Source organism: Cydia amplana, chromosome 7 (genome assembly GCF_948474715.1).
Source record: "Cydia amplana chromosome 7, ilCydAmpl1.1, whole genome shotgun sequence".
NCBI classification, from domain to species: Eukaryota; Metazoa; Arthropoda; class Insecta; order Lepidoptera; family Tortricidae; genus Cydia; species Cydia amplana.
Genome location: NC_086075.1, coordinates 13,181,743 through 13,302,208, shown reverse-complemented (window position 1 = coordinate 13,302,208; position 120,466 = coordinate 13,181,743). Strand labels below are relative to the sequence as shown.

Sequence of the window (120,466 nt, the reverse complement as noted above, 5' to 3'; positions counted from 1 at the left end):
GAGTTCCACTAGGTACTGCCAGGGTTCAGCATCAGCTCTATCTTGGGTACTGCTCTCCCAAGTGCTCATCAAGACGAGTCGGATGACCAAAACGGCGTTTGTCTATGTTGCACCAGACCTGAGTTCCATTAGGTACTGCCAGGGTTTAGCATCAGCTCTATCTTGGGCACTGCTCTCCCAAGTGCTCATCAAGACGAGTCGGATGACCAAAACGGCGTTTGTCTATGTTGCACCAAACCTGAGTTCCATTAGGTACTGCCAGGGTTCAGCATCAGCTCAATCTTGGGTACTGATCTCCCAAGTGCTCATCAAAACGAGTCGGATGACCAAAACGGCGTGTGTCTATGTTGCACCAAACCTGAGTTCCACTAGGTACTGCCAGGGTTCAGCATCAGCTCTATCTTGGGTACTGATCTCCCAAGTGCTCATCAAGACGAGTCGGATGACCAAAACGGCGTTTGTCTATGTTGCACCAAACCTGAGTTCCATTAGGTACTGCCAGGGTTCAGCATCAGCTCTATCTTGGGTACTGCTCTCCCAAGTGCTCATCAAGACGAGTCGGATGACCAAACCGGCGTTTGTCTATGTTGCACCAAACCTGAGTTCCATTAGGTACTGCCAGGGTTCAGCATCAGCTCTATCTTGGATACTGCTCTCCCAAGTGCTCATCAAGACGAGTCGGATGACCAAAACGGCGTTTGTCTATGTTGCACCAAACCTGAGGTCCATTAGGTACTGCCAGGGTTCAGCATCAGCTCTATCTTGGGTACTGCTCTCCCAAGTGCTCATCAAGACGAGTCGGATGACCAAAACGGCGTTTGTCTATGTTGCACCAAACCTGAGTTCCATTAGGTACTGCCAGGGTTCAGCATCAGCTCTATCTTGGGTACTGCTCTCCCAAGTGCTCATCAAGACGAGTCGGATGACTAAAACGGGGTTTGTCTATGTTGCACCAAACCTGAGTTCCATTAGGTACTGCCAGGGTTCAGCATCAGCTCTATCTTGGGTACTGCTCTCCCAAGTGCTCATCAAGACGAGTCGGATGACCAAAACGGCGTTTGTCTATGTTGCACCAAACCTGAGTTCCATTAGGTACTGCCAGGGTTCAGCATCAGCTCTATCTTGGGTACTGCTCTCCCAAGTGCTCATCAAGACGAGTCGGATGACCAAAACGGCGTTTATCTATGTTGCACCAAACCTGAGTTCCATTAGGTACTGCCAGGGTTCAGCATCAGCTCTATCTTGGGTACTGCTCTCCCAAGTGCTCATCAAGACGAGTCGGATGACTAAAACGGGGTTTGTCTATGTTGCACCAAACCTGAGTTCCATTAGGTACTGCCAGGGTTCAGCATCAGCTCTATCTTGGGTACTGCTCTCCCAAGTGCTCATCAAGACGAGTCGGATGACCAAAACGGCGTGTGTCTATGTTGCACCAAACCTGAGTTCCACTAGGTACAGCCAAGGTTCAGCATCAGCTCCTTCTTGGGTACTGCTCTCCCAAGTGCTCATTGTGACGAGTCGAATAGCCTAAATGGCGTGTGTCTATGTTGCACCAAACCTGAGTTCCAGTAGGTACCTACTGCCAGGTTTCAGGGTCATTTTGTTGTCTCATTTTAAAATATCACGACCTGATAATTCACTGAAGCTTGTATTCATATGCTTATTTTTAATTTTAATACCTAGCTCCAAGTTTCTAAGCAATAGTAACATTAATTATTAGTTTATGAAAAAATTGATTTAATTGCATTAAACGTTAATTTAGATTGACAATCAATGTAATTAAACGCCTCAAAATTCAATTCTAATTAACTTAATTTAAATTGATGCGTAATGCAATTGACTAATTGCGGATTTAATGGTTAATGGAAATGATTAATTGTTAATTAGAATTACACATTACGGCCAACACTGCAGTATCTGGCCCCAATTTCACCACAGTGACAGGTGTGACAATTGTAAAACATCACTGTTACTGACGTCACAGGCATCCATGGGCTACGGTTACCGCTTACCATCGGGCGGGCCGTAGGTATTCCTGTTTGCCACCATCATTGTATTATTTAAAAAAAAACTATTATATCAAAGAAAAAAACAGATATTTCCCTTACGAAGTTTCTGACAATTGTCACAAGATTTAAGGTGAAGTGAGTTCAGAAAACGGAGTTTTAAAATATTCGTAGCGCTTTTTTGGATCACCGTACAGCTGCCATGAGTTGTATAAGCAATCTTGAGGCCTTTTTCTAGGGAACTCAACGATTCGAACCCTAAGTTTTTGACTTTCGCTCGATAGAAAACAATCACGAACATAGGTCTAAAACGGACTTGAAATATTAGTAACAATTTTGGCACAAAAGATAAAGATATGAAATTTGCTTCTAATAACGCGCAATCTTATTCTTGATGGAACTCAGTGATTCCTTTTTTTTTAAATGAACATTAAATAAATATATTCAAAGACATGATATCAGCGGTTCCGTGCACGCAACTTCTTTGATTCAGATGGCCGCTGGCCTCGGACGAAGGCGGACGCATCGCGCTTTGGAGCTCCATGACAGCTTACTCTTGACAAATAAATCATGTACGTATACGAAAAAGTATACCAGTAGACAGTTTGCATTAAAAGAAATAGGGTAAATAATTATCATCACGTGGAGCTCGAGTTTCATTTTAAATTTGATTTGCTGTTATTTACGGGGCATAATGGTTGAAAAACGCAGTAAACTATCTTAAAACAATACGATTACAATATAATTTAAGTAATTTGCTCCTTGAAATCCCGCTTAAAATGAAAAAAGTTTGAAGACTCATTTTTACTGATTGGAATTAATTTTCATTATGCTGGTATTAATATAGCGTCATTTTAAAAACGTTCCTACGTGACTTCTGTACGTCAATGAACTGTGATGACAGATGACAATTTTGTGATTTTGTATTTATGTTAGAGAACTTTTATTCTTCAAATATTACCTATTAACATTCAGTGCCGATAACCCGACTATCGGGTATTTTATGATTTCGTTCCCAGGCCGGACGACCCGATAGTCGGGAACGTGGTACTACAGCTTTATATGATGACATTTTTACGGCCTATTTTGTTGCGGTTAACCAAGAAAAAATAAGCGGCTATGGTCTAGCCTCAGTCCTAGCGAGTTTTTGCGGCTTTTGAGACCGAGATATACTTACCTACGAGGCTTACAAGCCAATACCGGTGCGGTCTGGTTTGTGTTTATGGTTGTTTGGATACATATAAACAGTATTATACGTAGGTCACGGCATAAGTCTTGTCGTATGACAAAAGTGTTTATTGTTTTTCGAAATAATTCCCACCGCATTCAATACACTTTCCCATACGCAAGAACCAGTCATCAAACCAATGCTCCCATTTTTCTTTATCAATGGAATCACATAATGTTTCCCAGGCTGCGATTAATTCCTCCTCCGAAGTGAATTTACGTCCTTTTAGTTGTGATTTTGCAAATGGAAAAAAACTAAAGTCGCATGGTGCCAAGTCCGGACTATAAGGTGGATGGTCCAACACTCGAATTCCAGATTCTTCAAAAGTCTGTTGAGTTAATTGAGCACGATGCGCTGGAGCGTTGTCGATATGAAGATACCACGAGCGCATAGGGGATCTTGGTCTGAGATTTTTCAACGCTGTAAATAATTGTGGCAAACAAACTTCAGTATACCAGCGAGCTGTGACTGTTTTCTGTTTATCTAGCACAACATTGGCCACTAAGCCCGTCTTACGAAAAAAAGACACGATCATTCTTTTTCCAACTGAACGTGATTTCTTCACTTGTGTAGGCTGATCTTCATCTTCGAAGACCCACACTTTGTTCTGTGATTTAGTTGGTATATCAAAAAAATACAACCAGCTTTCGTCACCTGTAATAATTGAATTTACAGCACTGTGTTGTCCCAATTCAAAGTCTTTTAACATTTTTTTGCACCAAATTACTCGTGCCACCCGTTGTGCGTCGGTCAACTCGTGGGGTATCCACAGGGTACAAAGTTTTCTAACATTTAAATGGTTCGATATAATTCTTCCAATACTTCGTTCGGAAATCTTTAGAGTTTCTGCTAATTGTTTATAAGTGATTCGTCTATCTTTAGTTATAGCTTCTCTGACACGTTCAATGTTTTTTTCAGTTATGACTTCTGTCGGCCGGCCTGAACGAGGATCGTCTTCTAAATTAAATAACCCACGCTTAAAATTTAAGAACCATCTCTCAATAGTTCTTAAGGACGGACAATCCTCACTAAATACCTGCTTCATTTCCTCTTCACACTGTTTAGCAGATAGTCCGCGACGAAAGTTGTAGAAAATAATAGCACGATAACCGATAGTCGGAAACGACGTCATAGCAACGTATTTAAAAAATCACCGATTAAATTGCGTTAATAGCTAATTGTTTATATTTTGTACTTAGACAATACAAAGAGGGTACTTTATAATAAAGTCAACAAATCAACGCCGCGTTATGTTTAAGTGCAGTACGACAAGACTTATGCCGTGACCTACGTACAAATTTACTAGGTACCAAATAAATGCATATACAATGTTTGCGTAATTTTAAGATTTTTTTTCAGATTAGTTTACTTTTTACTTTAGTAATAAATACATACAAACATGAACGCTGAAAACAATACACTCTTTTTGTTTGGGCAGTCGTGTAAAAAGCGGTACCGTACTGCTTACACCGTAGCTAAATCAGTCCCCGCATAGTGCAACATTCTATGTATATCAAATTTATGTGCAATCCTAATATATACAGTAAGTAAGTAGGTAGGTTACATTTCTACATGTATAAAATACCTATTTTCCACCCACCAATTTCCACCCTGCCAGGACTTTATTTATTAATAAAGATAAAGAAATGTTTATTTGCAAAAATGTAGTGATGGATAGGTATGTAGTAATTCTGGATGCGTACAGTTCACTTGTAGAAGCATGCAATTTTTTCTTATTAGCTAGGTACAGTCACCTGGAATAGTATCGATACCTTTGGGTTCAGTTGGCGTAAAGGACAAAATTTTAGTTTTCATAAGACGCGAAAAACAGCGATTTTTTTTAAATGTTGATATTTATATAATATTTTTGTTGTTTATGAAGCTACATTTTTGATGTGTATTAAAAAAGTACTCAAAATTTTAGTAACTTTACCCTGAATTAGCGGCCATTGTATGAATTAAATACGAAAGAAGTTACTCAATGTCCTTTACAATTGGTCAAAAACACTATGAATGTCTTTTACACCCATACATTTTTTGGTAATTTAGTGTATCTTGTTTAGTAGGGGGTCGTAAGTGACATTCTCAGACTATTTTATTCCAAATTCGGGGTGTATTAGTTACTAGTCACGGTAGTCATGTTAATGAAGACGGTAAACTAAATATCCCAGTGCTGAATGCTAGCCGCCTTATACAGGGTGGATTTTCTTTTTAGGTCAGTGAGGGCAGCTACCAGATCCCGTGCTGCTACGAGGAAACGGTCTTAGAAGACCTTTCTTCGATTTCAAATTAATGAAGATTGACTTTTACAGATTTTGGAAAAAACATACAGGGTGCGAAAAAAAGGAATTTTTTGACAAACCTTTTTTTGATGCCAATCGATCCCATTCCTATTGAGAATCAAAAGCTTGTATGCAATCAGAGAAAAAATCCGGCTAGAAAAATCCCAAAAAGCAAGGAAAACTTTTCCCAGACAATTTGTATGACAATGAAAACTTTTATTTTTCACATGCTATTTTTGGATGCCAATCGATTCCATTCCTATCCAGTATCAATAGTTTCCTAGGGGGTCAAGTTACGGTAATGTACTAAAAACTACTAAGCCACAAATTAACTGCAGCCTATGGATCAACTACACTAAACGGGCTCTCAGCGCCCTACGCGTCCAATATAATAATAGCTTTAGGATGCTATTGGGGCTGCCGCGCCATTGCAGTGCATCGGGGATGTTTTGCGAGAGACGTACGGATGGCTTCCATGCCATAATGCGCAAGCGCGTTGCGTCCTTGGTGAGGCGCCTGCGCGGCAGCCCGAATAGCCTCCTTCAGACGGTGGCAGAGCGCCTAGACGGCCCTTTCCAGCTACACTGGGATTTGCTGCACAGGGCGTCTAACTGACTGTTTTTATGTATTATTAGTTTTAATTTTTAATATTATATTTTTTACTTATTGTTATTGATTTTAATTTTAGTATACCTACTTATATTGTTTTTATTATAATTTTGTTAATTAATTTGATTATTGTGTAATTAATAACCTTTACGATACTATCTTTGAACTTATAATTTATAACTAACTGGTCATTTACGCCCCTTGAGCTAAGCTGTTTTTGCAAGCTCATAGTGTAAAAATTGGGTCGTAAAAGCAACTTTTCTCGAGGTATCGAAATTTTAACTATGCAGAACGCTTAGAATTCTGAAAAAAACTGTATAACTCATTTTCGTCAAACTGTCCTTTACGCCAATTGAACCCAAAGGTGTAGATATCTATCTCTTTGAAGGCCGCAAGAATATGTGACACGCTCTTATGGCTCTACAAATAAGGTCGTGTCAGATATTATTGAGGTCTTTCGTTGTGTAACATATTATTGCAGGTGACTGTATTAATAACTAAATAATAGTATATACAATTTGAAGCTAAGGTAAGTCATATATAATAATAACATCATCGGAATACACATAATTACGAGTTCATTGAAATTGTCATTGAATTGATTTTGCGCCTTATCGAAAGCCGGACAGAATACAGTTGGTACCTAAATAACGTATTACCTACATCTGAAGACTTCCGTATTTATTCGGTTTATTTAGTATGCGCAATGCGCATCTCAACAACAATCAAATGAATTAGATTATTTACATTTAAGTACGTCACGTTCGACATTAACAGACAAGGAAAGCAAGATAAAATGTATTGTTTCTCTTTCTTCTTTCAATGGAACGCTTTTACAGTTCATGTTCCTCTAAAAAGGCCAATGGTTAACACTAAACTCAAAATGCTCTCATCTGCATCTTAAAAAAAACAGCTTGGGTCACTGACCTGTCCCAGTAAAGTGAGGTAGTGTGCGTGAAGTGTGCTTGTGTGTGAAATGGGGTAATTTGACAGAATCTGAAAATTTTCCCCGGGCATACCTCGCCTTAAAAGAATTTTCGGTAATTCTTGACAGGAAATGAGTTCTGTGTCGGAATTTCGTGACAATTGTCGTGTTTCTTGTGACAATTGTCATAAACTTCGCAAGAGAAATATCTGTTTTTTTTTTCGATATAATAAAGTTTTTTAAAATAATACAATGATGGTGGCAAACAGGACTACGGCCCGATGGTAAGCGGTAACCGTAGCCCATGGATGCCTGTGACGTCAGCAACAGTGATGTTGTACAATTGTCGCACCTGTCACCGTGGTGAAATTGGGGTCTGATCTATTACTTTCGTTAATATAATGAAGAAATAAAACATGCGTGTTTAATATCCTGGATAATGAGACTAAAAGTGGCGGAATAAGAACCACATTACGATAAAGTGTATTGAAAACAAGCAACAACGGTTGCACTCCAGGAGTGCCGATAGAAGTGAAAACTCACCTCACTATGTTACCGACGCCCGGTAACACGATACATACGTTTAGCGGAGGTATTATATTTATTTATTATATATTATTATCATTCTCAAATAAGATCACACTTTTTCATTGACTTGTTTATTTACATACTGCCATAACAACCTCAAATTCTTTGAACAAAGGTAAAGAGTCTTGAAAAGGAGTTCGCAACATAAATGTCAAATAACGTTGAGTTTTTCTTTACCTATTGATTTAAATGCCATTTAAATTATGAGTGGCCACCTTACGGGGTTTACGGTCACGTGATCGCCTTACGCTGTCTCGAGTTTATCATTTTTTCCCCACCTCAAAAAGTGCCTAGCGCCGCTAAAGAAGTTTTCACTTCAAAATAAGTAAGTTTGGATAGAAGAGATAAGTGTTTGTTCTTAAAATAGCGTGGACACTTAATGTCAGTAAATACAGGACTTATCCTTAGCCACTATTTATGGTGAGGTATATTTAGGTATATAAATCGCGAAGCGTCTGGTTGACGTAACTGCATGGTGACCGAAGAGCTGGCGGCTACCTGGCACAACGTATCTCAGCATTGCGATACAGCGAGGAAATGTCGCCAGCATCCTTGGTACAATGCCTCAAGGGCCTATTTGACCGAAGCGTAGCGAAGGTCTACGTTTTGACTCGAGCATTTTGCTTTTGTATGTCCGGATGTTCTCCTCTACAGGTCACAATTCTCAACCGATTCTTGGGAAATTTTATGACCAGATTCTATGAGTAAATATTTTTTTTTTGTCGAACCCGTTTTTGGAAATTTTCAAAAATGGAGGAGTTGTGATACCTCGCGCTTAAACATTTGTTACGACTTGTTTGATACGACTATTTAGTCGTATCGATATCATAAGAGTATTTTCTTTTTGAGAAAAATTATATTGCTAAAATAAAAAAATGCAGAAAAATTATATTGCTGGTTTAGGCGGTATTTAGATATTTTGTTTGTATTCGAGAATGAATAGCCGAATTTCGTCGTCTTAGCTAAGAACTATCATGGCGCATTTTGTAAACAATCGCTTTTTTTTGTTTGCACACAGAAAGTCTGGGTTCGATCCCCAGTAAGACATAACTTTTTGTATTTTTTTTTCTCTTAAACTTCGTATTTTTTTTTAATAAATTAAAATCTTTGTATTGTTGATTGATCAAACCGCTGTGTGGCGCTGTCATCGTGCACGGTCTCAATAAGCTATGCTCGCGAGGTCTACAGCTCACAGAGCCACTAGTTTAGATTGAAGCTAGTTTTTAATTTATTTTAGTAATACCACTATATATATCTTGTTTGTAAATAAATGATTTGTTTAGCTTTTCTATTTTCACTTACATATAGGTACCTACCTAATATTTTTCGGTTGCGTTATATTGTATGCTTAATTTCTAAAACATAATTATCAGATGGCTGCGCATGAGTATGTTGTGGTGACTGCCCCACCTGCGATTGAGTTTTTAAAAGTAAGTTTGATTTTTCCAGCCATATCAGAGCTCACGCTCGTAATTAGCTACAGTCGCCGTTGCCGATTACGGCATGGATAGCTATGTATGTGATGACGTTTTTGAGGATGATGAGCAGAAGACGAGACCGTGCAGAAAAGGGCGCGAGTAGCACGTAGTAGAACGGCATTGTATTCCATTCTCAAGCCGTTAGCCAAGCATGCGTAGCACGAGACGCGCGTCGAACAGCGCGCTTGTAGCAGGACGTAGTGCGGACCGCAATCCTCCAATGTACCTATAACTCACATGTCTGCTGCATCTTCTCCGACGCTGAAAACATGAAGATGAAGATACAGACGATCTGATTCGAACTTTAAGATACGTCAGAAAGCTAAAGATACGACATGGATCGGAACAAAAACGGCACTTATCTTATCGAGCCCTACTAGCACTCACATTGATGACTCTCCATCAAATTCAAGACATAAATAAAACCTTGTTTGACTCTGGACGTCCATTTACGAAATGTCATTGATTCTATGTAATGGCGTGGGATGTGTTGATTTGGTTTAATTAATTACTCTTTAACTTATTTTCTTTACTAAGAAGTGTCCGTTGGAATCTAATATATGTATGAGATTGTAAGAAATATGATTAAATTTATCGTATATATAGCATGCTTATCGAATCGTAGGCCAAATTCGGCATGATCCTTTATATTTCGATATTCAATGCATTGAGCTTGGAGGATATAATCAAACGGAGACGCCATGTCTGTAATTTTCTGTACAAAACAGTCTGCCGATTTTTGCGGGGGAGGGGAACGTCAAATGTATGCGTAACGTAAAAATAGCCATGTCAGATAAACGTCAGTCCATACATTGTGTATGACCGTTGGCCGCCTATTTTCGACAGAGGGGAAAGCCTATTAATGGCTACTCCGTTTAGTTGTATCCTCCAAGGCATTGAGTGGTCGTTTTATGTTATTTTATTGTCTATTTCAAGAGCTGCTTGATAAATTTCTTCTTACTGATCAGATAGAAAAATGGAAAACCCAATAATGCCTCAATAATAGAAAAGCACGTATTTCTATATAATGCATTGTTACCTTTTTAGAAAAGATCTCATTGAACCGCCATAGTACAGTCTATTCAGACATTTTGTTCGTTATTTTATGTAAGACAGTCTTATCGTTAACGTTTTAAGACAGATTTTCCGATACACTTACGGACACAATAACACTCCACTCTTCGTTGTTCCGGCCGATTACCCCGGATTGCACAACACAAATTGCCAAACAATTCCTTTCAATAAATGCGTTCAGTCTTAATTGCGAAGGGCATCGGCGTAAGATTGAGGACCTTTTTAATGTTGAAGTGAAGATTCTAAGTAGCTAAGTTGTTACACATTGTTAGGACTTTTGAACGCGTTAATTTCAAATTAACTAAGGATTAGGTAATACTGTAAAACGGGGTGACTAGGTTTCGTGGGGAGGGGTGGGTTATGAATGGGGAGAGAAGGTTTGAGAGGGGGGTGAGAAGGGATTTTAAGGCTACTGCTACAAAAATAATGTAGGTATTCCAATTTAAAATGGAGCTATAGTAATACGCATAATTAAAAAAAAAACGATCCAACAATCTTCCAAAATCCTTTGTATGAAAACCCCTCTCACCCCAAATACGAGGCACTACGGGGTGAGGTGGGTTTTCCTCTTTATCGTCAAAGTTATGAAATGGAACTACCCAAAATAAAATAAAAACTAAAATACAAACGTCCGGAACACTTATTATTGTATACACCATTCAGTTTTCATATGTAAAAATAAAATGTTATCGAGGTTTGAATTTCAGTTTTGACCCTACTCACCCCATTTTACGGTACTTAGTTTACGTGTAACATAAAACGTACTAATCTATCTATAATCTTAAATGAGTATTATCTAACGTTAAATAGTATAACGATTCATTAGCCATTTCTATGTCAACCATAGCGGATCAGAGATGGCAGATATTAGTTACATTGCTATTATTATGTTTGTGCATGAGACCAAATTCGTCTAGACCAGATAAATACATCCAGTGAGTCCATCCAATTTGCTTTAAGTAAATTAGCTACTACAGAAAATCGTAAAAGGATGTATAAAACGCTATGAATAATATAAAGGTTAAAAAGCGGCCAAGTGCGAGTCAGACTCGCCCATGAAGGGTTCCGTATTTAGGGGATTTATGACGTATTAAAAAAAAACTACTTACTAGATCTCGTTCAAACCCATTTTCGGTAGAAGTTTGCAGGGTAATGTACATCATATATTTTTTTTAGTTTTATCATTCTCTTATTTGTGAAAATCTTAATGCGGTTCACAGAATAGGTAGGTACATCTTCTTACCAAGTTTCAACAGTATAGTTCTTATAGTTTCGGAAAAAAGTGGCTGTGACTACGGACGGACGGACAGACAGACAGACAGACATGGCGAATCCATAAGGGTTTCGTTTTTTGCCATTTGGCTACGGAACCCTAAAAAGGAACACCGAACAATCTCATTCTCCTTGCTTGAAAAAATATATTCTTAAATTAACTCGCTTTCCAGGTTAATGGTTAGAAACCTTCGCAAAATAGTTAATTAGTCAAATTTTGAGATATCATTCGCTGCTGAGAATAGCTTGCTCGCTCTCTTTAATCCTAACCTCAGTCGCCTGAAACCGATTTAATAATCAAATTATGCATTGTAGCGATAATAAATATTGGTAATACATTTTAGTTTCCCAATATGACTCTCGATGGACTAGCAAAATTGAACCCACACTGATGCCATTTATCCGACATGAATAAACTAAAGAGGCCTGAAGTATAGAGCTGCCAGAGCTGCTTATTAACATAAGTTCGAGATTTCGAAGGAAGCAGTTCTCAATTCGTCGTGTTTTTTCCCCTGATTTTTCACAGAGAGCATGTCCGATTTGGGCATTTTTGAAGTGAAAACTTCTTTAGCGGCGCTGGCCACTTTTTGAGGTAGGGAAAAAATGATAAACTCGCGACAGATCACGTAAGACGGACACGTGACCTGATCGAAAAACTTACAATGTCATTGAGTTTTTCTTTATTGATTTTAATGCCATCTAGTGAGTTTCCATCTAACTGGTATTAATATAGCTCGAGTACTGACAGTGATGTGCTTAGGGGTTTCAAGTAATGCGACGAATAACGCTAGATGGCGTTAACCTCAATTATACATAGTGCTGCAGACATTTGCAATAGTGATTGAGTTTTCACTTCTCCCAGCACTCCCGGAGTGCAACCCGTTGTTTTACTCAGATCAACGTAGCCCCAAGCTAAGCAAATGTACTATGGGTGCTAGAAGCGACATTTTGTTTGTTTTCTACCATAGATGGTAGGATCCTAATAGATGTGGTATACGCGTCCATTAGGGACAAAACATAGGCAATGCGACATGACTATGACTGGTCGAATTTATTTGTTGTCCAAAACTGTTTTTTGGACAACAAATAAATTCGACCAGTTTCAAAAAACTGGTCGGTCTTTCTGATGATTAGTGACATTGCATTGTAAATAGGTACTTGTATTGCGCTTGACGACATCTCTGTTTTTGCAATGTTTTTGTTTCCAAAAGTTAGGTAAATGTACTGGTGCTCGACGCGGTTCCAGTACATGTCATCTTGAAACTTAAGTCATTGTTAATAGAGGTGACAGCAGGGTGCCATCTATTGGGCATTAGCATGTCGAGCACTAGTACGTTTACCTTAGCTACAATAGCATCGTTCGCACACGTTTCTGCTTGTTGAAAATTATAAATAGCTACAAAATGAACTAACTCACGAAAACTTTACTAATGACCCAACTTAACTCAAAAAAGGCTACAAAACTGTTTAAAATAAAAATAAAACACCATAAACCATAACTAGAGTAGCAAAACTATCGTAACTAAAAAAATAATACTTAACTTACTTAAAAATACCAATCTTACTATTTAATAACTAGTTTGATTGGTTCAAATATGCTCTGTTTCACTAAAGGTTTCATTCAAACAATATTACTGATTACTGAATTCAGCTAGTTAATCATGTTTGAAAGTGATTAACTAGCTAAATACAATATCAAATTTATATGTTCGTTTTCTTTACTTACCTCCGTTAGACGACAAAATATTTTAATTTGATTGTTATTCTGTTTCATGAGTGTCAACGTGAGTTAATCAAACGAATAATATCAGGAATTCGGATTTTATTTGGTCAAAAAATATTTTAACATCTAATTACAAATGAAACAATACAATTTTATCACAATAGTTACATCATTTCACCTTAAATATAATGAACATTGATATTTTTTAACATTGAACAACTTTTACTTACATTGAAGATTATGACCTATGAGCATTCATCAATTTGATTGAGATATAGGTACTTATTTGTCAATAAGAGTTTTCTTTAAGTATTACACAAGTTGAAAACATTGGTTGGCAACAAACGGCGTTGACTATGACCAAAGTCCTTAAGACCATTGCTTACTTTTTGTATCTAAGGGTCAAACAGAAAACTGTGTTCACGTCTTTCCTGTAGACATACACAAGAGCTATAAAGGTTAGATTTCTTATTTAACCCTTATCCACGTGAAAAGGTTCTCCTTTTATTTAGAGAACTATGATAAATTCATTACTTACATGCCCACAAGCTGTTAACTATTGCCCACAGGAGAGAAAAATGTACAGTTCGCACGAACACACTAGTTTTCTCTCCTGTGGGCAATAGTTAACAGCTTGTGGGCATGTAAGTAATGATTTTGTCATAGTTCTCTAAATAAAAGGAGAACCTTTTCACGTGGATAAGGGTTAAATAAGGAAATTAACCTTTATAGCCCTTAACTCTTGTGTATGTCTACAGGAAAGACGTGAACACAGTTTTCTGTTTGACACCTAAGTGTAAATCAAACCTGTAATTCGATTACTCTAAACTAGAGTTTGACTAAGTACAATCGATGAACGAGTTATCTTAAACACTTCACCATTCGAAGTCAGTTTGATTGTTACTCCAGTATACTTAATATTCAAAGTTGATGGCACTTAAAATACAGTTCACAAATTTATATATTTTATAATAATATCTTTACTTGAATAGATCTGTACAATTAATTATATATTATACTTTCTGTGGCATATTAAGCTTCAGTTTTTACAAATAAATATGTATTTAGAGCACATTTATGTACATATAATTTATACACATTTATATCAGAGATTTTTATTATTTAAAGTACCTTGAAATAGTATGATAGTATGTACTATTGCCGAGTATAGAAATAATTACATATAAACATCATAATCCCACGGTCAATAAATATTGAATTGACACGGAGAGCAGAGGGACACAATACGCGTTGTATAACTAAAACGACGTACTTATGAGACAACCTATAGAGCCTTTACCCTAATGTAATGATAAAACTTTGCAATTTGATTCTGGAATCCGTTTGAAACGATCTCATTGCAGTTGTAGAGAATCAAGGTACGCGTTTAATGAACATGATTCGCAAAATGCCAATACTGTAGTTATTGACATCAAATATAGTAATATACCTATTTGGAGCGTGACACGCATATTAACGTTCTTTAAATAGTAATAAATACTAAAAGGGACGCAATCTTAATTAATTTCACCTGTATTGTCATAAAAACCGTAAGCCCGTTTACCCTTCACTTGTAGGGCAAGTTTATCACCAAAGGGCAAACCTAATAATATTAAACGAGAAGTATATGTAGAGTCAGACGTAACTCTGCATATGAGTGTGGTAGTGACAAAGTCAATTACTGTGAAAAAATTACGTTAACAGTACTGTAGCGGTGCTTCATGTTACTATCGATGCAGAGTCAGCTTAGACGGACTCTACATGTATAGGTATAAGTATAATACGAGTATATGCGAAACTTTAGTCGAGTAACGAGGTACTGTTTACCTAATGCAAAATTACGAGAAAAGTAGCGCAATTGCAAGAAATTGACGTTAGAATTTTTCCAAAACCTTGAAGTAAACGTAATTAGAAAGGTCGTGTATACAAAAAACATACGATGAACGGGGCCCACTCAATGTTAAGTCAATTTATTTACGTTTGTTACGAACACAAAGGAAAAATTAAGTGCGATGATATTTTATAGCCTTAAGGATGCTTTTTTTGACTTCAATTTACCTGGAGAAAAATACTATATATTAGACGTAAGATAATTTTAAAGGTTAGTAAAATATATTTGGGTAAAGTATTACGACACAAAGATGTATGCTTAGGTATGTACATTTTGTTTACTTAAACATTTCTCTTTGAGCTAGCTTCGATTTTTATCAGAAGTTAAGAAAGAAATTGGATTCACTTTCTGCTCCAGAGCAGCAGAGAAACTTTAGAAACTTGTTTTTGACTTGACAGTTCATCTCGCTAGAACTTGATGTAAGCGAAATTCACTATCTCAAAGCATCAATGGGCGTTTTTTTTTGTTGTCCCCTACACTTTTTTTTCAAATTTGGGATTTTTTATGTTATTTCTACTCAGAATCACGAGTTCTTTCTATCCTAATAGGAGAAAAAAAGTGTCCTAAGGTTTTTATTTCCATTACGTCACAATTTTTCATAGACTTTGTATGGCGGTCGCGGAATGGAAAGATCGAAAAATGTATGGAAATTTTGGGACACTTTTTTTCTCATATTAGGATAGAAAGAGCTCGTGATTCTGAATAGAAATAACATAAAAATCCCAAATTTGAAAAAAAAAGTGTAGGGGACAACAAAAAAAACCGGCCAAGTGCGAGTCGGACTCGCGCACGGAGGGTTCCGCACTATCAACAAAAAATAGAGCAAAACAAGCAAAAAAACGGTCACCCATCCAAGTACTGACCCCGCCCAACGTTGCTTAACTTCGGTCAAAAATCACGTTTGTTGTATGGGAGCCCCACTTAAATCTTTATTTTATTCTGTTTTTAGTATTTGTTGTTATAGCGGCAACAGAAATACATCATCTGTGAAAATTTTAACTGTCTAGCTATCATGGTTCGTGAGATACAGCCTGGTGACAGACGGACGGACGGACGGACGGACGGGCAGCGGAGTCTTAGTAATAGGGTCCCGTTTTTACCCTTTAGGTACGGAACCCTAAAAAACGCCCCAATACCGTCGATCTGGTTAATCTGAATCGCAATTATCGTGTAATGATTACACCACTATAAATTCGAGCTTATTTTCCTATTTAATTTTTTCACAAATTTGTTCTCTGAAAAGAAAAAGAAGCGCCGAAAAAATGTAAACAATTTTGAGAGCAACTTTTGCAATAGTTTACCCTTATCCCACAGTATAGTTCAGGCGGTGTTATTTTAGTGAAAATTTATAATAACATTTGAAACTTTAAGGTCTTTGAAAGGTCTTAAACGAAGCTTCGTATAAATAGATAAGAGTACTTGACCGCGTTCTTAAAAATAAACTAAAGTTATAAAATATTAAATATCTGTGTAAATGTTTATAACATTTTGAAAAGTTACATTTTTATGAGGCAAATAAGTGTCTTACAATTTTAATTTAACTTCTGTAGGTACTGAAAACATTTTTTTCTACTCCCGTACTTTTATTTGTCATTTAAAGGGTCGTGCACACACCTTTAAACCCCTCTCTTATAGTTGTCAAGACAAGTCTTTAGTCTATTCCCCAAAAAAGTATTTGTGCATACACGCAGTATCTTTTTGGCACTTTTACGATACTTCGTGTAATCACCACTTAAAAAATATTGTATGGAATACATTGTTGCCAACCTAATTTTAATTGTCATTTCTGACAGATGAGTGAACCATAGACATGTTTTGGTTAATCATCATCATCATCATCATCAGTTTTCATCTTTATAGGGCTGTATCTCCTAAACCGTGCGTCGTAGCGCAAAAATAATCAAATTTTCGTTCCCCTTTGAAAGCCGTAAGTAATATTTAAAAAACACAAAAAACTAAAAAAAAATTAAAAAAAAGAAAGAAAAATGTTTATGGGTTGTATCTCCTAAACCGTGCGTCGTAGCGCAAAAATAATAAAATGTTCATTCCTCTGTAAGAAACCCCTAATTAATATTAAAAAAAAAAATAACAAAAAAGAAATAAAAAAAAAACAAAAAAAAAACTTTATAATGCTGTATCTCCTAAATATATATTGCAGTTTGTTCTATACAATTTGAATTTGATCATACCACTAACAAGTTATCTCGGTAAGCTTTCACCTTAAGACGAGGTACCTACTCCTATCCTGTTATATCAAGCATAATCTTTAGCTGTTTACCCAAATCAACGATCAAAATCATGATGACAAGAAAGTAATCCCTGTAAGTAATCAACACCTACATAACTCTTCATACTCAAATGAACTATCTACGTACTGACACAGAATAAATAATAGCCTACTAGGTACATAGTATTCACTCTAACAAAACCGACCGCTAGGTGGTGAAAGCGAGAGCAGGCGTCCGTTCCGTAGTGGTGCGAGGCAACTACTATGGCTAGACACCAAAATTGGTGTGGGCCGCATGTACTTGTAAGCACTTGTAGTGACTAGCGACGCGACGAAATCGCGGAGTGAGCCACGCCTGCTAGTGAGCTTTAAACCAAATGCTGGGATTATCTAACGAAGCTAAAGTTCAGGGTTAATTATTTACAGAGTTGGCCGACGACGGATTAGTGAAGGGGACATTAATACCAACTTCGAACTAATTGTACCTAGCTGTAGCTTGCCTAGTACCTTATATAGGTATCGCGAATAATATTCATGTTAACTCTCACCAAGGTATAGGAGCTCAAAATAACTTTGATGTCAGAATGACCTTACCTATCTATTTTTTAGCGTTGGTTATCATTGTTATCTATTCGTGGCAAACAAACCTGTTCCTGGAATATTTTTATGAAATTTCTAGTTTAAATTACCTAGGTCAATAAATAAATTCGCTAATTTCCGTTTCCTTTCGGTAGTTTTTCCTTTGAAGAACCATCTTTGTACATTTTAATTAAAGATTTCCCTCAAATGTTTCGAGGCTATTAAATTCAGTAATTAAAGTAATTACATTTGACTTAAGGTGGTACTTATAGTCTTTAATGATCAAGTGTCAACGTCGGACCTAAACTGGGAGTTATGTTTCGTTAAGTCATTGTAATACCTAATTATGAGGTTTTTTGTGGATAATAATAATTATAATTATGGACACGACGCGTATAGTACTCTACTCACTCTGCGGCCCTGACCACCTGCAGCTTGGGCCCTGCCCTGCTGCTGGCGGCACCCTAGGTTAGGTTTCTTATGTGTGTATATGTTTTTTTGTATTGTGTTATAAGTTTTTTTATACATTATTTTATATTCACATTATAAATGACCTAGCCTAAGAAGGAAAATAAATAAAGAAAATTATAATTTCAAATGCCAATAAAAATCTTAGCTACGAAATGCGCTTTTCAAAGATGTACGCAATTTTCCCGGTTATTAAGTTACTTATTCTTAATCAAGATTGTACATTTTTTATTCATTTTAACGTCGATATGCTCTTAGAATTCCTTTAAATAACCGTAAGGTGCCATAAATACGTTCCCTTAGGTTAAACTTGAGCAATCTTTCTCAACGCCAAAGCTATTGAACAGGATCTTGCCTTCTGAAAATTCTAGCGAAATTCGTTTAACCAGAAACTCCTGGTACTAAACTACTTTTTCGGCATTTATTTAAGTATACGACTTGTGGGCCAAGAAAACTACTGAGTGGACACCGAACACAGTGCGGCGTAACGGCAGACCTCGAAGGAGATGGCGGCACGATCTTGACGTCTTTCGGGAAGATTGGCCTAATATTGCCCTGGAACGAGACGCGTGGAAGAAAGAAAGGGATGCCTTTGCCCAGCAGTGGGACACGACAGGCTAACAAATAATAAAAAGAAATATTTAAGTATAAATTTTCAGTATGTAGCTGGCCTAACCTAATAGAAATCAACAAAAGGCCCTGCCAATTGAATTACGGTGTTTCGACAGCTCGCTATCGTTCAGGCCTTTGTCAACTTGACAAAGTAAGGCTGTACCGTACAGCTACCAGTTTGTTACTATTGATGGATGCGTAGTGTCACCTTGGCGAGTAGTGATGGTAAAATGTCAAAGTAAAAGCCTGAACTGAGGTAAAATTTTATGGCATTTATAAACGGCTGCTAACTTAATCAGTTGATAATCGTCGTTTGTCTCTGTCTGTCGTTATGCCATAGAGAGGGACAAACGACGATCATCAGCTGATTAACTTAGAAGACGTTTATGAATAACGCCGTAAATATGTATGTTAACTTAGGTTTAGTATTTAGAAGTGGTCTCAATTTCAATGTAATTTTATTAATACTTGTTTATTCTAATTATCTTAATTTGTAATCTATAAAGTATACACAAAGCGCTTTAAGAGTCCGCAGCAAGCTCGGTCGAATTACAACTTACCATACAAACGCAATTTCGTTCTCATTTTAAAACTACGTGTTGGATTGTAATGCATGTAATTTATAAAACAAGTTTTGTATGAAAAACCGAAAAATGCCGAAAAATTCGCTGTATTTTTTAGCCATGGTATCTGAAGCTACATAAAATAATTAAAGGCAAAGATATGCATCATCATCATCATATCAGCCCTTTATGGCCCACTGCTGAGCATAGGCCTCTCTTCTAGTACGCCACTTGTCCCGGTCCTGAGCTAATCTCATCCAGAAGTGACCCGCAATCTTCCGGCCTAGATATGCCTTATCCTATTGTAAGTACAAACATTCGGAGCTATCTAGCTAGTCGTTTTAATGAGATCGTAATAACTACATTTGTATGGAGAACCCAGCTTGCAGTGCTGCGGACTCTTAACATAAATCACTAAGTAAAGTTTGAAGTTTAACTTTAGTAGCCAGTAAAAATATATCATAATAAAGTATTAAATTTAGAATCAATTTAATGTAATGCAACAATTCATAGAAACTTCAAGGAAATGTAATTACAAGTCACATTTAAACTAGGTAATTTTCCTTCATTGACGTGGTCCCATCACTATTTATCCATTTAAGTAGGCCGTTAGGACTGTATCACGCCTAATCACTCTTATCTATATAGCAGTTCAGCAAGTTCGACATCCGGCACTGGAACACTATTCCAGTTATTTATTCTCAAACACAAAGAGAATATTGGTTACAACCTGGTTACAACATTAATTTCATGTTATTCTATTATAAATAAGGTAAACAATGGCAAATTAACGGTTGCGAAATCCATAATTCAAAATAGACTTCATATTATAATTCAAACATGAGATATTAAATTAAGTACGTACAGTTATAATTTCGTTCAAACCACAATCCCAATATACAACTTAAATAACTTGATCGAAATTTTGATTTAAGTATGAAAAATACTGATAATAAAATTCTAAATAACAATACACCACAAGATATTACAATATAATCTTTTCGCAATGAGCACCATTCAGACATTACCAAACTTTTATCTTATTACTTACAACGTATAATTTTTTCTTAACTACCTATAAAACATACCTATACTTTTTTAATTTACAAAATTTACAACCTACTTGATATTAACAATCAGTCCCTGATGACCACATTTTATGTATTTTATACTTTGCGTCCATGGATATATGCTGAAACAAAAAATATATTTTACTAATATTTACACAGAATCTACAAAGACTTGTATTTTTAGAGCAAACTATACTCAGAAGCCAGAGTCCCGTAAAAACATCCTGCAAAATATTTATGAAACAACTGAATGAGTTGGAGTGGCATTCTAACTTTCAAATTATAGTGCGTATTCATGGTTCTCGTCGATTTGTAAAACATTTGGTAAGTTACGTAAATAATTAGGAGACAATAATTAAGACAGTTTTTCAAACCAAACCAAAATTCTTCGACGGTAGTTTAATAAACCAAGATTTTGTTACACACTTATAACCTTTCGCGTTTTATAATACTTTATGAAATCATAATGTGAAGTCAAGTGAAGGAGCATGTAGGGACCGTGTCGTACCAGGACACTAAAGGGCTGGCTTCGGATCGACCAAGGTGGAGACAACTTCATCACGCTGCACCGACAAGAGCCCAGCTCTTAAATCGAATGAATGATGAATGAAATCATAATTAGTTCGACATTTTCCCAAGATTTTATTTGTGACAAAGCTATAGTTACTTACCATCATAGTAGGAGTGCGGGCAGCGCGGGCAGCTAGCAAGCAAAGACGGTCTCTGCGACCGCAGGCCTGGTCGATCCCGATACGACAATGGCGGCCACTCGCTCACTACATTTCTTCTTGAGTCGCGCGGTTCCTCTATACCTGTGGATACGCATACTTCAGAGGGATTATTAGAATAGTAGCCAGTTCGATACGGGTAACGAAAATGCATTGGGAGGAAAAAAAAATATTTAAATGTAATGTACCTAGTAATCTTACAATTCCTATTCTGATAGTTAAAGATCAAGTAAAATGTAATATTAATGACACTATAGTTATACATTATTAGCAATGCGCTTGGTTATAATAATGAAGTAATAGATAATTAAATGCAAATTTAAGTAACTACCTAAGTAAAAAAAGTACATAATATGTACTTTTTTAATTCAACCACAGACTTAAATATACCATAGATCAAGCAAATATCACGATTTGTATTGAAACCAAGCGTGCCGACTTTTTACCACCTACTGTGACGTCACAGCCGCAATAGTGATGGGAAATCCTAACCGATTCATAGACACCGATGCCCCTCTGCCCCGATTCAACTGTCTTGCTCATACTCATAGATTTTATATCTGCGGTCTCGCTCGCTCACTCCCCGCTCCCCGCGAACTACGCCAAAAATCACAAATCGATTGTTATGAGTCATGAATGACATCGATTTTCTGACAGACGAATGATAAAGACAGACGAATGATAAAACAGACAAATGATTTTCTTCCCAACTTTTCCCTTCAATTAAACTGGTATTTTCAAAATCTATGACTGGATCATGTGGAAAACAAAAATAATGAAAGTTTTTTTTAACACAATAGAAATTTATAACCCTACTAAACGTATAGACAGACATAATCGTATGTGTTTAAATTACCCTTCTTTTTAATTAAGCTATCTAGCTAGCTAGCTATTATGTCGGAGCTGTTATTGATGAACAGCTCAGCTGAGGGGTTTGACTCTTCAAGAAAACTCCTGCTTCACGTTAACTTATTATAATTTGCTTTTTACAATAGTTTAGGTATGTACATATGAGACGGTAGTCGAGAGCCGTGTGTGCTGTGCGCGGTGAGTGCTCGCCGCGGTCGTGACGTCATCATGCTCCGCAGCCCTCACCCCTCCCGGACTGGTTTGACCGCTGGTGCGTTAACAACCTGCCCCCCTTGAAAGCTGCTGCTTTCAAGATCGTTCATGCAGGGGAGGGGGCACACTCGGTTGAGTGCTCTTCTGACCACGCCCTTCTGCGTGGTGAAATCTGCAACCCTGCAGACTCCGTCAGCTCCTGGATAAACTTCTAGGACTCTCCCGAGTCTCCATTTGAGTGGTGGGGTGTTCTCCTCCTTGAACACCACCAGGTCTCCAACCTTGAGCTCCTTCTGCCTCTGGCGCCATTTGGTGCGTTGCTGCAACTCGGCTAAGTATTCGTTCCGCCATCTTTGCCAGAAATGCTGGCGCAGCTGCTCGATCCTCTGGTACCTATCAGGGTTTTTAAGACAAACGGGGGGTGACGGCAGTGAAGTCATGGGTCTCCCCACCAGAAAGTGCCCTGGAGTCAGAGGGTAAAGATCAGTAGGGTCTGACGAGAAAGGAGTGAGGGGTCTGCTGTTCAGGATCGACTCAATTTGAGAAAATAACGTGCTCAGCTCCTCAAACGTCAGACTAGCATTACCCATAATTCGCTTTAGGTGGAATTTGGCCGATTTAACAGCTGCTTCCCAAATTCCACCGAAAGTAGGAGAGTAGGGTGGAGAAAAAATGAATTTAATGTGTTCCTCATTGCCAAACTCATAAACTGAATTTTGAGCGGATCTTAGCATTCTACCTAATTCGTTATTTGCCCCAACAAAGTTAGTGCCATTGTCGCAATAAATTGTATGCGGTCTACATCTACGAGCCACAAAACGACGTAAGCTTAGGATGAAGGCATTAGTGCTAAGATCGCTGACTGCTTCCAGGTGGACGGCCTTAGTTGCAAAGCAGACAAAAATGTTTAAATAGCATTTTGTTATGCGGTTACCCTTTCCCTTTTTGCTGGAAATCATGAAGGGTCCCGCAAAATCAAGGCCGCACACCTGGAAGGGGTAAAACGAGGTAACCCTATCTGCAGGTAGATTGCCCATCAGTGGCTTCATAGCCTCACCTCGAAGTCGTACGCATGTCACGCATTTATGAACGACGCTACGCGCTAAAGACCGACCGCCTACTGGCCAGAATTCTTCGCGTATGGAGCTAAGGAGCAACTGAGGGCCAGCATGTAGTAGACGTAGGTGTTCGCCTTCCATCAAGAGCCGTGTGAAGTGATGCTTACCGTCCAATAGGACCGGGTGCTTTTTTTCGTAATCGCAATCGGCATTTTGTAAGCGACCACCTACTCTAATTACGCTGTCACCGTCAACAAAGACAGCTAACTGCGACAGATATGATTTAGTTTTAAGCTTCTTTCCCTGTAAAAGTGTAGCTAATTCTGTAGCATAAGTTTGTTTTTGTGATAGTTTTACTAAGTAGGTCAATGCGTTGTTTATTTCTTCTAATTTTAAGGTTCCGTTTGTTTTAGTTTTAGGGTTTTTACAGTTGTGAATAAACCGAAATATATATGCTACAATTCGTTTTAATTTATTTGCCTTGGAATAATTTTCAAATTTTATCAAGGGCGACTGCTCAATATTAATCATGGCAAATATTGAGCAATCGCTCTGATCTTTCCTTTCAGGTAAATTGGTATATATCGAACCTATATTAAGTGGCCAGCTACTCTCATCATGCAATAAAAAGGATGGGCCGTGCCACCAAAAACTCAGTTCCGGTAACTGACCAGGTTCGACTCCTCGGGAGGCCAAGTCTGCAGGGTTTAAGGCAGTAGGCACATGCCGCCAGGAATCTCTCTTAGTTAATTCATGGATATCATTAACACGGTTCGATACAAACGCCTTAAACAGTTTTGGTTTGTTGCGTATCCAGCCCAACGCCACGGAACTGTCAGTCCAGAACACCTTGCGATCTACAGAACAGCGCAATGCACTGGTGACCTTATCAGCTAGCCGGGCGCCTAATAAAGCTCCTGACAATTCGAGTTTCGGAATCGTTAATAATGTTCTAATTGGTGCCACGCGCGTTTTGGCACATAAAAGATTAATAGCCACATTGCCAGCGCCATCTGTCGACCGCAAGTAGATACACGCCGCATAAGCGGCTTGAGAAGCATCCACAAAACAATGCATCTGAATTGAAGTTGGGCTGAAACACAAAACATTTGACAAAAATTTAAGCCAGATTTTTTTTACGTCCATTGGTACTTCATCTTCCCAAGATAATTTAAGAATCCATAAATTTTGAAGTAATATTTTTAGCTTTATTGTGCATGCGCTGAGCAAGCCCAGTGGGTCAAATATTTTGCAAGTATTGGACAAAATTACCCGCTTTGTTATGCCACAGGTATTTTTGTCCAATTTCACTGAAAATTATAGGTTATCATGATCAGGAAACCAAATTAAGCCCAATACGCTGGCCTGTTTATTTAAATCTAATGACTGAGTTGAAGTACAGTCATCTTCGAAAATTTGTGGACAATTTGTTCGAAATTTGTGAATAGGAAAGCAAGCTGAGGCAAGCGTTTCTTTAACTAACTCGTAAATGTGCCTTAGCTCGTTTTCACTTTCAGCGCCACTCAGGAAATCATCATAATAAAAATCATGTTTAATTATTTCGGACACTACTTTGTCGGGACACTCATTTGCCAACTGTACAATACACCTAGCGCTTAAGAAAGGCGCCGAGCTGGTTCCATAAGTCACCGTATTTAGCCTAAGTACATCAAGCGGTTTGGTTTTATCGTCCCTCCAAAGGATTAATTGCAGATGGCGCTGCGATTCGTCCAAGACAATCTGCCGGTACATTTTTTGTATGTCCCCGGACAAAACAAATTCATGCTGTCGAAACCTAATGAGAATATCGAATAATTCATCCTGTATAACGGGTCCTATATGCTGTATATCATTAAGGGATTTTTGTGTGCTAGATTTAGCACTACAGTCAAAAACTACCCGCAATTTTGTAGTTTCGCTGTCACGAATAATAGCGTGGTGGGGAGCATAATAACCGAAGTCGGGTTTATCAATTTTACTCAAGTGCCCTAATTCTTCGTACTCCTTGATAAAGTCGCAATATTGTTTTTTAAGAACTTGATTTTTATCCAATCTAGCTTCTAAGTTCAAGAATCGTTTTTTTGCCATATAATAACTATCGCCAAGTGCGGTTTCGGATTTTCACGTAACGGCATTTTAACTAAGAATCGACCGTTATCTAAACGTCGCGTGTTATCTAAAAAGTGTTTTTCGCAAATATTATCCTCCTTGCTATTAGTGACGTTCGGTAATGAAATTTCTTCAAGTTCCCAAAACCGTGTGAGATCTTGTGAGATTTGTTTCGTAAAGCAACAACGCACGATCTCGTCCTCATCCGAATCAACGTCACCCGTGGGCCCCGCAACCAACCAGCCTAGTTTTGAAGATTGAAGAATAGGCTTGTTTGGTCCGAGTTCAATTTTCTCCGACGTCGTGATACTGAAGAAAAATTCAGCACTCAGTAGCAGATCGACTTCAGAAGGACGATAAAACCCAGGATCCGCCAGCTGTATATCCGCAGGTATGTTTAATTCTGATGTATCTACATAATTGTTAGGTAGGCTATCTATAAGATGCTCCACGACGAAACAGCGTATATTAACCTCATAAGGACTCGTTAACGAACTTACATTGAGCTCACATCGATCTGAGACGGTAAATGATAATTTATTTAAGCCGTACACGCAAGCTGGCCTTTTGTTATTGTCAGAAAATCCTAACTTATTTTTCATGCGTTCAGTTAAGAAACACCTCTGCGAACCGGGATCTAACATAGCTCGAACAATGTGAGATTTGTTATTTTTGACGTTCGTTATTTTAACTAAAGCTGTGCATAACAATATCTCCGGATCAGCTGTCGCGTTCGCGGCGCACGCGCTGGCCGCGCTAATGACGGGTGCCGGGCCAGCTGTTTTATTATCTGCCTGTAGGGATAATGATTTATTATAATTATGTAATAATGTATTATGTTTTTCCTTACAGACCTGACACGAACCGAGACGGCATTGTTCGACGTTATGTCCACGCCTCAAGCAGTTCAAGCAAAGATGTAACTTCAAGGCTTCGCTTGACCTACTTTCGACGTTCATGTCCTTGAACTTGACACACTCCGAGATCCTATGCGCGCCGTGGCATACCGGACACGTCGGCGGCGCTTTACTAGAGTGTGTTTGTTGTTTACGAGGCGCAGTTGCAGCAGCGACAAACGCCTTAGTAGCCTTAGGCTGTAGGTATTTATTTTCGGCTGGTTTATCGCTCCTGCAAGCTACCATTGTTTCGAGTACATCGGCCCGACTGCGCAAGAATTTCAAGAACTCGGATAATGCAGGTAAGACTGTTAAATCAGCCTTATGTTCTTCCCACTTTCTTGACGTAGTGGGATCGAGTTTACTCGCGACTAAGTAGATGATTACGTCATCCCATGAATCAGTCGGGCGGCCTAAAGATTTAAGGGCGCTTAAGTTTTTTGTCACGTGATCAATAAGAAATCGAATTGACCTATGAGACTCTCGAGTCTGCTGATCTATGTTAAATAATGCCTTCATGTGATTATTTATAAGTAGATTTTTATTATCAAATCGTTCGCATAGTAATTCCCATGCCGTTTTGTAGTTTTTAGCTGTAAACTCAAGTGATTTTATTACGACACTGGCGCTGCCCTCAAGAGAGGAGCGTAAATAATGATATTTATTTATGTCAGGAATGGACTCGTTCACATGGATCATGGCTTCGAAGGTGTCGCGAAACTCCAACCATTTTAAGTAGTTTCCATCAAATGACGGCAGTGAAATGATCGGTAAACGAATTTTACTAACAGGGCCCGTTTCGAAAGTCGATTGGGCTGTTCGTGCACCTTCGGAACCACGGTCATCATTGTTCTGATGAGAATCAATTATTTCTTGCGTGGCTGAGATGAGAGAAATGAACTGCGTTTCTATGGCGTCCCTTTCTTCCATCTGTTCATCTAACTTAACACTATTCATTTCAATCTGTGTTTGAATCGAGTCAAATTCCGAAAATAACGTTTGCAGTCTAGCCAAACGAAGAGATATTTCTTTAATTTGTAATGAAGTTATGTTTGAACGATCCATTTTTTGTATATTAGAAAGATACTCCTTATATCTCGTTACACGGCCCTTATAAGTGCCTCTTTGTTTTACTAATTCTTTTACAGCTTCCTCTGACATTTTCAGTTAATTATTTATAAACTAAACACACTAATTCAATCAAGGGCAAATAAATAATTAGGTAGAATAATCTGTGCACTCAAACCCAATTAAGAGTCTTGACAACTGGTCCACTGGCACGCTGACTTGCAGCGAAGTAGGTGACGTGACGTGCACGACAACACGCACTGCTTGGCACAGGAATGTGGGCAGAACTCCCGTAATCACTGGAATGCACGGTTAGGACCGTATGAGTTTAAATAACACACTATTTTGCAGCTGATTTAGGGACTAATCTTAAAGTTTGAATCGAAATTCCTAACGGAGCTCTTGTTATTCTGGTTTTAAGTAACTGAAATTGTATTAAAGGAATAATTTGTTATAATTTTATTAACTAAATAAAAATAGCTTAAAGCAAGATATGTAGTGAAGAAGAAAGATTAGATTTCATAAGAATTAAGCAGAATAAATGCTGTTGCTATGCAAAGCTGATGCAACACAAAATGGACGCCGCTTATCGCACTGAGTAGATACACCTATTTAATGCTAGCATTTTACGTAGTTCATGAATGCAAGTAGGCTATCCTTAACTTTATGCACAGGAACGAATAAGCAGCGATTTTAATACCTATAGCACTGATTAATTAATATTTTATCACGAATTATGAGCACTTCAAGGTCTAGACAAAGCGGAGGGCTGAGCACTATATTCACACAAATTAAGGGGAATGGATGGATCACAGGTGTTAAGGAAAATGTAGGATGGGCTACTTTCCTGAATAATTGCGATGACGAACACTGGATGCAGGTGCAATTGTTGCAATCCGTATAGAATATTCCGCTCGCCCGTCTATGTCCCGTTAGATTGGAATGTGGACTTTGGTACCAAGTCCTGTCACGGTCGCCAATTGTCGGAGCTGTTATTGATGAACAGCTCAGCTGAGGGGTTTGACTCTTCAAGAAAACTCCTGCTTCACGTTAACTTATTATAATTTGCTTTTTACAATAGTTTAGGTATGTACATATGAGACGGTAGTCGAGAGCCGTGTGTGCTGTGCGCGGTGAGTGCTCGCCGCGGTCGTGACGTCATCATGCTCCGCAGCCCTCACCCCTCCCGGACTGGTTTGACCGCTGGTGCGTTAACAAAAGGTGTCGTGTAAAATTAGGACATGATTTTTTTTATCAATAACTACTAATAGTTTTTTTTAATAGTTAATATCATTAATCTGTCCGATATCGATTAAAATCGATTATTAGAAGCGATCGGTAGAACGAACAACACTAGTCGCTAAATTTGACGGACGAATGATAAACGGCCTGTACCACGAAGTCGAAGCGATGCGCGACAGTATCGCTAGTCCGATATTCATCGTCTCTTAACTCACAACGTCAGATCAAACGCTCAAAGCAAACAGGCAATGTAATGTAAATATAGTATTGTAACGTTAATCTATAGTTACTAAGGTATATTATTGGAATCACAACTTGGAATACTTAAAAAATTGTTTTAAAATGAATTTACGCATACTATCATTTTAAAATTACTTACCTGTGATAGGAAATATGTCCTTGCTCTTGGGTGCTTGCAATTTTTGGGCTGTTGCCGTTAATTAACACGCAACGAGGATTTTTTTAATTTTTTACGGACTACCGGCTGCAACAACTGGCGCACGTGGAACGTCAATAGCGACGGCCAACCTCGACGCTTGGTCGGGGTTCGGACACGCAAAGTAGATGCATTTGCGTCATCTAGGTATATTTAAGTCTGTGATCTAAGCATACATACAGATAGACAGACAGCGGGAAGCAACTTTGTTTTATACTATGTAGTGATAAAAACTCATAAGTAGTGATACAAAATCGTTACCTAAGACATCATTTTAAATAATAATTACGTTAACGAGTAAAAACCTGAACGGGATCGGCTGCCCGACTGTGAGAGGTAGTCCGGTGGGGAGTCGGGCAGCGGCCGCTTGCGCCGGCGCAGGGCGTCGCGCCACCCGCACATCGCCGTGCGGAAGTATGTCCTAAACCTGGGGGGTAACGCACATTTTTCAATGACGAATACTCACTTAATTGTTTACTGTTTTTTACAAGTAGTCAATGATTGTGTAATCTTTTTTTAAAGTTATTAATACCGTTATGGTGTAAATAGGTACATGAAAACGCTACCCGATTCAACGTTTATAATGTACTAGCTGTTGCCCGCGACTTCGTACGCGTGGATTTGTATATTGGTGGTTATAAATTCTACATTAGCTTAGAACATTATGCAGCAAAAGATAGCAGTAGGGACGGTTAATCATTTGTTAATTATTATACAACGCATGAGATTTGTCTTTCACAACCTGGCTACAAAGTTTCGAGCCCCTAACTGAATAAAATTGTTCTCGATAATCTCGATATAATCTCTCTCAACCCCCAGAAGATTTTCAAGTCCACTATTTAATAAAACCTACTACCTAACGACCTATTTACGAAGTTTGAAGTTCCTAGCTTTAAATAAAATTTGAACCCTCTACCAACTCTCAACCCCTGTTTAAACTTTTAGGGGATGAATTCTTAAAAACGCTGAAATTACTTTTCTTGTATTGTAATAATATGCCTTTATACAACGATTCAAGTCCCGCACTCCAATAAATATTTGTGTTCCATACAAATTTTCGACCCCCTTCACCACCTCGGGGGATGAATTATCAAAGACTCTGAAATTAGTTTTCTTTTCTCTTAATAAAATACCTTTTTACGAAGCTTCAAGTTCCTAGCTTTAAATAAAATTATAACCTATACAATCTTTCAACCCCTTTTTAACCCTGTTATGGGATGAATTTTTAAAAACGCTGAAATAAGTTTTCTTGTGTTCTAATACTATGGCGTTGTACAGAGATTTAAGTCCCGCACTCTCAAAAATATTTGATCTCCATACAAACTTTCAACCTCTTTTTCACCTCCTTCGGGGATGAATTTTTAAAAACGCTGAATAGGTTTTTTTGTTTTTTAATAAAATACCTTTTTACGAAGTTTCAAGTTCCTAGCTTTAAATAAAATTTGAACCCTATACAAACTTTCAACCCCTTTTGGACCCTTATGGGGTATGCATTTTTAAAATCGCTGAAATTACTTTTCTCGTATTCTAATAATATGTCATTATACAAAGATTCAAGTCCCGTACTTACAAAAAATATTGACCTCCATACAAATTTTCAACCCCCTTTTCACCACCTTAAATGTTGAATTTTGAAAAACGCTAACATTAGTTTTCTTATCTTTTAATGAAATAACTTTTTACGAAGTTACAAATTCGTAGCTTAAAATAAAATTTAAACCCTGTACAATCTTTCAACCCCTTTTTAACCCTTTTAAGGGATGAATTTTTGAAAACGCTGAAATTACTTTTCTGGAGAATTTTTTTTTTTTTTTTTTTTAATACAAACTTATTTATTTACAAACAAGATATATACAGTGTATTACTAAAAGAAATTAAAAACTAGCTTAAATCTAAAATAGGCCCTTGAGGCATTGTACCAAGGATGCTGGCGACATTTCCTCGCTGTATCGCAATGCTGATACGTTGTGCGAGGTAGCCGCCAGCTCTTCGGTCACCAGTTACGTCAACCAGACGCTTCGCGATTTCTGCGAACAACTTATGCGCGCTGGGACCCCATGGACCTAGAGTTTCAACTCCAAATGGTACAAAATGGTACTCTCTACCGAGGCTCTTATATTTGTTACGTTCTGGAGAATTAATAATATGGCTTTATATAAAGATTCAAGTCCCGCACTCTAAAAAATATTTGATCTCCGTACAAACTTTCAACCCCTTTTTCACCACCTCGGGGGATGAATTTTTAAAAACACTGAAATTTGTTTTGTTGTTTTTTAATTTAATACCTTTTTGCGAAGTTTCAAGGTCCTATCTTAAAATAAAATTTACACCCCCTTTTTTACCCCCTCAGGGGTTGAATTTCCTAAAACGTCGCAATTCCTTTTTTTGCAATCGGCTATTATGCCTTTCTAAGAAGTTTCAAAGCATTTGTAGTGGATTCAAATTTTCAACCCCTTTTTAACCTTGTTAGGGGATGAATTTTCAAAAACGCTGAAATTACTTTTCCTGTCTTATAATTATATACCCATATACAAAGTTTAAAGTCACACACTCACAAAAATATTTGATCTCCATACAAACTTTCAACCCCGTTTTCACCACCTTGGGGAATGAATTTTCGAAAACGCTGAAATTAGTTTTCTTATTTTTTTAATATAATACATTTTTACAAAGTTTCAAATTCCTAGCTTAAAATAAATCTTGAACCCCATACAACCTTTCATCCCCTTTTTAACCCTTTTAAGGGATGAATTTTGAAAAACGCTGAAATCACTTTTCTTGAGTTTCAATAATATGGCTTTATACAAAGACTCAAGTCCCGCACTCTCAATAATATTTGATCTCCGTACAAACTTTCAACCCCTTTTTCACCACCTCGGGGGATGAATTTTTAAAAACGCTGAAATTAGTTTTCTTGTTTTTTAATTTAATACCTTTTTGCAAAGTTTCAAGGTCCTAGCTTAAAATAAAATTTGCACCCCAAGACAAAGTTTCATCCCCTTTTTTACCCCCTTAGGGGTTGAATTTCCTAAAACGTCGCAATTACTTTTTGTTGTAATCGGCTATTATGTCTTTCTAAGAAGTTTCAAAGCATTTGTAATGGATTCAAACTTTCAACCCCTTTTTAACCCTGTTAGGGGATGAATTTTCAAAAACGCTGAAATTACTTTTCCTGTCTTATAATAATATACCCATATACAAAGTTTAAAGTCACACACTCTCAAAAATATTTGATCTCCATACAAACTTTCAACCCCTTTTTCACCACCTTGGGGGATGAATTTTCGAAAACGCTGAAATGAGTTTTCTTGTTTTTTAATATAATACATTTTCACAAAGTTTCAAATTCCTAGCTTAAACTAAAACTTGAACCCTATACAACCTTTCATCCCCTTTTTAACCCCCTTAGGGGTTGAATTTTTCAAAATCGCTTCTTATCTCTTGTACACTTTACAAATGCAACCTAGTGTGCAAATTTCAACTTTCTAGCTTTTGTAGTTTCGGCTCTGCGTTGATGAATCAGTCAGTCAGTCAGTCAGTCAGTCAGTCAGTCAGTCAGTCAGGACATTTGCATTTATATATATAGATTACGAACGTGACGTAACATTACTGTGGTTCAATTTTTTTTTATATTGGTCGCTGTTTCTGTTTACAACTAGTAGTACTGCTAACAAGTACACTCATGACTCATGACAGTCGTGACACCAGTTAGATAATAGTTCATTGCGTTTAAAGGGTTACAAGAATAAAGGTTTTAATAATATTCAAAGATATTATTAATAAATTAGGTAGTCAAAGTTTAGTTTAAATATTTAATCTCGTAAGATAAAATGAATTTGTAAACTGCTTAAATATAGTTAAACGCAATTTTCTAGAAAGGTAAACATAATCCGATCAGAAAAGCACTTTGTACAAAATTAAGTTAAACTTCATGAACGACTAAATTTAATGTGTGTCGAACGGGCTAGGGATGAAAATTTAAATGTTTGCTAAGCAGCAAGAAATTTAGATTTAGACGAACACTATTAGGAACAGTACGGCTACAACCACTTTTAACATTGACATATTCGATCAGGCTACCTACGTAAATTACATTAATATAGCTACATCTCGCTTGCACTCATATGCGAGTACGAGCGATTTAAAAGTTCGAATAGGCCTTCTTCTACGGCTTCTACACATTATCCGACAATCCATTTAGAAGTCAATCGAGTAAACGAATGAGCTACGCTACGCCTCCCGCTTATCAGCTGCTACGTCGTCAGGCTTCGTAGCAAGCAACTACAATATATTATTAGGGTTAATCAACTTTTTCTTGTCACACGTTGCTATGGTTACGGTCTCCTGAGTCACTCTTAAAATTCTAGGTATTTCGTATTTAAATGAACCAAACTTGCATTATATGGTAGTTATAAGACCTTTTCATAACGGGACATCTACTGAGCATGTTAGTAGAACATGGTACAGCAGTTCTTCTAACAATCTATGCTACTATTGTCTCCTCGCTGATGGGACAGAATAACAACAAGAAATAGTTGATTGACCCATTATTAGGCGATGTATTACCTAACTCTTCGAAAACGTAAACAGAAATACGTATATTTAAGCGGCATTAGAACATATTGGCACGAGTGAGATACACTGCGACTAATGTTGCAACACTTGCAACATGATTTCCAAATTCGCATGCAAATAATTTTATTATGATATATTGGATTTCAATTGTTTCGCTAGCACTACTAACCATACTTTTAAAATGGTGATTTTATGATTTTAAATCATAGATATAACATGAGTTATATGATTTGATTGACTTGTCCTATATTCTGAATGAAACCAAATACGAACAAACTAAGCGAAGTGCGTAAGATAAGCAACACCCTTCCTGTACTAAATATATACGGTCGAGCATACACATCTTCTTTATTGAGGTCAAATGATAATGTGAATACATTTGTCTAAATGTATTTTCTTTTCGGTATATGCTTGTGTATGGTGAAACATAATACACGTGTCGGAAGCCCGTGTTGATCGAAGCATAATACATATATTCAGATAAAAATATACTTGGCTTATTCTGAAGCATTGTGCATACATTTCTAATTTCTGTTGGCATGACATGGTTTTGGCATGGTCCAGTCGGCTTTTCGATTTAGATATGAGTGACATAACTTTCGTCAGAACTCCGACGAGGCGACGAATTCTCGTGAGTATACCTATCTAGTGGTGGTGGTTGTTTTTTCTTGCAAATGACGTGTGTATTAACAACAACACTTAACTGAAAATTGATAAACCTTTATCTTCCTAAGAAGGTATATGAATTATGTCCGTTACTATAATATTGCGGTTTATGATACGATTTTTAAAGTGAAAACGTCTACCCAATACGTAGACTGTTGAATAAAACTTACAAGAATGAATTATTAACAGCTACTGTGTCAGGTAAAATTAAATAATAGTTTGCAGAAACCTCATGTGCCTTCAGTAAGTCCCTCACATTTTCTACTTTTCTTTAATATGTTTTGAATTTTTGCAAACTGTTTGAACTTTTTGGAAAAGTATCCGCAACTTACACATGTGCAGGCGTGTCTCACTCCGAGATTTCATCGCTTTGCTACAGGTAGCTAAAAGTACATCCGATCGGCCCCAATTTTGGGGAAAGCCATAAGCCGCGCGTGGCGCTGTCGGCACCTAGCGGCCATATCTGTGCTGATCGTAACAGACGCGTTTTGTTAGAGAGTGAGTCTTCTGTACTTACTTAGTACTATTATTCATTCTGTGACATGTGTAAACTCAAGTGACACGATCCGATATTAGTTAAAACCTAGTAGTTCCAAGTACTAAGTTTACAAATATCCTGTCACTTACTTCGCGTTCATCCAATAGTAGATGATCGGGTTGACCATGGCGTTGGCCATGGCTAGCCAGTAGAAGCCCAGATAGACGTGCTGCACGTATTTCTTGTATAAGATCGATGGGTTGAAGTGCGTGTAGATGAAGTACGACTGGTACGGCAACCAGCAGATACCGAAGATCACTATCACTAATATAAACATCTTCACAACCTGGAAAGAAGTTCGCGTGTTAATTTATAAAATACTAGCTGAGGTACCCGGCTTCGCTCAGAGAGTAGACATGTGATTGTGTGGTAGTTGTAAAAATCGAATGGCAATCGAATATTTATATTGCAGAGTTCACAACATTCGAGAGTGTTCTGGAATATTCCATAATGATCTGGGATGTTCTCGAACATTCGACAACACTCCAGAATGTTCTAAAATGTTGTGGAATGCTCTCAAATGCTCTGTTCTAGAAATGTCTAGAGGGCGAAATTATCTACCCTTATATCTTCAAAAGCACCGCCCTTCGGGTAAAAACGGGAATCTTCTTCATGGAAATACAAAAAAAGGCTATAAATTCCCGAATATTCTGGGATGTTCTCGAACATTCGAACTTCACGACGAATCTTGCTTTATATACCCCTACCAATATGTAGCTCCGCTCGGACCCTATAAAAAAAGGCTTCAAATGGTCCAGAATATTCCAGAACAATCGAAAGTGTTCTGGAATGTTCCACAATGATCTAGGATGTTCTCGAACATTTGAAAACATTCCAGAATATTCTGAAATGCTGTGGAATGCTCTCGAATTCTCCCGAATGTTCTGGACTGTTCTAGAAATGTTTAGCCTCCGAGACCCGAGACACCTCACCAGGTACAAATTTTTGAAGGTATATATTTCACGTTCAATTCTGAACTTTCGTCTATTAAGTTAAGGTTCAATATTCAATAACAATATGACTGCTTCTGGGACTGGGTCTGCGCTAAACTTTCAGCCCTTATATCTTCAAAAGCACACGCTTCAGGTAAAAACGGGAAACTTTTTCATGGACGGGAGATAGAGGGCTACCTCACCATATAACTTTCTCAATCGTATCGGGGCTCATTTCTGAGTTTTAGCGGCACGCACATTGTACACTTTCTTTTATAATATATATTGATTAGATCCGAATAGCGTTATCTAGAAACTTGATGGTTTGTCCCTATTTCTAATTTTGATATTTAAGTTTGATAGAGAGATAGAGAAATTCCCTGAGATTTGCTTAGAATCATGAATAGGATTAAAAGAAAAATACACTAATGTTTTGCGTTTGAAAGATTATGTTGTAATTAAACATATGAATATAATAAATTTTACTAGCAAAAAGCAGAGCTTTGTAAGGGCTCGCGGAGTTTTTCTACCTAAACGTACCGGACCGCGACTTTGATCCAGTCCGAGGCTTGTTCCATGTTCAATCGAGTGGGTAAGTAATAAGTCCGTTAAGGACGCAGCTATAAGTGAGAGCAAGAAAGAAATATACCTACTAATTGGCCCTCGGTCGCTGTCCGGTACGCCTGTCTGATACAACTTTTACTTTGTCCATTAAAAACGTGTCCAGACGACAAAATCAAATTGCCAATATCATTCACACGTAATATACAATTTCATAAGCCCTTATTACATCCTACACGGTCGCCCAGTACTTCTTGTAAGGAAGCCAACTGGCTTTTCTTTTCTCGCAATGTTGGGTCAGCGAGCCAATGTCCTTGAATTTATTTATGCGTCCACACCACACAATTGAGCGTAAAACTATCCCGTCTGGACACCTACTGGCGGTTATCATGCTGCTCCGCACATAAACTTATGTATAATTTGCTCTCTTAAGTGCTCATCAAGACGAGAGTGAGATGACCAAAACAGCGTGTGCCTATGTTGCAACAAACGTGAGTTCCATTAAATACTGCCAGGGTTCAGCTACAGCTATATCGTGAGTATCTCCTAAGTGCTCAAAAAGACGAGTCGATTGACCAAAACAGAGTGAGCCTATATTGTATAAAACCCGAGCTCTACTAGGTACCTACTGCCAGAGTTCAGCATCAGCTACCTTGGGTACTACTCTACCAAGTGATCATCATGACGAGTCGGATGTCCAAAACAGCGGTGTCTATGTTGCACCAAACCCGAGTTCCACTAGGTACTGCCAGGGTTCAGCATCAGCTCTATCTTGGGTACTACTCTCCTAAGTGCTCATCAAGACGAGTCGGATGTCCTAAACATTGTGTGTCTATATTGCAAACCTGAGTTCCACTAAATACTGCCAGGGTTCAGCTACAGCTCTATTTTGGGTATCTCCCAAGTGCTCAAAAAAAAACGAGTCGGATGACCAAAACAGCGTTTGCCTATGTTGCACCAAACCTGACTTCCAATAGGTACTGCCAGGGTTCAGCATCAGCTCTATCTTGGGTATTGCTCTCCCAAGTGCTCATTCTGACGAGTCGGATGTCCAAAACAGCGTGTATCTATGTTGCACCAAACCTCAGTTCCAGTAGGTACAGCCAGGGTTTAACATCAGCTCATCAGCTCTATCTTGGGTACTGCTCTCCCAAATGCTCATCAAGACGTGTCGGATGTCTAAAACAGCGTTTGCCTGTGTTGCACCAAACCTGAGTTCCACTAGGTACAGCCAGGGTTCAGCATCAGCTCTATCTTGGGTACTACTCTCCTAAGTGCTCATCAAGACGAGTCCGATGACCAAAACAGCGTGTGCATATGTTGTATTAAACCCGAGCTCCACTAGGTACTGCCAGTGTTCAGCATCAGCTATCTTGGGTACTGCTCTACCAAATTATTATCATGACGAGTCGAATGTCCAACCCAGTGTGTGTCTATGTTGCACCAAACCTGAGTTCCGCTAGGTACAGCCATGGATCAGCATCAGCTCTATCGTACTGCTCTCCCAAGTGCTCATCAAGACGTGTCGAATTACAACATGACTGATCAGTTCATCGGCGTCAAAGAACAGAACATACGAGTAAATTGACCTCCGCAGTGAATATGTCGTAGTCCGATCGTATAATCCGCCGTATTACATTACGGCTAGCCGTTTTCAAAAACAGGAGCGTTTTGAAATGCGGCGGTTCGACGATTAGCCGGATTGTCATTGCGATACGTTCTTCAATAAGGCGGCCTACGTGTAGCCGCATCGTATCTACTATTTAGATTATAAAAATGCGGGGCTCCTATTTCTGGGCGGTTTGCCCTTCGGGCATCTGAAGCTACCTAACGAACCTAACCTACTTACCTACCTACGCTTTTTTCCCTAAAGTGTAATGTTTTCACGGACGTCTCACTAAACCAATAGGTAGGTAGGTTAGGTTCGTTAGATAGCTTCAGATGCCCGAAGGGCAAACCGCTCAGAAATGGGAGCCCCGCGAGGCCGGGCTCCATCTAGTTAAGTTGCGAAGGAAATGTTTTTTGAAAAGAAACAGTTCGACGAACTCCAGATTTGATGGACACCCCAGCGTTTTTCATAGTTGTTGTTGTTATGTCAGGCAGCGCCACGAGTCTTAAAAATGGGAACTAAAAACTGTCAAAGCGGCGGCTAATGACTCGCTGTATTACATTACGGCTAGCCATGTTGAAGAACGTATGGCGCCGAATACATTCCGGCGGATTCTCATTCAGCCGCATTCAATCCGGCTAATAGTTAAACCGCCGCATTTCAAAACGCCCCTGTTTTTGAAAACGGCTAGCCGTAATGTAATACGGCGGATTATACGATCTGACTACGACATATACAGCAAGATTATTGTTCCAGTATTCAGAGAAACTTAATTGCTAAATTGGGAATCAAACCGAGCGAAGCGAAATCGGTCTGAATTCAAAATTGTAACCCTTTTTAGGGTTCCGTACTCAAAAGGTAAAAAACGGGACCCTATTACTAAGACTTCGCTGTCCGTCCGTCCGTCCGTCCATCCGTCCATCCGTCCATCCGTCCGTCCGTCCGTCCGTCTGTCACCAAGCTGTATCTCATAAACCGCGATAGCTAGACTGTTGAAATTTTCACAAATGATGTATCTCTGTTGCCGCTATAACAACAAATACTAAAAATAAAATATTTAAGGGGGGCTCCCATACTACAAACACGATTTTTTTGCTCTATTTTTTGTTGATGGTGCGGAACCCTCCGTGCGCGAGTCCGACTCGCACTTGGCCGGTTTTTTTGTATTCATCGTTGTTAACACATAGTACATTGACACGAATTTTAATTCATAATTTTTCTAACAGATGGCGCTAGTAGTCATACAAAGTGTTATTCCTTTATTTTATTTTATTAAGTTGATAAAATTATATTTTTATGTTTGATAACACATCTAGACATGAATTTAAATTACTATGTTAAATTTCAAACCTATAAGTGCGATAGTTTTTCCGTAAAGTGTACCACAAGAATGCGTAGTTTGTCGAATAGTGATAGGGCTCGCTTCGCTCGCCCTAATTATATAAAACCTGGAGCTGGTTTAGTGTTTATGTTAAAAAATGTTTAAACAGTAAAGCAGTGAATTAAACAATATAATACAATCATTATCAACGGAATTTGTATTTTAATAAAATGTTTTATTATTATATATTCCCTTACGCTGGTTTTTAGAATTCCCATCGCAAAAATGGCAAAATTGGAACCTTTCTAGTGTATTTACTTGCAAAGCTACTATTAGGTAGTAGCTAATGTTTTCTTTATCATGACTTAGCATGCATCTTGCATCCCTATGATATAACAACATAACTTTAACGGCCTCCGTAGCCTAGTTGGTAGTGACCCTGCCTACGAAGCTGGAGGTCCCGGGTTCGAATGCCGGTAAGGGCATTTAATTGTGTGTTCATCACAAATATTTGTACCTTAGTTAAGGATGTTTTCTATGTATTAAAGTACTTATATGTATCTATATATTATATATATCGTCGTCTAGTACCCACAACACAAGCCTTATTGAGCTTACAGTGGGACTAGGTCGATATGTGTAAGATTGTCCCATAATATTTATTATTTATTAACTTCGGATAAAACATAATGCCAAAACACAATTTTATATTACCCACGTCAGATATTAATAACATCAACATGCAATTATTAATACTCTAGTAAATAAGTTAACGTTTGCGGGTCGGTTAACCCGAAGAGTCAATTACCCGGACATTAATTTTATCTATTACCCTTTACCGTGATCATACTTAACATGAATTTATAAATACATACTTTAAAATTGCTTAGCTCTCAATACGAACTCATTTATGTTTTGAGTAGGTTGGTGATCAAAAAATTGATAGGATTTCGCGATTCAGTAAACATAATTATACTGAAGAGATTTGTAGCAAAAATGTTTTTATACGTCAGATTTTCTCAGGCAGATTGCAAGAATATGTTAGTGGGTTATTTGAAATATTCTTTCATGTCACGTTTCTTTAAAACTTATGAAATTTTCGCACATAAGTCTCTTGTGAAAGGAAATGTGACAGGCTACTTAGCATATCAATAGCTACCTTTAGCTAAACGTGAGTTCTGCGCCTAGAATAATAAAATCTAGTTCAGAGTACACTTTATCAAAGGATTTGGGATGTAATTAAACTAACTTCAATATACGCGATTTCGCTGGAAGTAATATTTGTATAATTTCAATAAGCCAGTTGGTCAGTTCGCCGATTCCTTCAGATGGAGCCTTATCCACCGTTGCCTCAGCCACTCTATATATTGCAAGGGGAGAAGCACGCGAAAAAATACCGATTAAAACAATGCCTGTCCAGCTATGGTTAATGTATTGTCACTAAAATGGTACCTTCCGCTTCGACCTGATGGAGTCTATCTGCCGCTGCGTTAACTCCCCTATGGACCGCGAGCCCCACAGCACGCGGCCCATCGCCGAGTAGAAGAACGTCATGCCCAGCATTGGGACTGCGTACGTCACTACGAAGAACAAAACTTGGTACCTGTGAACAAAAAAAAAACATTGTTTTAACAAGCAGTACAAAATATCATCATCTTTAATTTAATTTTTTTTTGTGACATTATATAAATTAGCTTAACCAAGATGCCGTCTTAAAGTCCAAGCACTAAGTTTAAACAAGCCGTAAAAATGTTGCGTAAATTTATTTATTTATTTAGAAATTTAATTCAAGCAACAAGGCCCATATTACAAATACCTTACAGACTAACATACATATGTATTTTATAAACTTAAAACTAAACACTAGTTATTTAGTCGATATAACGGTGGGGCTCCGTTGCATCGGCTGCTCCTGTGTCGGATTCGGCAGTTTGCCCCGGAACCTCAGAAACACGACACCCTTCGGCCAGAAGTCGGCGCACTCGATGGTCCCCTGCAGCGGTCGCGGCTCGCGCACCACAAAAGAGTTGAAGTGCACGTAGTGGCGCGATCGAAGCTGGAACACCCTCAGCGTGTAACCGGTCTTCTGGTGTACATACTCCACCACTTCAGCAGCCGTGGCGGTGTAATGCAAGCGCGATATTACAGCGCCTTACTCGGTGTAGCAATCCGCAAGCCAGAATTATCCGGTTCGGCGGTACCACACTGAGTCTTACGAGGTGCCGTGCGCGCCTACTCGTACTTCTTTCTTGATACCAGTGTGAAATCCTTCTCATCCACACTGGCAACAGGGAGCTTCTCCTTGGGAGCCGCTCGCTCTTCAGTACCCTTTACAGGTACACTAACCCGCTTCGATGCGACTTTCGGGCCGGCGCGGCGGTCAATGCAGTTTCTGTAAGAAAACTATTCTGCAGCATATTTTTGATTAGATATCGACTTTTCTGCGCCGTCGTACACCTGGATCTTTGTGTGCCCGTATACGAATTCTGATTTAAATATTTTATAAAAGTAATAAAACAAGTAACAAAAAGCCTTATAACATTATGTTATGGTTTTAATCTCGTTTTGATACGACTTTGACGAAGTTTTGGTGATTGGTGCGCATCTCACGCGTGACTTTCATTTCGTTCCGCCTGCACCAATCAGCGTGAGCGATATTCAACGTCGTATCAAAACAAGATCAAAACCGTACCTAACTCCTGGTCTGCCTAGGTTTGAAACAAACCCCTTATGAACACCCTGAGCTACTGACAACGATACACCGACTGTTCTTGCTGTATTTCGTTGACGTCACCAGTTCATCATCGTGAGGATTCTCGTACGTTCATCGAATGTAAATGAGATAATTTTAACTTTAATAAGTACCTACTTTTGGATAGGTGAGTATAAGGGACACTTCTTATAATTATATACATTTTTTGACACAATGAAAATAAAAGCTTGGATAGAATGGATAGATGAAAGAATTAGAAAGTTACATCTTTTTATAATGTCATTAAGTACTTGACGTACAGACCAATTAGTTTTAATTAAAGAGCATAAAATGGTCTTCTTAGTTTCTCTGCTTTGTTAATTGTTTGTTTACCTGATTTAAATGTGAATACTGATTATTTATACATAGAGATCCAAATGTTCTGCACTCTAGTGTACAATTCTGAACAGTTTAATGAATTCCATTGTGCACCTAACGAGAAACCGTCGTTCAAACATGGTTAACTTTCGTTATACAATGGAATCTATTTAATTGTTGACGAATTAATTGTCCTTAGCTACTATTATTTTAAATCTATTTCAATACCATACTGAGTCAATCCATCGTTCAATTGTCTTTATTTATATGGCTGAAACGGTCGAACTAAAATAACAATTCAGCTAAAATGCCAGTCGATGCAACTGACTGCCATATTCGAACTTCAAGATATTCACAAGAGACGACACGTACTAGATACGTTATAGTTTAGATATCAACTAGTTCTCTTTTGCAGCGCAATTCGGGCAACCAATGTCACTTTTACGTTAGATAAAGTTAGATATCTATTAGATGTGAATTGGATCTCTAAGTCATATCCTGTGGAAATCGTTCAAAAGTATCTCCAGAATCGCGCAAATGTCAAATTTGACAGGTTACATCTTAAGATGTTTAAACATATCGTTATCGTATCTTGGTGATATCTAAAAGATATTTTAAGTATTTATTTATCGTATGGCTTGGTTACATGTCACTGGATACAGAACTTAACTTAACTAACTTAAAATTAAAATTTCGCCCTACTCAGGTAATCTTCAGCCAGGGTATTGAAGTCATTCACATGGCCCGTGTATCTTGTGAGGGGATATTCCAGAACTATGTGTTCAATGGTCTGGTCTGGGTGTCCACAATCGCATGCAGGAGAGGCACTCCAACCCCATTTGTGCCAGTGGTGTGCACATTTACCAATTCCGGTTCTAAAGTGGTTAAGGGCGGACCATACGCGACGAGGTGCTTTGAAGCCGGTGGGGGGGTGTTAGAGGTGTGAGATGGATGAGGGGGTTTATTAAACTAAATATCAAATAGATGTCTATTCCAAAATCCGAATCGGGCTCTGAGTATCGGCCGTAGTGTTTGAACTGGCCTTGGCCTGCCTGCGGAATATTAAATGAGTTGTTGGTTATGGGTTAAATATAACGCTGTCAAACCACGTGGAAAGTAAACAAAGAACGAACTGACTGAACGAACGAACTGCTTTGATACGGTTTAGAATAAATCACTAAAGTTTAGGCTTCTAACTTTATTAACATTACTCGAAGGGTGTCTAAAATTGCCTTAAGAGGAAAGTCGACGACCTCTATTCCATACAAACGAGGCCCCCATTTTTATTTCTGGATACCGATATCGTGGAAAATATTTTGACACAATTTAATGTATATTAACCATATCTATTCCCATTCCTTTGACTTTTTCGATTTAAATACACGTATATATTTTTTTGGACAAAGTGACTCAAAAGATGCATAGTAAATTAGTAGTAGTAGACATATTTTAAATATGTAACGCATAAAAATCTGTATTAGACGAGATAATAAGATAAGATAAGATAAGATAAGATAAGATAAGATAAAAAGGAGCACAATATATTTTATACTCAAAGGTACCCAAGGGATGACCCCGTAGAATGATTCAGCGCCTACTCGTTTGTTACACTGTGTTCTCATTGTTCTCGAGTATATTTCATTCATTCCTTAATATTTGTTGAAATTACCTGCTTGAAAATTGTTGTTTTTTGTCTATATAGTTTTCATTTTCATGTGAGTAAGCAACAAAATATTTTTTTAATATAAAATAGAAACAAGACTTGGAGCTGACATATCTGCCTAAGATAATAATTTTTTCACCACACCAGCTCGGAAAGGCTTACTTTGCACTTCAAAAACTGATAGCAAAGTTGCACTTTGTTTGATATTTTACATTTAATATTTGCTTCGAGTTGGTGTGGTGAAAAATTTTGTGTTTCACTCGGGGGCAAATTTTGTTTAACCCTCGTGCTTTGAAACCCTCGCAACGCTGGTGGTGCAATTTTGGCATCTTTCGCTTGCTCGGGTATCAATATTAGCACGAGCGATTAAACAACAACTTTGGACAAAAAACAAATAACTATGTTTTAATTGTGATTTTAAAATAATACTTAATTTTCCTTTTACAAAAGAAGCTACGTTAACAATAGAAAAACTTCAATTACCAAGGATCTAAAAATGACTTTGAACTAAAAAGAAAATCATGGTAATTACCTTTTCTTCTAACTTTCTATTACGCAATAGTATTTTATGCAGCAATAACAAGTTGTTTCAAGAGAGACAAAAAATGCGAGTGGCGAGGGTGACATTAAGAAATACATCATGAGCATAATTAGTTTGACTTCGTATACAAAGTTGCTTATGTCACCGTAAACACTTAACTAGTTTAACTTAATACAAGTTTACCTTACCTTAATTATTTACAATATAGCTTAGTTACTTAATAGTAATTAATTCTGGGTCTGCTAAGAACTTTCTCGTCGATTAACCTCACCAGTTGTTTTGTTTTCGTTATTCAAAGCTTTCTCGGCCATGTCGTGCATACATCCTGCCGTCATAGTAACGAAATGTATTATGTGCAGAGTATTTAGTAACGTTATTCAGCTTTATGAAGCTCAAGTTACGTGTGGGGCTTGAGGTACCGCATTCTGCCTGGAACGTTGCCAGCGCTGAGCGATCGTCTGATTATGAATTTGCAAAATGGCTAACATGTATAACAAGGTAAGTAATATTAATACGGCATGTTCGACCTGACATTTATTTTAACGTAATTGAATAGATAGGAAACCGTTAAATATCGTCAATTAAAACTTATAAATACTCTACTATAGTTAGTTATAAATATTTGAACTGAGAGTTTATGTAGAAACATTTTCGATACATACATATTCTGTGGTAACGGGTGTCATTCTGAATCCCTAACAACGTTTGTCCTAAAGTCACTTGCCCTAACTGGTTTGTCCTAATGGGCACATGCCCTAACGATCAATTGTCATAACGATTATTTTCCATAATGTAAGTTGAAAAATGGTTAGGTTTTAGAACTTGCTGCCACAAAAGTGGGTTAGGTTAGGGTTAGAACTGCGACCCTCGCAAAAAAGAAAATATGCTTAATAACATTAGGATAAGTCATCATAATTAGGGAAACCAAAATTAGGGTTTTTAGTGTTAGGACCGCTGATCATTATGACAAACAACATTAGGGAATGCAAAGATAGGAGAAAAGACTTTAGGGATTCAGATAAAGATCCGTGGTAACGCATACTTATTTTTACATTTCTATTTAACATCAAAGTATCCCAAATTATATTTCAATATACTAATAATTATATTAGTATATTATTTGAAATACTAGTCATTTGAATTTTTAATGATTTTTTGTGTATTCAAACTCAAATAAAGTCGTATATTTTTTCTAAAATCGTATTTCCAGGTTACATCAAAATATATGTAAAAGTACCTTTGGATCCATGACAAGAAAACGTAATTTATAAGATACTGAGATTACTTTGTTCTCACAAAGCTTTTATCTCACGTACCTTTAATAAACACTCATCATTTTCAAATACCTCTTTGTTTCCCTGGTGACAATATTGCGTTAATGAACCGTCACACAAATAAAAGCATCGAGTTTTGATGTTTACGGTGACACACGTGGTTGAATTATTTAGAGTGCAGAGGGCCTACCGCGAACCACGTTCGACGTGTTGTCTCCCTGTCACACTTACGTACGAATTTACAAGTGCGACAGAGAGCCAACACGTCGAACGTGGTTCGCGGTAGGCCCTCAGATCTCGACTTTTAAGTTTGCGTATTTTACGCTCTAGTGGCGCACTTTTCAAGTTCCCTAGTATTGTATGTGTATTATTTATATAGAACTGAGAGAATAATATTATATAGAGATAGTTTATAATACCATTTTTTTATATTAAACATATGTGTCAAACACTATGTTTACCAGTCCGTCTAGATAAATGTGACATTTGTTTTCAGTGACCTTTGAGCAAACAATATAGCGATTAGACCCATCAGTCACGTTTTAATTACGTCCAAGATAGGTCTTGTGGAGGATTAATTAAATGACGCCTAAGTAGACAACATAATTTCTACAGCATTAGGTACTCATGATAATCATGAGTAATGCTTATTTATTTTATTTGTGACTGAGCAGAGGAGTGTAAGGTAGGTAGGTACTGCACAGATCTAATTCACAAAGAATAAAGTAGAAAAGTTATTTTTTATCGTAAACTCAAACACATACGAGACATTTCTATCTAATGTGAGGATTTGTCGGTCGGTCAAATATGATGCTTGTATTGGTCATCAGAAGCGAAACATTCGGACAATTTTATAAATAATAAGCAGCTTGTTACCTATTCACGCTGGAATTGGACGGTTGGAGGCCGATTCAGATGTAACAATTTGATATTGTTTTGATCTTGTTTTGACAAGATCGATCGCTCATGCTTATGCTGTACGTGAAATTCAATTGAAGTCATGTCATTATCTCACGTGCACTTATAAGTGCCTGCCTAGTGACGATCGTCAAAGAAGATCAAATCTGTAACACATATTTCAAACTGAATCGGCCTCCGGGTAAGAATAATTGTGTTTAATTTGTTTTGGGACATACGAGTATATCCCAGGTTTGTTTATATTTCTGTTGATTGCAAATGAAGGCTGCATGAAAATTGGAAAATGTATTTCAGAGAGTGCCCGAAACCGTTTGAGGTTTGGCTCTTTGAATTTGAATTTGAATTTATAAAGTCTGAAATCCATAATGCTTATTTCCACAAGTACACCTTATTTGTAATTATTTTCGAATTAGATTCGCTTTTCAGCCAAACAAACTTAGTGATGTCGCTAGTTAAAAACTTGAACTAGATACATTATAAATGAAATTAATTATCAAATTAATGTTAATAGATGCATCCACCTATATAGGTACCTACTCGACAGACACAAAATCCTGGAGAAAAAAGGATTACATATTTTATTTTATTACTTATCTCATTTTTGGCCTCAAGGTGTTTGCAATCGGTTTCGTTTTTAGCAGCACTAGCGTCGCGCATCCAATTTGCAACCGATTTTAATAAACGATGCACATTTGTTATTGATTAGTATATACCTGTCGGAATCGAGAAATATAAAATTCCAACAGTTGATCAAATAGTAGCTAGCTAGGTAGCGATTCCGTAAATACTAAAGTAAAAATTTAAATAAGTTTTTGGCAAAAATTTCATTTTTGGTACAAGCTTTTATAGCTGACTGTACTTTTCTTACGACAGACAACTAATACTCATCAAGACAATTCTAAAAACCCCTAACACAATTACGTTGCGTTGTTTCATCACAGAGTTCCTATGCCCACCTCCTGTCTCCATCATCAGATCAGCTCGATGGTACCATAATATTGCATTGTCACCCCACTTACATGTGTATGCAAAACTTCAGCTCAATCGGAAACCGGGAAGTGGATCAAAAACTTGCAATATTTGATTACAGACAGACAATATGGTCAGGTGAAAGTAAATAAAAGCTTGTAAAAATTCCAACAGTAGATCAAATAGTAGCTAGCTAGGTAGCTATTCCGTAAATACTAAAGTGAAATTTTAAAAAACAAAATTATTATACTTACACAAAATCCATGTATGATACGTCTGGCAGCCCGTCCGGCCAAGCAAGCAAGCATGCCGTCTTGAGTGTGCCTTTCGACCTGCCAACAATGTGTAGAAATTATAATCCTGACGTACTAGGGTAAATGTGGGATAGTTGCCATACTTTTTGAAAAAGGTGAATAAAATACAGAAGATAAACTTTTAAAAATCTTATAACACAGTGTTAGTTTGTATACTCATTAATAAACAATATTTTCAAGATAGCCTGATATTATTTGTTTTAGTTATAAACAAAATAAAAAGGTCCTTCGGACGGGGATGGATGCCAACTGTATGGGTTAGATGCCGCGATGATATTTTGACTCGTGGAATAGTATACAAATAAAACAAATAATATCAAGCTACCTTAAAAATATTGTTTATTAATGAGTATACAAACTAACACTGTGTCATAAGATTTTTAAATGTTTACCTTCTGTATTTTATTCACCTTTTTCAAAAAGTATGGCAACTATCCCACATTTACCCTAATCTGTCGCGGCGTAAAATAGTTTTTCGCAATAAATCACAATACGTCCATTTTAGCGAAGTGTTCGTCATTAACCAGAGGGAGGAAAGGAGTAAGCTTACAAATAATAAATGAATTGCAAGTGTTGAATTCGCACAAGTCGCTATGTGCGGGCATCTATCCGCCTATGACATCTATCCCACATTTACCCTAATAGAATGTTCCGAGAAAATAGCGTTCACAGCACCTAGGAACATCGATAATCATACTAATAAATCCGGGCACAGGCTTTGTCGGCCATCAATGCCGAAAGCCATGATGAGAATCATATCATTAATGATGGTCATCACTGTCATCAGTGAGTAATTTTGCCTTTTATTGAGCTCCCGTTAGACGTCTAATAAAGTATAAAAAAACTACCTACCAATGCCCTGAACATTATTATAGGTGAACCAGGATCTATTGAGGGTGCGCCATGTTACGGAAATTTGTTGGAACTAATTTCTAGCAATGGCAACAATTTTAATAATAGACAACATCTACCCTCTGTGATAGTTGTCAATATTGACAATGTAAACATTGCTTTGTCTAGTTTCGTGTGAATTATTATTAGACTGCAATAATCATGCCGAAAGTTTTAGATTTTACAGAGAAAAAAGTTGTAAATAGTGTATATAGTTATTTATTGAAAAAAAAACGTGCGGGAAATTTCTTCCATTAGAAAACATAACGAAATTAGCATCTGAATTGACGGGTAAGTTTCAAACTTATGGACAAATGTCACTATAGTCAGGTCGTCACGATTTGGTTGATGTCTTGTAATAATTTGATTTGTGTATTAGGTGTATCGCATGCATCGGTATCACGGATTGCTAGCGAAGGGCGTAAGGGCGTAATTAAACGACCAAACCTAAAAAAAAGAAAACAAAAAAAGAAAAATTATCTATATAAATTCTTACTTATAACTCTTGCGTTACTTATTGACTTTACGCTATTCATTTTATCTAAATCGAGTCAGCCATTTAAGCGTAAAAACCGAAGAAATATCCAAATATCAAACTTCGCACTTATTAAAGTTGTCGGAATAAAACAAAAATCATCTGCCAATTTCCATTGTCCCCACTATACAAATTGTTGCTATATAAAATTCAAAACGAGCGCCCTCTTGACAATACTCCCAAAGTTCTGGTTTACCTATAACACTTGATTCAGCAAAAACTATTATGTAATGTATAGTGAAATAAATGAAATGCGTTCAAAATATGACGACCGGTCTGGCCTAGTGGGTAGTGACCCTGCCTGTGAAGCCGCGGTCCTGGGTTCGAATCCCAGTATTCATATTCATATTCATATCATTTATTGCATACATGTGTTTACAGTAGGTCTTATATTATATATCTTAGGTTACAACATGCACCCGTTAGGGCATAGCAACCTTTTATTTAAATAATACTTAATCTAAATTTTATCTTTACAGCTATGTACATTATTCACCCGCTAAATTGTAATAGATTAATATTTATTTATAATAGAATACAATAATAATAGAATAATCCAAATAAGATATTTTACATTTTTACATTGTTATTATTAAATTCAATTTATTCCGAAATATCATTAAAAAATTCACTTAAGGTGTAATAGCATTTTTGTAATAAAAATTTCTTGATTGCCTTATAAAATAATTCATATTTATTATGCGATTTGATGTTGTTTGGCAGTTTATTGTATACCCGAATTACTGTATATTGTGGGCTATTCGACAGCGTTTTTGTTTTGGAAGGGGGGATAACAAGCTGATATTTTCTCCTAGCACTATTTGTTTCCTTAAATAAATATTTATACTTCCATGCATATATGGCTAATGATAGGATATACTGGCATGGCAATGGCAGTATCCTGTGTTTCTCAAAATAGGGTCTGCTGCTTTCGGGGCATTGAATACCAACCATTATTCGGACACATTTTTTTTGCATAATAAATAAATCCTCGGCATCTGTGCTGTTGCCCCACAGCATGATTCCATAACTTAGCCGCGAGTGCGCTAATGCATGATAGGCCGACAGCGCAGTATTTAAGTCGGTTGTCCTACGTAGGTTATACAGTGCATATAGGAAGCTAGAGATTTTGGTTTTAGTTATTTCTATATGTTTTTTCCAGTTTATGTTACTGTCAAGGCATATTCCTAGCATGTTAAAAGTATCCACTTCCTCAATTTTGATGCTATTTATTATAATATTAAGTTCTAATGGTTTGTTAAGTCCGTGATGGAATTGAATTAATTTGGTTTTGTTAAGATTGATTTCGAGATTTTGAACTTCTAGCCAGTTATTGATTTCATGAAGACATTTTTTTATTGTATCGTTATGACTTTCGCCTTTATCAATTTCAAACAGTAACGAAATGTCATCTGCAAATAAGGTGTTGTGTATATTAACTAAATTTGGAAGGCCGTTTATATTTATCAAGAATAGCACACATCCCAACACACTACCTTGTGGTATAGACCCTAGTAGATGTCGCTTGTCCGAAAGTGTTTCAGTGATTTCATTTGTGTTTGGATTATGATATTTAATTTGCACATATTGAATACGGTTTTGCAGGTAGGATCTAAACCAATCGTGGACTACGCCTCTTATCCCTGAAGAATAAAGTTTTTTAAGTAGAATTTTGTGTGATACTCTATCGTATGCTTTATAGTGTCCGACCGAAGGTTCGGTTTCGGTTTCGGTTTCGGCCAGTTTCGGCCAAAAAATCATGTTTCGGCCGTAGTTTCGGTTTCGGACAAAAACGGCCGAACCTTTCGGCCGGGCCGAAACATACGCAATGGTACTTCGTTCTATGAAACTAAACTATGTGACAAAGACCAAAAGTTGTGGAACAAGTAGGACAACAATATTAATAGGTACATATACTGATTATGTATACAGAAATTAATCGGTTTATTATTAAACACAATTCCACTAATGATGGGGCCACTGAACGGTCGACGCAGCCTTAAGAGGCTGTCAATACCTAAAACGCGCACACTGTCTAATTGTATCGTAGTAAATGTGATAGCACTGTCGATGTCGCATGTTACTGGGCCTGAGCAACGGAATAATAAGAAAACTCATCATCTTCCTCGCGTTATCCCAGCATTTTGGCCACGGCTCATGGGAGCATGGGGTCCACTTGACAAATAATCCAAAGAATTGGCGTCGGCACTAATAGTTTTTACGAAAGCGGCTGCCATCAGACTGACCCCCCAATCCAGAGGGTAAACTAGGCTTTATCGGGCTAGTCCGGCTTCCTCAATGGTAAATATCAAATGATATTTCGTACAGTATAAGTTCCGAAAAACTCATTGGTACGCGCCTGGGTTTGTAGTGTTTGTACCTGCGACCTTTGGATTGAAAGATTTGAAAGTCGCACGCTCTTACTCACCGCTAGGCCACCAGCGCTCAAGGGAATACTAAGAAAACTATTGAAATAAAAATAAATGTGGATTATTTGTGTAATTAAATTTAGCGTTAGCGGTTTAGGTATAAGTAAATGTTTTGACAAATTGATTTTAATTTCAGACACATAAGTCAAGAAATAAAGACATTAGAACCAATGGTGATTTTAAGACCAATCTTTGCAATCATTTTCTATCGAGCCGATGTCGTTCAATCATGTATCGAGTGCGGCCACGGTCTTAAAATATAATAAATATTAACATATGTAGGTTTAAATATATGCTTTACAAAATCAAATAGTTTTTCTTAAAAGGGGCTACCTGCGGTTTTCATCGATTTTTGACAAGTTTTGAATCGTATCTTCTACTTTTGCACTACAGATTCTAAAAGAACACTTTTTTCGTATCTAGATTGCTGTGAAAAATATTACTTATACGAAATCTACATATTTGGGTTCGTCTTTGACGTGTCGTAAAACGTGTCTAGGGTTTTAATTTTAAACGAATTAACCCGTGGAGCGCCCTACCAAGACACGTGTGACGTGTGATTGTAACTCCATACTATTCTTGGTTCTGGGCGCTCCACGGGTTAACAGAAAAGTTATGGCCAGAAAACCAGTTTTTTGGCCTTAAATTGTTCAACTTTGAAGCCAAATATTTCGAAGACAATGAACTTTGAAGTAAATATGGAATACTATATTGCTTAAAGCCGTTGTTGTTAATATGATAAGCTACAAAAAAACATAAGAAAACTAAGGGATTCAGATCGAAGGTCATTGGCGTGGCGGAGCCCCTTAAGTAACATCAATTTCAAGGACATTGGGTGTTGACAGCCCCTTAATATGAGTTTAAAAGCGGTTTTAACACATCTTTTCAACGATTTTAACAAATCTTCATTAGTTTCGGTTTCGGTTTCGGTTTCGGCCGAAACTAGAGCCAAAGCCGAACATTCGGTTTCGGTTTCGGTTTCGGCAAAAAAACATGTTTCGGTCGGACACTAATGCTTTACTTAAGTCTAATAGAAGGCCAACGGCGTGTTTTTTCCTATCTAGTATTGTAACAGCATTCTGTATGTAGTTAGTCACAGCAAGTGCTGTAGATCGGTCTTTTCTAAATCAATACTGATTTGCATGAAGCACATTCTTAGTTTCTAAAAAATTATACAACCTATCACACATAGTTTTTTCGTATATTTTCGACAAAGATGATAATAAAGCAATGGGTCGGTAGTTACAAGGGTCTGTATCATCGCCTTTCTTAAACAACGGTTTGACTACAGCTATTTTTAGATCGTCTGGGAACGTTCCCTCAGCGAAAGATTGATTTATTAGCATAGTGATTGGTGGTGTTAGTTCCATATTACAGATTTTTAGTAAAGTGAGGGCATTTATTTGTGTGATGACCACAGATATTTGTTCCTGAGTCATGGTTGTTTTCTATGTATTTAAGTATTTGTATATTATATCTATCGTTGTCTGAGTACCCACAACACAAGCCTTCTTGAGCTTACCGTGGGGCTTAGTCAATTTGTGTAAAAATGTCCATTAATATTTATTTATTTATTTATATTTAAAATGATTTAAAACTTGTATCCCAGGTTAGAGGTGCGACGACAAGGTATACAAAACTGAGATCAAAAAATTAAAATTAAAAAAAAAATACATTTCATTATATTGGGCAGATTAAATTCCATATATAAATGTAAGAAATACGCTGATACGAGTTCTCACTTGTCTCTAAAATATTCGTGTCTGAAAAGGCGCTAATCTTTGATAGATAAGTACCTACTCGAATAAATTTTACCACGAATCGCATTCCGATATACCATTCGACTTTTTATATTCAAGTTTTTTTCCGTTATAGTGTTTCTCTTGTCCATGCATCTATTGTCTTACCCCACCTATATTAGGTGTGTATAAGACAGTCCAAAACGTTTATTTGTTTATATTTTATATTATGAAAACTCGATTGTAAAATATGGTCGATGGAAGTGGATCGTGTAGGTATTGTGTACTGTTGCATGAGCTAACGTGTAAAACATTCTCAGCGGTATGAATTGCTAATTTGGTATTATGTATTTTGGAATTGCTTCCCACTGAATACGGAACCAGGGGTGTTTTAACAACAGGTCGGTTATTTTCGTACCCGTTAAGGAAATGAGCAGAAGAAAATACCTTTACGAGGTACTACAGCATTAATTACGTAGTATAATCAGGGCTACACCTACAATCGCACCTACGTCAGAATTAATGCTCCTTTCTTTGATCACGCTGCGAGTTAGGTAATATGTGATTCATGTGAGTAATGAATAAAACTAATCACATTAACATAATACGGAATTATACTCGTAAGAATAAAATTAATATAATCAAGTTATGTCACCAAAAGTATACGAGTTTCTACAAAAAATAGCCTATTCCTTAAGGGGTAAGCTGTGGTAGCCGAGTGGATATGACGACCGACTTTTCAATCCGGAGGTCGCGGGTTCAAATCCTGGCTCGTACCAATGAGTTTTTCGGAACTTATGTACGAAATATCATTTGATATTTACCACTAGCTTTTCGGTGAAGGAAAACATCGTGAGGAAACCTACCATATATCTGCGAAGGAATTCAAATGTGTATGTGAAGTCCCCAATTCGCATTGGGCCAGCGTGGGGACTATAGCCCAAGCCCCCTCGCGCATGAGTGGAGGCCTGTGCCCAGCAGTGGGACGTATATAAGCTGAAATTATTATTTATTATTTTCTTTATTCATTTATTATTATTATTCGTATGTCTTGTCTATATCCCGGGACCGTGGGGTCCCGGACCTTATTATATCCGAAGAATTCTGGCGACATGAGTCTCGATGTCCCCAATTTTGAAGATCCGTTTGCTTTTTTGCTTTTTTGGCTAATTGATATCAGTTTTGAATACCACGCCTCTCATTGCGGCATAGTCAATTAGGCCATTATGGCCATTTTGGAAGGGCTCTATTAGCGCCTTAAAAAACAAAAATATCAAAAAAAGCAAAACGGTCCGACACAGATATTGACAATATTAATCTGTGTTGAAAATATCATTGCTCTAGCTTCAAAACCCACGGAGGAAACAGTCGAGTACGTTTGTATGGAGAAATGACCACTCCTGTTGGCTCTTAACTTAGCCTCTTGTGGCATTCAGACAGCTCTGGAAGCTGGCTCGTGATAAACCTACTCGTGCAGAATGGAGAATGTTGAACTACTGACAATTGAAATTTATAAGAATGTTTTACTGCAGGGATGTAAGCATGATATAAGTAAAAGATTAAGTAGAGATTTTTAAAATGAAATGGAAGGACAGAAGTTAAAGTGTTGAAGGACAAATATATTATTGTATGTTATCTTTGTTTAATTATAATTACAGACAGATATTTAAGAAATCTCCGAGTTTTTTAAAGTATATTCCTTCGTCAATTAAATATAATATAGAAATGGTATGCATATAATGCTTAGTATTCTAGGTGCCCGCGAGTGAAATACAAAAGCGAACGAAGAGTTTCAATGGTGGTATAATTAAAAAAAAAAGATTGCCGTGCAGATTGAAATAGTCTGACTTTGCTGGTTTTATTTGTGCACAACACAAACATGCTTCATTGTACTTTTCACACCTACAGACTCGAATTAAACTTGGTTTCGGGATAGGCTATACTATTTATAATGGTTTTTATAAGTAGGGGAGCCGGGGGCTTAATGTAACAGGGGTAAGTAGTAACGCTCAATTTTGACGGGGAATTAAAAACTTTTTTTTGCCGATTGACTTTCTTATAACTCGAGGAATAACGTAAACACCGCCATTGCCCCGCCAGACATCGAAGCGAGTGGATATGCATACGAGCTGTGTTTCGACTAGGTATTGAAAAAAAAATACGGGGTAAGTTGTAACAACTCCCAGTTTTTCAAAAAGTGTCTGGTGTAAAAGATGCGAAAAAATTTAAAATTATTTTGTGATCGGAATTAGTGCTTAGATAAATACTTTACAAACCCTCATACTCAGAATCATAAAATTATACATATTATAGACAATACAGGCCTTTTTCCTAAAACTGTTACAACAAGCCCCCCGCTCCCCTAGTTTATGTGACTGCTACATAATGAAAGTAATTAAAAATACGAGTGTACGTGGGTTTATGAAACGAACAAACTGAGTTTCATAAAAGGATCGCACGAGTGTTTTAATGTCTAATTATGTACAGTTAAATACATACACTGTCTTGTCGACACACAAGTAATATTTGTCTGTCATGAAACCTGAAAAGTTTTTAAGCATAAAATACTTACAGCGAAGCTAAAGAACCCTTAAAGTATGTACCTGTAATTTTAGCAATTTCTTCTACAGTAGGTAAATTACTTGCTTTGAGTCTTTGAATTCTCTCAAAATTGTGAAACTTCCGCGTTGCCGATGCCATGTTAGCTGCATGTTAGTGTCTAGAGCGTTGTGCTTCCAGTACGACGGCTTTTATTTTGTTAGTATTTTACGCTGCCACATCAAAAAGATAATAAAATAACCGAGTAAGTCAAGTGACCTATAACAATATATTATGTCAAATATTATAGTGTTCTACCGAGATTCAGTGAACTAGGTTTTAACTTCCATTGTACCCCCTTGAGGGATGAATTCTGGGATACATACATAGTATAATATGAGATATGGGAATAACTATATGAACTTCAAAACTTGCCGCTTTTTCGACCTTGAGATACAAATACACAAATTTTTCATTATTGAAACAATTTATTTTTGAAACCATTCGCGCCATTTCTCTTTTTGAATTTTCGGTGCTTTTGTGACAGTATAATCGTATAACTCCCGGCAATCTATTTGTTAATTGAAATTGATACAGGTAGATAGACAGTTGGCATTTACTGTAATTTGTGTGGGGGTGTGAGAAATAGTCCAAATGTTATTCGTTTACGTACATTATAAAATTCCTAGAGTAGGAACATCAAATCGATTTTATTAGCGTCGGACGGAAAACCTCGCCAAATGTTCTTAGACCAAATTGGATAACTTCTAAACAAAAGAAAGGTCACGAGTGACTTACTTTGTTCCGATGAGTACGAGTATTGGAAAAATGATATGCTATATTAAAATACGACTTTTTACTTCTGGCTTCGATTTAATTCGGCACTAAGAAGTTATCTAAATTTATTCAATGTACTTATACTGTTGCAATATACTTATCAAAGCAAAGTATTGTACCTAATACCCATATTTTGTCTGGAAGACATCAACGCCTATTAAATCACCTACTCTTACCTACTTTTAAGTTTTATGTTGACAAAACTGTCAATTATTCAGGAATATAATACATAGAATAGAATAGAATAGAAAAATATTTATTCAGGCAACACATCATTACATTACAGAATAACAGAACAATAAACATTTGACATTACATAACAAAAATGTGAAACGAGAAGTATACAAAACAGTCAAAACACAGATAAAGATGTGAGGCTGAAATGGTCTCCACTCAGCAATGCAGTTAGCACGACTTAGCGTTGCCAACGGCGCTGGTTTTCTGTGGAGCCAGCGAGGTGTGCAGTGCGGGACAGCATACTGCGCGACTTGTACGTCAGTAGTAAGTAATAGTAGTTTATGAGTGAGATAAGATAATTAAATAACGTAATATGTTTTAAATAGGAAATACCAATACTTATATATTACAAAAAATATTATACATATAGAAGTTATTACATGGCGGTTAAGTAAGCATCGACTTTGAGGTTAAGGAGCTATAGTTAATACTGATGATGCCCTTGGGCAGCAATACCTTGTTGAGCCAATAGGTGTTTTTTCAGAATGGATTTGAACCCACTAACAGTCATGCTCTCCCAGATAGGTGGCGGAAGGTTATTCCAGCACTTCGTGGCAGCATAACGAAAACTGCCACGAAATGCTGCGGTATTGTGCCTTGGGCTAATCAGTCGGGGATTACGCCTGATACGACGCTGATAGAAGGCCAACTTATCATGCAAATATGTGGGTTTTTTACTATTAACGATACCAAATAAAAGCGTGGCAAAATGTAGGGTACGTCGACCATTCATATTTAAAAGTTTGTTAACGTTTAGATACGGAGTAATATGAGATCTTGGGGGTATTGGGAAACAGAAGCGTGTGCAGGCATTTTGTAGTCGTTGTACGACTTTCTTGGTGCGAGAGAGTAGGCAATCACCATACACCGTATCCGCGTAATTCAGTTTGGACAGGATGAGTGTGTCGCACAATTTCACACGCATATCTACACTGAGATAATTACGAACTCTGTAAAGGACTGTTAGTCTATAGAAGCAGTTTCTTACAGTTTCTAAGATGTGGTTTTCAAAGTGGAGAGAGCTATCCATAAGCAGGCCTAGGTTGCGGGCTTCCGATACCATCTCGACATATTTGCCTGAAATATTAACTTGCGGATTTGCAGCAGTAATTCGGTTAACTTGTTTTTTTGAGCCCAAAACGAGGAACTTGGATTTTGTCGGATTGAGAGCTAGACTATTCATTTCTGACCAGCGGTCAATGCGATGCAGATCTTCATTTAGTCTATCGACCGCTCGATGCGTATCTTCTGGTTTGAATGATATGAAAAGCTGTATGTCATCGGCATAGATATGGAATTTGCAATGTTTTATATTATGTATGATATCCGCACTGTAGAGACTATACAACACTGGGCCAAGAATAGAGCCCTGCGGCACCCCTCTGGATACCGGAAGTAATCCTGATGCTACAGTTAAGCCATCTGCGCCATGCACTTGAACAAATTGCGATCGGTTACTCATATAGCTTGCGAACCACTTTATTGAGTTGCTGCTGAAACCATAGTATGCTAGTTTAGATAGAAGAGTAGGTGTGTTAATGCAGTCAAAGGCACGAGAAAAATCTAGAAGGGCTAATATTGTTCCTTCACCTACATCTTGTGAGGACAAAATTTCATCTATCACATCAAGAAGGGCTGTGGAGGTGCTATGCCCTTTTCTAAAGCCAGATTGCCTTAATGGGAGTATGTTATTACTTTCAAGAAAATCAGTTAGCTGCATGCATACCACCTTCTCAAGTATTTTAGATAGGAGAGGTAGTATGCTGATTGGCCTTAGGTCTTTGTAATCGGTGGGGTGGGGCGTTTTAGGAATAGGTTTAACTGTCGCTATTTTCCACAGTTCGGGAAAAACATTTGTTTCAATTGACTTATTAACTATGTTCGTGATTATGGTTAATGTTCTTGGGAGTGTCATTATCAACATGTCCAAGGATAGACCGTCGACCCCTGCAGCATTAGTTGATATCGATTTAATAATCTTGGCCACCAAAGTTTCATTGACAGTTTTTAGGTTAAACACCGCAGGGCCATATCGATTGGACTCTAGAAAAGTTATGTAAGAGACGTCTACCACATCGTTACCGGGTATATTTAAAAAGTGAGTATTAATAGAGTTAGGATCTGTGAGATGTGATGGGAGTTCTAATTCCTTTGACTTGAAGTCTACTAGGTTGTTTTTAATATTTTTCCAAAGTTTTTTGGGGTCATTGATATTTCTGTTTATGTGATACTGGAAGTAAGCGGCTTGCTCGTGATAAAGTGATACGTTTACTAACTTTTTCAGATCTTTATAATACTGTTTGTGTGTATCTAGTTTAGTGTCACGATATTTAGAATGTGCTAGGTCTCTCAACCTCATCATCTCTCTAATATTGGAAGTGATCCAAGGGAAAGAGCTTGATTTAATGTGAACTTCTTTTAAGGGTGCATATATATCAAAAACATTTATTAAGCAGGAGTTAAACTGTGTCACCATATCGTCGACGCTGCCCTTGACCAGTTCTTCCCACCGAATAATATTAATAGTGTTATTAAAATTGTCAATGTCAATATTTTTAATTGGCCTATATACAAACATTTTCGGGGGTGGTTTTACTTTTTTGATATCTACTTGGCAGGTGAGGAATGCATGGCTGCTTAGGTCAGGGATATGGGTAACGGACACATTAGAAACAGCCTTATTACAACATATAACATCTATAAGACTCTCACTATGTTCAGTGAAGTGCGTTGGTTGAGTTACGTACTGTGTCATATGCATGCAATTCAAAAAATTGATAAGTTTTTTAGAGTTTGATTCCTGCCTATTTAGAATATTGATGTTAAAATCGCCTAATAGAATAATATAGTCAAACATCGCAAATGAGGACAGGGAATCACTGAGAGCATCCAGAAATGTGTCAACGTCAAACCAGGGGGGCCGATATGCAGTACCTACAGCTAGTTTAAGACCATTGATATTGAGGCTGAGCCACATCTGCTCAACCAGTGGCGCGACAGGATGCTGGAGCCGCCGGGCGGAAATACCGCGCCGGAGGTACATACCTACGCCGCCGCCCCGCGCGCGACCGCTCGCAGTGTCGCGCGGCACGTGCCGTAGCCGGTATCCAGGTGGCGCTGGGGCGCGTAGCTCCTGTCCTTCCCTCAACCAAGTTTCACATATGGCCATAATATCTACATCAGCACTTGCCATAGCCGCAAGAAACTCATTATGACGTGTCCCGAGTGAACCAGGGTTTAAAAGTCCAAAAGTCAGTTTTTTATATTTAATAAACTGCACAACGAAAGAGTATAAGATTTGACAAATTTTACAGTGAAGTTGGTATAATCTTAGGAATGAGGCATGTCTCCAGTCATACATGGTAGAACTAAAGATTTTTAGAGTCTTATACGTGTATATGTACATAATACATATATACGTTTTAATTATAAAGCTCCCATGAGACTCGAACGTATTAAAATTATTTTAAACGGGTCAAACATGTCGAACGTTAATTCTACTTAATAATACGTGAGCAATTTAAAGTAATTTGAATAATATCTGTGTTCAATTTTATACTAAGTGAAGTGAAAACCAATACAAAATTATCATTCACACTTCGTCGGAAAACGATGTATTCGAAACCAATAATGTAGCACTGAATCAGCCGGCGGAAATTCGTTTGATAAGATACCCTCGGTTATGGCCTATGGTATTTGCTTATTCCATCTCAGCTAAATAGCTCAGTGAACTGGCTAACATATAATAATGATATAATAATAATAATTCCGCCTTTATACGTCCCACTGCTGGGCACAGGCCTCCTCTCATGCGCGAGAGGGTTTGGGCTATAGTCCCCACGCTAGCCCAATGCGGATTGGAGACTTCACATGAACCTTTGAATTTCTTCGCAGATGTATGCAGGTTTTCTCACGATGTTTTCCTTCACCGAAAAGCAAGTGGTAAATATCACATGATATTTCGTACATAAGTTCCGAAAGACTCATTGGTACAAGCCAGCATACTCAGCGGATATCTTGTTTAGGTACATACATTATAGGTAGGTACCTGAATCATTTCCTCAGGTATACCTAAGTGCATTTAGGTGCTTTGTCCTGCCAACGATTGGCTAGAAGCGAGTAAAGATGAGCGAGTTATTTCTTTGTAGACGAGTGAATTCCCTTAGAAAATTTCTCACTGGCGAATGGACAGTCACCTCTATTGTATTTTTTGTATTTCTTTTTTTATTACGGCAGCTACATTTTCACGTTACATACGCATGAATAAACACGATCATTTGAATATTGCCGTTGACTTTTACAAAAAGCAATAAGTTATAGTTAAATAATGCTAATGTTTAAAATAATTACGGAATAAGTTCTGAAACAATGATTTGACGACGGTTATCAAGATGGAGAGAGAAAGCAAAGCAAGCTAATTGGGTTTGGTGTCGTTATATAATTTTCATGAAGGGGGATATATACTGTGACAAGCCAGCTTTGTCATTAGAAAAAAGCGGCTAATACGAAAAATGTACGTGCGAAGGATCGATCTCCAATACAAATTTTCAATTTCGCGCCTGTTTCTACTGACAGAGTTGTTTTGTCAATGCACACATTTTTACCTGTTTGCGCTTTTGTAAGCCTTATTTTTTGTTTTGCAAGGCGTAGGAAAGGCTAAAAGGCATGATTATAGGTAAGCCCACATACCCTAGATGAGGTAAGCACATAGTGATACTACCCTGGTCGCCAGTTTGGTTTATGTGTAGTATAGTATAAAAATTGTACCTGTATTCCTTGGTAGTGGAGTAGAGCAGACAAGGCACGGCGAGCAGCATGCCGCTCACCCAGATGACGGCTATCGTGATGAGCGAGCACGTTTTGGACATCCGCGGTCGCATCGGCCGCACTATCGCCTGATACCTGCAATAAAACATGGTTTAAAGCTGTTATTACAAGGCGAACCTTAGATTCTTCATTCGTAACCTGAGATACCTAAATAGATTTATTCTGCAACAGGTCCATTTACAAGGGTCAAAATATAGTCATTATATTATAATAACCTGAACGTTTTTTTTTTAAATTATTCGTTATGATATTAATAATGTACCAAACCCTTGATCTCCTTTAACAGAAACACTAAACAAATACTAAAGAAAACGACGCTGTATTCAATACTTTTGATACTATATTTGATTACAATTCGCTAAAATGTTATCGTTACCCTAATTGCGTTAGTCTTTGCTCCCGATATAGCATTACCATACGTTTATATTTTTCTGTATTCCGCTGAGAAATCTTTGCTTATCCTTATAACAAACGTTTCCCAGTAGGTAAAACAAAACTACAAGTTTATTGCTGATGAAGACGTTTTAAGCAATAATATGTTTTACTAAATGTAGATTTTTGAAATCCTAACAGATTATTACTTACCTCAGCCGGCCTAGCCAAGGTTACAATCGCTATCGCTTCGACAACGAAACGCTTGGTGTCTCTCTATCACTCTCCCATATTAGTGCGACAGTGACAGTTGCGTTTCGATCGCTACGGAGCGTAAGCGATTGACACGTTGGCTACGCGGCCAGCAACACACAGGTTGATCTAAACGCGTTTTTCGAGTGCTACTGTTGGAATTTTAAACTGTAGTTTTGGGATATAGGTCATTCTGCGTCAGTTCAGAATAAGATAGATTTTAGCTTGAATATGGTTCCGTGAGAACAGACAGGAACATTGTTGTGTCATTAATTAATTAAACGGCAACAAACTACCTTGAGGTAGATATACTACTCAAGCATAGGCAGTAATTGACCTAGCTACCGTATTATTTTTGTCGTCAGTCAAGTTTGTATAGTAAGAAAAACGCATTTAATCGATTTTCAAGGCCAAAGTTATCCCAATAAGTGCTCCGTGTACAACATTTTGTACGGAGTACTAAAAAGTTTACACTTATTATAGTTATTTAAAATATTTTAACACATCCAAAACAAAACAAAAACGTATGATTCCGTTCCGTTCCGTTCCGTTCAGTGACTACACCAGCCAGCAGTTCTGCTGCAAGGACGCAGAAGCGTTGGTCACACAAGAGAGGGAGGGACGAGAGGCTCATCGAGCTTGCTCAAACTCACGCGCTGGGACGATACAGGCCGTCGGTCAGAGGCGTAGGCTACGGGACGCTAACGACCTCCGGCCAGACAAACCTGTTCCGAGCCAGGACGTGTATTCAGGCCTACTCGTGTACTCCTTCCATCATCTGCCGCCCCGGCATGCTCAACAGACCCTCCTGCCCGAGACACCGGTGAGCCAATAGTACAGGTGGGGAGTGTGGGGCGTGTGCAGTCAGGAGGATCGGGATTGACGGGAGTGGTAGAACCAGACCGAATACTAGCATCGTGCCCAGTGTACATGGAAGATAGATAAATACTAGTGTAAATATATACGAAGGGATTGTGACTGCCATTAAGTTGTATTCCGTATTTTTTTTTTTTTTTTGTCTGCGGTTTCTAAAAACAGCTGTCATTTGCAAATTAAATAACGAATAAATATGAATAGGTAATAATTTTCAAAGACAATCTCTTATTTAAGCATTCCACATAAATGTCATTAGGTACCAAATATAATTTCCAATTCAACGAGAAAGTTATCGGAGCCCGAATTGCTGATATGATGCATGATTATTACTGGTCATAAATAAAAGATGAGAAACGTTCATATTAAAATACAGGGCAAAATTAAATTTATTTCATATATTAAACCACCACAGAATTGTTACGAACTAGGTACTTACTTCCTTTAGAGTTTGTTTGTCTACAAACATATAAGATCCAGATGCTATTTATTTTTAAAATTAATTTAATCAATTTAGTTAGCGCGTTCTGAAAGGCGTTTGTTAACGGTTGATGCAGTACTATGGCTATGTCCAAAATGGTAGAAATGCATAGGTACAATCGACTACAGCACAAAGCGTCGAAAAAATTGAATGTAACAATATTTTCATACATTGACTTCTGTCAACTGTCAGACATGCTTATGCAATGTGCTCCATATGCCATACCGGTCCCGTTTCTCAAAAGCTTGTAACTTGCTAGTAAATAATGCTTGCTTGTAATTTGTCAGTAAATAAAGCGGCAATTACACTGCGTCGTTCACCTAATGCGGTCGCCGAATTCATTTTAAACTACTTAGGCTAACAAACGTCGTCTTCACATTAGTCTGTCCGCCTACTACGGCGACCGCATGACTCTTGAATGGATTCGTTCAACGAACGTCGTCTTTACACTAGTCTGTCCGCCTAATGCGGTGGCCGAATTTTATTTATATAATAATATAAGCATGTACGTCTGACGTTTTTTATTTGTGACAACTTCAAATATAAGTGGGCAATGCCAACGATATAAAGAGTACATTTGCATAGAGGTTTTACTTTATCAAATGATCTGCGGTCGCCGCTGTCGGTGACCTAATAAGGCGGACAGATGTCCGCCTTATTAGGTCACCGACAGCGTATTACTATGACAGTCGTATTATTATTTTATTTACACTGCTTCGGTCACCTTATAAGCGTTGGCAGCTGTCGATCGCCGAATGCGACCGACTAACGTGTTCTTTACAATTTTGCGGTCGCCGCATGCAGTATGCGGCGAACGACGAAGTGGAATTGCCGCTTAAGATCAAAAAAAAACTATAGGTACTCATCCTTTTCTTTTGGATGCCAGTACTAGCGTAAGACAAAGATAGTGTGATTTTCTGTGTCTATGTTTGAAATGAGACAGTCCTTTGACAAACTATAGTTTACATAATACGTGCTAAACTTTATTTAAATCCGCTATTCCATTACAAACATCCAAGTACACAAACTTTCACGCATAAAATAATTTTATCAGTGACACCTTACCTAATAATATTCATATCACTGCCTATCCTAAGCATACCATTAAGCTAGCCTGCTTATCATCTAAGGGTTTTAAATAAGGGTTCATTCGCATTAGGGGGTTAGTAATAGCTAGGTAGATTATATGCCAATTAAGCTCGTTATCTAGTAGCTCTCGATACTACTAGTAGTAGTTCTATCACTACACCTTATAAAGCAGCGTCTGTCTGTTTGTGGGTATGTATGTATGTATGTTTGTTCGCGATAAATTCAAAAACTACTGAACGGATTTTCATGCGGTTTTCACTTTTCAATAGAGTGAGTTTTGAGGAAGTTTAAGGTGTATAAGTAATTTGTTAAGAAGGTGTATAAATAAGGTGTATAATTTGTGCCCGTACGAAGCTGGGGCGGGTCGCTAATTTCAAATATATTATTATAATTTCCAACACGGCGGGCAGTACTAACGCCATAGTAGCCGAATGTAATGTTTCCTTGAGTACCTACGTCGTAATATGAGAGCCTAGTGTGAACGCGCCCTTATTTATTTTTTGTACCTAACCCCTACGCAAAACAACTCTATGTCATACAATAACACAAAACAAACATGCACATTATCAAGCATTAGAACAGTAGGTTACAATTTATTGAGTTTTCTAATTGTACGAGAATCTTACGATCTGCAGGTAATTTCAAACTTTAAAGATCACATCTTAATAAATTAATTATAATTATGATAATTGAATATATTGATATCTCATCCTAGTAACAGAATAATATGCCTGAAATTTAAAGTTTGAACAGTCCTCCAGAATTCGTTTGTGAAACCTAGAATACAAAATGTATCGTCGTACACCGTGTGAAATCAGCACGCAGCGTGGAAAGAATGGCTTGCAATTTGGAAAACCGAAACACAAATATTGAGAAAATAGGAGTAGAAAATGTTGAAATAACGTCGCATTACACATTGCTTGCAGTGTTTGACCGTACGCGAGTTAAATGTCGAAGTTAGCTGACGTTCAAAGTATTTAAGTATTACGTTGTAGCATTTAATAAGAATACAGAGGGGATTAGCAAAAATAGCAATCACCGTTTAATCCCTGAACATTTCTGTACAAATAATGTAATTTTAATAATAAACACAAATCGTGTGTTTACAATTAAATACTTCTAACAATGAGAAATCATTTACATTGATAAATAAAATTGATGATTTAGTTTTAATTTTAAAATCACGTTATTTTGATGACTGGGCTAGAGCGAATTGACTCGTAAATGTAAGTAACCCTGTGTAAAATTACCGTACCTTAGCTATAAATATCTATAAAAAAAATAGTCAAACAAAAAGGACTTAAATGGCCGATGAGGCTCGTCCAGAGCAGCACGGCTAGCACATGATTACCCGCGGGATAGCTCGCGCCGCGAGAGACGGCAGTCGCCCGTCACAAATTTCTATCTCTATCTGTCAATTCCTCGATTTTGGCAGCATGAGTTCGCACATCGAGAAAAGAGTTCCACGAGAGAGAGCCATCCCGCGCGCGACTTAGCCAATGTGGCCATTTATACATGGAACAAACTTTTCATTCGTGGCAACACTGAATCGGTAAAATAATAATCGGATAAGTAATGAATAGTCAGCCTTAGAAACGGAGCGTCCCTAGTCACGATAACTTTGTCTCTTTCTCGCAGTATGAAGAATAAGAAATAGCAAATATTATTTTGAAGTCGAAAATGTCAGTGTCAATACTGTCAATCAAAATTTGATTCGCTTTGTCGTTACAAGTTGGAATATATTATTATAATTATCTAAAGATTACCTACCTAATCATTAATAATACATGTACACATTAATAAATACAACTCCTTACGAATAATTGGCGTTTTGTTAAAAGTTTTGGCTAACAAAATACCATCTTTACGAAGAAGTCAAGTTGTAAGTACTTACGTACACAATTCAATCTTCATAAAGCTCTTTTCCGTTGTCTTTTGCAAAAAAATTACATTCCTTTTAAATCTTATTTACAGACTAAATATCTTATGCTAATCCCCGACATATCTCCCTTATGGCTGGCTAGCCGCTGCATTGTTGGCTTCGAAGATAGATTGAATGACAATCATGCACAAGCCTATCATCAAACACGGAGGTATTCTCTACACCTAAGCATGCTGCTGCTCACCGCAGCCCTCCTGCCATCACGGAGGACATAGAAGGGCTCAAGTTGGGAACCTACTCCGTGCAAGGACAGTCGAGTGTTGATAACACTTCTCAAATAATGTGACTTTTAAATAAATACTACCAAAAACTTTAAATGATTTTATTTACTTTGACCTTTTTGAGATAGGTACTCAGATTTAAGTACGATTCGTCGGAGTCGGAGCGCATTTCACATTTGTATGCCCAAAGCCGGTCGGCTGCTTGCGGATGCTGTGGTCTTCTGTGAGGTGGAGTTTGAGTTGAGCTGCCAGATTCATTATTTGCATTCTTTGTGGAATGTTGTTTCACAAAATTTCGTCTAAATCGGTTCGGCGGATTAAGCGTCAAGAGGTAACATATAGTCAGCAGCAATAGTTGCTAAGCGGGCGTGGTGTTCAAAATTACCTTGACGCGCTCTTATTCTCTTAACAATAAAGTCGCGTCAAGATCATTTTGAACACCTCGCCCGCTTAGCAACTATTGCTGCTGACTGTACATAGGTACAGATTTACTTTTGCATTTACTTATTATAAGTGAGGTTGATCGCAATATTCAGGTCGGGATTGTGTTGTTTATATCCCACAATGAATGGAAACACCTAAGGAGCGACATAATATAGGTTGTCAACAATAATTGCATGTAAAAATACGCGTGTAAATATAACGGGTTAGCACTGATTGATAGCACGTAATTGTTTCCCGGATTAGCAATGTAATATTTTTGTATCAATTATTTATGTTTCTATTAATTATCCCCCAGTCAATTCGCCACCAAAGGTTTGCTTTGTTGATGTGGTCGTGATCGTACAATCTTAGGCTTAGATTTTTTTCTGTCGGATTTTCGTTTAACTTAAGAGAACAAACAAGTCATTGTGAAAAAATATAATAATTTTGATATTAATGGCATGATCATGAAACTCAAGATTCAAATTATACTTAAACAAAAAAGTGTTGTAGTATGAAATAAATATAAAATATGGAAAATTATCTTTCTTTTAGAACAAAAGTCAACAAAACTTCGACCAAATGCGCTTGTCGCCAAACTCAGTACCGGGAGCAAACCCTAGTCGCGACCCTCTAGCCTCGAAGACAATTTCTCTCATTTTGACGTTCAAACGCGGGACATTTTGTCTCCCATAGTACACTCGTGCTACGATTTTCGAGAGTATCCCGCGTGGAACTGTCAAACGACAAAATTATGTCGCTTTGACATTTGTCCGCGAGACAGCGGGTTGTCGCGCGGCTCTTATGCTACCGATTCGCGAGAGAGCTCTATGTCGCGGCATTTTCTCGCCTGTCGACTGTCGCGCCCATCATGTGCTAGCCGTGTAGTACTCAAATAAGGTTGATTTTTGTTCAATTTTTTTTAATAATTAGTGAGTTTTGATTGTCACCTGACGATATCATCAAGTGCAGGTGGAGTTTCATCTTAAATTAGAGATCTTAAACTTGTCATAATACCTACTCGAAAAACTCGATTACAATCAAATATATTTTCTTAAAAGCGGCCAAGTGCGAGTCGGACTCGCCCATGAAGGGTTCCGTATTTAGGCGATTTATGACGTATTAAAAAAAACTACTTACTAGATCTCGTTCAAGTTCAAACCAATTTTCGGCAGAAGTTTACATGGTAATGTACATCATATATTTTTTTTAGTTTTATCATTCTCTTATTTTAGAAGTTACAGGGGGGTGTGTCCCCACATTTTACCACTTTGGAAGTGTCTCTCGCGCAAACTATTCAGTTTAGAAAAAAATGACATTAGAAACCTCAATATCATTTTTGAAGACCTATCCATAGATACCTCACACGTATGGGTTTGATGAAAAAAAAATGTTTGAGTTTCAGTTCGAAGTATGGGGAACCCCAAAATTTTTTTGTTTTTTTTTCTATTTTTGTGTGAAAATCTTAATGCGGTTCACAGAATACATCTACTTACCAAGTTTCAACAGTATAGTTCTTATAGTTTCGGAGAAAAGTGGCTGTGACATACTGACAGACAGACAGACGGACAGACAGACAGACATGACGAATCTATAAGGGTTCCGTTTTTTGCCATTTGGCTACGGAACCCTAAAAACCCACATAAACTGAAGAAAAAAAATCAAGATTAATTCTTACTGGCAGGATTTTGTTTTCTATTAACTGATCATACTATTTGGTACATATGGCAGCAAAGCAATTTATCACATATAACATACCTAGTCAAAGCTACTCACACCCAATAACCCGACACAAAATAACACTTTTATGGCCACTTTACGACTCTTAATGCCAGTTAGTGGTAGTAAAATGTTTCTCAAGCAATTTGGATGGCCCAATTCAGTACCCAGTTGTTCCTAGGGAGGCCATCTCGGAAGTAAAATTAAGCCCTCGTTGGGATTTATTTTTAATCCTTATACTACCATGGATCACCTATCATGTCAAAATAGGTTAAAGCTCAGGCGCTACGACGTCGCAATGCCTAGTCATTGTACAGTATGTCGAGACTTCGATAGGAAATCACACACAAAATTACCCTTCAATTCATAACATCGTTGGGTTCATTTGGCATTGTATATAATGCCTAGCCAAAATATGTGATAAACGTCTTCCATTCTTTGCATGGATGCTTTCCCACCTCCCACATCATAGCCTTGTACGAATTTATAAGAAAAAATGTTACACATTTTTATAAGAGCAGGCACAAAACCGTCTGACTGAAATCTGCTAACAAGTTATTTGCTCAAGCGAATGTGCTAAATTTATAAAATGTATGCTTCTAAAAGGGTATTTAGTAGTGATGTACCGACTATTGATTTGGCCGACTAGCCGACTAATCGGCGCTCGGATGGCCGATTAGTCGGTCGACTAGTCGGCTAGTCGGCCAGATCATTAGTTTGGTCTAAGTTCGGTTCAAATGCACTAAAAACAATCGTTTTACCCTTTCGTCGCTCTATTTATCATATAGTAACGCTAAAAAATTAAATTAAAAAATCCTAAATCGGACATAAAAAAGCAACCACAAGGTCAATAATTTCGAACAAAAGTTTTCGTAAGCACCCTAAATAAAATTTTGGGTAAAATAGGTAAAAAGCTTATGAAAATATGTGCTGTTTATTTCTTTTTGTCCTGTTTTTCTGTCACTTATAAAGTGCCGACTAATCGGCCATTTTTTCCGACTACTCGCCGACTAATCGCCGACTACAAATGAGGCCGAATAGTCGGCTTTCCCGACTAGTCGGCGACTAGTCGGTACATCCCTAGTATTTAGGGTAGCGAATCAATTCAAATCAATTTAGTGGTTTTAGAATAGGTAGGTAGCATTGAACGTTTTACCCGTAAATGTAAAATGAGGTGAGGTTCAAAACGTCACAAAAACGTGCGGTTAACCAACACATTTTCGACCCATTCTCAGTATGTCAAATGCACATTCGGGTACCGTCTACTGATTGTATATTAGCCCGGCTGTTAATATAATTATAAACAAATAAGGATTTAAATAATTGGGACATGTATAAATAAAATCCCAAACGTAGCAGAGGAAAACAACTATATTTATTTATTAATGGCTTCGCTCGAGTGTCAGCCCTAAGCGACTTACTCACACAATGACGCGTGTACAGACGTGCCGTTCACACATATAAACGACAATGATTTTCGATGTATGGCGTGTCCGCCCTGTGCCGAAAGTGGAAATAATTTATAACAGTTAATGTTTTTAGTTAAACAGATATACCATGAATCATGATTCTAGTATTATGTATATACGAACTAAAATCTAACAAAATATTGTTATTATATATAAAAAACTACTATTTGATATGCCTAAACGTCGCTAGGCAAATCGTCAAACGTTGATGTTTGAACGATATGGCTGGTAGTCGCTAGTCAGATCATGAAATGGCGGCGTTTCATGGTATGCCTAGGAATATCTCGATATGGCCGGTTTTACGATCTGCCTCCGACATATATATCCTTTCCGGTTTATTTATTACAATGGTTTCTATAGGATTTTTATGAAAATACTTTAATAATTAACTAAATTAAAATGCTTAACGTGTATAAATTTACTTTGATCACGCTTTTTACTGATTTCATAATGAACGTTTGGAATAAAAAACGAGGTTCAGTTTTTTCCTGTTTACTTACATACTTATTCTGTTTCCTGTTTTCCGGGTATAATGTTTGTAGGATTCCTGCATATATTATCTATAAATATCTTATTAAGAAGTATATTTTGCGAAATCTAATTTTTTCGGCTATTATTCACTCAATGAATTTTCGTCTTCAACTTATGCAAATACCGCATTGCCGTTTTAGTCGTAAAATGCCATTTGTAACGATCACTTTTGGCAATAACGACGACGAAACTGGAATAAATTGGACTCTTTCTAACGACATCTGTGACATGCCGATCAGTTGCCTGCTGGGTCAAAAATATTCGGCTAAGTCGACGTCTTTTCTGTGCATAATTCGAAAAATGGCAGGCGGCTTCCAGAACGTGTCTGAAATACTTAGCAAAAGAGAAGAAAAATCAGAATTCATTAGCATCTAATTTCACAATTGCTGTTATCACTATTATAACCTACGTCTCGCCCTAATAGGCAAAGGTTTCCTGTCAAATTAGGATTCTCCGCCTCAGACTAACCCTATGAGGATTCACATTAACATTAATGTCATTGTCAGCATTTTTTCGAAGATGTATGCAAGTTTGCTCACGTTTTCGTGCTCTGGTAAACAATATTTACACTTGTTATATTTATATATAGTTTGTTAAGCCGTGTATGGTTTTCACACTTTATATTTTATAGCGTAAGTATTGAATATTGAATAACCACAGTTTCTTGAACCGTGAAATGGAAAATGAAAATTATTCTTCATTCTTCTGATTGCACGGAAAATCAATTAATTTATCTACTCGATACTATGCTAATTTTATCAAATGACGGCCCAATGTTGCCAAGTTTGATTTAAATCAATAAAAAAGCATTGGCCTAAGCATTCCGGAACAAATTGTGTGTCGTGTAAGGCCTGAGTGGACGCTCGAGTTGGGCGTGCAGCGGGGCGGGGCGTGCGGCGTGCATGTTAAACAAATGCAAACGTATAGGAGCGGCCTTAGTGCACGCTGCTCAAATTAATTGTGAGCCCGACGCCACGCTGCACGCCCCGCCGAACGCTCCGCTTCGAGCGTCCACTCAGGCCTTACACTAAGGCTCATCCGGGTCCATATAATTTATGGTCTGCTTTACTTTTGATCAGGGCATCATTTGTTTCACGACTTCCTTCGCCTTTCCATGGTTCTTTTTTTGTTCGCAGAAAATGAGCATTTTATATGGAGTCATTCCACGAGATTGTCTATAGTTATCCCGTACAAACGCGAATTGTCCGAAAGTTTGCAGGTATAAGACATTTTTTTCTTCAGAATGGATGTTAAAAGTGCTCATTAAAATAACCATCGACTTGAATGTTGACAAAATGTAGTTAATATAGGAAATAAAATGCGTTGGTACACTTTGTGTTCAGGACGCCAATTCAAACCTACGTTTTTCTAACATTCAATCAAAAATGACGTCTTTTAGATATCATTTTGACATCAATAAATTGGCCTCCTACTTTAAGTAAGTGCTAAGAAATATGAAACTTTTATTATGGAACGCATGAAAAATTTTATCGGATGTAAATCAATGTAACTTACTTAGGTATCTAGTAACCTTTTCGGCTGAGTTGAAAGGTATAGCAACAGAGCGTTTCTGTGCTTCAACATGTAATTTATGAGTTTTATGACTTTGGGTCCCTAGTTTTGTCAATGTCAACAGTATTAAAGCCCACATGCTTTTGTATGGCTGAAAATACTTTATAGTTTGTCAAAGGAATGTCTCATTCAAACATAGAGAAAGATAATCATACTATCTTTGTCTTCCACTAGTACTAGCACCCAAAAGGAAAGGATGAGTAAAGTTTTTTGTTCTTATTTTGGTTTTAACTAACTAACAATTTGGTTTGACCAACTATATCTACCAGTATCTTTCTGAAAAATAATGCTATATAATTAATACATACCTAGCATAGAAGCTAGCATCCTATAGAAGTGGTCTACGCGTGCCTCCGTGAGGCACAAAAACTTTTTACAAAAAAATAAAACCGACTTCAAAAAGGATGAAATAAAATATTATCCTTTTTGAAGTCTACCAACTGATATATTTGAAGTCGGTGCCAAGCCAAGTAGTAACAATACGAGTCAAAAATGGGATTTATAGCCATAAAGCTGATTATTTTTGACTGGTATTGATACTACTTGGCTTGGCACCGACTTCAAACATATCAGTTGGTAGACTTCAAAAAGGATAATATTCTATTTCATCCTTTTTGAAGTCGGTTTTAGTTTTTTGTAAAAAGTTTTTATTTTTCCATTTTTAGTTTCAATCGGTGAGTGAAAAATCAATCACCTCTATTTTCCTACCCTTAGTGTTGGATTTTTTTTTTCCAAATTTATATGGGACCAACTTCGGGGTATACCCTTCCAATAAAAAAATAATTATCAAAATCGAACTACTCTGTAAAAAGTTATGCGTAGTCATACATAAAAAAAATATACGCGTCGACTTGAGAACCTCCTCCGTTTTTTTCGTCGGTTAAAAACATACGCAATGCACAATTTGTTATGGTGGGCACGCATTATGGTGGGGAAAAAAAGTGAGACTGTGACAAGGACAAACAATTATAGCGCTTTCGCTGCTACTCCTACTGAAAAATACATAAGTCTATCCCGTTATGTCAGTTATCCCCACCACTCATGCCCAATCCAGTTTAATACTAGACTCATGATACCTAGTAAGTATGTCACAGCTAGGAGGTACCTTACCTGTCAAAGGATATGCCAGTAAGTGTAAACACGCTAGCTGCAACAGTCACGTTGGCGATGAAGTTGCTCAGCTGGCAGTACCACACTCCGAATACCCAGTCGCTGTAAATAAACCACTGATTTAAAATCAATACGCGACAACTTATATTATTCGAGGAAACACGAACACGGAATTGTGTTAAAAGTCCGTGCTAAGAACATTAAAGCCTAGAACCCTATTTTCATAAATCCGAGCTAATAAAAAGAGAAGCCAAAATACGATGTGAAATCTATAAAACCATAATGATACTGCAATGTCTGATACAGAATGTAAGTATCACAATGACCCAGTAAAAATGGCTTCACTACGGTTGTCAGCACACGCCATCTAGGCTTTAACATGAACATGATTGGAAGGGTCAGTGGGTTTCACAATTACCTTTATAATGTAGGTATATGGACCATGGTTCTACAATAGATAGTAGACTTCATCAATTCACTTCTGGCGCTGAATTGTTAACTGTAGTGCGAGATATCAATCGAATATTTTGTTAGATTCGATTATCGGTCACAAATTGTCACACCCTTGAACTTTCATTGTCTCTTTCGTACTCATAAATTGTTAATTTATGAGCGTTTGCAAGATTCTACCACTGTTGGACAAATCAATCTTCGTTAATAATAGTTAGGGAGGCGAATAGGGGAATTTTCGGCAATACTCGAGCGTGGCAGTTTAAGATATGAGAGATACCTTAGACCTAATAGAACAACCTTGTAAAGTATTTAGCTCTATATGTAGTGACGCGCGCCTAGGATAGACGATCAGATTAGTAAAAAAAAATGGATAGTTTGAAATACTCGAGCGCGTCAGATTAAGATATTGGGGGTTGATTTTAGTGTTTAAAGACTAAATTTAACTAATCTGACGATAAGTCCTTGACGCCGCCGAGTTATAGGGTCGCGAACTTGTAAAAAAAAAACGTTAATTCGGCATTCTCGAGCGCGATTTTTTATTTTTTTATTTTGAAGAATATAATCTAAAACTTACTAAAAATACAAAATCTGCCGGTTTCCGCATGACCGGAAGTGTGGAGGAGCCATTTCGTCTTCCTAAGAACGCGTTGCGGCATATAAGTCGCGAACGATACATTTTACAAAAAAAAGTTTAAATAAACAAAAAAGGTAATTTTATTTTACACAAAAAAGGTCTCTTTACATTTTTGTCCAAAGTTAAAACTTTTTGACTTGAAGCATCATAAAAACTCAAACTCCCGGTCAGATTAAGAGAACCCACCAACATTTTTGTCAGATTAAAAAAATATGCTTTCAGGATACCGAGATAAACCTCCCCTATGAAAATCTGACGCGCTCGAGTATTTAAAAAAAACTTTTTTTTTTTGCATTTTCAAAAATTCATCGTAACTTATCGTCACGCCGAAATCGTCAGTTTTTTTAAAGGAAGCTTCCTTGGGGCCTACTTAACACCCCTTCCGAAAATCTGACGCGCTCGAGTAAATTTTTTTTTTTTGCATTTTTGACTACTTTATATGCCTACCCCCACCACGCAAACCGGCAGATTAGTATACCGTTGTTATCAGAGGCACTCGGGGCATACGTAGTATGAATATCTGACGCGCTCGAGAATGCCCAAGTAACTGTTTTTTTTAACATTTTTGAAAAACCGTACACGCCAAACCCACCGCTAAAATGGTTTTTGCCATACGAGCTTTTCTTTTCGAAATTATTTTATCTTTCGATTTTGATAGGTCTCGACGGCGCCGTTGAATTACGCCATTTAGCTACCTCGCCTCCCTAACTATAATAAATAATCATTCAAGAAAGGTCTTTTTAGCTTGAATGATTATTTATTATTACTTGCTAGCTAGACTCTATGCCCAGCAGTTGCTAACTTAGTAAGTAATGCTAGCTGCGTTACTTGGGGAAAATGACAATCGAATGTAAGTCTTACTCATCCAAAATAGAATACATTTTTGAAGTGCCGTATGTGGGAAATATATATCCCTTAGCCTGGTAAAGGGTTAAATAAGAAAAACAGCAAAACAGCTTTCTAATTGAGTCAGTCGTTTTATGTTTCACGTAATCACCACCCCAACGTTAAACGTAATCGGCTTAGGAAAAGGATATAGAGCATTTTAATGGGTAAATTAAAACGATATATCTGATACACCTAATGTCAGGGTGTGTTATGAAACCCGCTATTACTTTCAGTTGAACAAATAATTTTACGCTGCAATTCGTTCGTAAAATAACGGCATTTTTTCGTAGACCTGTAATTTACATGCTAAAAAGGACTTCAATTACATTCATTTATAGTCCAAGCCTTGATTTATCTAGATTAATCTTCTTCTACAAAAATAGATAAACCTCACTTATTGGGGTCATAATTATTTAATATCGTGTACGATTTTATTTATATTTCTGTCATGTTTCGCAAATATTTGAACAAAAATAAATGCGAACGAAAGTGGATAGCGTTAATGTTATATCAAAACAATTTTATGTTGCTGAACAAAAAAAAACTATGTCAAATAAAGAAGAAACTAATATTCATTTAGTTGCTTATGCAATTAAATACTAAAGAGAAGAAAATTTATATTAACTTTTATAAATTTTAATATTTACTTTTTAACGTTTAGTAATTGTATGTAGGTAATCATTTTGAGTTAAGTATAAAGACGCAGGAATCCGGGTCATAAAACCTACTTACCTACTTTAGGTACGGTTATTTTTCAGTTACCTACATTAAAACCAAACCTTTCGGGCTTAGGAGAACGAATAGTGTGGAAAGACACCATACATCAAATAAATTATGTAGGCTCACACTTACCCGAGATGGCGTGGCGATTGCTCTTACCCGGGGGAGGATCGGCTAACGTTCGCGCCTCGCCTCAAGCGGCATATTTGAGGATAATTTATCAGTCTAACTGGTCGTTTTTTTCATAGAAAATGAAGAGATTTTATCTTTGAAGCGAATTTAAACCTCGCCTTTAATTAAAGCTTTTATTTGGTAAACTTAGACTCGAGGACTATTGAGGCAAACTACATTACTACACTCAGCGTGCATAAAACAATCTGGAAAGTACTTTTTTAAATCAGACATACCTAAGTATTTATGACAAATGTGCACACATAATCAGTTTGAGATTGCAAGCCCAATGCGTTGCATGAGACCATGAGTGGAGCTTATTAGGCGCGCAATCTATAGTTAAGCGAAATGATATCAGGTGATTTTTTTTTACTCCACCAGCAGGCCTATTATGGATGGCTTTTTTCACGTGACAAAATATCCGTCACTTTTTAACACCGCGCGATTGAAAATGACGGATATCGTTTTATTGCGCGGTCACGTAGACAAGAACGACCATCATATCCGTACAGCCCAAGATATTTTATACTATAACATTTTAAGCCTTTAGACGCATAATGCCAAAAACGCAAAACGCCATTCATACGCGAAACGCCAAAGACGTGTATTGCCAAATTCTGTTAATGCCAAACACGTGGAATGCTAAAGCTGTATAAAAACCAAATACGCATAATGTCAAATTTTAAAAAAAACCAAATACGCATAATGCCAAAAGCTAATGACACCCAACAAATTATTTGATATCATCCAAAACCTTCCATACATCACAGTAATACTAGAACTACTACCTAATACTTAGTACTTTCCTACTAGAAACCTACGTCTTACGGAGGTTTTATTTATCGTCGTTACTGGCAACTTATGATTAATATTATTAAATGTAAGTAATGTGTTATATAATTACCTATAGTTGGTCAAACAAAATTGTCAGTAACTAAGAACAAAAAAACCTATACCTACTAATCCTTTTCTTTTAGTACTAGTCTAAGTCAAAGATAGTATGATTCTCTCTGTCTATGTTTGAAATGAGACAGTCCTTTGACAAACTATAGTTTTCTACCTGAGGCGAATACAGAACTTTGTACTTTTGTTATTCTATTATTTTCACATTATCAGGGTATTTCATCACACCTTCCTCGATTAAAAAATAAATAACGAATGTTTTTTTCATATACCTACCGCAACATGCAAGCCCATTGCCCATACTGCCCTAATTATTACATATAAGTAGTTCCTGTTAACATATAATTATATGTAAGCGTTTTTGTCTTTCTGCGTTTTTGGCATTATGCGTTTTTTGGCATTCTGCGTTTATGGCATAAAGCGTATTTGGCATTATGCGTATATTTTTTTTAATTACGCGAAACGACAAAATGGCGTTTTGCGTTTTTGGCATTATGCGTACAAAGGATTTTAAGATTGAGCAGACCGCAAGTGGCAATGCTTCGAAAGACATACCTAAATGAAAGGGTACTTATAAAGGGGGAAATATTTCGATGAACTAATTGAGAATGGTCTCTTTTCCACCGTGTTAAACGCATCGCATGGTTTTTATACCGATTTGCATCATAATAATATTACCAAATGCATGACCTAACCCCAGCCTAATGACGATTGGCATGAATTGCCGCCTCAAATCCCAGCATAGTTCCAAATATAATATTTAAAACTTTCGCGGTTTGAACACACATTAACTCACATACACGTCGATAAATAAAGGTAATAAAATAAATTTCGCGATAGTCCCGTCTATAAATGTGTGTTAATATAGTTCCAAATCCCATCTGCTTGGAAGGCAAATAACAAGACATTGGTTCTCTGCACGACAACAAAGTTTAGCTGCCTGCGGGCGTAGGCAGCTAAATACGCGTCAAGTAAAATACAACATTAGGAAGAAAACTTCTGCAAACAGGAGGAGCATTCTTGTTTCGTAATTAAAGTATAGCTTAACACGCTCTTAATTTCAGTAAAGTTATGAACTCGCATTACATCTACACACATCGTATTTAACCCTTACCATTAAGACACGGTAGCGCCCCGCCAGTTCGAGCAAAACAAACATAATAGGTCTGTATTGTCGTACCATCTTTTCTCGATATAAAGGTACCGTAAAATGGGGTGAATAGGGTCAAAACTGATATATTTTTACATATGAAAACTGAATGGTGTATATTACGACGTTTGTATTTTAGTTTATAAGTATTTTATTTTGGGTAGTTCCATTTCATAACTTTGACGATAAAGAGAAAAACCCACCTTACCCCGTAGTGCCTCGTATTTGGGGTGAGAGGGGTTTTCATACAAAGGTGATTTTGGAACATTCTTGGATCGATTTTTTTATTATGCGTATTACTATAGCTCCATTTTAAATTGGAATACATTATTTTTGTAGCAGTAGCCTTAAAATCCCCCCTCTCAAACCTTCTCTCCCCATTCATAACCCACCTCTCCCCGCGAAACCTACTCACCCCGTTTTACGGTATGTTTAAATACCAACAAGTTCCCTGCAGCTAAATATATTTATTTCTGGCGGTTACCGAACCGGACTTACGCAATAGCGTGATTATATTCCAACCCTTTTTCTATTTGCTTCATTTCCTTCAATATTCAAATCGTCTTTTCTTCGTGATCCGTGGCCTGGCTACTTGGAGGATATAATCAAACGGAGACGCCATGTCTGTAATTTTCTGTACAAAACAGTCTGCCGATTTTTGCGGGGGAGGGGAACGTCAAATGTATGCGTAACGTAAAAATAGCCATGTCAGATAAACGTCAGTCCATACATTGTGTATGACCGTTGGCCGCCTATTTTCGACAGAGGGGAAAGCCTGTTAATGGCTACTCCGTTTAGTTGTATCCTCCAAGCCTGGCTATGATAAGGCACCCTCATACAAAGAAGCTGCGTTACTCCAGAAGCTTAGCAACTCGCGGATGCTTAAACCTACATATAGATAACCCCTCCGCAAAAAACAACCCCTAAATAGTAAATACATTTATATTAAGTACTAGCTGTTGCCCGCGACTTCGTACGCGTGGATATGTATATTGGTGGTTATATATTCTACATTAGCTTAGAACATTATGCAGCAAAAGATAGCAGTAGGGGCTGTTAATCATTTGTTAATTATTATAAATACACAACCTGGCTACGAAGTTTCAAGCCCCTAACTGAATAAAATTGTTCTCGATATAATCCCTCTCAACCCCCAGCATATTTTCAAGTCCACTATTTAGTAAAACCTATTACCTAACAACCTATTTACGAAGTTTGAAGTTCCTAGCTTTTAATAAAATTTGAACTCTCTACCAACTTTCAACCCCTTTTTAAACCTTTTAGGGGATGAATTAAAAAAAAATCTGAAATTGCTTTTCATGTATTCTAATAATATGCCTTTATACAACGATTCAAGTCCCGCTCTCAAATAAATGTTTGACCTCCATACAAATTTTCAACCCCTTTTTTACCAACTTGAGGGATGAATTTTCAAAAATGCCGAAATTACTTTTCTTGTATAATATGCCTTTATACAAAGATTCAAGTCCCGCACACAAAAATATGTTTGATATCCATACAAACTTTCAACCCCTATTTAACCCTTTTAAGGGTTGAATTTTTAAAAACGCTGAAATCACTTTTCTTGTATTCTTATACATAATATGCCCTTATACAAAGATTCGAGCCCCGCACTCAAAAAATTATTTGATTTGCGTACAAACTTTCAACCCCTTCTTCACCACCTTGGGGGATGAATTTTCGAAAACGCTGAAATTACTTTTCTTGTATTCCAATAATATGCCTTTATGCAAAGATTCAAGTCCCGCACTCAAAAAAGTTTTTGATCTCCATACAAACTTTCAACCCCTATTTAACCCTTTTAAGGGATGAATTTTTAAAAACGCTGAAATTAGTTTTCTTGTATTTTAATTTAATACCTTTTTGCAAAGTTTCAAGTTCCTAGATTAAAATAAAAATTGCACTCAAAGACGAACTTTCATCCCCTTTTTAACCCCCTTAGGGGTGGATTTTCCAAAAACGTTGCAATTACTTTTTTTTTGTAATCGGCTATTATGCCTTTCTAAGAAGTTTCAAAGCATTTGTAATGGATTCAAACTTTCTACCCCTTTTTAACCCTGTTAGGGGATGAATTTTCAAAAACGCTGAAATTACTTTTTCTGTCTTATAATAATATCTCCATATACAAAGTTTCAAGTCCGACACTCACAAAAATATTTGATCTCCATACAAACTTTCAACCCCTTTTTCACCACCTTGGGGGATGAATTTTCAAAAACGCTGAAATTAGTTTTCTTGTATTTTAATTTAATACCTTTTTGCAAAGTTTCAAGTTCCTAGATTAAAATAAAAATTGCACTCAAAGACGAACTTTCATCCCCTTTTTAACCCCCTTAGGGGTGGATTTTCCAAAAACGTTGCAATTACTTTTTTTTTGTAATCGGCTATTATGCCTTTCTAAGAAGTTTCAAAGCATTTGTAATGGATTCAAACTTTCTACCCCTTTTTAACCCTGTTAGGGGATGAATTTTCAAAAACGCTGAAATTACTTTTTCTGTCTTATAATAATATCTCCATATACAAAGTTTCAAGTCCGACACTCACAAAAATATTTGATCTCCATACAAACTTTCAACCCCTTTTTCACCACATTGGGGGATGAATTTTAAATAACGCTGAAATTACTTTTCTTGTTTTTTAATATAATACATTTTTGCAAAGTTTCAAATTCCTAGCTTAAAATAAAACTTGTACCCCATACAACATTTCATCCCCTTTTTAACCCCCTTAGGGGTTGAATTTTTCAAAATCGCTTCTTATCTCTTGTACACTTTATAAATGCAACCTAGTGTGCAAATTTCAACTTTCTAGCTTTTGTAGTTTCGGCCCTGCGTTGATGAATCAGTCAGTCAGTCAGTCAGTCAGTCAGTCAGTCAGTCAGTCAGTCAGTCAGGACACTTGCATTTATATATATAGATTTATTTTTTATATAAATCATTTAAAGTTTTTAAATAGCGACAATAATATATAATATAGGTATATCAAATAAGTAAAACGCGAATTATATTACATATTATTAATCGTGTCAGTTGAGGGCTATGTTGCGTTATTTTTCAATATTTTCATGTACAGACGAAGAAATATTATTTGCACCGAAGAATGTTATCGCTAAAGGCTGTTTTACAATAAGGTAATAAAACACCCCGCACCCCGTTTTGCTTAAATTATACTTGACCTCAACAATCTTGATCCCGTTAACTTTTATATTTTTTTTTTTAGTATTCAAAGTAGTAGTAGTAGTAGTAGTTTCAAAGTTTTCGATTCGTAGTCTATTATGTAAAAAAAAGATTTATAGTTATTCCCACTATATGGGTGGGACGTGCAGCAAAGTACTTCACACCTATACCTGTTTTTATGTCATTTTGTATTCGTAAGGATAAAGTTTTATGACCAATCGGTGCTAATTATATCTTTTCAACTATAAATCATGATAAAACTGTCAAAAGTAATTCGCATCAGATATAATTTATACGAAAAACAAGACGAGACCGGAGTGATTTTCTATACGAAATCAGCGTACTCATGCACGATATTAGATTTCATAGATTAGTACGGCGCAACCATTTTGATGCCTACTTGGGCATATTCATCAATCCGAAAATATGACTGATTTTGCATTCTGATTACATTCTGTCATAAAAGTCTTATTGCAGACAAAATAGAGTTTGGATTTGTAATAATGCATTAAACTTTAAGTTTAGAATAAAAAATCTTCAAGTATCATTATTGTTTTATCGCCTTAAGTAAGGTATTACAATTATGGTGTTTTTTTAATCTTTCCGCCATTTTGTGGTCTCTACTTTCATTGGTCAGAATCTAATAACGGTTTTAATTAAATTTTACTACAAGTACTTCTTAATTTAATATACAGGGTGGAAGGTAACGAGGGACCTTCCCGGAAATATAGCGTCGTTTAAGTTATATAAAATAGATTAGTAAGGGCCATCAGAATAATGTATTAAATAAAAATTAAAAATAACAATTTCACTAATTTTCAACTGTAGTGATAACCCTATAATGGAATCGCTGTTTATTTCCATAGAATTAGAATAGACAAGAACAACTGTCAATCTTCAAAAGTGCGACCAAAAATGAAATGCAAGTGTGTGCGTAAATTGTCTATGTGAGATCAAAAATAGTGATGTCATGTTACAACATATTAATAATCTGTCGGTGTTTGATTGCTTTATCGACTACTTTTTCAAATGTGTTATTTTAAACTTTAAAATTCTACGACATTATGATGTATAAAATAACACCTGCACTGCGTGTGCTATCAAAATCGTTACAGCCTTATCTTAGTCTAACTCTTACTGTGTTGGAAAGTGAAGTTTAAAGGAGGATGGGCAGATTTGTATGGACACTGGCCTATGAACCAATAAGAATAAGCGACATACCATTGGAAAGGTTTTTTATATACTCCATTTTTTTGTATGACGAGACTTGTCAAATCTCTGTTTAAAAAAAAAACAAATATGACACAAAAAAACATAAGAAAACGAATAAAAAACTAAAATATCGTGACACCAAATCATCCACAATAACAAAACCTTAATGATCTGCGACACAGGAACTTAGTATCGAAAAAAACTATACAGTCACGTTTAAACTCACACTACTTTTTGCGGTGATAACTTTTTTCACACAAAGATTTGGGACTATCTGCCATAGTAGAAGTATTAGAACTTAGAATAAGCTATCCAGTGACATATAGCTTGTCCTTATTGGTCATTAGGCCAATTTGCCCACCCTCCTTTACTGCTAAACAGCTGCACCTTCAAAAAGGTATAACAATCGTTATTATTTGAAGTCGGTTATAAAGGTTAATATCTTAATTATGTCTTGTGAAGAAATGATTACATAGCTATTAATATACCGACAAGTTATCGATACTGTCATCTGTACATTTTGTCAAGCCCTAGCGTAAAGTAACTGGTTATGTTTTTACACAAAATATTTTAAATTATTGAGTAATATGATAAAATATTAGCACACAAAGGAAGAAAAACTTATAATCAACTGTATAAACCGGCTTCTTACACTTTTTATGCTGTTAATTTGACATAATATCGTTAAGAAAATTTCGCTCGGAATATCATTATTCCTCTGAAATGAGTATTTGCTAGGTTTATTTGGCCCCGTGACACTGAAATCCGGTACACTACAACACACTATCTTCATTGTATTACTTTATCAAATAGTTTTCTTCCGAATTTGTGTATATTTTTCAAATTGAAAATTACGGTGATACGCTCTTGGCCGTCCGCGGCCGTCGTCAAACTCAAAAATGGTCACGTTTTCTCATTTGTAGTCTGACTCTTTCGCACTCATGCGATATTCATATACGTGATGGCTTCCCTTTCGCACACTTCAGCTGTCTGTCAAGCGCGAGCGCGAGAATGACAAGTCTGTGTTTATTTCCGAGCGTTGACGTAATCACGCTAATGCATGAATGACGCATAAATATGTCAAATTCTTAAATTCATGAAATAAGTGCGAAAAAATTAAAATCAATTAAGATCTTTATTAGTTTTAACCATATCTAACACTATCTTCAAATTCACATACGGCGTTCAAATGATCCTCCACCTCTTACAATGTATGATGCAGCCCGTGCCAGAGTATGAGATAGTGTATGCATTAACCTTTGGATTCCGTTCAAAATAGGTACCGCATTCGTTCTTCTAGTCTAGTCGCCAGTTGATTAACACATCATCCACGTTTGTTGGTCATTCCGAGCTTATTCGTGGTACAATGGGCTGATTATCAGCAATCGAAGTCGACCCAAAGCACGTAAAATCGTCCTACGCCCCGTGTGATGCGTCCTATGCCCAGATGTTTCTCTATTTATAAGAATCAGCCGCATTATAGTTCCATGTCGCGTATGATAAAAGCAAATTTAAACAATCAACAAAGGCATTTTTATCGAATATGACATTAGGTAAGGTTAATGACAATTACATTCTAACCATAGTGTTGATTGACAAACCACGCAAAGAGGTTCGTTAATTATAGGAAATTCATTTATTTAGTATTTCATATTTCTCATGGACGTTTTAAACCAAAATTATAATTAAACACAATTATTACATGAAAAAAAATCCTGTTCAACCTGGGCACGGTTTCAATTTATTCGAAAACAATTTTATGAAACATGTCAAACCTTTTTTTACTCCATGTTCGTGGTAAAAGAGGTTACGATATAATTTTTTATTGTTTATGACGATTGAGTACTTTTGAGTTTATTTGCTGTTTATTGTCGTTAGTACTATTTAATATTGGATTCGATTTTGGAGTGCGGGAAGGGTAGTGACGTTTAAAATCTTTTCGGCCCAAATTTTTAAATTTATTAATTCTAGGGGCGGATTTTATGCAAATAGTATTTTATTTATTTATTTGTCCAATTATTATATATTTGTAGCGAACCTTTTTCCGTTGCTTACCTCCGCCAGCGAAAGCAGGCCGCTAAGTCAATGATATACCTAGGTGTGACTTTAATTGTCAAATGTAAGATATTCTTTTAATGTCGGAATAAATATTAATACGTTTTAATTTTACGAGATTAATTATTTTCTTTAATTCTAAAATAGTACTCCCACATATTTATTACATTTTGTTGGGTTCAGATTATTCTCATATGGCTGGCAGAGTGATGGGTTCTTCTAACCCATCACCCGGGCCGGCCATGGCGGCCATTCATCTTGCGTTGGAGTCAAACTCCCCGCGAAGTCCTCCGGCGGCAGACCGCGAAGCATCAATCTCTCCTGATATGGAAGAAGAATACGTAATGGCCAAATCGTCTTCCCTCAAAAGATCCGCGATTAATTTAAAAGATATCTCGTCTGACATTCCTAAAAAAACAAAAGTAGGTCAATCTTCGAAGATTCAAGCATCAGCATCACCCCCCATTGGTGGGCAGTGCTACACCCAATCGGACGTCGGTCCATAAGTGATTCACGTGCAAATGAAGTCAGACCTATCTCCCGATAATACACATGACGTTTCACTTCACCCCGTGAAATTTGGGCAATATTTGTGCTCTATTAATGTTAAAGGTTTGCTTGAGGGGGGAATCCGTAAGGTGGGCAGGAATCGGTTAAGCCTTGACTTTGTTAACGGTCTTTCTGCTAACAGGTTCCTAGAAATAGTTAATAAAGAGAACTCTCGTTACCTTGCGTTTATCCCGACTTTCAACGTGGCAAGATTGTTTATCATTCGACATGTGCCCAAAGATCTGGCCATCGAAGAATTAGTAACGGGTATGAAAACGCCCGAAGGATTTGGAAATATTATAAAGGCGAGGCGACTCAACGCTAAAAAGAAGGTGGGTGAAGGCCATGAATGGGTTCCCACGGAAACAGTAGTCGTAACAATCGATGGACAAAAAATTCCCCAGAGAGTGTACCTTTTCCACAACTCTTCTCTTACCGAAAAATATAATTTGCCGGTAATCCAATGCCGGCAATGCTGCAGATATGGTCATATTATGGCTCACTGCAGATCTCAGCCCCGCTGCTCAAAATGCAGCCAGCCACATTTAAGCTCGCAGTGTTCTTCATTTAATGATGCAGTTTGCCTTTTCTGCTCTGGTGCCCATTCAGCTGACGATAAAAAATGCCCAGAATACAACCGTCAACATAAAATCAAAGCTGCTATGTCGGAGGAGGCCATATCATTCAGTGAAGCCTCTCATCTCTTCCCCTCATCAAAACGATCCTACGCTGAAATTGCTGAATCTGCTACTCCATCATCCTACAAGAAAACCGTTACTATCACCAGGAAACCCAGAGCTCCTCTTCAACCGGGATATGACAAGGTAGCCCATCAAGCATTAATAAATAGTTACAGAATCCCTGATCCTGTAAATGGTTGCGCTCTCCGCGAAAAGCCGAACGCAGACCTAGAGAATCACTCTGACAGTGCCAACTCTTTCTCTCCTCCGACTATCCGTCAACCCCAAAATTCTTTCCGCGGGAAAGCTCAACTAGATGACAAAATCCTTGATTCACTTTTAACTACCTTGCTGATGCTCCTTAGTTTAGACAATTTACCGTACCACGCTGCTCCCAAAATAGAATCCCTGTGTGTATTGCTTAACAAAAGACTTCAAGATGTTAATGTAAAAGATAGCCCGGAATGCCAATGTGGGTATGGTGTAGGCACAATTGAACATATATTTTTCGAATGTCCGTTGAACCGTCTTTCCTTATTCGATCTCTTGATAAAATTCAAAGTCTGCCTCCCCTGTAATGTCAAATCCCTTCTGGCTAGTTCTGAACCCAATGTATTAAAACTGTTGGCATATTTTATTGATAAAAATAATATAAGTCTATAAATATTTCGTATGTATGTACACCTATATATGTTTATTGCTAATGTTATATTATTAAAACTATTTTTTTTAAGTGTATAATTCTCTAAATTCTAAATTCTGGGCTAAATCATATTAGGTGCACTCCTGAGTTTGTCCTTATATTATAACTAAACTTGACGTTGGCAAAGTGCCCTGGCAGCAAAAGCCATTCATACAAAAAAAAAACTATTTAATATTGAGAAATTACATAGGTACATACTACACCCAAAAACTAAAAAAGGGGAGCACACTTGGAATCGCTTACATAAATCCTGCGACGATTCTTACCGAGTAGCCAGAAGACCTAAGAAAACCTACCTAAGCGGCAAAACTTAACATACGTGTCATCTAACAATTGTTTACAAGTAAGTTCATTGACCCTGTCACCTGTTAGGGTTAGAACAAAGTAGTTTTTTGCATGGATGTTTAAAAGGCCATAATCTAGAAACGGTTGCCCAAATTAACATAGTTTCTATGGAGAAAATATAGAGCTAAGGCTAAACTATCTCCCATTTCCGTAAAGGTCCATCGTCAAATTCCACGCTGTATACTACGGGGAAAAGTCTGGGATTCCGGTCGAAAACATACAGTTAAATTTAAAAAAATCTTTCCTTGGATCCAAGCTGGATCTCGTATCTTTGAGTGAGAGATTTGTAGCCCAATTAAAACATATATTTTGCTGTCAAAATAATGTCATTTTAGTCTCATTCGCGCGTGCATTTCGCATGTATTGACGCGGGCGCGACGCATAGAGATAACCAAAATGATATAATTTTGAGATCAAAATGTGACTGTGTATTCGAATTGGCCTCAGGGTCAGACGTTCAGCGTAAAGCAATTTATCAAAAAAAGACGCTACAGGTCCCAGCTATACTCCACTCACAGCTTTCATCTATTGTATTCCATACACATTCGGATTAAGTGAAGCGCATCAGCAACGTGAATAATATTTGTATTATTCTTGAGATATTCTTATCTAGACATGTGACTTAAGGCCCCATAAATTCAGGTTCTTCTCTCACTCACACTTACCGTAAGCGTGAGCGAGATGGCTGTTCGTGCCCGGATGGAATTCGCTTGAGTTTAAACTGGGCTATAACCGCGAAAATCGAAATTCTCAAATTGAGGGCATTTTTCTCTGTCACTCCAATTACACCTTCATAGGAGTAAAAGAGAAAGATCCCCGCAAATTGCGATTTTCTGTTTTCGCGGTAGCCCCTCTGAGTGACGTAACAGTTCACGTGGAAATAATCCACAAACAGAAACGCACACACGAATGTTAATTAGGAACGCATACTTGCACTGCTCTGTAACCCATGCAGCTCTAGTGGATGCTCACCTTTACGCTGGCTATTAACTCCGAGTGAACATTGCAAGGTACGAACCTCTACTTAGAACCGCCTTTCTGGCTTCCTCGTGATAAATCGAGCGTTAATTTAATCTGACCAACCTACTAGTCATGCCTCCGCCCGTTAAGTGCCAAAACGTAAAGATGCCTCGGGTTGCGAACACTTTCAAACCAAATAATAGAGTTATTTTTCTAGAGAGGTTTATTGGTCTTAATAAATAACTTTTTAGCCTAAGACGGACTTAGAGTTGTGTAACTTGACGTTTTATTTACTCCGCCTACCATTTAATATGAAAAAAAATCTGTTACAATTTAATAACATGATGTACGTAGCAGTATTAAATAACGCCTTGAAAAATAAATGCTATAAGAGTATTTTACACGCCTATAGTATTGATTTATTTGGCACGTGCCAATTACGAGACCTAAAAGTAAGTTGCGCTAAAATATTAATTAACAATTAAGAGTCAAAGTTACGCTCTCATTTTAAAACGGCATGCTTTACATGAAACTAGGCGTGGACATTTACGTAACAAAATTGATATACTTACAAAAAGTTCAAAGTCAAATCGTTGCTAAAAAGTGATATACAAAGAAAATAAAGCGAGTAATAGTGTTGTATCTCCTACTTGCTTAAATTTATTAATTTAATAAGTATGTGTGAGGTACTTGAATGTTCATGTCAAATCTCAAGTTATTTCAGAATTTCGTTTTGAAATGAGAGCTTCGATTGTTTAACGGCGACTAGGTTCGTGCGTTAATGAAATTAAATAAATGTGTACCTAACAAAACCACTCGATTTAACTAAGTACATAAAATCGGCAACATTTATCGAAGGCACTAAAGTACTTACGCCTTCAATGTAAGCTGTTCTTGTGTCTTTTGTTTACCTGACAGTCTATGTCACTTATCCTTATTAAAGGGGCCCACTAATTAACAGTCCGCCTGACGGTACCGGCCTGTTAGTTAGAACAAATAGTTGACAGTTCCGAACAACTGACAGGCCGATACCGTCCGGCGGACTGTTAATCAGTGGGCCCCTTTAGTTACGTATGGTCAAGGCCGTCGAGGGCAACGTCAAAAGAACAAAGATGGCCAATTTGATTTTTATGAGTTTTATGAACCAAGTTAAAGTGACATATTATAAAATGTAGCAAAAAGGGTTCGAGTCTAGTTAAAGCTGTTTTTAATTGTTTACTTATGTCAATCGTAACTTGAACGTAATATAAATGTAAGTAAAATAATACATTGAAAGTAAATTAAAATACATGACCATGATGACAACATTCCAGTTTACTTTGGTTTTGGTCACTCTCATTCTCAAGAGTTTGTTAAGGGTTTCGAACTTCAAATAAAGTCTTGGAATATTAAAATTAGTCCCTTAGATTTTTGCCAACAATATCAAATAAGCTGGCCCCAAATAAATAAGTATTAAAACGATCAAATTAACTGGATAATCTGACTTAAAACGGATTACTCTCAGTTAAGTACGCTTCTATTTTATGAAATTATTGCGGAGTTAATGAAATTATTTATGTTGATTTGTTTTTTTTATTCAATTAATTTTAATATTCGCCAACAATACATTTTGCAACTTAGTTATAAAAGATTATATTTTTTTCAATCAGCCTTTCTTCATCAATGTAAAAATACTGACTAAATGAACAAGATCAAGTAGGTATGTTATTTTTTCTACTCCCGTACTTTTATTTGTCATTTAAAGGGTCGTGCACACACCTTTAAAACCCTACCTTATAGTTTTCAAGACAAGTCTTTAGTCTATTCCCCAAAAAAGCATTTGTGCATACACGCAGATCTTTTTGGCGATTTTTCGATACCTCGTGTAATGACCACTTAAAAATACTGAATGAAATACAGTGTTGCCAACCTTATTTTAAATGTCATCTCTGACAGATATGTAAATCATAGACATATTTTTTAAAAATTTCATTCTCTCATTCATTCTTTTCCAGCCCGTACCCTCCATTTTTGCTACTTCTTGAATGAAAAATATTTGTTAAATTTACAATTTTATTTCAAAGTAAGTGCTTGATCGTAGAAAAAGTATTGTATGCAACGTTGTTTAACCGAGTCAAAAAATACTCGTGGCGTCTTTACACAGGTCTTTATTAACAATATTCGGCTTCGCCTTAAATTGTTACTCACGCCACTCACTCGCCTTTTTTGACCTCTCTTAAACAACGGTTGCATAAAATACTATATCTTGTTCATTTAGCTCAAGTAAGCAAACCATTTTATATTTATTAATGTATCATTTAACACTTTTTGAACCACGTAAATCTTATCTACCACACTATGCAAAATCAGTACCTAAGCTGTCATCATCATCATTGGAGACGAACCCCAAGGAGGACCCAAAAAAGCCTGTCGATTTAATTAAAAAAAAATTTAGTCGAGCTAACATAGTAAAGTATTATTATGGTTGACATTTCAAGGTTCACCTCAACTTTTAGGCTGTCTCTAAATTATACGAAATCAAATAAAGACAGTAGATACAAAAAATTCTCACCTGTGCAGCATGTAGATGAAGTTGAAGAGGCAGTTTAGTGACGCCATCATGAGGTCGGCGAAGGACAGGTTCACCAGGAAGTAGTTAGTTACTGTGCGCATACGGCGATGGGCTGCGAACAAACATTGCAGTGAATATGACTGGATACATAATGAATGGGTTACAAATGGAATTTTAATAAAGGTAGCTTCGTCCCATAATATTTATTTATTTTATTAATTTTTTATTTTTCGTGTCAAAAATGATTCTGGATACATTTTCAACAATAACAATTGTGATGAGCCAGCAATTATACCCCAGCATTCCATGCGACTTATGCAACGCCCTTTGACATTTTCACTTATGACTATACCTCCCGCGTTGACGGTCCCTATAACAGTTCCTTGAAGTAGGTATATTGGTTGGGCTTAATTTAAAAAGTAATTAAAGAAATATTGGGCTAGGTCACCCACATTATCTTTATTTATTTTTTAGGTATTCGTTTTAGTTTTGTAGGTAGTTTTAATTTTAGGTTAATTTTTATTTTAAGTCTGTTATTAATTATGTTTATGGTTTTAATAAAAAATACAATTAAAGAAATATGTTTTTACCGTATTTTTGCTACATTTCAATATAAATTAAAATCTATTTTTTTATTCGGTAGACTAAAATGACAGTTCATAGTATGAACATAAAATGTCATTTCATACTAAGAAATGTCATTTTAGTCTACCGAATAAAAAAATAGACTTTACTGATGTGCTGAACTTCCAAAAAATTTCTAAAATTGTTTTTTTCGCGAAATAATCTCCATTAAAAAAATGAAGCGTCATAGGTACCTACCACCATTTGACGCGACAGGTTTAAAATGTGTTTAAATCATCACTTCACAAATGCCGATTTTCTAACAAAATTATTTATATGGTTGGCGCCAAATTACAGAGAATATGGGTCGTTCTCGCATTTCGTGCAAATCGGTGTTTTCGGAAATTTACCAAAAATGTGGTGGCGTTTTCAAATATCTGTTAATGCAAGGTTGTAACATAGGGCCTAAAGTATATGTCTCTCCAATGAACAATTCTAAAAAGATATGTATTTTCTTTATATGTACAATTAACACCCAATTTTTTCATTCATCTCTACATGTAACGCGTGAAGATATAACTTTGACCTACATTTTAACCTTAAGATACTACAAATAGAAAATTCGTTGTTTGTTCAATAAATGACTTATTTAGTTATGTTTTAAATCGTATAATATTAGAAGCTAGAAATAAATAATAAAAACTATACAGCCTTATAAGTGTATGGTTCAAGTAATTTCTTCATTACCGACGCGAGAAATAGATTAGCTATATTTTGCTATATAGCGAGGGTATATAGCGCCTACCGCCGATGCAACACATTGTTCGTCAGTCAGTTGGCCGCGTGATCTCGTAGCGGACGCCCGTGTGCCGCTGTTAGCGAAAATATATACGATCTCTCGGGTCGGGAAGGAGTGTGGTTCTCGTTAGTCTTCATCGCCATCGCGTGATTTATACAGTAAGTAGCAAGTGTACATTATTATAATTATACGTAATGAAGTGTTTTAGTGTCCCCTTTCAGATGGTTTATTCTGCAAAATTAAGGTCTGATGCCAACTGATGTAGGCGACAAAAACTTCCAAAACTTCATTCATATCGGTTTCATTCACTTCTTTTCCTTCTAATTTTACTGGGAAAGGTAATGACTTAAGAAGGTAATGATAATATATTCGAGGCAGTGCATTTAATGGAAAGAGGCTTAGTTATTATAAATATTACGTTGTTATAAACATTTAAAACTGTATATGATAATAGGGGAGCCCAACCGGGGAGCCTTTGTAGTCTAAGATGGTCGACCTTCACCGATATGTCTGACGGATGAAACTTACATATTATGAAAGAAAATATATTCCTGAACATAAATAAATAGGGTTGCTTAAAGAAATATGGTCAAAACTATGTTTAATTATTTTTTGAAAAAAAAAATTTTTTTCTTCAAATTTCACCGATCTGTCTGACAAACGAAATAAGTTCCAATGGAAAGTATACAACTTGTACAATATAAATCAACTAGGTTGCCTATCTTTTTCCGGTCACTATTATGTGGTTATAGGGTTGCTTGCGAAAATCCGGTCACAAATAAGGTTTGCCAGGCTTTTAAATAAAATAAGAAGGGAAGACTTTTAGCGATAACTCATAAACGGCTTAACTTATCAAGTTCGCTTTAATTTTGTTTGAATGAGTTTATTAAGCACTATTTTTATGATTTTTTTCCATATTTTTTGGATCGATTTTTCAAAAGTTAGAAGGAATAACCGTTTTTTATTCTTTCTAAATTATTATTTCCGAATTGATTGACTTTATCAAAAAATGTTGTTTGCAAACTCCTATTTATTTTTAAAGACCTATCCGACGACACCCCACACTATAGGGTTAAAACGATAAAAAAAAATTACATAGGTACAAAACGCGAATGATTTAAATATATTTTGTCTATGCTAATTTTTGAAAATTTGAAAACTATGTTTTATGTGATATGGTGCGCAGATGATCAAACCGACTTAACAAACACTTGGGGTTAACAATCTCGACTTATAATGATGATAAGTAAATGGTGAATGTACCATCTAGCTTGAACATTAAAAGTTGAGATTGTCAACTCCAAGTGTATGTCAAGTCGGTTTGATCATCTCCGCAGTGCTTAAGACACATGTTTTTAATATTGTTGATTTTAATTGGTGTTAATTTTCTTGAAATACAGTTTTTTATATAAATAATAAATAAATAAATAAATAAATAAATAAATAAATAAATATTGGGGGACATCTTACACAGATCAACCTAGCCCCAAACTAAGCAAAGCTTGTACTATGGGTGCTAGGCGACGATATACATACGTATATAGATAAATACATATTTATATACATAGAATATGTTCGATTTCATAAGTTTGTTTCATTACCGTCCACTGATAAAATTACCATCTCGGCCGAATTCATTACCAGCGCGTAGTTCATTACCAGTAGCCTTATTAACTGAAAAGTAATAACGTTACAAAGGTGCCTTTAGCAGAAAAATGTTAATAAATGAATCCACAAATTGACGAAACTCAAAAGTTTACCATTTAAAACAAAAATTACAAATCGAGAGAATCTCACCGATTTGCACGAAATGAGAGAATGACCCATATGCGTCGCGAAATAACCTTACACGACTGTTTAACGAACCGTACTTGATGATGATGGCGACACGCAACTCATACAAATTCTTAGATAAATATAACTCGGCTTTGGCTCCGCTAATGTATGATGTAAAATACTGTATTTATACACATCGAAAGTTTACAATGTGACGAGATTAATTAGGAGTTTAACCTTTCAAGTGGCATACATTTTTGAATTGTTAGAATTTCGATTTTATTTTAATTAATCAAATTTAAATGACGTCAATTGTACGGGAGCCGGTTCCTGCCAGTTCAAGGGTAAAAGGTTTCTTTACCTTTGGAACGTAGTTATCATGGTAGAAACGCTACCAACAGAATTAAGCTTCACCTCAGCTTTACGAACAATAAAATCTGGGCGATTTTCGAAGAAAACGAGATAAATGTCGTTTTCATTTCTCACATACTCTGAAAAAACATTGTTGTTCTAAAAGGTGTGCAGAAAACGAAACGTTTCTGCACTAGAGAATTTTACGTTCCAAGTACGACTAAGTATATTAATTTTTTTACGATAAGCAATTGAAATTTGTGTTTAAATGTTGTTATACAATTTCCATTGTGATATTTAACTCCCCATTCCATAAATAACGATAGGTTTGGCTAAATTGTTAATTGAAAGATTTTCAATTGTTTATCTTAAAAAAAAGTAAAAAAATTGTACTTGGAAAGGTAAATGCCCTACTGCAGAAACGTATCCCTTTCTGCACACCTTTTAGAACAACAATAGCTCTCTTTCAGAACATGAGAAATGAAAAACCTTTATACTATTCGCTCTGTGGATGACTGTGGCGCCGCGCCGCTTTGACGAGTATGGGAAACATTAGTTAGGCATCTAATAGTTTACAGCTATAGTATGAAGATGTTAATCCCATGAGAGTTCAGATTTTTTTCCCATCCCATACGTGGCCTTCCGACACACTTACTTCACACACACTCACACAGCCTATAAAGATAACGCCAATCAAAAGAAACAAATAATTATAAGTGAAATAATATTCAACTTTAATGGAAATTTGATGTTTCAATACGTTTACGACACGGATAAATAAACAGCAAATGCGAATATTTTGACGGAGCTCGATCAGGCGCTGAAGACAATTTGTTAAGGTTTTTTAATCTTAATTTGATAAGTACGACTTCGACGATCGTTCTCACTGATTGGTGTCACGCAATCAGGGCCGTGTCATTAGGCATGTCACGCGCAACAAAGCGCCAGCATGATACCTAACGAAACGGTATAAATAACGAATTGTTTAATCAAAATCGGCCTCTTTATTAATCAATTTTTGATGTACATTTTTTGGATGTACATCTTATTGCAATGGACTAAGGTTAAAAAATGAATACATTTATGAACAACTCGCCTGTACCTTCAGTTGGGCCTTTTGGCAGAGGCGAAATAATAATGAAAGGCAACCGCGTGTCACGCAATACTGTAACTTTTTTTAGGGTTCCGTACTTACCTCAAAAGGAATAACGGAAACCTTATAGGATCACTCGTGAGTCTGTCTGTCGGTCTGTCCAACTACTGGGTCTAATTATTTTTTTAAATACACAAAGTAGTTCTATACCTATAGATGACAGGAAAACCTATTAGAAATGTGCAGTCAAGCGTGAGTCGGACTTAATGGACGGGACCCTTGGAACGCGAGTCCGACTCGCACTTGGCCGGTTTTTTGTTATTACTCTTGCTTATAATTTGGTTTTCTAAGGGCGATTGTGCACTACAATGAATTTTACTGTCCGGCAGTCTGAGTTTTCATGGTCCGATATGGCATGAAAAAAAACGAATGATTGGCTTGTGCACTTGTCCGTCTTTTTACTCGCAGGTGCGGCGCAGTGGCATGAAAAAAACGCATGATTGGCTTGTGCACCTGTCCGTCTTTTTACTAAAAGAGAGATAACCGAACTCGGACTGCCGGACAGTAAAATTCATGTCCGGAATGGGGAAAAGTAAAATGTCGGACGGTAAAATTACGTCTAGTGCACAAGCTACTATATACATTTAATGGCGTGCCATATCGGACCGTAAAAAATCGGACTGCCGGACAGTAAAATTCATTGTAGTGCACAATCGCCCTAAGTTGACTTTCAATGAGTCAACAAGTTAATAAGAAAATGTAAACAGTATTTATTCAGAAATTAGAATAGATGAAATAAATAATAAAACAATTTTCCCCGTTTCTGATCTAGTCAAGAATTTACATGTATTTGGAGTTTATTTGCTGATCTACTTTCCAAACAAAATAGAACGAACTGAATACGAGTAAACAAACATAAGCAAACATTAACGAACGAGTAATTCATATCAGTATAAGATCATGATATTATGCATAATTCGTTTTATGTCAAAGTGTAAGCCATTTTCGAAAAACAGAAGCCAGTGTTATTATTATTAAACCCTTTGATTATGGATGGATAATCCGTAAAATAAGCCATTTTCCTTTATAATATTTATTATCGAGAGAGTACAGCTTCATTATTCTAAATTGTGACCTATTTCGTTTACCCAATTACTCAAATGCAAATATGTTTATTAAACCGTGTCTAGAGTTAATTCCATGCCTCAATAAATACGTATTACCGTCACAAATAATCCTCTTAAAATTATGTATTACTAGCGACCCGCCCCGGCTTCGCACGGGTTAACAAATTATACATACACCTTCCTCTTGAATCACTCTATCTAGTAAAAAAAACCGCATCAAAATCCGTTGCGTAGTTTTAAAGATCTAAGCATACAGACAGACAGACAGACAGCGGGAAGCGACTTTGTTTTATACTATGTAGTGATAGTGATAATTCCTCAACTCTACAAACTTGTTATGCCAGCAGCTAAGCCAGAACTTGCGACCCTATTCGAACAATGCTTATAAGATTTTACAGCAATACGCTGCTGATCTGCCAGTGTGAAAAGTGACGTTTTGTATCGTATCGCTGTGACATCTTATAAGCATTGTTCGAATTGGGCCATTGTATTGCCCGCTCAAATACTTTTTAATATTACTCTAGTGGTAAGAAATCCGATGATCGCAATCCGGTTCGTCTCACTGGTTCTGAATATAGACTTTCCAAGAAATGTAATCCTATTTAAAAACTTCAAAAGTGATTGCTTAGTAGCAAAGATTTTAGTTTAGAATATATTTTAAGAGGCCCCAGGGAAATATTTTAATCTGACTGGTAAACGGTCGGCTTTTCCATCTGACTGCTAATTGGCTGTTGACTTTGTTTTAGAATTGGCCGCATAGGATACTTAATCCGTAAAACAATCGTGTTTTAATTTCTTAAAACATCAACTTTGTATTTAATGTACAATTATTATGAACGTATAACAAATTTTTCCCTATTATACATTACTGCAAAACAAGAAAAAAGTAAAGTGCTGGCTATATGTTGTGTCAAAAAGGGCTATTTTACTAAGGTATGAATAGTTTCTTTTTGCAAGAAATGCCGTACGAAATTAAAAATAATAATTTACCAATAAGCAATAAAGACCATAGTTCTAAGTAGTCTTCATGGCGAATAAAGCTTCTAATATTTCCATTGCGTATGTATTTATCGATATTTTAAGCCATTACAAAACCGGCTTCAAGTTTGCTAATCTATACAAATTTGGTATGTACCAATACCACATACCTAACTAAACTCAACTTCAAGTTTAGTCTAGCTTCTGGTACAGTATACAAATAAGGGAAGTTAACCCTACAGTTGTCATACATATGTGATATTCCACGATTGCCTAGTTCGGAACTTTGCGAGCTAGCTCCAACTGGCACAGTCAGATCATTTTGTCGAAATAAACTTTGGGAAAACTCCCGACAGCGTCTAGATTTAAAATTCTCTACTGCATATGCAAACGCAAAAAATCTGATAGATACGATTTTTTTTTCAAAGTAGTGACGATATTTCAATTTTGATTTTGTTTGCGTTGCTCGAGGTGACGTTTACCTATACTATAAATATATTTAAGAGACACTAGGGAAAAGCCAATAAATTAAAGCAATTAAACTCAGCTGTTCAGAAATGCCGCTAAATATTTTTGACGTTGCTTGAATGAAATTGTGTTTTGACATAAATAAGGTAAAATGTTACATGTAAACGTCACTATTAGTCCCGCCTCGACTCATCGCGCCCAAAACGTAATACTTCGGAGCAGGCTCTGAGTGCTCCGACTTATAACAGGTGCTATCGGATCTTATAACAGTTTATAAGAGACATAGCTTCAATATTTCATTTTAAGTTTGGGAAATACCCATATAATTATAATATATGTATTTTTTCCGGCTTGTATAAAAGTTTTTTGCTAATTCCTTATTTAATTTTGGGTATCCATCAGCTCCAATTGGTACAGTCAACATTAACGAGCATGTAATGGGTGTTTTTTTAGAGGTTTGGTTTTTAAATTGACAACACTGTTTCTAGTGATTGTCAATTTAATAAGGTCTTGTGGTCAGTAGGTTTTGCCATTTTCACAATGAATAGACTTACTTCAGAACAACTATTGCAAATTGTACAAATTTATTTTGAAACTCAAAATCACCATCAATTTATTGCGGGAAACATTCGATGAGCGCATAATTTCCCGTAATAGACCTGTGAACTGGCCTCCACGATCGTGTGATCTCACACCTATGGATTACTTTCTTTGGGGATATGTGAAATCACAGGTCTACGCAGATAACGTCGGACCACTTGGAAGCCAACATTCGCCGCGTTATTGCCAATATACGGCCCCAGTTGCTCGAAAAAGTGGTCGAAAATTGGACTTCCCGATTATGCTTCATTCGAGCCAGCCGTGGCGCCCATATGCCCGAAATCAATTTTAAGACTAATGGCATAAGAATATCTTTTAAATAAAACCAATACCATTATAATAAAATTTATTTTTACGTGTTTCATTTAATTTTGAATTTGTATACCTTTAAAAAAACACCCTTTACATGACAATGTAATAAAAGTTATAATTGGCTGATGGTGATGAACGAAAGGTTGTTTCGGGAAGTCAGTCAAAAGTTGAGGCGAGTCGTGACTGATTCATCGAAGAAGAAACTGGAAAACTTCTGCAAAAGATTTTCCAACAATATTATTATGATTAGGTATGAGACTCCATCAAAAGTCTGTTTAATACGCCGAAGTTACAATGTAATTGTTCAGTTTATTTATTTACTAGCTTTTGCCCGCGACTTCGTCTGCGTGGAATTAGTTCCAGCAGTTAGAGTAAGTAATAGCGCCTGGATAAAACGAATGGCAATAATTTGGAGTATAATATGCTTAATTGCTTACACCAAGTAACAGGCGTTTCATTAATTTTCTCATTTTCACCCTCTTTAGGGATGACTTCCGACATAAAAACTATCCTATGTCCTTCCCCGCGACTCAAACTATCTCCATGCCAAATTTAAATTAAATCGGCATATAGAACTTTCCTGTGTTGAGTTGGAACAATTTATAATTGTATGCGTGTACAGGCCCCCTTCGGCGGACTATAACTTATTTGAATCTGTGATAGATGAAGTACTTAGTAGTGTTTTTAGAACTCAGAAAATTATAATTGTTTGTGGCGATTTTAATATTAACTTGCTTGAAAATTCGCCAACTTGTGGAAGGTTACTAAATACTTTCAAATCTTTTAATTTAGATAACTTATTTTGTGAGCCCACTCGAATCACAGCAACCAGTGCTACATGTATAGATAACATCTTTAGTAACAGGGATGCGATTAGTAAATCTGTTATTAACAACCTAAGTTCTGACCACTGTGGACTAAAAGCTTCTTTCAGCGGGAAAACTGAAGAAATTCCTCAAGATACTATGTGCAGGCCGATTTCCGAAAGGCGCCTAGATTTATTCAATCGTAATATCACTAAACAATTATGTTGCATCTCAATACATACTTGAGAATATTATGTATGTTCGGAAAAACATCCACGAATTCAAGCTTAACAGTGACATCCATAACTATAACACTAGAAACAAACATAAACTTGCTGTGCCGGTTCAGGCGGAGTATGTCACTTTCTTAGGACGTCACATTCTGAGTTCGTCACTTTCTGACTTTGTCACTTTCTGAGATCGTCACATTCTGAGTTCGTCACTTTCTGACTTTGTCACTTTCTGAGATCGTCACATTCTGAGTTCGTCACTTTCTGACTTTGTCACTTTCTGAGATCGTCACATTCTGAGTACGACACTTTCTGAGTTCGTCACTTTCTCAGTTCGTCACTTTTTTAGCATAGGTACGATTTAACAGTATAATATACCTGCACGAAAGATGTATACTGCCAGCAACCAGATTAGCTGTTCGACATACGGTTACGGTCGCTTTTATATCCTACATACCAATACCAATCTCTGTTTGCCTTACGCCAGACTGGTAGAGAATTCCATTTGGCAAAAGGTCCTATGTTTCGTACAATAAAGTGAAAATAGAGAAATAAATAATAATAATAAAACAATCTAATTATGTTTCAATCAGAGTATTTAATTCAGAATACTTAGAAACTACAAGCACCAAAACATTTAGCCACAGATTAGGTCGTGAAGGTATCACGGCAAGCTCGCTGACATCAGTGGAAGGTCATTCCCACATATTTACATTTAAACGGACTGCCGCTCCTTTCGTGACAACATATTCTTCAGCATACCGCGTCTTCTGTCATGTCTCCATAAACTCCAGCGTCTTTTTTTCTGATGATAGTGTAAATTTTGGATACCTATCCGCGTATAAAATCAGCATTGCAGTTTTGTTTCAGACAATATTTCTTCTCGTGTCATCTGTGGAGAATAGGCGTCAATGAATTTTTTCTTCAAAGCGTTGCCGAATTTCAGAATATATGTTCAGCCATCAATCACTTCTGCGTATGGAGTGATCCATACTCTCATAGTTCTCATGTTCTTTATTTGTTTGTTTTCTTCCTATATAGGTTACACGATTAATTTTTAAATTATTATTACATTATACCATTATACTTTTAGCCTGACAATAAAAATCTAGCATGTCGCCGATTTGACATCGCTGATTTTTTTTCTATTTAAAATGCGAAACTACAAAAAGGTTATATATAGTTTGTCAAAGGACTGTCTCATTTCAAACATAGACATAGATAATCATACTATCTTTGTCTTACTCTAGTACTAGCACCCAAAAGAAAAGGATGGGTATAGTTTGTATTGTTCTTATTTAATGACAAATTGGTTTGACCAACTATACTTACAGTCCGTTAAGTTAACTCTCAGAATGAACTTCGTTTTCGGGTAAAATCGGACGTAATCGCGTAATAGAAAATGACAGCGTCGTACTGCACATTTAGTTGCAATCCAACACTAAAACTATACAGGGTGGTCTATACCACGACATACAAAATTTTTTTTAGATTCCTCATATCGTGGGCTATTAGAATATACCCTATGTACCTATAGTACACCAAACGAACACCAAAAATTGCCAATCGGGGGAAATAATACATGTGTAAGCCAATTTTGGCATAGTTCTAAGGAATGGTGTATTCAGTTTCAGTTTCAGTTTCATTTATTTTGTTAAACATAGGTAACATGAAAGATGGTAGATACATTAATGTATACATTTGATCTCTATGTTTTACCCACTATGCAGGACACAAGATACTAAAAGTACCCGGGGGTGGGGGTGAAGCTAACGCGGGGAGGGGGGGGGATTAAGGTCCCTTTTTAGACGTTTTCGTAAATAACTCTTAAACGGTGGCCCGTAGCAAAAAATGTTCTACTACATAAGTAATCCGTATAAAATTTCCTACAAAAAAGGTTCAGTACACTTTTTCGCTTGGATCAATGTTTTAAAATATATTAAAGAGGGAAAGTCACGTATAATTTATTCTAAGGATATTTTTTTGCTGTGGGCTACCGTTTACGAGTTATTTACGAAAAACTAAAAAAAAACGACCTTAGAACAAATTATAGGTAACTTTCCCACATTAATATATTTTGAAATATTTATCCTAGCGAAAAAGTGTACTGAACCTTTTTTGTAGGAAATTTTATATGGATTACTTATGTAGTAGAACATTTTTTGCTACGGGCCACCGTTCAAGAGTTATTTACGAAAAACTCTAAAAAGGGACATTAACACCATAATTTGACAGAGTCGCCTGTCAAAGGAACCGAGGTGGAAAGTTCCCAAATTAGTAATCCGATAGCCCACGTAGTGAAGAATCTAAAAAAAATTTTTGGACATCGAGGTTTGTATCACCTTGTATAGAGTAGTTAATACCACCATAACTAGTAGGTAAGTAAATATTTAGATTCATATTAAAATATGTGACTTTTAACTACCTACTGTATATTTACAAATTAAATTTAAAATTATTGTTTTAATTTATTATTTTATTTTAAAGTAAATTTGAATTAAAACTCGAGATAAAATAAAAAACACAAACTATAAAATATACTTACTTACCTACAGAAAAAAATGTGACTGTTATTACCACTCTATATAATTTCAGCTAGAAGTAGTAAATGACGGTGTGACGTTCTGCTTTCAAATTCTGATTCTATTTTATATAGAATATGACAAAAAGTCAAATAGCAATATAGTCATCAACCAAATATTAAGCATAACGTCATTAAATTAGGGCTTATTTTACATTGAGACAATAGGTATCCCTAACCCGGAAACGACTATAACAGCTAGAGCTGTTTTATAGTAAAAATTGTTATAGTATCAAATGTAAACATATTTACTTCAATTCCAGAGAGAGAAGGAATACAGTAACAATCACAGGATTGTTATAATAAATTCGATAACTCATTCCAAAAAAGAATGTTTCAAAAACAAATGTTTGCCTAAAAGGCAGTTAATAACTAGTGGCTTTGTGAGCTGTAGACCTCGCGAGCAGAGCTTAAAACTGAATAAATGTATGGCAAAAATATTTATTAAAATATAGGTATAGTACATGTAATATAAACAAAAAATTAAAAACTACATAAAGCTACAAACAAAAATTAAACGAATACGCTTGACCCGCGCTTGATAAATAAAAAATATGAACAACTATACGAAATTTAAGTATAAAAAAAAACAAAAAGTTATGTAGCAGTATACAATTACTGGGGATGGAACCAGGGACCTCCTGATGCAAACAAAAAAAGCGAACGTTTGCAAAATACGCCATTATACTTCTTACTAAAGCTGACGAAATTTAGCTACTCATTCTCAAGTAAAAACTTAATATCTAAATACCGCCAAAACCAGCAATACAAATTTTCTGAATTTTTGGCCATTTAATCTATAAACATATCTCAAAAAGAAAAAACTCTTATGATACCGATACGACTATTTGTTTAGACGGGAGCTATCACGACTCCGCCATTTTGAAAAATTTCCAAAAACCGGATCGACAAAAAAAAAATTTAGTCATAGAATTCGGTCACAAAATTACACGAAAATCGGTTAAGAATTGCGACCTGTAGAGGAGAACATCCGGACATACAAAAGCAAAATGCTCGAGTTAAAACGTAGACCTTCGCTACGCTTCGGTCAATAAACTTCAAATAGTAAACTTAATTTATTTCAAAGATGTTAGGATTCTATAGGTAATTTATAAAATTTATAAATAAAAAGTTATATTATATTTTTCCTTTACTTAATATTTGTTTATTTTTAATTTTAATGTATTTTTAAGTCTACATAGTTAAAATATTAGTGTTTTAGTTTAGTTACTTTAAAACCTATTTTCGTGTTAGAGTCTGTGCGGAAAGAGAAGAGTCGTGGAATGTATGGGGCCCAATACATTTCACGACTCTTCTCTTTCCGCACAGACTCTATTCATACCCTGATATCAAATAAGGTTTTATTAAACAAGTTAATCAATTTTTCTCAAAAATGGACGGCAAAGTCGACGTTGCCGGTTAAAAAATAGGTCGCGAAGTGCGTAGTTTATGGTCATTCAAAAAATTAAAAAGTTAAAAACATTGCAGTCTCGATTTCGGGACTGCAATGTCGCATACAAATTCCATTATTTAACGAGTTCCAAACTTTTTAAAACTTCAAATGGCCATATCAAATGAAGGCATAGGTCCCTTAAACAGCCAAACAGATGATCAGCACTTATTATTATAAAGCCTATAACAGACTATCGCACCGCACCGCGACCTTGGAGCGTCGCACCCATAAGTGAGAGCGAGAAACAGATATCTCTTTCTCGCTCTCACTTATGGGTGCGACGCTCCAAGGTCGCGGTGCGGTGCGATAGTCTGTTACAGGCTTAATGTTGGTACCGCGACTATTTAGGTGTCTCAAATAGGTTGGCGTATTTTCAGCAGAAAAATACACTTCTTTTTTTTTTAAAGGCGGCAAGCTAATTATTTTAATGGTTGTATTTTTTTCTGTGAAAATTAATGGAAAATTAGAACGTTGCTTCTGTAGGTAAGTTTTGTAAAATATTTCTATTTCTTGCACCATTTTTGAGAAAAGCACTATATATGACTCGGCTGGAAGGCTACTTGCTGGCTTCGGATTCAATTAAACGGACTCCCAAGGTCGTCCGTTTAAAACGAATCCTCAGCCTGCAAGTAGCTACTTCCGAACCTCGACAATAATGTACTATTAAAGAAGAAAAAAACGACTTCAGTGGGGAAAGCCGGTAAAAGATAATTGTAAATTGGTGCTCTTCTAGATTTCATACAATACATTTCATCTAATAAATATGTAATAATTAATATGGAAACACAATCCATAGCGACTCTATTCATTCGATATTCGTTCGCTATTCACTTTTTACGTAAGTAATTTGGGTATGTTACAATTAAAGTCATTGGAATAAAAGTTTTTACTGTATCGCAGTTCTGTTATTTTTGCAATTTTGATACTTAGTATTTAAAACAGTATGTCGTTAATGGTTTGAATGTTTTTCTTTGAAGTGAGCGTTATTACCATCAACAGGAACATCGTAGAAAAGTATTTTGCTGCCATACTTTTTTGTTTGGCTCTAGACTAGACGTCCATTTATAAAATGTCATTCATTCTATGTAATGGCGTGGGATGTGTTGATTTGGTTTAATTACTCTTTAACTTATTCTCGTTACTAAGAAGTGTCCGTTGGAATCTAATATATGTAAACAAATAAAGAACATGAGAACTATGAGAGTATGGATCACTCCATACGCAGAAGTGATTGATGGCTGAACATATATTCTGAAATCGGCAACGCTTTGAAGAAAAAATCCATTGACGCCTATTCTCCACAGATGACACGAGAAGAAATATTGTCTGAAACAAAACTGCAATGCTGATTTTATACGCAGATAGGTATCCAAAATTTACACTATCATCAGAAAAAAAGACGTTTGAGTTTATGGAGACATGACAGAAGACGCGGTATGCTGAAGAATATGTTGTCACGAAAGGAGCGGCAGTCCGTTTAAATGTAAATATGTGGGAATGACCTTCCACTGGTGTTAGTGAGCTTGCCGTGATACCTTCACGAGCTAATCACAGCGGCGAATGATAAAATCATGTGCGAAACATTTATGTGTATTGAATCGAAGCTGTTGCCGGCCTAACTCCAATCTGTGGCTAAATGTTTTGGTGCTTGTAGTTTCTAAGTACTTATTCTGAATTAAATACTCTGATTTAAACATAATTAGATTGTTTTTTATTATTATTTATTTCTCTATTTTCACTTTATTGCACGACACATAGGACCATTTGCCAAATGGAATTCTCTACCAGTCAGACGTAAGGCAAACAGAGATTGGTATTGGTATGTAGGATATAAAAGCGACCGTATGTCGAACAGCTAATCTGGTTGCTGACAGTATACATCTTTCGTGCAGGTATATTATACTGTTAAATCGTACCTATGCTAAAAAAGTGACGAACTCAGAAAGTGACGAACTCAGAAAGTGGCGTCCTCAGAAAGTGGCGTTCTCAGAAAGTGACGTACTCAGAAAGTGACGTCCTCAGAAAGTGTCGTACTCAGAATGTGACGATCTCAGAATGTGACGATCTCAGAAAGTGACAAAGTCAGAATGTGACGATCTCAGAAAGTGACAAAGTCAGAAAGTGACGAACTCAGAATGTGACGTCCTAAGAAAGTGACATACTCCGCCTGAACCGCTGTGCCCGCCCACCGCCTCCGTAAGGTTAGTACGTCTTTCGTCGGGAACTGTACACGTTTTTATAACAAAGTCCCTACTGACATAGCGAATTTACCACTTACCAAATTTAAGTCACACATTAAGCGCTCCTTGTTAAGTAAGGCGTACTACACTGTAAATGATTTTATACACGATAGAGATGCCTTTAAGCCTGTAGCTTGATTTCGATAGTATGATAAGAGTTCAATAAATATTGTTTTTTCATTGTAAATTAAATATGCTAGTGTCCAGTCGAATTGACACATGAGACAATCATTTTCTCGCTTGATTATATTGTTTAATTTAATTTTAGTTTTGGACACTTGGAGACCATATACATCTCTAAGTAATTATTTATTTTATTTTTAATGATTCTGACACTTGGAGACCTTTACATCCCTAAGTATTTATTCATTTTATTATTTTTATTTTATTGTACATACTTATATTTTTAATGATTCGGACACTTAGAGACCTTTACATCTCTAAGTCAATTTAGGCTAGTAATTATGTGAAGCTATACCGTCTTTTATGTAACATACGAGCACAAAATGCTGTGTCTCACAGCTAAGTGTTATCACTATTTTAATATTAATATAGGCCGGTAGCTTGAACATGTCATGCTCGCTTAAAAGTCTTTGCTTACGGTGGCGTCGTTGATCGGGTCGCCACTTTCCCGAATGAAGGTTGAGGGAGGCGATGGCTGAGATACGCGTCGTACTCGTGAACGGGTGCTGTTTGTGGAGACGGGTCTGTTTAAGCTAACACGAATATATTTAGTAACTTTATTTTTTAATTTAATTGCAGTGAGACGCCTCATTCGGTTCTCGTCACAGACTTGTCATTTTCGCGCTCGCGCTTGACAGACAGCTGAAGTGTGCGAAAGGGAAGCCATCACGTATATGAACATACCATGAGTGCGAAAGAGTCAGACTACCAATGAGAAAACGTGACCACTTTTGACTTTGACGACGGCCGCGGACGGCCAAGAGCGTATCACAGTAATTTTCAAATTGAAAAATATACACGGATTAGGACGAAAAGTATTAAATAAAGTAATTCAGTGAATATTGTGTCTTGTAGTGTGCCGGATTTCAGTGTTACAGTGCCAAATAATCCAAGCAAACACTAATTTCAGAGGATTTATGATATTCCTAGCGAAATTTTCATAACGATATTTTGTCAAATTAACAGCGTAAAAAGTGTAAGAAGCCGGTTTATAAAGTTCATTATAAGTTTTTCTTCCTTTGTGTGCTAATATTTTATCATATTGGGCTATAATTTAAAATATTTTGTGTAAAAACATAACCTGTTACTTTACGCTAGGGCTTGACAAAATGTTCATATGACAGTATCGATAACTTGTCGGTATATTAATAGCTATGTAATTATTTCTTCACAAGACATCATTAAGATATTAGCTTTTATAACCGACTTCAAATAATAACGACTGTTATACCTTTTTGAAGGTGCTCATGTTTAGCGGTAAATTTAAACTTCACTTTCCAACACAGTAAGAGTTACATTAAGATAAGTCTGCAACGATTTTGATAGTACACGCAGTGCAAGTGTTATTTATACGTCATAATGTCGTAGAATTTTAACGTTTAAAATAACACATTTGAAAAAGAAGTCGATAAAGCAATCAAACATCGACAGATTATTAATATGTTGTAACATGACATCACTATTTTCGATCTCACATAGACAATTTACGCACACACTTGCATTTCATTTTTGGTCGCACTTTTGAAGATTGACAGTTGTTCTAGTCATATTAATTCTATGGTTCTCGTATGTTTTTTTTTTTTTTTCTCGTAATGTGTTAATCATACAGGATTGTGACTCTTGGAGACCCTATACATCTCTAAGGATAATTTGATAAACTATGTTATTTTTTAGTTCTGACACTCAGAGACATTTACACCTCTAAATAAGTTTAGATTTTTTTCCATGTATCTGTTTTGTTTTTATTTTAATATTATTATTATAGTTTTTTTATGTAATTCGACATTAAGAGACCTTATACATCTCTAAGTAATTGTATTACGTTAGTTTGATTTGGTAGTTGTAGTTGTATTTAATAATTGTTGATGTAAAATTATTATTATTTTGCTTGTATGTAAATTCAATGTTGACGTGTAAAAGTGCCCTTGTGGCCTATTTGCTGAATAAATGTTGAAGTTGAAGTTGAAGTTGAAGTTGAATCCGTTCAGCGGCTTAAGCGTGAAGAGGTAACAGACAGACAGAAAGACAGATAGACAGACAGACACACTTTCGCATTTATAATATTAGTATGGATGGATTGTGATTATCGATATCATTTATACGCAGGGAGTGGGCAGCACGCCACAATATCGTGAGCTCTAGCTCCCATATTATGAGACCATTTCTCTAGCCAGTTTCAAGAAAATTTTCGATTTGTAGAACAAACGTATAAACGGAAGTCCGTTTCTAATGGAAGGAGTTAATCATCTATCCAGGGATGTTGCGAATATCCGCATCCGCAACCGCGGAAATTCCGCATTATTTTCTACATCCGCATCCGCATAAAATCGATGCGGAGTTTAATGCGGATGCGGATGTGGAACAGGTAATATTTGACGTTTTTTATGAACCTATCTTGACATCCGCATCCGCGGATGTGAGCCTTGGTAAATCTGCATCCGCATCCGCATCCGCGGATGTCAAAAAATCGGCATCCGCAACATCCCTGCATCTATCACCAATAGGGCCGTTCTCCTCTCGATCAATGTAGGTATTACTGCTAAGTACCTACTCATTAAATAATCACTGGAATACCGATAGGAAACTTAGTTATGATTGCATCATATGTATTATGCGAAAATATCTAGTTTCATTCTCAAGATATGTGCATGTACAAAATATGTAATAACTTTTTGTTTCTTAAATGCTTCTTAACAATAATGTCAAAATAATGCCGGTTGCTACTTGCAGAGACATAAGCTATTGCGGTGTAATACGGTTACCTTAATTTAGTTTTCCCCACCGACCCCTTATGGAGCAATTAAATAGTATTTTTTCTACTCCCGTACTTTTAACCCCCTATATTATAGTTGTCAAGACAAGTCTTTAGTCTATTCCCCAAAAAAGTATTTGTGCATACACGCAGTATCTTTTTGGTACTTTTACGATACTTCGTGTAATCACCACTTAAAAAATATTGTATGAAATACATTGTTGCCAACCTAATTTTAATTGTCATCTCTGACAGATGAGTACTAACTAGTAGAAACAATAAAATTGCTTCAGAAGTCAGAAACGCGCATGTGACACCCGTAATATAGCAAGATCCATAGACTACGAACACCGCTTAGCGTTGCTTGTTAGTCTCCATAGGCTACTGTGGCCAAAATCGAGAAAAAACTGTCCAAAATTGTGATTTAACTAAGAGCAAGTACCAGGGCCTCATGAGTTACAAGAAGGTGTCGCTGACCAACCGGCCGTGGGGCGCGGGGCGCGGTGACCGGGTCGCGTATCTTAGCTGTATACTTTTGGTTTGTTTACCTACATATATGTCCTATATGATTCCACTTGTTTAAAGTATTATTTTTGTTGAATGAAAAATATTTGTTAAATTTACAATTTTTTTTCAAAGTAAGTGCTTGGTCGTATGGTCGTAGAAAAAGTATTGTATGCAACGTTGTTTAACTGAGTCAAAAAATACTCGTGGCGTCTTTAATAACAATTTTCGGCTTCGCCTCAAATTGTTACTCACGCCACCCGCCTTTTTTGACCCCTCTTAAACAACGGTTGCATAAAATACTATCATGCACCCGTTGTTTAAAAGAGGTCAAAACGGCGAGTGGCGTGAGTATGAGGCGAAGCGAAGAATTTTTTGACTCGTGACTTTGATCGTTGCATATTACAATACTTTCTCTACGACCAAGCACTTTGAAATAAAATTGTAAATTTAACAAATATTTTTCATTCAAGAAGTAGAAAAGAATTAAGGGTACGGGCAGGAAAATAATTAATGAAATAAAAAAAACATGTCTATGGTTCACTCATCTGTCAGAGCAACAATGTATTTCATATAATATTTTTTAAGTGGTGATTACACGAAGTATCGTAAAAGTGCCAAAAAGATACTGCGTGTATGAACAAATACTTTTTAGGGGAATAGACTAAAGACTTGTCTTGACAACTATAAGATATGGGTTTAAAGGTGTGTGAACGACCCTTTAAATGACAAATAAAAGTACGGGAGTAGAAAAACATGTTTTACGCCGCAGATTTTTTTTACTATAGAAAACTTCGGTTATTTAATTGGCTTAAGGAAAGGAAAGGCATTATCTTGTACCGTAAAATGGGGTGAGTAGGGTCAAAACTGACATTCAAACCTAGATAACATTTTATTTTTACATATGCAAACTGAATGGTGTATATAATAAGTGTTCCGGACGTTTGTATTTTAGTTTTTATTTTATTTTGGGTTGTTCCATTTCATAACTTTGACGGTAAACAGGAAATCCCACCTTACCCCGTAGTCCCTCGTAATTGGGGTGAGATGGAATTTCATACAAAGGTGATTTTGGAAGATTGTTGGATCGTTTTTTTTATTATGAGTTAATACTCAAACTAACTTTTCTAACCTCTTTAATATGTTCTGTGGTAATCCACAGAACATATTAAAGAGGTTAGAATGGCTATCGCACACAGTTAGTATCGGAACCGGTATCGCCGCTCGTTCCTCTCCACATTTACTAATACTCGCGCAACGGTAATAGTAAAAACTAGCTAGCGCCTTGTGTGCGTGGTGAATGGATACGCCTCCTTTAAGCAGATTTGACGTCTGGCTTCTGTTGTGGTGTAAAAAGGCATGTTTACTTCATTTTCGGTCAGTGCGGGCGAGTAGCATGCGAGCGTTTGCTCAAAACCCCGCGGCGACACGTACCCTGCTCGCATCGCCATTCTACTTGTTCTGTGAGTATTACTATAGCTCCATTTTAAATTGGAATACATTATTTTTGTAGCAGTAGCCTTAAAATCCCATCTCACCCCCCTTTCATCCCTTCTCTCCCTATTCATAACCCAACTCTCCCCGCGAACCCTACTCACCCCATTTTACGGTATCAAATCAAAATTATTGTGTAATAGCTCACCCGTGACTATCCAGATAACGATGGCATTGCCCCCTATAGCGACTGCAAGCATGGCGGCGAACACGCAGACCCACGAGTTGTGCGCCCACGCCGGCATGCCCGGAGCCGGCGCGGGCGCCGCCGTTGTCCGCGGCACCAGCAGCGTCGAGGCGCTCAGCTCGCTCCGGTTGAAGTCCATCTCCCACGTGTACACCACCTGGGGACAAAATCCATGTGTAAACTATGAGGAAATGATACAAAAAGACACGACAATTTCATTGTATGGTTTTTAGGGTTCCGTAGCCAAATGGCAAAAAACGGAACCCTTATAGATTCGTCATGTCTGTCTGTCTGTCTGTCTGTCCGTCTGTCCGTCTGTCCGTCTGTCCGTCCGTATGTCACAGCCACTTTTTTCCGAAACTATAAGAACTATTACTGTTGAAACTTGGTAAGTAGATGTATTCTGTGAACCGCATTAAGATTTTCACACAAAAATAGAAAAAAAAAACAATTGTTTTGGGGGTTCCCCATACTTAGAACTGAAACTCAAAATTTTTTTTGTTTTCATCAAACCCATATGTGTGGGGTAGTATCTATGGATAGGTCTTCAAAAATGATATTGAGGTTTCTAATATCATTTTTTTCTAAATTGAATAGTTTGCGCGAGAGACACTTCCAAAGTGGTAAAATGTGTGTCCCCCCCCTGTAACTTCTAAAATAAGAGAATGATAAAACTAAAAAAAATATATGATGTACATTACCATGCAAACTTCCACCGAAAATTGGTTTGAACAAGATCTAGTAAGTAGTTTTTTTTTAATACGTCATAAATCCCCTAAATACGGAACCCTTCATGGGCGAGTCCGACTCGCACTTGGCCGCTTTTTTAAATGATGCAAATGTAAGTGTCTAGTCTTTTTATTATACAAACATTTCACATATTATTTCTGAATCCAGTACTTCCAATTATACTTGACATCATTCCGACTTTCGTTGCACTTTTTATATTTGACAGGAAATCTTGCACATTCTCACAGACTTGTCATTTTCGCGCTCGCGCTTGACAGACAGCTGAAGTGTGCGAAAGGGAAGCCATCACGTATATGAACATACCATGAGTGCGAAAGAGTCAGACTACCAATGAGAAAACGTGACCACTTTTGACTTTGACGACGGCCGCAGACGGCCAAGAGCGTATCACAGTAATTTTCAAATTGAAAAATATACACGGATTAGGACGAAAAGTATTAAATAAAGTAATTCAGTGAAGATTGTGTCTTGTAGTGTGCCGGATTTCAGTGTTACAGTGCCAAATAATCCAAGCAAACACTAATTTCAGAGGATTTATGATATTCCTAGCGAAATTTTCATAACGATATTTTGTCAAATTAACAGCGTAAAAAGTGTAAGAAGCCGGTTTATAAAGTTCATTATAAGTTTTTCTTCCTTTGTGTGCTAATATTTTATCATATTGGGCTATAATTTAAAATATTTTGTGTAAAAACATAACCTGTTACTTTACGCTAGGGCTTGACAAAATGTTCATATGACAGTATCGATAACTTGTCGGTATATTAATAGCTATGTAATTATTTCTTCACAAGACATCATTAAGATATTAGCTTTTATAACCGACTTCAAATAATAACGATTGTTATACCTTTTTGAAGGTGCTCATGTTTAGCGGTAAATTTAAACTTCACTTTCCAACACAGTAAGAGTTACATTAAGATAAGTCTGCAACGATTTTGATAGTACACGCAGTGCAAGTGTTATTTATACGTCATAATGTCGTAGAATTTTAACGTTTAAAATAACACATTTGAAAAAGTAGTCAATAAAGCAATCAAACATCGACAGATTATTAATATGTTGTAACATGACATCACTATTTTCGATCTCACATAGACAATTTACGCACACACTTGCATTTCATTTTTGGTCGCACTTTTGAAGATTGACAGTTGTTCTAGTCATATTAATTCTATGCACATTCTAGACCTGTGTCAAAAATGTGTAATTTTGTCAGAGATTGCAAAATGAAGGACGACCCGTGTTTTATGGAGTTGTCACACTGCCGTATTCGAACTTCAAGATATTCACAAGAGACGACACGTACTAGATCCATTCTAGATACGTTATAGTTTAGATTTCAACTAGTTCTCTTTTGCAGCGCAATTCGGGCTACCAAGGTCACTTTTACGATAGATCGTGTTAGATATCTATTAGATGTGAATTAGATCTCTAAGTAATATCTTGTGGAAATCATTCAAGAGTATCTCCAGAATCGCGGAAATGTCAAATTTGACAGGTTAGATCTTAAACATATCGTTATCGTATCTTGGCCATGTCTAAATGATATCTAATAGATGTCTATTACAAAATCCGAATCGGGCCCAGAGCCAAAATGCCTGTTTCCGGTGAGGCGTAAAGCGCAGCCACGCTTGACGCTGTCAGTCAGTGGGTGTTTAGCGTCGGAGAGTAAACAAACATCTCAAAAAATACGACAAGGCTGCTTCGTTGTACGGTTATTTACAAAATTCTAATATTACCTATCAAGATTAAGTGTTTTTTAGGGTTCCGTAGCCAAATGGCAAAAAACGGAACCCTTATGGATTCGTCATGTCTGTCTGTCTGTCCGTCCGTATGTCACAGCCACTTTTTTCCGAAACTATAAGAACTATACTGTTGAAACTTGGTAAGTAGATGTATTCTGTGAACCGCATTAAGATTTTCACAGAAAAATAGAAAAAAAAACAAAAAATTTTGGGGGTTCCCCATATTTAGAAATGAAACTCAACTTTTTTTTTTCATCAAACCCATACGTGTGGGTTATCTATGGATAGGTCTTTAAAATGATATTGAGGTTAAGTGGTAAAATGTGTGTCCCCCCCCCCGTAACTTCTAAAATAAGAGAATGATAAAACTAAAAAAAATATAATATATGATGTACATTACCATGCAATCTTCCACCGAAAATTGGTTTGAAGAGTTGCATATGAAATGGTCTTTGTTGGGACGTTTAGGTAAACGTAAGGACGCGTTTACTGATTTGCAAGATCGAAGTGATCCCATAAGTGTTCCGTGAACAAAGTTTTGTACGGAACACTAAAACTGAGACGCAGTGAATGAAAAAAGTCCCACTTGACTTGCTAACCCTACTCACCGACATGGAGCGCATATAATCATCTTGCTTCCTCGTTATCAATATCAAAATAAATTGAAGCTCTTCTGTTCTAAATAATAATAAAATTATATTCTGTATTTTAATAGAGACGAATAATAAAAAAATATATTTAAAAATAATAATAAATATGCTAAATGTGTTAAAGGTCAACAAGTATTTACTTAATTTAATTTTCATTTATGTTGTTCTTTTTTAACTTTATTACTTTTTAATTCAAGAACATTAGTAATCCTTTGACACCTTTAACTGATGTTGTATCGATAAAAAATATCGAATTAGGATTATAGGCTGCTTCTAATTGTAAGAGTTTGGTTTTGGTGCAAATAATATATGTGGTCAATTAATTCGCGAATGCCATTGACTTCTTTTTAGGGTTCCGCACCCAAAGGGTAAAAAACGGGACCCTATTACTAAGAATTCGCTGTCCGTCCGTCCGTCCGTCTGTCACCAGGCTGTATCTCATGAACCGCGATAGCTAGACAGTTGAAATTTTCACAAATGATGTATCGTTGCCGCTATAACAACAAATAGTAAAAATAAAATAAATATTTAAGGGGGCTCCCGTACAACAAACACGATTTTTTTGCTCTATTTTTGTTGATGGTGCGGAACCCTACATGCGCGAGTCCGACTCGCATTTGGCCGGTTTTTTATTTCCACTTCACGTCAGACGACTTTCCTGTCTCAAATTATTAGGTTAATAATTAATTCATGAACTCCGCCTATTTTCCTGATCCTACCATCCGGTTTGTTGCTGCTGGTTAATGGTTTCCCTCATTAGTACAGTTCCGCGGACATCTAGAGGGTAAGGCTAAATTAGCCTCCAAGAAGCTCGGTGTGCTCAACAGATCGAGACAGTATTTCACACCGGCCCAGCGCCTACTACAGCTTTATGAGGCGCAGGTTCGCCCACACATGGAATACTGCTCTCATCTATGGGCAGGGGCACCCCAATACCAGCTTCTCCCTCTGGACTGCATCCAACGAAGAGCGGCTCGAATTGTCGACTGCCAGCGTCTTTCGGAACGGCTTGACTCATTGGCGCTGCGTAGAGATGTGGCCTCGCTCTGCATTTTCTATCGCATGTATAACGGGGAGTGCTCCGAGGAATTGTTCGGATTAATCCCTGCCGCTTCTTCTCGCCATCGCCCTACGCGACAACATTACCATCTTCACCACTTAGATGGTTGGCAGTCCTCAACTGTGCATTTCTCCAGAAACTTCCTGCCTCGCACAGCCAAACTGTGGAATGAACTGTCGCCTGCGGTATTTCCGGACCGATACGACCTTCAAACCTTCAAGAAAAGAGCGTACTCCCATCTTAAAGGCCGGCAACGCGCTTGCAACCCTTCTGGTATTGCAGATGTCCATGGGCGGCGGTAATCGCTTACCATCAGGTGATCCGTCTGCTCGTTTGCCTCCTATATCATAAAAAAAACGTCGTGGTAAGTATTCCAGTTGGATCGACGATTTTAACGGTATCCCAAAAATTAATTGAATCAAAGAAGGCTCTCAATAATCTTTTGTGATGTGCCATTTGGCTTTATTATTAATTATTATTACCGAACTTTGTGGTCCACTTTTGCCTTACGAAGACAAAGGCCAGGCCGTTGAATAAATACAGCTATAAGAAAATGGGAAAAGGGCAAGGGGATGATAAATGGGTGAATTGCAAACTGTGCGTAATTAAGCGTAAGATCTTTCAGTACTATATTGAGTTGGAGTAAATTTATTTTTAGAAAACGCTTTATTTATTCAATAGATAGATAAATCATTTATTTGACAGCTGCAATGACACACAATATAAATTTAACACAATCATCATAACAGAAGAAAAGGAAAAAAAAAATACTTATTTAATTCGACGTGTAAAGTTAAGGCAACAACTTCTTGAGACTCCACGTGTGTTATCATTCACAACAGTATTTGTTTAAATGAATATTATATTTTAAGGTGCTAGGTGCTGTTTATTGTGAATCTGGACCGTCTCATTACGTCTAAAATGTCTCAATCGTATAATTATGAGACAACAGGTGTTGTGACGACTAAAAGTAAATTTCAATGCAATACAAAACATCTTTTTTTGAAAAATATAATAATTTTAATAGTTTAAATAATTTTCATGGCCATAAATTGCATTAAAATTTTTAGGACTGATATCCCGAGGAGAATCAGGACTCGTTTAAAAACGCTAAAGATCGGTTTTCCTAGGATAGCGGTGCCGTCATATAGCGGCCGTCTCCATACTAAATAATACGGCTAAATATGGATGTCGTAGTATTTGTATGAAGACGGCCGCTATATGACGGCACCGCTTTCGGAGGAAACCAAAGCTTAACATGGAGAAACTGTCATATAGAGGCTGTCTCCCATATTTATCCGTATTATATAGTATGGAGACGGCCATGAGACGGCCGCTATATAACGGCACCGCTATCCTAGGAAAACAGAGCACAACAAACGGAACTGTCAAGCTTATTAAATACATGTGGCAGGTTTAATATCACGGAAATCTGTCAAATAAGCAATAACACCTCTAGTCTAACAGTGACTAATGAAACTAAAATTGTTGTTAGTTCTTATCCTCAATTCTACAAAGGTCATTCATTTTCATTGTTAGTATCGACAGTTTGATTTGGGTTATTACTTATCATTTATTCACGAACATAATACCTAGCGTGATGTTGGTAACAGTAATTTCCACCTTTATTTATTCTATGGATAATGGAAATAACAACCCCTCTTTGAAGGCAATGTACATACCTGCATTGCCAAGCTAAAACGTTGCATAAATAAGTCCAGTAAAATCATAAAATTACGACTAGCATCATTAACGATAGCGATGTGACGAAGATGGTTTTAAAAAGGTGGAGAAGAGAAGGAAACCAGCTCGTCAGAATCAGTGCGGTACCGCACCGACCGGACCCAACCATTTGCTGCGTCCTGCAACACCGTCGACGCTGCTGTATGTGTCCCGTCTGCACTACCTTACGAAGGTTGATGATATCGTAAAGTATGTGAAAGAAAAAACCGGATTCATCCTGAGGGTCGCGAAGTTGGAATCTCGACACAATGCGAATTTTAATTCGTTTGTGGTGACCGTTCCGACTGAACATCTAGCGACCTTTACCAAGGAGGAGTTTTGGCCGAAGGGTGTCAAGTTTCGGCGGTTCCGCGGCCAGTTCCCTGACACTGCGGGGTTGCATAATGCATCGCAATCATAATCATAATCATATTCATTTATTTTCACATAAAAAGGCACATAATAATGTGTTTTTTAGTGTTTAGTTATATTTTTATAATATGTATGCTAGTTTTTAAGGTATTTATGTATGGGCCACTAGTTGCCTGAAATAAAAGATTTTATTTCATTTCATTAACATTTAACAAGAGGTGAAGTAACTTTTATCAGCTCTCCTTTTTTCCGTAATACATAGTTCGTGCGAGTATATTCTCCAATGCTAGCTAAAATTTATATTAACGAACAACGCGTTCACGAGAATAAAAAATATTTGCGGTGTCTCACCTAATTTGCTTCGTATTATTGAAATGGAACAGAAAACAAACGAGTACTTCTTCCGTATCGTTGTTCCGAATTCCAGTAGAATGAACAATATTTCCCTGCGGATTTCGCAACTTCAATTACCAGTGTCAACAAGGAAATATAATGTAACGTAGCCGCAGCGGCAGCTATTTTCACGCATCCGAAAACAGCCACAAGCGTTTGTAGGCATTATATCTCCTCTAATTGTGAGCCAATTTGAGACATTTTATTTCCAGTCACGTAAAAAAAATAACGTTTCAATTCTGATCAAATTTTCTGTAAAACCCTGAGCTTACCTGTCAGGGTATATATGTGATACTCTATCTGGAACAAAGCCGATTAACGAGTACGAGACTAATTGATATAGGAGCGTAATTAGGAGAACAAATTTTCAAAGTTATTATAATTTTATTTAGTTTCCGTTTTTAGTTTTAATTTCGTTTTATTTTATAGATAAGTTAGTGTATTTTTAATGTACCTTAAATATTATAGACTTTCAAAGACATAATTGAAATATGCACCAGTACGGATATGATGGTCGTTCTTGTCTACGTGACAGCGTGATAAAACGGTGTCCGTCACTTTCTTTCCCACGGTGTTAAACAGTGACAGTTATTTTATCACGTGGATAAAGATGGATAAAGCTATCCATAATAGGCTGGCTGATGTGACGATGGTGTGACAAAAATATAATGCGTCATTATAAGGATAACATAAAATATTATAAATATGTAATAATTTAGATATATTTCACCTAGGTTGTCTTAGATATTAAGTTAAACGTACTAGTGCTCGACATGCTAATGCCCAATAGATGACAGCCTGCTTTCACCTCTATTGACAATGACTTAAGTTTCATACTGGTAAATATAAAACATATTTATTTATATAAATATTATATAAATATATGTGTCAAGCACCATCTAATAATGTCAGGTGGACGTCAAATCATAAAAATATATTTATTACACATTAAATAAGAATATGCGTATAATGCTACTATTATGCCTTATTTGTACTTTTGTGCCTATGAAAACGCATCGCATTTTACGTTTAGAAGTCATAAAAGCAGAAGGTGATAGATTTTATAGGTACGTGTAAAGTTAAAAATTTGAAAAAATAGGTAAAGAGGCACGCGTGGAACGCGGTGTTGTATGAAGGTTAATAAAGTTGTTCGTGTTGAATATTTACTAGTCTGCATGTGACTATTGTTACTAATAAATAAAACAAAACTTCAAATAAACATAATTATTTTACAAAAATAAGTTTTGTGCTGTTTCTTAATATACTTATACTTCGGATTATTAAGGATCCTTCCTGGTGGAACGAGAATGTCAAGTCTCAATTAAAAGAAAAGAAAGCTTATTTCAAGAAACGGCAGGAAACAAAATTAGAAGCCGATCGCTTGGAATATATAATAACTAGGAAAAAGAGGGCTAAAAAATGTGTCGCAATATCAATGTCCAATGATCACTTCTACAAACAATTAGAGAACGCAAAAACAGATACTGAAATTTTTAAATTAGCAAAATTTAGACATAATCAAACAAAAGACCTAAAACGTAACAAATACACCAAAGACTCCTCTAGCAACTTGTTAACCACAGACAAAGAAGATACGGGGTCAAGCTAAATAAAACTGTTTAAAAATATAGAAACTACAAAACCCACTCCTAATTGACAAAATCAAACAAATCATTTATCTTTCAATTAAACTCGATATTCGCTTCATCGGCGGTTAGTTTTTTTCAACTTTTTTATCCCGCTTCTTTATTTTCAAGTGATCTTAAAGTTTATTTCCGGTGAATATCCGCTGGCTGAGATTTTCAATATTGCCTATCAAACTACGAGTTTTAGGTGGCTAAAAAGTTCTTTACTCTGTTCAATTCAGCTG

The 120,466-nt window shown here is 36.8% G+C and overlaps 1 protein-coding gene across 1 annotated transcript; it reads right to left on the bottom strand.

Moving 5' to 3' along the window:
• Window positions 1–21,264: 21,264 nt before the first annotated feature.
• LOC134649673 (tachykinin-like peptides receptor 86C) lies at window positions 21,265–112,054 on the bottom strand. The gene is made up of 9 exons (XM_063504512.1): window positions 111,863–112,054; window positions 91,404–91,515; window positions 74,233–74,334; window positions 62,119–62,253; window positions 48,086–48,163; window positions 40,849–40,999; window positions 35,063–35,259; window positions 29,484–29,621; window positions 21,265–21,407 (listed from the first exon to the last, which is right to left on the bottom strand). The coding sequence occupies exons 1-9, from the start codon at window positions 112,038–112,040 to the stop codon at window positions 21,299–21,301; spliced, it is 1,200 nt and encodes a 399-aa protein (XP_063360582.1). The 5' UTR covers window positions 112,041–112,054; the 3' UTR covers window positions 21,265–21,298.
• Between the last annotated feature and the right edge of the window lie 8,412 nt (window positions 112,055–120,466).

Bases quoted from the DNA above. Each gene is read 5' to 3' on its own strand.
- LOC134649673 (XM_063504512.1), bottom strand. From the start codon at position 112,040: ATGGACTTCAACCGGAGCGAGCTGAGCGCCTCGACGCTGCTGGTGCCG. The intron at 62,254-74,232 runs GTAAGGTACCTC...GTTTTATTGCAG, and splicing joins ACTGGCATATCCTTTGACAG to GTATCAGGCGATAGTGCGGC. The intron at 41,000-48,085 runs GTAAGTATAATA...TTTTGTTCACAG, and splicing joins GTATCATACATGGATTTTGT to GTACCAAGTTTTGTTCTTCG.